This window comes from Rhinichthys klamathensis, unplaced genomic scaffold, assembly GCF_029890125.1.
Source record: "Rhinichthys klamathensis goyatoka isolate OS25496 unplaced genomic scaffold, OSU_Roscu_1.1 h1tg000040l_1, whole genome shotgun sequence".
Classification (NCBI taxonomy): domain Eukaryota; kingdom Metazoa; phylum Chordata; class Actinopteri; order Cypriniformes; family Leuciscidae; genus Rhinichthys; species Rhinichthys klamathensis.
This window is the reverse complement of record NW_026606587.1, coordinates 13,106,681-13,250,859: the sequence shown is the minus strand read 5'-3', so window position 1 is coordinate 13,250,859 and position 144,179 is coordinate 13,106,681. Positions and strand designations below refer to the sequence as shown.

The 144,179-nt window shown below is 40.0% G+C and overlaps 1 protein-coding gene and 1 pseudogene across 1 annotated transcript; one reads left to right on the top strand and one right to left on the bottom strand.

The window, feature by feature from the left end:
- Nucleotides 1-28,889: 28,889 nt before the first annotated feature.
- Nucleotides 28,890-56,262, bottom strand: LOC130081790 (centrosomal protein of 78 kDa-like). Its single transcript, XM_056246491.1, has 12 exons — nucleotides 56,245-56,262; nucleotides 55,999-56,173; nucleotides 54,487-54,600; nucleotides 38,938-39,002; nucleotides 38,705-38,798; nucleotides 38,522-38,621; nucleotides 32,340-32,379; nucleotides 32,038-32,175; nucleotides 30,378-30,455; nucleotides 30,141-30,295; nucleotides 29,854-29,992; nucleotides 28,890-29,270 (listed from the first exon to the last, which is right to left on the bottom strand). The coding sequence occupies exons 1-12, from the start codon at nucleotides 56,260-56,262 to the stop codon at nucleotides 28,938-28,940; spliced, it is 1,449 nt and encodes a 482-aa protein (XP_056102466.1). The 3' UTR covers nucleotides 28,890-28,937.
- A 22,009-nt stretch (nucleotides 56,263-78,271) lies between these two features.
- Nucleotides 78,272-81,329, top strand: LOC130081789 (uncharacterized; annotated as a pseudogene).
- The last annotated feature ends 62,850 nt before the right edge of the window (nucleotides 81,330-144,179 follow it).

The following is a 144,179-nucleotide window of genomic DNA, read 5'->3' as shown; positions in this document are numbered from 1 at the left end:
CGGTTCCAAAGTGTGGCTTTCTACCAAGAACATTCCTCTCCGTTCCGTTTCGAATAAGCTTGCTCCCAAATTCATTGGCCCGTTTACTGTCACCAAGATTATTAGTCCGGTGGCAGTCCGCCTCAATCTTCCTCCAGTGTACAGGAGAATTCATGCCGTTTTTCATGTATCCAAAATCAAGCCAGTTTTTCGTTCTCGTATTAATCCGCCTGTCCCGGTTCCCCCACCGCCGCGACTCGTAGACGGGGAGACCACATATTCGGTTCATCGTATTCTGGACTCAAGGCGGAGGGGACGCGGGTTCCAGTACTTGGTGGACTGGGAAGGTTACGGTCCGGAGGAGAGAAGTTGGGTGCCTGCTAGAGACATTCTGGATCACTCCCTTATTGATGATTACAATCGACAGGTAAGGGAGTCTGGGGACGCCAGGAGGCGTTCCTAGGAGAGGGGGTACTGTCACGATTCATGAATTCGCTGTTTCCTTCATGTCTCGTGTTATTGTTGTTCTGTGAGTACGAGCGCGTGTGAGTGGGCGTTACCGCTCGTTCAGCTGATCAGTTCACCGGCTGATCTCATTATCAGCGCCAGCTGCTGTCAATTCATCTCACTATAAAAACTCATCACAAACTCCTCTCTTTGTCAGATCGTTGGTTTGGTGTCCTCTGTGTCGTGCTTCGTGTTCCAGTTGCTGTCTGTTCCAGTTCGAGTTCCTGTTCGGTGTCTTCGTATCCTGTCTCGTCTGATGTTCACCTGCACTGGATTCTCTGTCACCCGCACTGGTATCACCATCACCTGCACGCTGACCACTGAGTCCCTGCGCCACCATCTGCTGTGTTCCTTGAGATTGTCTTTGTGTCTTCTGACTACTAATAAAGGAGTTAACTTGCAATTGCTTCCGCCCCGTTCTTGTGACAGAGAGATGCTAATACATCAGGGGTAGAAGCCACTACAGGTGCACAAGTCTGTGTACATTTGTTAAGTTCCCTGTAATCTATGCATAATCTCCAAGAATTGTCTGGTTTACGAACAGGCCAAATTGGGGCTAATGATGGAGAAAAACATGGCCTAATAACACCCTGTTCTAATAGAGAATCCACTGTACGCTGTATACATGGATTTGCCTCATCTGGATAATTATACTGTCTGAGAGAGGGTGGGTCACGACCTTGAATCTTCACTTCCATTACACTAGTGTCAACTCGGCCACAGTCATGTTTAGATTGAGCAAAAACATTTCTGTTTTTTCTCAAAATTTTGGACAATTCTGAATCTTCCACTGATAACAATGTATCTAAATCATAGTCCTCGGATTTTTTAATTGCATGTACAGCATGTACATCAGAAATCTCCACAACTTTATCTTCACTCTGAGGATTACGCCAAATACAATTGTTGCCATAGTCGATAATATATCCACGCTTAGTCATAATATCTGAACCTAGGATACTACGACCATCACCAGTTCTGCTGAGCCATACTTTGTCTTTGAATTGATCTCTTCCAATTTGAAATGACATATTATCTGTTTGTGATGCTAGAGATATTGTTCCATCAAAACCCTCCAATGTTATTGTCTTTTTACTGTTCTGTGAGGAATTGTCTGAATGAAGAATTGTTAATGAAGCACCAGAATCTACTAACCAATCATTGCATCGACCTCCAACAGCAATATTTACAATTGGTCTACCATGATTATCTCTTGACAGGGGTGCTACATGTTTTATGGAGGCCTGAGATCCCTATGCTGAGGAAGACTTGGCTTGAGATCTCTGCTTCTCCAAATTAGAACGAAGTTCCTCATTCTCCTTACTCAATCTATCTACTGTGGTCTTTAATTGATTCAAATCAATTTTTGGACCTGTTCTTTTGAGGTGAGATTTGCACACTCTGGATATGTGTCCTTCTTTACCACATGAGTAGCATACTGGGAGATTATCAGGGTTATAAGGAGGTGGTCTCTCTACTCTTTCTGCAGTATCGTGGTGTTCTTTTTTCCAATAGCCCTCACGATCATTGTTCTGATATGGAGTTTTAACATTTATTACAGATACAGGGTGAGATTTTTTTTCATTAGCATTATTGTTGTAGAACTGTGTCATTTTAGCAATTATGTCATCATATGCCGAAAGAGGTGTCACAAACATTGTCATAGCAGAACGGGTGAATGAATCACATTTGCTAATCAACGCAGTCTTGAAACTGATATCATTCTGAGTAATATCAGGATTGCCACTGAAGGTCTTAAATGTCTCCAGTAATCGTTCTGAGAATGCTGCTGGATGTTCCCCTTTTCTCATTTGCATCTCAGATATTCTATCCCAATTAACTGACATCACACCTAAGACTTCAAGCAGTGCCTTTTTCCTCTCTGACTTATTAGCAGTTCTGTTCTTTACTTTTTGATTTAGGGCTCCAGACAAAGTGTCAGGCAAACACATTCTCAACAATACACATGCATCACTATCTGTAAACTGGTACACTTCAGCATATCCCTCCAAGTTTTTCAGAAAATCTAATGGGTCGTGTTTGGCAGGGTCAAATTTCCCAATATTCTTGATCACAGCTTCTAATTCATTTGGATTAAAACCTCTGACTACAGTAGAAGTCATTGGTTCTTCTCCTTCTTCACTATCCCGCCTAGTCGTTGTAGCATGGACTGGTGCCATGGGAAACCTAACTGTACAGTCAGAATATTGGCTGTTTAATGACTGAGAATCCTGTTCCCAACCCTCAGCACTGTTCTCTTTCAAATCTGGCATCTCTGAAACCGGATTACAAAAAGTGACCCCTAATGTTTTACTTGTAATCTTCTGATTTGTGCCATTCTTTATAATGAACTGACAAGCCATATTTGCTTCTTCCAAATCATTAGACAATGTTTCCACAGAAGATCTAAGCATGCTATTGTTAGTTCTCAGAAGTGCAATCTCATTTTGCATCCTGACCTTCTCTTCTTTCCATGTCATTTCACAAGCCTGGTAAAAATTTTTTGAATTTAATCCTACACTGAAAAGCTCATTTTCAGCCTCTAACTCGTCTACTCTCTTCCTGGTTACTTTGTAGGAAGCAAAAACAGCTTGAAGCGCATTCGCGACCTTTCCTTTTTTGTTTCTAGGCATTTTGGGATAATTTTCAAACTTGGAAATTGCCCACTCATATGGTTTATCAACAATATTTTCTATTCCGTCAAACAATCCCTGAGAACCATGTTTAGCGATGTATTTCACAATCATTTCTTCCATTTTCAAAAATGTGTTATCGGACTTTACAGTAGGCTATTTCGTGATCTAATAGTTATTCCCAACGTCTGATATAATCACTACACGTTATCCAGTTCCTTTAGGATATTCGTTAGTCTAATTATTCACAGTTCGGACGCTAATGAATACATCAAACACCCTGACTGAACTTCTAAACTTAATCAAAACCACCGTACTTCGGACCTTAAATTTCACTACATAAAACAGTTTAGGAAAAAAAAATGAACACTGTCACAGTACGTCGGACAAAACCACACTACGTCGGGTTTTATGTTATTTTCTTAAAACAGTTTACTTATCCACAGTATTTCGGGCTTAAACAATATTTATAAAATTTAAAACACTGCCACAGTACGTCGGGCGAAACCACACTGCTTCGGGTTCTTGTTTTAAATTTCACAGAGCCACAGTGTTAGATTTACTAATCTACTACACTATAAAACACAATCGTTGCGAAATAATTCTGTGACCACACTGCGTCGGGTCTATTCAATTACTTTAGAATTTCCTCAGAATTATTACAACTTTCACAATCGGTTTCAAATAGGCTGCATACACTTTTGTTTCGGTTACTTTAGAAACAACTGATCTAATTTAATTCTGCCACCTCACTACTTCGGGTTGATTCAATTACTTTAGGATCTTAACAGAATTTATAAGAGACCAACACAAAGTTTCAGTTACTTTAGAAACTTTACACTTAAGCACTTTGTTTCAACTACTTTAGAAACAACAATTCCAATACAACTCTGCCGCCGCACTGCTTCGGGCTAATTCAGTTCCGTTAGAATCTTAAACAAAATCGTACAGAATAGGCTTAACAACTCCTCCTGCTAATACTGAATAAACCAGATTCTCTTCTGTCCTTAAATTTTCCTTTTCTAGGTTTTTTTAAACGAGGGGTTTCCTGACAAAAAACAGCATAAATGAAAGAAAACAGCTTTTTCTTACCTTTCCCCACTTTTTGTTGGAAACTCCTGGAAGGGTGGCTCGCCAATGTAAGGAAAAAATGATGTGGACGTCGAAGATCTCAAAAATCGAAATTTATTACAGAAAAGTAGTAACAAAATACAAACAGTACTTCGGATTCAGCGGAGTCAAACAGAATCCCGAACTTATCCCAGCGTAAACAATTTATACCGTATTACATCCGTCTTCCCCCTCAGCATGTAAATGAAGCTCTCTTTTAAATGTAAATTGAGAATAACAAATTCGTCTTCTCTCTCAGCGTGGAGCTGAAAATCTGTATTAAATGTAAATTGAAGAGAACAACAAAAGTGGTACCTCTGTGTCCATGTCTTTGATATTCTTTCAAGTAAGAACGGCCAAATGTTTAAAGTGATACGGCCACATGTTTAAGGTGATAACATCTCTTTGAAGCTCCCTAATCAAGATGGTTCTTGAATACCCGCTGTCATTCCCACGCTATAGGTAATAAACGTGACTCTGTGATACTTTTAAGATTGTAAGGAATTAATTCTATGATAAATAAGCTCTTTTAAGTGAAGGAACATTTCAATACATCTATATTGGAGTGGAAGTTGGATCGGAGCAGACTATAATTTCTTACAGGTTGTTTAAATGTTCGTTACTGCTGTCATCGTGACCTGTTATAATCCTATTATGTTTGTTTGAAAAGTTGCTGTGCTTCATGACATTCTAGGTTCAGGATGTGGTTTATTCACTAGTTTTATTAGACTCAAAAAAGTTTAAAGTTTTATTATTATTTATAGTATATTTGCAGTTCAAGTACACTAAGCTTATTATATTAGACTTTTTGATAAAAATTAATTGATGAAAACAGTGAAATAAAATTTGCCATCTGCTAATTGTTGTCATGTTTTTTTCTATGAATAATTTTTCATTTGAAAATAAACCCATTTTTGCACATACCATTTAACCGGCGTAGTGCAATACATTACTGTTTGCAGTTTGACATTTTCTTTAGTCTTTAATGGTGTTGCTGCTTTGACAGGGTGGTTTCTGATTTGAAGAAGAGAGACTCTCACTTTTTACTATTCACACTTTAACATATATATTACTTTTTTTTTTTTTATCTCATGCAATTAGAAATTTGAACATTAAAAATATTGTAGCAAATTAGCTCTAAAGAAATATTTATAATCAATCATAACTTATTATAATTGATTATGAATATTTGGATCAGTTAATCAAATTAACTTAATGTAGTAAAATTAATATTATTAAAGGTGCTCTAAGCGATGTCGGGTGACATCTTTCATTCACTTCTTGTTGACGTTTAAAGTATTGTCAAACAAAACAGAGGCTACCTAGACCCTCCCTTCTAATCAGCGCACTAACCCCCCCAATTTCACCCCCGAATCCTTCTTGTCGGTTATTGGCTGGAACAGTTTGTTCCCTTTCGTTGTCACTCCGAGTTCCGTCGGATGACGACGAATGGGGTTTCGCTTAGAAAGCCAATCGACTTCGAGTACTACAAAACGAGCCAATGGCAAAGAAATGTCATGGGTCTGCGGAATTTGCATAGCGTAACTGGTGAAGTGCTGGTGAAGGGTGCGATCGAGACTGTCCCTCCAGCCGAAATGAGGACCGGCTTCTACAGCCCGTACTTCATTGTCCCGAAGAAAACCGGTGGGTTACGGCCAATCTTGGACCTGCGCGTTCTGAACCGCTCCCTTCACAGGCTGCCGTTCAAGATGCTCACCGCCAAACACGTTTTCGAATGTGTGCGGCACCAGGATTGGTTTGCAGCGATCGACCTGAAGGACGCCTACTTTCATGTCTCCATCCTCCCTCGACACAGACCGTTCCTGTGGTTTGCTTTCGAGGGGCAGGCATATCAGTACACAGTTCTCCCATCACTTCTTGTTGACGTTTAAAGTATTGTTAAACAAAACAGAGGCTAGCTAGACCCTCCCTTCTCATCAGCGCACTAACCCCCCCAAACTCACCCCCGAATCCTTCTTGTCGGTTATTGGCTGGAACAGTTTGTTCCCTTTCGTTGTCACTCCGAGTTCCGTCGGATGACGACGAATGGGGTTTCGCTTAGAAAGCCAATCGACTTCAAGTACTACAAAACGAGCCAATGGCAAAGAAATGCCATGGGTCTGCGGAATTTGCATAGCGTAACTCCGCCTCACCTCGTGGGTATTTAAGGAGATCGCTGGCAGCAAATAGGCATGTTTTCGCTTCGGAGCCAAGCTGATCCTTCGTTCCACAAGCCATTCCTGTACTGTCAGTTCTTCAAGACGAGCGAGATTCTCTGGTGTTGGTGTGACGGCGATCTCCGGCGAGCGCGCACTTCCTGCTTATCTGTCTGTGGTTTGACAGCGAGTGTGTTTCTCCCCGGGCGCTTCAACACAGTCAGAGTTTCTTTTCTCTCACAAAAGAGCTTGCACGTGGGATGTCTTTTTAAAGATGCCTCGCCCGTGCACTTCTGGTTGCGGTAGACTCGTTGCCGACTCTGATGGGCACGAGCGTTGCATAGTGTGTTTGGGCATTGATCACGCTAGAGCAGCGCTCGTGGATGACTCATGTTCTCTCTGCGGGAACATGACCATCGCAACACTACGATCGAGACTCAGTGATCTCGCAAGAGTGAGAGTCCCCTCATCCACACCCCGATCTACTGACTCTAGAAATAGAGCTAGTACTTCGGCTGGTGGCCAGGGTGATCTGAGGGTGACGGTTTGGAACAAAGCGCCGACTATCAGTCCGTGCCCAGCCGCACCCTCTCCAGTGTTGCAGCCCGCGAGTGCTCAGGGGATTTCCGCGGGATCATCTTCGGGTGTCCCGCGGATTTCCTTTGGCGCTCCAGAGGAGGACACGATGTCTATTGCAGCATCACAAGGTGGGTCTGAATCTTCTGGAAGTGAAGACTCATCACAGCTGCCACCTTCCGGTGTGAATACGGTTGTGCCTGAGTCTGATCCAGAGATGACGGCCATGCTTTCCCGGGCCGCCGCGAGCATCGGGTTAGAGTGGACCCCTCCACCCTGTCCCGAGCGCTCGCAGTTGGATGATTGGTACTTGGGTAAGGCCGCGGACCCCCGTCCGCGTCAAACCCCAATAACTTTCTTCCCGGACGTGCATGATGAGATCTCAAAGTCCTGGAAGACCCCCATGTCTTCCCGTGAACGCTCGCTGATTTCATCCGCCTTTCCTCCCCTCGATGAGGCGGCTGCCCGTGGGTACACTGGGCTTCCCCCGGTTGAACGCTCTGTTGCGATGCAACTGTGTCCTCAGAGCGCTTCTTCTCGTGGTGAGCCTATGCACCCATCCAAAGCCTGTAGGTATTCGTCTATGTTAGTGGTGAAGTCTTACAGAGCGGCGGGACAGGCGGCCACATCTTTGCATGCAGGTCTACCAGGCCCAGATGCTCAGGGACATGCACGAGGGCAGGACAGCCCCAGGGCTCTTCAATGAGCTGCGCGCCGCCACCGACCTTGCTCTCCGAGCGACGAAGGTGACCGCACGCTCCCTGGGTTTGGTGATGTCCACAGCCGTGGTCCAGGAGAGACACCTCTGGCTGAACCTTGCTGATATGCGGGATGCCGAGCAGTCTCGTCTGCTCTACACCCCCATATCACAAGACGGCCTTTTCGGCGGGGCAGTCGAGGATTTTGCCCAACAGTTCTCGACTGCTCAGAAACAGACTGAGGCTATCAAGCATATTCTGCCCCCGACGGCCCGCTACTTCCTCCACCCAGCCGACCGGGCAGAAAACTCAGTCTGTTCGTCGCCGAGGGCGCCCTCCTACGGCTCCCGCCCCTCCCGCCCGGCCCAAGCAGCAGCCTCCACCCGGGCCTGGTCGCGGAGGAAGCCGTAAGAAGGCGCCCCAGCCCTCTCCAGCCCCGCCCCCGCTAAACGCCGGGCCAAGCGGCGCTCCTGAGACGGGCTGCTCAGGGATGATGATCACTTCTCAGGAGATGGTAGCAGGACCACTCCTTCCCCCGGTGGAGGGCCGGGGGAGAATCTTTTGTTCTCCACTCCCCGCTGCTCACCCTCGGGTGGGCAGCACCCTTATGTGGTTAAAGAAAGAAGTGATACATTTATCCCTGAGCACACAGAGTTCTCGGACGACACGGTGCGCCGCCCCCGGGCCGTGCACCCCTCGTCCTCCTCTGTCCCAGAGCCGGATGACAGTGCGCGCCGTCTCCGGACCGTGCCGCTCTCATCCTCCTCTGTCGCCAGACCCCTGGCAGAGCAGACCCCCGTGGAACGTTCGTCCTTCCCTGGTCTCCTCTGTCAGGACGCGGTCTATGACTGTACCCCCCACACCGGGCCGCTATGCCGTCCACGTCTGGGTCAGCCATACCGCCTCGCTGCTCCACCGACGGGAAAGTCTGTGGTTCGCATGACCCCGCTGGTACAGTCCTTGGGAGCCTGGCTAGAGCTTCCCAACCTGTCCCGCTGGGTCGCACGAACAATAAGGCTCGGCTACGCGATTCAGTTCGCGCGGTCTCCTCCCCGCTTCAGGGGAGTCCGCTCCACTATGGTCGGTGGCAATGCCCCTATCATGAGAGCGGAGGTTGCCACCCTGCTGGTGAAGGGTGCGATCGAGACTGTCCCTCCAGCCGAAATGAGGACCGGCTTCTACAGCCCGTACTTCATTGTCCCTAAGAAAACCGCTGGGTTACGGCCAATCTTGGACCTGCGCGTTCTGAACCGCTCCCTTCACAGGCTGCCGTTCAAAATGCTCACCGCCAAACACGTTTTCGAATGTGTGCGGCACCAGGATTGGTTTGCAGCGATCGACCTGAAGGACGCCTACTTTCATGTCTCCATCCTCCCTCGACACAGACCGTTCCTGTGGTTTGCTTTCGAGGGGCAGGCATATCAGTACACAGTTCTCCCATTCGGGCTAGCCCTGTCTCCTCGCGTCTTCATGAAGGTCGTCGAGGCAGCCCTTGTTCCCCTCCGGGAACACGGGGTTCGCATTCTGAATTATCTGACGACTGGCTAATCCTAGCTCACTCTCGAGATCAGCTTTGCGAACACAGGGACTTGGTGCTCCGCCATGTAGCCCGTCTGGGCCTTTGGGTCAACTGGGAGAAGAGCAAACTTTGCCCCGTGCAGAGGATCTCTTTTCTCGGTATGGAGATCGACTCGGTCGCCATGTCCGCGCAGCTTACAAAAGAGCGCGCGCAGTCACTGCTGACTTGCCTGAGACAGTTCGAGGGCAAGAGTGCGGTTCCACTGAAACTTTTTCAGAGGCTCCTGGGGCATATGGCATCTGCAGCCATGGCAACACCGCTCGGATTGCTTCATATGAGACCGCTTCAGCTTTGGCTTCGCGACCGAGTCCCGAGGTGGGCATGGCAACACGGCACTCTCCGAGTACCAGTTACTCCGACCTGCCGTCAGACCTTCACTTCGTGGTCGAACCTCAGTTTTCTACGGGCCGGAGTGTCCCTGGAACGAGCTTCCCGGCATATTGTTGTAACAACAGATGCCTCTACCACGGGCTGGGGTGCCATGTGCAATGGACGTGCTGCCGCGGGCTCCTGGACAGGACCCCACCGCCTATGGCACGTCAATTGCCTCGAGTTGCTGGCTGTACAGCTCGCCCTGCGCCGCTTCCGAGCCGTGCTCAGGGGCCAGCATGTACTAGTCCTTTGAGACAATACCGCGACTGTAGCGTACATCAACCGTCAAGGTGGTCTGCGCTCCCGCCGTATGTCGCAACTCGCCCGCCACCTCCTCTTATGGAGTCAGAAGCATCTGAGGTCGCTTCGTGCCATCTATATCCCCGGAGCCCTGAACTGTGCAGCCGACGAGCTCTCACGGCTTCAGCCCCTCCTGGGAGATTGGCGACTCCATCCCCAGTCGGTTCAGCTGATTTGGGACCAGTTCGGGGACGCACAGATAGATCTGTTTGCCTCTCACGACTCGACCCATTGCGCCCTGTATTATTCCCTGACCGAGGGCACGCTCGGCACAGATGCACTGGCGCACAGCTGGCCGCGGGGCCGCAAATATGCGTTTCCCCCAGTGAGCCTTCTTGCGCAGACCCTGCGCAAGGTCAGGGAGGACGAGGAGCAGGTCATTCTGGTCGCGCCGTACTGGCCCACCCGGACCTGGTTCTCCGAACTCATACTCCTCGCGACAGCACCTCCTTGGCCGATTCCCCTGAGGAAGGACCTCCTCTCTCAGGGACGGGGCACCCTATGGCACCCTCGTCCCGATCTTTGGAACCTCCACGTGTGGCTCCTGGACGGGACGAGGCAGGTTTGAGTACCCTACCACCAGCGGTGGTGGCTACCATCACTTCCGCTAGAGCGTCGTCCACGAGACACGTCTACGCGTTGAAGTGGAACCTCTTCGTCAACTGGTGCTCTTCTCACCGAGAAGACCCCCAGAGATGTTCGATCAGTGTCGTGCTTTCCTTTCTTCAAGAAGGGTCGGAGCGAAGGCTGTCTCCCTCCACCCTCAAGGTCTATGTCGCCGCCATTGCCGCACATCATGACCCAATAGAAGGTAAGTCTGTGGGGAAGCACGACCTGATCGTCAGGTTCCTGAGAGGAGCGAGGAGACTGAATCCTCATCGCCCTCCTCTCGTACCCTCTTGGGACCTCGCAGTGGTCTTAACTGCCCTGCGCATTGCTCCCTTTGAGCCTTTGCAATCGGCCTCCATCAAGAGGGTAGGGGACCTGCACGCATTCTCCGTTGACGAAGCGTGCTTGGAATTCGGGCCGGCTTACTCTCACGTGATCCTGAGACCCCGGCCTGGATATGTGCCCAAGGTTCCTACCACTCCCTTCCGGGACCAGGTGGTGAACCTGCAAGCGCTGCCCCCGGAGGAGGCAGACCCAGCCTTGGCACTGCTCTGTCCAGTACGTGCTCTTCGCATCTATGTAGACAGAACGCAATGTGTTTCAGGACCTCAGACCAGCTCTTTATCTGTTATGGTGGGAAGCTGAAGGGAAAGGCTCTCTCCAAGCAAAGGTTGTCTCACTGGATAGTGGACGCCATTGCTTTGGCATACCAGCAGCAAGGTCGACCGTGCCCCCTTGGTGTGACCGCCCACTCCATCCGGAGTGTGGCGTCCTCTTGGGCTCTAGCGCATGGCGCCTCGCTAACAGACATCTGCAGAGCTGCAGGCTGGGTGACACCCAAAACATTCGCCAGATTCTACAATCTCCGAGTGGAGCCAGTGTCCTCTCATGTACTCGCTTCAACCAGCTAGTACGGACCCGCTCAGGTGTCTTCGCTATTCCACTCCACGGACTGGATACGTGCGATATTCTCCTCAGATGAGCTTCCCCGAAAGCCCTGAGTTCCTCCGGCACTCCTGACGTCGGGGCCAGTGTCTATTGCCTGCGCGTTGGCTAGGTGCCTCCCCGTGTGCATGGTCCCTCCCCTGAGTGACCCCCACATGTGTATTTCCACTGTAAGCCTCTTTGAGCATGTGTCTTTCCCTCGGCAAGCCACATTGCCACCCCTGGGGTTGAAATATTCCACCTGCGGCTGGACACCCCAGTGATTCCCCATACGCATCCCTCGGGTCATATGTGTATTCTTCAGTCCCCCCCTCTGGGTTGGCAGTAATTGCATATTCCCCTAAAATCTGGGATATGCTCCCCAGTGTACCTTGGTATTCCTGTGCTAAATAGGAGTCCTTCGTCCGTGCTAGTCTCACGACAGGGATCTCAGATTTACGCAGGGCACTGGAAGACAGCTGAGAAGGTGGCGTGATTGGACTGGTATCACCATTCATCGTCATCCGACGGAACTCGGGAGTGACAACGAAAGGGAACGTCTCGGTTACGGATGTAACCCTCGTTCCCTGAGTAGGGAACGGAGACGTTCCGTCTTCCTGCCACTTTCCGCTGTACCGCGGGGATCGCCTGAGCTCAGTCTTGGCTCCTCAGCGAAGAAACATGCCTATTTGCTGCCAGCGTTCTCCTTAAATACCCACGAGGTGAGGCGGAGTTACGCTATGCAAATTCCGCAGACCCATGGCATTTCTTTGCCATTGGCTCGTTTTGTAGTACTCGAAGTCGATTGGCTTTCTAAGCGAAACCCCATTCGTCGTCATCCGACGGAACGTCTCCGTTCCCTACTCAGGGAACGAGGGTTACATCCGTAACCGAGACGTTATGTTTCGTGGTGCGGGTAAGCCCAGTTTGTTTTTGTTGCCGTTTGTGGAGCCTGGGGTGTCTGCAGAGACTGCGTCTTTTTACAGTGTGTTCAGGGGACAGGCAGCTAGCGGATAGTGAGGAGATGTTTGCTGTATGTGACATACAGCATGTTTTGGACTAAAATGTTTTGGCCTAAAAAACGCGTGACATCGCTTAGAGCACCTTTAATTCTAAGAAATGTTCATTTCCGGGGAGGGAAATGTCTTACTGTTCAGTACTACTAAGAGCCTGTAGTCAAAATCTAAATCGTAAAATAAACTTTGTTGCAAGCAGAGAATCAATTCAATTCAAATTTATTTGTATAGCGCTTTTCACAATACATATTGTTTCAAAGCAGCTTTACAGAAAGTCCATTTCAGAAATGTACATAGAAAAATACAGTTAGTAAATCATGTATTAATTTAGGGCATAACATATCGCCGGCATTGAGTCGTCTCTTCACAGGCGTCGAGTCGTCTCTTCACAGGCGTTGAGTCGTCTCTTCACAGGCGTCGAGTCGTCTCTTCACAGGCGTTGAGTCGTCTCTTCACAGGCGTCGAGTCGTCTCTTCACAGGCGTTTAGTCGTCTCATCGCAGGTGTTGGGGCATCTGAAGTCTCCGTGAGAGGCTGGATACAAACTGGAACTGACGAACGCTATTTACCTCGGGACCAGCGTCCCGAGATAACAGCAGAAAAGCAGATGGGAAATAATTAGCATAGCTGCTGTTCATAATATTAATGCATTCGATCTGATTCAACAGTTGTATAAAAGGTAAGAATTAGGTGAATGCTTGGCTAAAAAGATGCGTCTTTAATCTAGTTTTAAACTGAGACAGCGAGTCTGATTCTCAAACAATATCAGGAAGGCTATTCCAGAGTTTAGGAGCTAAATGTGAGAACGCCCTCCCTCCTTTAGTGGACTTAGATATCCTAGGAATGACCAGAAGCCTCGAATTTAGTGATCTTAAAGAACGCGATGGATTATAGGGCGATAGAAGGTCCATTAAATACACAGGAGCTAAACCATTTAGGGCTTTATAGGTCAGTAGTAATACGGTAGTAAATTGTAGTAAATTGATACGGAACTTAATAGGTAACAAGTGTAGAGATGATAAAATTGGTGTTTTTTGATCATATTTTCTTGACCTAGTAAGAACTCTCATTTTGCACTAACTGTAGCTTGTTTATTGCGGATGCAGGACAACCAGCTAATAAAGCATTACAGTAATCTAGTCTCCAGGCCATGTATCATATCACACCAGTCCTCAGGTCTTTACACTGGCTCCCAGTTACATTTAGGATTGATTTTAAAGTATTATTACTGGTATATAAATCACTCAATGGTCTAGAGCCTCAATACATTCCAGATATGCTAACCGAATATAAACCTAACAGATCACTCAGATCATTAGGATCACATCAGCTAGAAATACCAAGGGTTCACTCGAAGCACGGTGAGTCCGCTTTTAGATACTACGCTGGAACCAGCTTCCAGATGAGATCAGATGTGCTCCTACAGTAGTCACATTAAATCCAGACTCAAAACACATCTGTTTAGCTGTGCATTTACTGAATGAGCACTGTGTCCCACTGATTACACTGTATTTGATTTTTGCATCGTGTAATCAAACTCGAGGTTCTGTGGGGTGCGGACTGGATCGATTCCAATCCTAAATCTTCCGAACAAATCTTTGGGGTGCGGACTGATGGGGCAGTGAACCCGAGGTTACCCCGTGAGTCAGTCCTACAGCTCCTCCTGTCCGATTTTAGGGAAAAATCGGGTCCATCGGAGAGATCCAATAGATTTCTTAGGGGGCTCGAAAGAACACCACAGACAGTGTAATCAATCACCATGGGAAAATTGGGAGTTGTGAAAAATATAATACACCGTTGTTTTGCCAGATGAGAAGTTTATCTATGTATCACTTTTTTACTCTTTTAATTCCTTTTATAACTGTTTTAGTTTTCCTTGCTTTTATTTTGTGATTATTTTAATTCCTTTCTGTGTAAAGCACTTTGAATTGTAATAATGTATGAAATGTGCTATATAAATAAACTTGCCTTGCCTATTAGTAGCTTTAGTAGTTTTAGCTGTGGTATTGAAGTTGGAATAGAGAATTGTTCAATTTTTTGGTATCTAAAATGTTGGGTGTCATAACTTTATTTATTACAATACAAGGATACAATGCATGGGTCAAAACAAAATTTACTTTGTGGAGGGGCCAGTGTAAATGGAATAATTTTCGATCGAATCGAAATCTTGTGAATCGGGACCGGGACATCTGAATCGATACCCAGCCCTAACACGAAGCCTAAAGTATGAATTAAATAATAATGCATTTTCGTGAGAATTTTTATTTCAAGTTTTTACTGCAAATGTCACGTCCATAATGCTGGAATTGCCCAAATAGCAAAAATGCATCATAGACAAATGTCTTAATATTACCGCATTTAGGCTTGCTATGGTGGTCGGTGTTACCGGTGGTCAGCTGCAACAACGAGGGAAAAACTCCGATGCCCCCCACCCCCACCACAGCTGGCGAGATAGAATTTGCAAGATAATGTCTATGATAAATAGTGCGTGTAATTTCTTCAGTACCGACAGTAGAACCGATAACTACGGTCTTCCATAATTTAGCTCCAGGGCCCTTTAATACCGGGTTTCGGTAGCCATCCCTACATATGGGTGAGTTAATTTGGATGAAATTCTGTTGTGTTCTGTCTCTTGATTTTTGATAGTGGCAGCTATTGTAAAACTCACCTTCTTCAAGTACTGAGTATGGATGGCATCAAGGTCTTGTCCTGAAGAATCACAGGGCCAAACGCTAGGGATTATATCTCATCTGGTAACAAGAGCATAGCCATAACTTTAGGAACTCTAATGATATCTTTACCCCTGCTATTGCATTGAGAATATAAATTCAAACATTTTAAAGGCTAATATGAGCAATGAGTAAGCTGGCCAGATATCTATGAAAAATAACTTGCATGCCTAAAGTTGTCGACCCCCTGAACCACATTCAGCATTTATAAGTAAAAAGTATTTATCAGTAAAAAATACAAGCATACAAATAAATAAATACCTTTGAGTGGAACAGTATTGTGTGTATATATCAACGACCATGATATCCTGTTATCATAATAGTTAAATTAAGCTTCTCAAGGACTATCTCATTGAAACAACCTGGGGTTAATGACGAGACTTCTTTCAAAAACATAAATCTTACAGACCCCAATCTTTTGAACAGTAGTGTATGTGTACTACTTGGATAGCCTTGGAGATTTTCTTGGCCCGGAGGTCCAGTAGGTCATCCACATGGAATGATCTACGAACATAACATGCAATTTGTCACAGAGCCAACAATATTACATAGGATTTACAATAGGACATAGGGTCTATTACAAGGAACCAAGCTAGAGCAGAGGTGAAATGCAGAAAAGAGAAAAAATAATATACAGAATATAGGCTATATAAAAATATATATGGTAAGATAACATATTGTGAAATAAATGCATATGAAATTATTATCATTATTGAATGATAATTCACCCTTTGTAGCAGAGGTTTTTTTCTGTCGCTCCGGAAATCACAGATTTGCAAGTGACGTCACCCATTCTTTTAGGTTAAATAAATTAGCTTACTTCCAATCACCCATTGACAAATTAACAGCAAAACAAAACTTTAAAAAACTGTTTAAAAATCTACACAAAGATGTGGTTAAAACCCCAGACTTTAATAAAGAGCTTGTCTATAGTTAACCTGACGTTGACGTAGACTAACCATGTTCCGTAAATGTTTCGCCCTTCACCGCATGCCAGCGACCACTCCTCCGTTGCTGAGAGCCAGACAAGCATGTTTGTGTGATCATTCCCTATGGGAATACCCATTGTACGGTCCACACTTTGATTGAAGTCTTTTGGACCAATAGTATTTGAGAATAGTGGGAAAAAACTTCTGCCTGTGTACGGAAGATGATAAGGGTTAACGGTGTTCCGTACAGATAGCATAACTTGATTTCAATTTTTTTTAAATTTAACGGATCAACTGATCGATTTTAACCAAAGAAAACATAATTTAAATGAATAAGAAAGGCGAGTACCTTTTTATTTGGTTAAAATGTAAGTTAATTGCTGCTTTAATAAGCTAGAGGACCATGCGAGTTAGGCATGATTGTGTCGTGATATTAATTATGGCATGCGAGTTAAGCATGAACCATTATGATTATACAATGTAAAAACTTCAAAACATAAATGATCAGGATGTGTGTGTGTGTTTAAGCTATTTACATTTAACATTAAACGGATTAAAAAATACCAGAACTAAACATTAACCTGTTAACATTTTCTGTTTGCCCTATTTACATTGTGTGTGTGTGTGTGTAACGTGAGTGTTATGTGGACTAGAGACCTGCGCGGGACGGATTTTGCGCTGGAAGCTGGAATGCAAAGTACATGCCGTGTTACTTTGCTTAATCTCGGAAATTCTTGACATCGTCTTTTCCACCACTGGAGGACATCATCGGGTCTGTGTGCTTCTAATCCATCCAACTTGATCTTTAAATCTCTCGCTATTTTGGAATCGAATGACACGTCGCTGTCCATGGTATCATCAGCATCCTCCCATTCCGCAAAGTCTTGAAAAGTCCTTTTTGCTGGCGGCGGTTGTAGGTTTTCCTCTGTGTTATCCTCATCAAACCCCAACTCATCAACTAGCACTTTGACGGCATGGATCACAGCTTGTCTTTCATTATCATCAATCATTTTTAACTGATGCAGTTTGGGAGTGAGGAATGTAGCTATTTTGTAAAGCATATGAATTCCATTTGGTGCCGAACTTTTCTGCGACATTAGTTCGTCCAGACATTGCAGACAAGTAGATGCAATTTCACTGAGAATGCAGTCAGTCCTGGCTGCCTCGCAGTGTTTTCTTAGTTTTACGGACCATGGAAGTACTAGAGACGCACTCAGAGCTGTATTGTCTGACTCCAAGTCATTGGTTGCGTTTTTGAACGGCTTCAAAAAAGTCACCAGGGTTTTAAGAATATTCTTGTCAATGCACCCTACTGTGTCATACTGTTTATTATCCAACAGCATTGTTGCAATGTCATCATACTGTTGAAACAGAATCTGGCATTTCAAAATTAGAATTCCATCGTGTTTCCACTGCCTGCTTTAGAGACTTACTCAGTTTCACTTGCAGGCCGGAATGTTTGAAGTAGGTGACAAGTTTTTCACGTCTTTCAGCAGGTGGCCAACTTCAGGTGTTTTGTCCATCACAGCGGACGAGAATGCATGTGAAAGAATGGTGTTGAGTATGTGAGCGCTACAGTTCAGTCTTGTGAAGCCGCGTAGAGCTGCGACCATGTTCGCTCCTCTGTCAGTGACGAAGACAAGTTTCTTTGCCTTTGATCTATTCCAAATACTCTTAGATTTTGAAATAAGAAAGCTCGAATGTTGTCGCCAGTTTTTGAAGTGCCTGCATCGAATGGGGTTGCAAAGAGCACCCTTGACACCAAGTCGTAATTTGCCTCTATGTAATGTATTGTGGCTGACAGAAAGGAGGTTTTCCGATAGTTTTCGGTCCAGATGTCAGTAGTCACTGCGCAACCATATTTCGCAATTGTGTCGGTTATGTCATCGACCAGACTGATCTCATGAAATGGCGTATGTATGACACGCCAATTCGTATTTCCATTTTTGGCGTGCTATCAACACGCATAATCGCTTTTCAGCGTGTTTATCAACGCCGTTGACTTAACGTTACATTACTGTATATAAATATATGACCTACCCCAACCCCGTCCCTAAACCTACCCGTCACTGGGGTTAATACTATTTATGAGTCTTCCCCTACCATCCTAGGAAAAAAAAATATTGCTCCACAGATGTAGATATGAATTTTGCTTCGTTTCGCTCGGACATTTAACGGCGTACACATACACGCGGAATCACTCGGACGTTTAACGGCGTAGACATAAACACGCAAATGATGACGGTTCATTTCGGCGTGGACATACACGCGGATAGCTCAAAATGCGTATAGATAACACGCCACTTGACTTGAAAGTGGCGTGTATGTTTACGCAAAGTCATGATGTCATGTTGCATCGACAACAGCTCTCCTTTGTGTTTGTGCCCTTTCACTCAGATTTCGCGACAATGTCGTTGGATGAGGAAACATTTCCTTCACATCGAACTTTCCAATCTTGGCTGCTGTGTCAACGAGGTGCTGCGCTAGTTTAATAAAACCCTGGCCAGAGACGGTGTCATAAGGTCTTAGGTCAGCACAAACAAAGTCAACACATTTTTCTGTTGTTACATCTTTTAGTGCACTTGTCACTTTCGATTGACTTGCCGTAAACGTCAGGGAAGTTTGGCCTTTCAAACCGGTGCACACATGACGCTTCAGACCTGAAGTTCCAGACTTGTGCCCGCTGTATGTGAGGATTTTGCTGCATTTGTCACAGCTCGCAAAAGGAAGGTGCTTTCCATCGCTGTCGCATACTACTGAAAAACATTTCCAAATATCAGATTTTCCTTTGTTTGGTTTTGTAGTTTTGCATGTTCCTTTCTTTAATAACGAACTAATATCTGTAGCACTAAACGATCCACCTGAGTCATGCGGTGCAGACATTTTGCCTCTGTGTGGTAGGCTTGGCTGTTCTGCGCCTATGAACCACGCGAGATTTAGCTTCCGACCTTGCGTCTGTAAATCGTTTTTATTTTAGTTATCCTTGTTGCTTGTGCATTAGATATTAGATATTTTATTTTGTTTTATATTTCCCGCAAATAATTTTATTTTCCCGCAACCCGCACACAATAATATCTTGCCGCCCGCACCCGCATTCACCCATCAAATATTGTCCCGCGCCGCACTCGGTTGCGCTGGGTCCCGCGAGACTGCAGGTCTCTAATGTGGACAGACAACATTTATGGCAAAGCCAGTCAGTGTCTTCCTCCCCCCCTGCGCACTTCAAGTGGAACCACAAATGGCACAGATCACATTGGACCCATTCGTCAATGACCTCATCTTCTGACAACTCACCTTCGACTTCCTCTCCAGGGCTGGACTCATTAGAACGTTAGCCAGACTCCCGGGGATTACACCGGCTACCACAAGGTAATTTTTGGGAGCCACTCTATTGCAGGGGGGGCAAGGTGTTTTGAGTGGTGGAGGGAGTGGCTGATGTCGTGTCAGTAGGTTGAGTGATGGATGGTGTGGCTGAAGGAGTGGCGGGAGTGATGGATGGAGTGGTGGGAGTGCTGGATGGTGTGGCTGAAGGAGTGGCGGGAGTGATGGATGAAGTGGCGGTAGTTATGGATGGTGTGATGGATGGAGTGGGGGGTGTGATGGATGAAGTGGCGGTAGTTATGGATGGTGTGATGGATGGAGTGGGGGGAGTGATGGATGGAGTGGGGGGAGTGATGGATGGAATGGTGGTTGTGATGGATGGAGTGATGGATTTAGTGGCGGGAGTGATGGATGGTGTGATGGATGAAGTGGGGGGAGTGATGGATGGAGTGGGGGGAGTGATGGATGGAGTGGTGGTTGTGATGGATGGAGTGATGGATTTAGTGGCGGGAGTGATGGATGGTGTGATGGATGGAGTGGGGGTAGTGATGGATTTAGTGGCGGGAGTAATGGATGGAGTGGCGGGAGTGCTGGATGGTGTGATGGATGAAGTGGCGGTAGTGCTGGATGGTGTGATGGATTGAGTGGTGGGAGTGATGGATGGTGTGATGGATGGAGTGGCGGGAGTGATGGATGGAGTGATGGATGGAGTGATGGATAGAGTGGCGGTAGTGCTGGATGGTGTGATGGATTGAGTGGCGGGAGTGATGGATGGTGTGATGGATGGAGTGGCGGGAGTGATGGATGGAGTGATGGATAGAGTGGCGGTAGTGATGGATGGAGTGGCGGGAGTGATGGATGGAGTGATGGATAGAGTGGCGGTAGTGATGGATGGAGTGGCGGGAGTGATGGATGGAGTGATGGATAGAGTGGCGGTAGTGATGGATGGAGTGGCGGGAGTGCTGGATGGTGTGATGGATTGAGTGGCGGGAGTGATGGATGGTGTGATGGATCGAGTGGCGGGAGTGATGGATGGTGTGATGGATCGAGTGGCGGGAGTGATGGATGCAGTGACGGATGGAGTGGCGGGAGTGATGGATGGAGTGCATTACTCCACAACTTAAACCACACCATCCATCACTCAAACCAGTGACACGACATTAGCCACTCCCTCCACCTCTCAGACACCTTGCCCCCCCCCTGCAATAGAGTGGCTCCCAGAAATTACCTGGTGGTAGCCGGTGTAATCCCCGGGAGTCTGGCTGAAGAAGGCAAGCCTATCCAGGCCTGGTCCTCTCTCGTCCTTTACTGTCGTCGTTCCTCCTTTTATGCTCCCAGAGCTCCTCCGTAAGACACTGCAGCGCACAGGTGGTGCTCATTATCAATCACGGCTCTCGGCCTCGTCCTGCTTGCCACAGACGCCCAGCGCCCCTCGCCGGCCGCGAGGTGCTCCCTCACGAGACTGCGCTCTACTCCCCCGGCCGCGGCGCCTGGGGGGAAGGACAGATGAGGCGAGAGAAAGAAGACGGAAGCATGAGGAGCGACAGAGATGAGAGAGAGGAAAAGATAAAAGATAAATAATTTTGGTCCGTCTCCCAAAATGCACTGCCACCAGCTCCTTTTTGTAAAAAAACAACAAAAAACAACAACAACAAAAACATAGGAACATTGTGTGTACATGTGATTCATTTAAAATAGGCTACTTAAAGCTGCAGTCCGTAGCTTTTTTTGGGTTAAAAATTATCCAAAATACATATTTGATAAAATACATAACCAGCCAGTGTTCAAAACTATCTGCTTGCCTTAGCTCGATGCAAAACGGTAAGCTTGTAATAATGTTTTTTATTTTAGTGGTACTGGTGGATTTCCGCGGGAGATTCGAGCATGTCTTTGCGTCATTACGTCACATCTGTACACATAAAGAAGGAGTCTCGGCTAGTATAAGCTATATTGCGTGTGAGGATGTTGGAGGTAAAGATTTATAGCCTTTTCTCACAGCACTTGATATAATTAAACTTATCAATTTGATGGCGGATCCAGAAAGGTTCAAACGACGATCATCATCAGTGACAACTAGAGACTCACCCGCTGTAACATGCAAAAGACTTCGTTCGGACTTTGGAGTGGCTACAGAAAAAAAGAGACTGCAACCGGACCCATGCGAAAACAAGGATAATATCGGAAGGACATTACATGATGTAGTCACACAATGCTTGCTGACGTTGTTAACATTAACAATTTGAGAACATATTATAGCTACTTTGCACGGTTTTGCGTGATCGATAACTTATAAGCAATTGTTAGATTTAATCAGCGCGATTTACTGCAATGTCAGAACCAGAACAAAAGTGAATGTTTCTTACTAGTTCAGATGACATTTCCCGGTGAAAATTCGTATGTTGGTCATACTTCCAAAAAGAATAATCTGTGATTCTGAATGCCAGTATCGACACCGGCGCGGTGACTGACAGCCGCACACTCTCCTCAAACACTGTGTTCCTCCGCACTGTGCCGTGTCGAGGGTGTTGAACTACAACTCACGTAAAGTTGATAATTCTGCGAATGACTGCAATTGCAGATTTCGAACAGAGATGGCGACAAAGAGGAAAAATGCCGGACTGCAGCTTTAATTTATTATTCCAATATCCAAATATGATACCAAATCCCACAGAAAAAGGTTTTATATTTGTGCTGTCTTTGCATTTGATCATTGCACATTATAAACAGGACACGCATTATCTGAATAAACGTTAGCCAATACAAACATATAGAAAACTGTTGACAATGGATAGACGGGACCAATCATAGCAAACCGAATCAATTATTCTAAAAACAATATCAAGTTGGCCTATATAATGAGGGGTTTTGTTAACGGTATTTTAACGATTTTTAAAAACACGGATGGATACTACAAAATGCTTTCTGGTATTTTTCATACTAAATGAATATTTAAATGAGGTAATTTAGTTATTATTAACACAATAACATTAAACATTCATGCTACATTTCTCAACACTAAGAATGAATAAATAAATCCTTGTTACTCCAGACTCCCAGTCATCCACAAGTCAGAGCACTTTCATAAAGAGCGATTTCAAGTTTATTTAGATTAAAAATACGCTCTGTCGTTCAAGGTCACTCTGAACAATATAAAGTTAATCCATGGACGTAATTAATTCACGCAGAGGATTAAGTTAACTCAATTCAATATTTCAACTTTCCACATCTCCCCTAGCCTGTTTACCGTAAGGAGTCAGACGCACTTAACTACTTTTTAATCATAAGCCTTACGCATTTGTCAATCATCCTCGCTTGATATTTGGGGAATGAACCAGCGCTATGATCGGTCGAACTCTTCTTCTACTACTGTTGCTTGATTTGAGTACAGCGCGTGCATCAGGTATTTGCATAGTTTAGAGTGACAAATCGTACTTTGAGGTCAAAATGCGTACAGGTTGGCAGGTCTGAGTCTGTTCTATCTCAAATAATGTCTTTTTGATTTAAAAAACATCTCTTTTTCTTACATTTGTTGCTTCTTTCTTCATCATTCTGTATCTGAAATTCAGGGATGATCTAACATATTCTCTTAATTTTAGGTGCTCCATATCCCAGAAATCTGTGAAAGTTTTCAGAAGAGAGCAGATTAATCACGTTTGACCTTTCTTGTTACCATGAAATACAAAGCATTTGTTGCTGTTACTATGACATGAACATTTAATCACTGCTAACATTCATTATCAGTCCCCTGTGTTTCACACTTTGCTCATTCGTCATCAAGGTTTGACACTTGTCATTTTACGTCAGAGCTTTATATTTTTCAAGCAATGTTATTTCCACTTAGTTCTTGTTATCGATCTTACCTTGGGACATGAATACTTTTTCCTCAGTACTTATTTCATTGGTGAGACAATCCAGTATGTATCCAAAGAAGCATTCAGCTTTTTTTACTTCATCAAGCAAGCTTTCCCTTCCTGTAAGCAATACATTTCCAGTGTTTAGTAAAACATCACCAGTCATCATCAGTGATCTGTGTTCAAAAAGCCAACTTACTTTCAAAGTGAACTTCGTCAAAGTCTGCTAATTTTATCATCAGGGTTTTTGGGTTGATCAGTATCGATTCCAGGTTTACTGGGTAAAAAACCTCATAATTCATGCAGTGATCCATTGCCAGAACGATTTGCCGCATGATGCGTCTCACTGTCTCTTCAGTCAGTCCCCCTCTTTTCCTTCTGATGAACTCACGCAAGTTCACACAGCCAGGAAGATGTTCCATTATCATCACGTATTGGTCTTCCATGATGAAACGGTCATACAACCGTATGATATAGTCGCGAGTTGGCTTTTGCAATTTCAGCAAAGTAGTCCCCTCTATGACAGGCTAAAGAAAAGAGATTGACAAAACATTCGCTAATTTCAAATCTCCAAATGAAAGATGAAAGCATTAGCTATGTTTCCAACACCCTGTTTTTATGCACATTTTGAAGTATCGCATCAGAAACAAGTGATGGTAACAGCAAATGAGAAAAAAAATCCCTTAAGTCGCAAAAAAGTTTCCACACTCGCTTGAGGTGGTTTTTGACTTGTGCGAAAAAGGATTAATGCGAATAATGGGAGATGGAAACGCATTTGCCAAATTAATTTAATTTATATTGAACTATTCAAAATAAAACCATTCTAAGCACATCACACTTAAAACCGAACACATTTATAAGGTTGTTAAAGGTCGTCCCTGCTCGATATGACAGTTTCACCTTACATATTCTACATTCTGCCTTTATGTTGTCTATTATTAAAATGCATTCAAATGCTACATCAATTACTTGTTGTGTGGCTGAGCAGTGTAGCGAAAGGATAATCATATTATCCTTGTATTAACATACAAAAATACAACAAGGGAAACCGGCTCTCAGATGGGAACCGACTCTCAGCGTTCTCTTAAAGCAGTCGCTTATTGAGTCGAACGACACACATATTGTTTCCGCTGACGGTGTTTCATTTACTGTTGGTTACTAGGTTACCAATACCACGCCGTCCGCTCAAACAACCTGATGGAAACGCACCTAATTCACATTTGTTTGTTTGTTTTGTTTTTGTTTTAAAAAGATTTGCTTCACTTATGGATGGAAACCCAGCTAATGTGAAAAAAAAACTTTATATGAACTTTATAACCGATGCTTCTAGGCTTTGGTTGTGTAATTCAGTTATATCTCATACTATCTACATACCAAATTTTCATGAAGAATAAAGTCACTTACCGTTTCCAATATTCCCCAAAATGTGCGCCTCTCAACAAATTTGATGATAACCTAAAAAATAAAGAAAATGTTTGCAAAGGTAAGTTAAACTTGTACACGATCATCTACAGTCTTTACACTTTTTGATCAAAACTGTAAACTCTGATGTTTATGGCAAGACTCAAAGTTCATAGAAGGAAACAAGAGACAAAATGTTTGGTTATGGAGAAAGAGCAACATACTCTCTGGCCATCCGATCTTCTGATTCCTTTATAGAAGCGATCACCATAACTCAGTTTCTTTCCCACTTTATAAAGAGACTGAAAGTATTCATGTTGCAGTGTCGGTTCATCAGGAAACATTAAGTTCACTGAAAAACACACAGCAACAACGTGTTAACATACAGCATGAGACTGAACGCATCTGTGCAATCCGGTGAGGAGCCGGTATGAGTGGAGATTACAAATAAAACCAGAACAACAGATTGAAATGGACATGACTCCAGTGGTACGTGATACGCAGGGTATATTTACCTCTTTAGTAAAAGTAGCATATATATTTCATTAATGTAACCGTAGCAGCAGGGGGTTGTTGCTATATTGAATTGTCTCTAGAACTAGGGGTGTAGAAATCACGGTTTATTCTAGACTACAGCACTGCATGATAACTGGAGACTCACGGTCTGTTGGCTCAGCTGGATCTGTGGCTGGAGTTTTTGGGGCAGGCACACAAGGAAACACTTTACTCATAAAGGTTCGGAAGTCACGCTTTAAGGCTTTCCTTGCTGTCTGGAAACGAGAACGGCCTTTCCTCCCTTTTGTGTGTTTTTCTGAAAGCAAAGAATATTGATTATGTAGGAGCCATTTATAGGTTATTCCATATTGTCTTATATTTTCCCTTCTTGTCTGTTTTCTGGAGTCTGTGTGTAAAGCCACGGGTGTCTAATGAGATGGCGAGGTTTGCTGGGAGCACACAGACTTCAGACCATCTTTCTCTCCTTCAACATTTTTGATGCTCTTTTAATTTACAGTTTGAATTGCTTTGTACTTTAATTACAACGTTATGTTACATCAGTTTTTTTTTTTTCAAGATTAATAAACGAGCTGTGATTAACTTCATTTTCCTGGACTTTATGGAGATATCAAGGAATCAACAAAGAGGTGTCTGAAACTTCCCCGCAGTGAACCCAAGAAGTGACTTTAAATGGAGTAAAGGTCACTACAGATTAGAAACATCTTTTTTATCAGCACAGATTAGGGATGGGTGATATATTATCGTTTGCGATACACCGATAAAAATCTCCCCACGATAAGAATTAGTCTTCCCGACCCGCGGTAATAACGATAAAGCCTGGTTGATGACGTATGTGTTTGGGACCCGTTCGCAGCTCACGTGCAGAGCGAAAACAACTATGGCGCAGAGGACGTGAAACTGAGGCGAAGTTCATCGCTAAACGAGGAACTAACTACCTCTATAATCTGGAACTGGTACACAGATATTTCACTCGCCGAACACTGACTGAGTGCTGGAGAGTTTCGCTCTCCGTCAAGCCATCCACAAAACGCACTATTTCAGTTCATCCCAATGAATTCACAGTGTATCTGACGCACAGTAAACACTAGTTTGAGACGCCCGACTCGCCGTCGCTCTCCATGCAGAATTGACGTGCTACGTGTAAACGATATTATTTGTATTGTCCTGTGAATATACTGCTAATAATGCAGTTCATTAAAACTATTCAGCCTTTATGAGCAAGAAACTAATGCGCAAACGGCAATCTCATCACTTTGATTACAGCAAATTAGTTTGATCGAATGCCGACGTGATTAATATTCATCAACCTGGCAGCTCATCAATCCTTAGTGCGGTTTATATTGTTATTAGTAGCAGAATTCGTAGTATTATTATCTTATCAGTATTATTGTTAGTTTTTTTAACAGAAACACCGACCGACAATGTCTTAAGCAACACCAGTCCTAATTTCAGCTAAAATGACAAATATGCATTCATACTGTTGTTACCAAGTTTGAGTTGTGTGAGAAGACACCCAGTAATCGGGTCCCACTGTTATTTCTGCATACATGTGAGTTTTGATTTGTATTAATGTCCTCAGTTACCTGCGGGGTTGTTCTGCACAGGCGCATCTGTAGCAGCGCTGGTCGATGGTTGAGCCTTGCTGCTGCTCTCCATCTCCTCAGGTAAGAAGTCACCCACAAACACGTCGCTGCTGCTGCTCTCCATCTCCTCAGGTAAGAAGTCACCCACAAATACGTCGCTGCTGCTGCTCTCCATCTCCTCAGGTAAGAAGTCACCCACAAACACGTCGCTGCTGCTGCTCTCCATCTCCTCAGGTAAACATTCAAATGCATGCACGAACACGTCGTATCTGCTGCTCTCCATCTCCTCAGGTAAACATTCAAATGCATCCACGAACACGTCGGTCCTGCTGCTCTCCATCTCCTCAGGTAAACATTCAAATGCATCCACGAACACGTCGGTCCTGCTGCTCTCCATCTCCACAGGTAAGTTTGCAAGCATGTTACCTATTGTTTGTATCGAGACTGCAATTGTAAACTGTATTTCACTACTGTGTCACTCACTCACTCACTGCGTGTTTACTTTGCACTACAAGAGCTCCCCGCCTGTGACGTCATGAACAGAACTTACTGCATGTGACGTCACATGACCCGTCAAGCGAATCTGCTGTTAAGCGAGATTTAAGCGAAAACACATTTAAACCGTCATCATTTACTCACCCTTGTGTCGTTCCTATCACAAATAAAGATATTTTGACTGAAATCTTCGACTGACAGTCAAGGTATAACACTTTGTCACTTCAAAAAGTTCACAAAGAGATCGTTAAACTAATTTGTATGAATCGAGCGGTTTAATCCACGATTTCTGAGACCCGATCGCTTAAGATTAACGTTAACGATCAGAATGGATTTAAGCCTTACTCCATTTCATGCAAATAATATCTACAACTCTGTAAACTCAGCATAAATTAAATACAATCTTCCTTGTCTTACACTGCATTTTCATAATTCACCTGCCTTTAGGGTGTTTTTAATAATGGGACAAGAAGATAAGTCTCTGTCCAAACGGACCAATGTTTCCATTTCCCCAGACAGTAACTTACATGCTAAACTCTCAATAACACTCAAATAAACGCATTTTTCTTGAGGGAGCATCTTTCCCCTGGAATCAGAAGAGATTTCACTGTTATCTTCAGGGTCTGATTCAAAGGGGCCGGGAATTACACGTTGTCGTCTTTTCTTTTATATATATTTGCAGTAGCATTCCAACGCGTTTTGTTGTTGTTTACGTCCTTGAAATGGTTTTATATACAATAGGTTAGCCAGGGTTAAGATGATTTTTTTTCTCTTCTATTCTTAAACGTAATGCTTATTGTAATTAAGTTATTATTCAATAATTCCATGAATTATGTACATTTCAGACGATTATCGTTAAAACCTATAGGCAATTTGAATTCATATTGTTGCTATAACATCTTTAATTAAAATACAGGCAGTAAAATATTTAAATATTCACATGCTTGTCATAGAATAAACTTACATTCACATTAAAACTAAACATTAAAAACACAACTTTAAATAGAATTGTTGATTTAGTATCTGACATTAATGACACTTCATTCTGTATGGTAAACCTTTATCTAAATATGTTACATTTTAAATTACACAATTATAAAGAAAGTCAAATAACGGTTTGTCAAATGATTAATTGTTTACTTCAAACTACTTAGAATATTTAACTAGTGAAAATCAGTGTTTTCAAAATCAAGAATCATTTAAATAGTTTAAAATAATTAGTATTCATTTTTATCAATAGTTTATATATAATGGATAATATTTTTAATGTTCAAATTTCTAATTGCATGAGATTTAAAAAATAATAATAATTATAATAATATATATATGATAAAGTTTGAATAGTATTTCAGAATCAGAAATCACCCTGGCAGAGCAGCAACACCATTAAAGACTAAAGAAAATTTCACACTGCAAACAGCAATGTGTTGCACTATGCCGGTTAAATGGTATGTGCAAAAATGGGTTTATTTTCAAATGAAACATTATTCATAGAAAAAAATATATCATAAAAAAAACATTAATATCTGTGAATAAACTACATCCTGAACCTAGAATGTCATGAAGCACAGCAACTTTTCAAACAAACATAATAGGATTATGACAGCAGTAACGAACATTTAAACAACCGGAGAAGCTCAAAGTTAACCAAGCTCTAGAACCCAACCAATCCAGCAGAACCCGACAGAGACCGATCCGAGCACACGGACCCGTTCGCCCGAGAGGACCGTGAGCCTTTGGACTGAAGACTGACTGAACTCGCTGAGCGAGAGCCTCCGCTGGCCCTCTGACGGCTCGAGGGGTCCGAGGACATCCGGCTCTGCTCCGGGGCCTCAAACTCAAGAGGCTCCTGTAACGTTTGGGAGGAACGACACAAGCCGACTGGAGTTAGAGGCACTTCGGGTTGGGAATGAGGCTGGGGAATGTCTTCAGCGTTAGCAGGAGGTTCTGAGTGAGTCTTTGATTCAGGTCGAGGGACGTCTGCCATCTGTGTGGAGATTCGAGAAATAATAATAATGATATAAATAAAACAATAAATACACTATCATTCAAAAGTTTGGTGTAAGTGAGATTAATGATTTTTTTTTTATTACTCCGCTTATTTGTTAGGACTTCCCAATCGGAATAAAAATGTTTATGTTTTTGAAAGAAGTCTCTTCTGCTCACCAAGGCTGCATTTATTTGATCAGAAATACAGTAAAAATAAATGATAGTCGAATTAATAGTCGATCTCCGAATGCGAATGAACTGACTCCATATGAGGATATCCTCCATATCCCTTTTTAAAATACAAGGTCAATATTATTTTTCACTAACGACAAAACAACAAATTATCCGTGAATTTATATGGAACTTTTAGAAGCTTTCCATCTTTACTCTCCTCCTTGTTACGTTGCATTCGGAGATCGACTATTTTTGACTGCCGGCGGCCGGAAGCAACAACAGCTACAGTGAGCTGTTCAAAACCTTTCTTTTTACTGCGGACACATAAAAAATCTTACTGACCCCAAACTTTTGAATGGTAGTAAATAAATGTTCATTTTTTATTAAATCATTTTTGAATGTGTCACGGCTGAAGTCTCCCTCCTCTCCTCGTTTCTCTGGTTCTCTCGGCTGATGTGTGTCCGCTCTGTTGAGGAGAGCTGAGGATGCCCAAGAAGCCCGAAGTCTGATTGGTCAATTCCAGCCATAGAGGCAAACCGGCCCAGCCTAACAGGAAGAAATTCTCAATTAATCCCAACTAAATCTTAAAAGATTAGAAAGGCATCACGACTTCTGAAGAAAAAAGGCACAAAATTCATACAGTAGATGTAAAAATTTCAGATGTATTAGATATCTGGTAACGGATCAGACAAACCCGGCATCTTTCAGCAGGTCCAGGAAGGCGTGGAATTTGTGGAAGGAGGATTCGATGCTTTCCAGCACATGTTCATCATCTAGAACAGAGGCGTTGAGATGGGCTTCAGACAGGGATTGATTCAGACTGCGCAAACGCTCATTCTCCAGTTCCAGCTACAGGAAGAGACATGATGAACATTACTTTCTGAAATGGTACTATTCATTTTGCCAACAGAATGACTGGAAATACTTGTACCTCCACCAGGCGAGAGTTGGTCTTCAGTCTGGTGTTCCTCTCCTCTGCCAGCCTCAGCCGACACTCTTCTAGCTCCACCTGTGGGTGAGCGGAGGAAGTGCACCACATTATACTTCATGTGTACAGTGGCACCACAATATCTAACTGTATATTAAAGCCATGCTTAAAAATGTAAGAATGTCTTTACATTAGATATAATATATACACCAAGTGCCACTGTACATATAGTACACTTTTTGGGCATTTTCTTTTTTCTTGTTGTTATATTAAGACCACAATAAAACTGTTTGGAAAACTTTATCATCACTATCATTGCTACTTTCATTAATTGGATTATTTTTACTATTATTATATTGTCCCAGACTGTCTGTCTTCAAACTATGAGTTAATCATAAAAATAAGAACTATTACATGATTATTACATATTTATGATTAAATCTAAACAGAAGGACATGATCATACGCCATTACCCACCACACCGAACAATTTAGCTTTGTTTTTATTTATTTTTCTTAAATTTGTGTATTTGTTTACCAACAGTGTGAGTGCATAGCTTGAGATGAAACACGAGATACGACTTAAAAAAATGTAGGGAAAAGTATACACTGTTGAAAATTTTTACTGGACAAATTAAATAAACAGTCTTCAGAGTTTATTTTCTAAAGGGCCACTAGTGGCTCATACTGTACACTACCGGTCAAAGTTTTGGGAATAATTAAGTTTTTTTATGTTTTTGAAAGAAGTATCTTCCGCTCACCAAAGTTTTATCAAAAATACTGTAAAACAGTAATATTGTGAAATATTATTACAACTGTTTTCTATGTGAATATATGATCAAAGCTGTATTTTCAGCATCATTACTCCAGTCTTTGTCATGTTGGTGTCACATGATCCTTCAGAAATCATTCTAATATGAGGATTTGATGCTCGAGAAACATTATTATTATCAATGTTGAAAACAGTTATGCTGCTTCATATTTTTATGGAAACCGTGATACACACCACCATTCGAAAGTTTGGGGTCGGTAATATATATATATTTTTTAAAGAAATTATTACTTTCCTCAGACATTAAATTGTTTAAAAGTGACAGTAAAGACATTTATATTGTGACTATTTCAAAAAGATTTATATTTCAAATAAGCACTGTTCTTTTTTAACTTTATATTCATCAAAGAATGTGTCCCTCTTTCCAACATTTCGTGTTTTCCATATTGATAAGCATTATTAATATATTAGCACCATTAATAATTGATAACAAATGAGCAAGAAATCGGCATATTAGAATAATTTCAAAAGGATCATGAGACTGGAGTAATGATGCTAAAAATTCAGCTTTGATCACAGGAATACATTTCTTAAAAATATATTCAGATAGAAAACAGTTCTTTTAAATTGCAATAATAAAATATTTTTTAAAATACTGTTTTACTGTGTTTTTCTTCATACAAATGCAGCCTTAGTGAGCACACGAGACTTTCAAAACTTTAACTTTCAGAAACTCATAATTATTTCAAACTTTTGACTGGTAGTGTATATTCACGTCACCTCTCTGAATAGTCTCTCATAATTAAAATGACATTTTGTTTTCCTCGCTGTCTTACCAAGCCTCCTCCTGCAATACACTCATGACACACATCAATCGCACAGACTGTGTTACCTGTAATCGGCTGTTCTCTGTCTGTAGTCTTCTGAACTGGAAGCTTGTGATTTTCTCCTGAGGACTCGGTACATGTGCATCATCCCCCTCCTCGGACTCGGACTCAGTCTCCACCGTTACCCTCACAGAGGTGGCGCTCTGATGAACAAAACCATCATGACAACCACATTAACAATAACAACAACTACAGAGCACCAAATCAGCAATTAGTAAGTCCCTTTGGATAAAAGTGCCTGCTAAATGAATAAAGTCAATGCAAAAACATCATTTACATAAACATAAAGCAATAAAACAGCCCTTACTTGAAAACTCTGGTCTGGCATCCCAGCCTGTGACGCACCTCTTTATAGATCGACAAAGAGAGACACGTTCATGTATCTTATTGACTTGAATGGAAAAGCAGATCTGAATTCTATGAGGCAAGTCTTCAGGGGTCTCATTTATAAAACTGTGCGTAGGATGCTTCCTAAAAGTGTATGTCCGCCTGAAAGTCAAAAAACGCATACGGCAAAAAATATTCAGACTTCTAAAACCGTGCGTAGAACCTGCGCAAAATTCCCTTCATAAATCCCAGTCAGCGGAAGATTGTGCGCACATGAGTCTCAATCTTTTCCAATGGCCAAATAGTATTTTCAATTGCTTAATATTTTTAATGGAAACAGATAGGCCTAATTCTGCATTACTGATTGTCTGCACGAAAATATTTTCTTAGACCATGAGTTCTGCTATTATCATGCGCTAAGCAATCCTCGCTGTAGTTAAAACATTAAAACACAGCATGCCACAGAAAAAGTGTTCCAAAGCATCGCATCCAGCACAAATATTTCTATTAGAATATAAAAAATGTTGTAAAATGTTTATTTCATGTCATTTAAGTGCTTAATAAAAATGGCATATTTAATCTAAGTGTGTATATCAGATGTAAAACATAGTTTAAATCATTATTTTATTTATTTAAACTGTTATTAAAGGACAAATCCGGAGCAAAATGAACCTTTGGTCTAATAACACATTGGTATCTAGTCAACCGTTCTCTGAGATTTGTTTTCATGATAATCGAAGAGTTTTAGCTCTAAAAACTGTTTAGCGTATAACACTAGTATATAGGGCATAGAGTAATGAAAAATAAAAATCGCTAGTTAATACCACTAACAAGGCTCAAAATAGCCCCACACGAACACAGTAACATAATGAGGGTCCATACATGCAAACCGAAGCATTGAGAACTTTGTAAGTGTACAGACCGTTTAATAAGTAGTTAATAGTCAAGTCAAGTCATCTTCATTTATATAGCGCTTTTGTCACGGAACACACACAGGAGGCAGAAAATCCAAGAGCAGTAGTTCTTTTAATATAAGGGAAATCCAAACTCGTAGTCATCCAGGCAGGGGTCAAAATCCAATAAGGCAATCCAAAATACAAGACAAAAACATGAACAAGAACAGGCAGCAAACAGGAACAGAAGTGTGCGGACATTAATCAAGGACTCCGTAACAAACACTAACACAGACAGGGAATATATACACACAGAACTAACAAGGTGATGGGAAACAGCTGAGTGCAATAATCAGATAAGTGACAGAACAGAATGCTGGGAATAGTAGTCTAATGTGAATGACACCGTGAGAACGAGGACCTCTAGTGCTAACCCAGGGAAACACAACCAGACACTGTGACAGAACCTCCCCTCTACGGAGCGGCTACCAGACGCTCCATGACAGTACACAAGACAACCCAAGAGTCCAAGAGGAAGGTGGAATATGGAAAATCCAAGGGAGGGATGGGAGGACCAGGACCATGAAAGGGAACAGAAACAGGGGGTGATGGTTTAGCCGGCAGCCAGGGCGAACCAGAAAGTCCATCGGGCGGCCAGGGCGAAGCAGACGACGCATCGGGCGGCCAGGGCGAAGCAGACGACCCATCTGGCGGCCAGGGCGATGTAGACGACCCATCGGGCGGCCAGGGCGGTGAAGACCCCTCGGGCGGCCAGGGCGGTGAAGATGACCCATAGGGCGGCCAGGGTGGAGACGACAGTCCATCGGGCGGCCAGGGCGGAGAACACCCCTCGGGCGGCCAGGGCGGAGAAGACCCATCGGGCGGCAAGGGCGGTGAAGACCCCTCGGGCGGCCAGGGCGGTGAAGACCCCTCGGGCGGCCAGGGCGGAGAAGACCCCTCGGGCGGCCAGGGCGGAGAAGACCCCTCGGGCGGCCAGGGCGGAGCAGACCCCTCGGGCGGCCAGGGCGGAGAAGACCCCTCGGGCGGCCAGGGCGGAGAAGACCCCTCGGGGGGCCAGGGCAGTGACACCGGCTCAGGATCAGACACCGGCTCAGGATCAGACACCAGCTCAGGATCAGACACCAGCTCAGGATCAGACACAAAAACTATAACAGCCACAAGAACAGACACAAACACAGAAACAAACACAGAAACAAACACCGGCTCTGGCGCTGGAACAGGCACTGGCTCCGGCCCTGGAACAGACACTGGCTCCGGCCCTGGAACAGACACTGGCTCCGGCCCTGGAACAGACACTGGCTCCGGCCCTGGAACAGACACTGGCTCCGGCCCTGGAACAGACACTGGCTCCGGCCCTGGAACAGACACTGGCTCCGGCCCTGGAACAGACACTGGCTCCGGCCCTGGAACAGACACTGGCTCCGGCCCTGGAACAGACACTGGCTCCGGCCCTGGAACAGACACTGGCTCCGGCCCTGGAACAGACACTGGCTCCGGCCCTGGAACAGACACTGGCTCCGGCCCTGGAACAGACACTGGCTCCGGCCCTGGAACAGACACTGGCTCCGGCCCTGGAACAGACACTGGCTCCGGCCCTGGAACAGACACTGGCCCTGGCCCTGAAACAGACACTGGCTCCGGCCCCGGAACGGCAGACACAGGCATGTCCAGGATCCGAGCCAGACGCTCCAGATAGTTCAGGTCCATGAAGGTAGACATCACTGGCTCTGCCTCCGGCTCTGGAACAGGCAATGGCTCTGCCTCTGGCTCCAGCTCATGAGCGGGCACTGGCTCTGCCTCCAGCTCTGGAACAGCAGACACTGGCTCCGGCTCTGGAACAGGAGACACTGGCTCCGGCTCTGGAACAGCAGACACGGGCATGTCCAGGATCCGAGCCAGACGCTCCAGATAATCCAGGTCCATAAAGGCAGACGGAATATGAACAGTCTCTGGCTGGGCAGACGGGACGTGAACAGTCTCTGGCTGGGCAGACGGCACGTGAACAGTCTCTGGCTGGGCAGACGGGACGTGAACAGTCTCTCGACCACCTCCTCCACTGCGACCTCCACGGGTCCCGCGAAACTTGACCAATCGGGTCCCCTTAAAAAACTCCCTTCTCTCCCGCTCGGTGGCTGGGGAAGAGATGTTACAAAACATACCGCTGGATTAGGTGTGACGGAGTCCTTCTGTCACGGAACACACACAGGAGGCAGAAAATCCAAGAGCAGTAGTTCTTTTAATATAAGGGAAATCCAAACTCGTAGTCATCCAGGCAGGGGTCAAAATCCAATAAGGCAATCCAAAATACAAGACAAAAACATGAACAAGAACAGGCAGCAAACAGGAACAGAAGTGTGCGGACATTAATCAAGGACTCCGTAACAAACACTAACACAGACAGGGAATATATACACACAGAACTAACAAGGTGATGGGAAACAGCTGAGTGCAATAATCAGATAAGTGACAGAACAGAATGCTGGGAATAGTAGTCTAATGTGAATGACACCGTGAGAACGAGGACCTCTAGTGCTAACCAGTGGCGGCTCCAGACAATTTTGATTGGGGGGGCAATGGGGGGTCCTGGTCATTTCAAGGGGGGTCTCATGAAAACCAACAAAAAATACAGTGGACACGGCTAATAACTGCATATTGCTGCTACTTAACAACAAAAACAACACAGCATATCAACTACTTTGTTTTTAATTAATTAATCAATTGCAGTTTGCAAACAATATGCTCAAACTTTAATTGCCATAGCCACACCCATGACAGAAAACATATTTACAAAATAGTATCCTCCTCATCCTCCAATTCCTTGGTGTCCTCTGTTTCCAGTCTTTACTAAGAAATCCTATGAAAAAATATTTACAAAATCTTCTGCAGGACAGTTCAATTCTTTACAATAATATAATATATTATGAAAGAAAATTAAGCTGTTACACTGAGATGGTTTAGGAAAACCATAAAGTGTTTTTGTACAGTCAATTAATTGTACAGGCAGCATTAAACCATCAAAGTTAAATGATTGTTTATAGCTTATGAATTTCCTATATTTTCTTTAGCAGGGGGTTTCAAACTTTTTAATGGAAATGAGCCCTAAACAATACCCTTGTGAGATTCTTTATTTAGGCTTATAATATAATAAAATATATGCCTAATATAATATAATATAATATAAAAAAATGAATTGAAGTATTTGAAGTGATATAATATATCAGTTGAAATGCTTCAAACTGAAGCATTTACTGTAAATAGCTAGATCTAATAGCTAAATATTTTCAAGTAAAGTGAATATGTGAACTCTTTTATAGTAGCCTAATCTAACCATGCCTGAAACTATTTAAATCTATGTAAACTAATGATGTATTTTGAGTTTGCACGCGGGTGGGTGTGTAATTGTTACCGTTCTGTGTCCATCATCCGTTATTTCCACCACTTTAATCAAACCACTCTTCTTTAAAACATGATATTGTGATTTTATTTCACATGTCTTTGCGTTTCTCGTCGCCTCTCGTATTGAGATAGGCTATTTGGTCCGCACACACGACTCACTGCCAATCACTCGCGCTCACACCATTCTCTTTCTTTGAAACCTGTTAACTGCACTCACCAGTTTGAGCACTGCAATTATTACTCACATACAATCAAATGGATTTCCCCACACATTTCGCGTCAGTCCTCTGCGTGGCATATTATTCTTTTCTGCGCGGCCGCGGCATCAGAAGTGCACGACCGCGCACGCGCGCAGCTTAGAGGGAACGTGATTCTTATGTTTATATATTTTGTATGTCGAATAAGTTATTAATTATTATTGTAATGTTCTGCGTAGTTTGAAGATAAACATTTATCCCGGATATAGCCTATATATTTTTTAATCCGGAAGGGGGTGGGGGGTCAAATGGGGGGTCAAAGCATTTTTTGGGAGGGTCTTGAGACCCCCCAAGACCCCCCCCTGGCGCCGCCGCTGGTGCTAACCCAGGGAAACACAACCAGACACTGTGACAGCTTTTAACAATGGAGATCAATACCTTGTTAGTGGTATTAACTAGCGATTTTTATTTTTCATTACTCTATGCCCTATATACTAGTGTTATACGCTAAACAGTTTTTAGAGATAAAACTCTTTACATTCGATTATCATGAAAACAAATCTCAGAGAACGGTTGACTAGGTACTGTGATAGAAAATTTAAGCTGAATATTAAGAAAACCATGTTTTAACATTTGACCTTGTTTAACCTGCTAAATCTCTAAAACGTTAGAAAATGTTCTAAGACATTCTGTATTTTACATGAATGTATGTGTGTCGAACCCCTGACTGTGTGTATAAATAACAAATATGGGAAATGAGACTAGACAGATGACTAAGTTAGAACTTATGATCAATGAAGTAATCATTAAAACAAATTCTTCTCTACCCAGTAACAGAAGAGGCTGTAAATGAATAACCAATCAAATTAATGTCATTATGCCGTACCTCCCTATTGTATAAAAACTGTTGTTTCCGTGTTTTCGGTGGGATTCTCAATGGAAATTGTCTGAGATCCTCCGGCCTTGTTTATTCTTGGGAGATTCTCTGAGAAATGCTCGAGAACTCCTGGCCGTAATAAAGAACATTTATAGGACAATTACTCAAGTCTGTCTGTCATTAAAGCTGCGCAGCAAAGTTAGTTAGAAGAACAAGTTATTGAGCGAAACACTAGAGACCTTACTACCAAGTGATAGTGTGGGGCAAGTTAAGAACACTAGAGACCTTATTACCAAGTGATAGTGTTCAATAAGGGACGAGACGTCGTTCGACTCTTAGGCGGGGTTAGATTGTGTCAACCAGCGCGTTCAGAGGTAACTCAACTGAGTATAATATTTTCAGGTGTCAAGGACACCAGGTTCAACCTAAGTCAGGTGCGTAAAGGGAAAATCCGTAACAGTACCAATGTGTTATTAGACCAAAGGTTCATTTTGCTCCGGAGTTGTCCTTTAACTATTATTGTCAGTCCCTCAGCTCACCATCGGTGTCGCCAAACTGCTCCGTCTCCAAATTGTTTGTACGCATGGGTCAGAGTTTGCGTCCTGGTGCGCAAATTTTCCTGTCATGTTTGCTTTTATAAATCACAACTTATGCGTGGGAAGTGGCGTACGGCTCTTTCAGGGCACGTTTTGTGCGACGCAACGGTTATAAACGAGGCCCCAGGTCCTGTCCTGTCTGAAACCGATCCTGAGACTGATATCACTTATCATGTGCTTACCTCTGTAAGCCCGCCCGTGCAGCAGTGCGCCATGGGACGTACCCCACTGACCCAGGCCGAGGAGGCCTCCACACAGAGTTTACTGAGGACCGGCGAGATCCTGCGGAGAATGATGGTGAACAGTCCAGTCAAACAGACTAAACATCTCACTGCTAGAAAAAACTAGCCAAGTAACTCAAATACCGATTCGATAAGTAGCTTTCCCTGCGTTCCTCCTCCTCAACTGCCGTGACTGATCAAGAGTGTCTTTAGGAGAAGAAGGTTTAAGCCACAGATACTGGAACGCACAACACACTGACAATGAGGATGGCACATGTGATCAACTGACTGTTAAAGATATTCATTACATTTTAATCAAGAAACAACAGATTCATGTAATATCTAATCATCTAAAACATTTGCAAAAGTTTTCAGACCTGTGAATCATGGCTTTTGGCGTTCATGAGAACTTTTTTGAGCACAGCTTTCACCACATTATTATCTAAAAGAAAAGGAAAGAGTTGACAAAGTAATGTGAACATGATTTGGAGTTTGAACACGTTGTCTCAGAGTGCAAGTGCTGGCCAAACATCCTCTTCTTGAGGAACTGTGATCATTTTATACATTAGAATATTAAGGCCAACATTAAATCCAGATTTTTATTGACCAGTCAGGAACTCAAATTCAGTGCAGAATTCTCTCTTATAAACCATATCAGATCAAATAGAGCTGATGTGGAAACCAGGAGAAACATTGTGCCATGAACGAACAAGTTATAGAAGGCTTTTCAATCCACAAATCACCAACATTGACTATGGATTTAATGTAACACTAACTGTAACCATGGTATTGTGGCAGAAACAGTTGAATGTTTTTACATTATTCATTTAAGGATTCCTACAACCTTTTGAGAGTGAAATTCTTGTGAGAGTGAAAGGGCTTTTCCATAAAGCCCCGCACAGACCTCAAATCTAGACCCCAGCCGATCGACAGATTATCCGAATCCGGGAGATCACGTGACCCATTGACAGCGATGCCAGCATAGTTTTCAGCTCTGCTCGCATAATCTTCCTTTCTCAATTATCCTATCACATACTTTAAATACTTCGACACCTATCTCATCATGAATCCTTCCCCAATCAAAGAAGCACGGAAAAGGGAAAATGAACAATCGCCTATGAAGAAAAAATTCAAGGACTCTGCCATTTCCAAGGAAGAACTCGATGCAGCTATTGCTAATGGCATAAAGCTAGCCCTCCAAGAACAACAACGTGGTCTAGATGTGGTCGTAGCTTCCGCTGTTAGGGAAGCTGTGGACTCTATTCTGGTCCCAGCACTACGTGATTTACGAACCGAAATCCTAAAGACTAATGAAACCGTAAAGGAGATCAACAGTGAACTTGAGAATGTAGCCAAATCCACAAAACGGATTCAAGACCGAGTGGACTCTGTTCAGACGGCTGCGCGAGAGGACAGGCGATCGGTTATCGAATTAAAGACACAGCTAGACCAGCTCACCACAAAGTTGACAGACCTGGTGGACAGGGGACGAAGGAATAATGTAAGGCTGGTTGGCTTACCAGAAGCAGTGGAGGGTTCGGATGCAATCGGCTACCTGAAGGATAATCTTCCCAGGTGGATCCCCTCATTGGTGGACCGAGACATTGACATTGAACGGGCACATCGTGTGTATGATGGAGGAGAGGCTAAATCCAACAAGCCGCGCAACCTTATCTTCAGATTACTGCGTTGGCAAGACAGAACGGCTATCCTGAACGGTGCACGTCAAATTTATCCAGTGAAATACACAGCCAATGGAGCCACCCGCTCACGCGCCGCTCACCTGCTCGTGCCTCCCGCTCATACTTCGGCGCCAACAGCCGGCACTATTCTGTTCAACAGCCGGCACTATTCTGTTCAACAGCCGGCACTATTCTGTTCTTTCCCGACTATAGTCCAGCGACAACAGCAAAGAGAAAGAGCTTCAGTTCTATCATGAAGAAGGCTAAAGACATGGGCCTGGAGCCATTCCTCATTTATCCTGCACGGATTAAACTGCAGTATAAAGGCGAGAGGAAGATGTTTGACTCCCCCCAGGCCGCCGAAGATTTTATCAACTCTCTTCCACGGAGGTCCACTTCTACACCGGTACGGCGCGACGGTGGTGCTACTGACGCAGCCTCAAACCCGACCAAAGAAAAGAACGATGGGGAGCCTCCTCACGCTAGAGAAGGCAATTTAGTGGACATGGAGGAATTTACTCAGATCAACTAAGTTATCCTGCATGGTCAATCTTAAGTTAGGATCCTCACCACAAGGCATTTTGGAATGTAAGTTTAGTTAGTGTAACGGGTGTTATATTTATTTATTAATTTCACTCAAAATCTCTCCCTTTTGTTATATTTCTTTCATTATTTTGTATTTTGGAATTTCATTTATTCTTCTAATATTGATTTCTATTAATTGAGATGTCATTTCTATGGTTACATGGTTATTTTGCAGTATTGTTAAATACGGTGCGTGGTTCCTTTAAGACTTTTATGTTCCGGTTCCGGTTGCTCTCCTTCAGTTCGCGGTAAATGCGACTGAAGAGAGGTGGGTTGTACTGACGCTCCGTCTAAAAAGTTTGATATGAGTTTTGTTTATTGTAATACAACATGTAATTTTGTTCTAAAATGCACTGTAATCTTATTCAAACATGTATGGAGTTTGTGTTAATAACGTGATGAGTCATAACATGTATTTTCGGAGAGAATTCATTAAGCATGAGTGTGCAAGCTCTGTTGGCTAAAATAATGCCTTTCACTAACAGGCTGAATCGCGAGAGAAGGCCACCCAGATAGCACAAGTCTATTTGATGTTATATTTACATCTGGAAGACGTATTTTTAAGAGTGTTTGCTCATCTGCAAGACGTCTATAGGACGTTTCCTGTCAGATGTCAAATAGACGTTTAGAAGATGTCTTTAAGATGTAATGATTTAGAATGCATGTTAAACTGACATCTTCTAAACGTCTATTTGACATCTGACAGGAAACATCCTATAGACGTCTTGCAGATGAGCAAACACTCTTAAAAATACGTCTTCCAGATGTAAATATAACATCAAATAGACTTGTGCTAACTGGGCACAGACTCGCTTTTGATGTGATATTTCTTTTTATTCATGCAGGTATGTTCTCTTTCATGTTTATGTTAATATTGTTTTGAATTTATGTAAAATGCTTTTATTTTTTTTGTGAAATCTTTTGAACCAACAAGATTTGATTATATGAGAAACTGAAATGCATGTTTATAAAAGTGTAAAATGTCCTGCAGTTCGCGGTAAATGCGACTGAAGAGAGGCTGAATCGCGAGAGAAGGCCACAGACTCGCTTTTGATGTGATATTTCTTTTTATTCATGCAGAATAAAATCTGTCTGGAGTACTTTCTGTTGCCCGGTCTCGTTCATCCACAAACACAACGCAGAGCTAAACGAAGACCGGTCACATTGGTGCCGTGACTTTTATTTGATGCAAGTCATCGTGGATCCCCTTTGATCAACATCAGCTTGGTCGCCGGGGTTTGCTGCATTCTGGAACGTCCAAATCTGCCTGTATCTGTGCCAAAGGAAAGACAGGTTGGACATTAGACTGTATCAAAAAAAGGTTGAAACTTCATATTTACAGAAAAAAAAGAGAGACAAAGAAAAGATTGAATTTGACATTTTTGTTTGATTATTTGATTGTGTATTACTCTTAGGTGTGTAGTGTACACATGTGAACAGTTTTTTTTCTGTGGTCATTATCTGTTTTAATTTATTTTTGTTGATTTGTAAAACTCATGATGTCACAAAATAGTGAGAAGACAAGTTACTCCCCTAATGATGGGTTTGAATTGGGTTTTGCTAGGGGCCGTATATTTGGTGAACTTGAACAGACACCACTCAGAAGGACAGTTAATATTGGCTCTCCTGATTTCTGTTCTACCCGTAATCCCGGTAGAGTGCATACTACTGAATCAGAGAAGTGTGAAGGTGCTGCTTCAGACAGCCGAGACCACAGTAATGCTGACTTGAGTAGTTTGATCACACAGCTTGCTCAACAAATAGGGCAGTCAATATCTGATCAGCTGAAAAAAAGCAGTGAAAAAAATGAGTGCCCTGATATTCAAACGCAGAGCATGGGGACGAGCCAGGTTCACATGGAGTCACCTTCTCTTAATTTCACTGGCATGAAGTTAGTAATGAAGCCTGATGTTAAGGCACCTCCCTGTTTCAGAGGGGATGGATCTGACAAATTGTCAATACACGAATGGGAAGAACTCATGGATGTTTATTTGAGGAAGAAAGGTGTTCCTTTAGCTGAACAGGCGGATGAGATCATGTCGAATTTAATGGGAAGAGATGTGATCAAGATAGCACTACGCAGCAATCCATCGCTGAAGCCTGAAACAAACCCAAGAATTGTCACAGACATACTCAAGCAACACTTCAGCGAACTGACATATTCATCTATGCCACTTGCTGACTTTTATTGCACTTTACCTGTAGCAGGAGAGAATGCAATGGAATATTGGATTCGGCTTAATAAAGCTGTTGATGTTGCTGACGAATGTTTGAGAAGGCAGGGCAGAAGTATTGAAGATCCTACCCGTGAGGTGACACAAATGTTTGTTAAACATTGTCCTGATCAATCTCTATCTGCTATCCTGAGGTTCAAGTCTGCTGATAGGTGGACGGCAGCTGAAATACAAGAACGTCTTGATGAATATCAAGCTGAGAAAAGAGCACAAATGAAGGCACAGTCTAATCGTTCTGCCTTTGAGAAAACTGTGGCTGCCAATACCCAAATGTCAAATTTAGATGATGGAATGTCTGGAAATGAGCCGAAAGTGTCAGCAGGTCAAGGTGGGTTGCCAGTTACACCATCAGCTCAGACAGGTGATAGCTGCACTCAGTCCCTTATCAGTTTGCTTGATCGTGTGCTGAAACAAAGCATGCAAACCCCCTCTGTACCCGTAGATTCATTTAGGCATGGGAATGTGAGCAGGAAGTTTTGCAAAGTGTGCAGAGGCATGGACCACTCTACAGTTGCACATTGTAGAAGAGACGGTTTATGCTTGTTTTGTTTCGAACATGGACACAGGAAAAGAGAGTGCCCGAAGTGGAGTAGACATGACAGTCTGGAGGTAAACTACTCGCCACGAGGAGCTGGTCCTTTAAACCATTAGACCCACATTTGGAGAGGGGATGTGTGGGTGATGATCAAACCCTCATAAGTGATCTGGAGCTGCAGTATGAGAATGCATGCCATACTGCATCTGATGGTACTTGCGTGATATACGCACAAAATATGCAGACAATAAAGGCTTTTGATGAGCTTTTCTATACTTCTGTGATTTTAAATGGTCAGTTCCATATGAGAGGAATGCTCGACACTGGCTCCATGTCTTGTACCCTCAGTGAGACAGCTGAACAAAAGTTGTTGGCTGAAAATGTTGTTTTGGACAGGAAATCACTACCAGAGAATATCGTTCTTGTCGGTGTTGGGGGTAGGACCGCACAGCCAAAATGTTTGTACGAAGTTAGTATGAAAGTGTATGGCATTAGCTGTCGAGTTCCAGTTCTCGTTGTTCCAGGACAACACGATGATCTAATTCTGGGCACTAACCTGATTAAACATATTGTGAACCGAATGAAGAACACAGATGAGTATTGGGACTTCATATCGCAACGTGCTACACAGTTATCACCGGACGGTGAACACTTTTTGGATGTTATGTCAAATCTCACACGCTGGCGACATGATGAGATCCCTACCAAAATCGGAACAGTAAGGCTCCATCATGCTGTCACTCTTGCTGCTAGACAAGAGCATTTAGTGTGGGGAAGACTGCCCAGCAACACTCCATTGTCCCTTGGGAGCACCATTCTCGTTGAACCAACTACCTCCAAAACTATGCCAAGAAACATCATGGTAGCTCGTGTGATAACATCTATGTGGGGTGATCGGTGGGTACCTATGAAAATAACCAATTTGTCTGACCAACCTGTCACGCTAAGGAAGAATCGGAAATTGGCAGATGTTTCACCTTGTCTAGCTGTAGAAGATTTCCCAGTTTTCCAGGGCACTGGAAAGATGAAGGAAGTTAGTTCAGAGATGCAAGCTACTCCAAATGGTGCTTCAGATTTGAGATTGCAAGATGTTGGGTTAAGCGAAATTGACATTGATCTCTGCAAAGTCACTGAGGAATCCAAAGAGAAACTTGCACAGTTATTGGTGAATTACAATGATGTGTTCTCTAAGCATCCCTTAGACTGTGGTGAGGCTAAGGAATTTGAACACCGCATCCGACTTACTGATGAGAGGCCTTTCCGGTTGCCATATCGGAGGATCCCTCCTGCTCACTACCAGAAGTTGCGTCAGGTGTTAACTGACATGGAGGAGCAGGGTATCATTCGAAAATCTGTAAGCGAGTATGCATCGCCATTAGTACTTGTGTGGAAAAAGGATGGAAGCCTCCGCATCTGTACGGACTTCAGGTGGCTTAATGCGAGAACACTCAAAGATGCTCACCCACTCCCTCACCAGTCCGACTGCCTTGCTGCTTTAGGAGGAAACAATTACTTCAGCACTTTGGACTTGACCTCCGGGTTCTACAATTTGCCCATGCATGAACAAGACAAAAAATACACCGCTTTCATTACTCCTATGGGACTGCATGAGTATAACCGCATGCCACAAGGCTTGTGCAACAGTCCAGCTTCGTTCATGCGGATGATGCTTAGCATTTTTGGAGATATGAACTTTACCAGCTTACTCTGTTATTTGGACGATTTACTTGTGTTCGCGTCCACAGAGCAAGAGGCTTTGAGCAGGCTTGAAATGGTTTTTCAGCGACTTAGGTTACATCACCTTAAACTGAGTCCCAAAAAGTGTAATTTCTTGCGTGATTCAGTGAAATTCTTGGGCCATATTGTTTCTGGCCATGGTGTCTCTGTGGACTTTACGAAGGTGGATGTGATATCCAAAATGTCCAAGATGCAACTTATGGAGGAAGATGGTTGCACTCCATCAGCGCGAAGAATCAAGTCATTTTTAGGAATGATTTTCTACTATCAACACTTTATTCCTAATTGTTCTTCGATCGCTAAGTCTCTATTTGCTCTAACTGCGGGTCAGAAGAGAAGAAGCAAAGAGAAAGTAAGGAAGCCTGTTGGCACATTCAGGAAGCTGAATTCAAGTGATTGGACGGAGGAATGCGATATTGCTTTCAATACACTCAAGGAGAAGCTGGTGAACTGTGCTGTGCTTGCACATCCTGATTTCTCTAGGCCTTTGATTCTTTCAATTGACGCATCTCTGGATGGGTTGGGTGCTGTGCTATCCCAAGTTCCAGCAGGGGAAGAAATTGCTCGGCCAATTGCCTTCGCCAGCAAGACCCTAACCGTGTCACAGAAGAAGTACCCTGCGCACAGGCTCGAGTTTTTGGCCTTGAAGTGGAGTGTGTGCGAAAAGTTCAGTCACTGGCTCAAGGGGCACAGCTTCACAGTTTGGACTGACAACAATCCACTTACGCACATTATGACCAAGCCGAAACTCGATGCCTGCGAACAAAGGTGGGTTTCAAAACTAGCCCCTTATTCTTTCGACATAAAACATATCGCAGGAGTCAAGAACATTGTGGCTGATGCCTTAAGCAGAGATCCATTTGCAAGATCAATTGGTCATAGGCTCATGAATGAGAGTTACAACCGCTTACTTACCGAAGCTGATGCTGTAGGAGAAGAAGGAATACAGGATGTGTTTCGTCTGAAGGTTGATTGCCACAAGATAAGTGATCTGGTTGGATGTCAATCGAGCTGTAGTATGCAGTCATGTGATCCAGTGGCCGTCAAGACACTTTGCCATGTCCAAGATGACTGGGAAATGGCGACGGTGACACGAGCAGTTCAGCTGGTGCAGTTAGTTCAGCAGATTGCAGACACTAGCCATGGTGAACAGCCTCTGCCTATGTTCTCTCATGAAGAGTTGGAAAGAAGTCAAGAGCTCGACCTTACCATTTCCAAGGTTCTCCCTTTCGTGCTTCGTAAAAGACGCCCTTCAAGAAGAGAGAGGGAAAAGCTCGACTATAGATCTTTAGCCCTTGTCAAGCAATGGGATCACTTAAAAGTGTGTGATGGGATTCTGTACAGGGTGACTAAGGAACCTATAAGCAGACAGAGAAGACATCAGTATGTTCTGCCTCAGAGCATGGTAGAAAAAGCTCTACACGGTCTTCACGATCTTGCCGGTCACCAAGGACAGGCTAGAACAGTTCACTTGGCAAGACAGCGCTTCTTCTGGCCCAAGATGGAGCGCGAGATCAGAGAATATGTGAAGTGTTGCAGGCGGTGCATTCTGGCAAAAACACCTGAGCCAGCTGCTCGAGCTCCACTGGAAAGTATTCAAACTTCTGCACCTATGGAGTTAGTCTGTCTTGATTTTTGGAGTGCAGAAGATAACAAACAGCGTTCAGTGGATGTGTTGGTCCTGACGGATCATTTCACTAAGCTTGCACACGCCTTTCCTTGCATCAATCAGACGGCTAAGCAAGTTGCTCGGAAGATATGGGACCATGTGTTCTGTGTGTATGGGTTTCCTGAGCGGATCCATACGGATCAAGGAACAAATTTTGAGAGTGAGCTCATTGCTGAACTGCTAGCACTTTCTGGGGTCTCCAAATCTCGTACAACTGCCTATCATCCTATGGGAAATGGCATCACAGAGCGGTTCAACCGAACATTGGGAAGTATGCTTCGCTCCTTGCCTCTGAGATCTAAGGATAAGTGGCCACAACAAATCCAGACTCTGACCTTCGCTTACAACGCAACAATACACGAGACAACGGGTTACGCACCTTTCCAACTCATGTTTGGACGTGTCCCACGATTACCTGTTGACATAATGTTCAAGCAAGTTTCGAAGGATCCAGTGATTGTTGATTATAGCAGCTATGTCGCCACTTTAATGTCCCATCTTCACGAAGCAGCTGAAATTGCTCAAAAACATGCTGTACAAGAACAGAGGAAACAGACCAAGATGTATAACCGCAAGATCAAGGGAGTACATTTGAACAATGGAGATAGAGTGCTCATTGCCAATAAAGGAGAAAGAGGAAAAAGGAAGTTGGCAGATAGATGGGAACCTACTGTGTACACCATTGTGGATAATGATCCCCAGACACACATATACAAAGTGAAGGATGACAAAGGACATATTAAAGTCGTACATCGGAACATGCTCTTAGACATCAGTTTCTTACCTGTGACATGTCCTGAGGATGAAACATGTGGATCAACGGTTGCCGATTGCTCGGACAGTTCCGAGTGGGAGAGCCAATCAACAGATTCCGCTGATTCCTTGGAAGATGAAGATCCTGAAAAGAAAACACATTCATTAGTAATGAATGAGGATGTTTCAAAGAGTTCAGAAACTCTTGATGTACAAATGGAACAGGATGCAGAGGAAAGTGATGACACTTACTGTGTTAATCCTGGTCAAGACAGCCAAAACCAGGTGCTCCCTGAAAAAACGTTGAGCACGGAAACTTCTGATCGTGACAATCTATTGGCAACATCTGACTTTACTAATTCAGATATCGTTGACTCCGATTCACCGGTACGTGATGTGTCAATGCCAGGTCCTGAACAAGCGCAAGGCACAATTACAACACGGGCTGGTAGAGTAGTAAGAAAAGTCAACCGTCTGATTGAGACCATGGCTCAAAAGCCATTTAAAATGCCAAGCTTGTCAGATAGGTTCCAGAAAAAGTCACAGTCCCTTTTAAGCCTATTCTAATATTCATGATTGGGTAGGAAGTTTATTTTCGATTTTATTTTCTGATATATATTTTTCATTGCTATATAAGAATAATGTGAATGAGGATTCGTTGCAAAGTTTACGTGTGGTATGGTGTCTTTGGCAACATACTTTACTAAGAGGTTTTGAGGCCTGATCACCCTCAAATTTCTCTGTATCTGTCAAGACAGATAGCTTTCATTGCTGTAACTGTGGAATTTTTGCACTGTGATTCTTTAGGAAATCCTCTTTATGCGCATATAGAATTTTGGTGAAATTAGGGGAGGTGAATGTAACGGGTGTTATATTTATTTATTAATTTCACTCAAAATCTCTCCCTTTTGTTATATTTCTTTCATTATTTTGTATTTTGGAATTTCATTTATTCTTCTAATATTGATTTCTATTAATTGAGATGTCATTTCTATGGTTACATGGTTATTTTGCAGTATTGTTAAATACGGTGCGTGGTTCCTTTAAGACTTTTATGTTCCGGTTCCGGTTGCTCTCCTTCAGTTCGCGGTAAATGCGACTGAAGAGAGGTGGGTTGTACTGACGCTCCGTCTAAAAAGTTTGATATGAGTTTTGTTTATTGTAATACAACATGTAATTTTGTTCTAAAATGCACTGTAATCTTATTCAAACATGTATGGAGTTTGTGTTAATAACGTGATGAGTCATAACATGTATTTTCGGAGAGAATTCATTAAGCATGAGTGTGCAAGCTCTGTTGGCTAAAATAATGCCTTTCACTAACAGGCTGAATCGCGAGAGAAGGCCACAGACTCGCTTTTGATGTGATATTTCTTTTTATTCATGCAGGTATGTTCTCTTTCATGTTTATGTTAATATTGTTTTGAATTTATGTAAAATGCTTTTATTTTTTTTGTGAAATCTTTTGAACCAACAAGATTTGATTATATGAGAAACTGAAATGCATGTTTATAAAAGTGTAAAATGTCCTGCAGTTCGCGGTAAATGCGACTGAAGAGAGGCTGAATCGCGAGAGAAGGCCACAGACTCGCTTTTGATGTGATATTTCTTTTTATTCATGCAGAATAAAATCTGTCTGGAGTACTTTCTGTTGCCCGGTCTCGTTCATCCACAAACACAACGCAGAGCTAAACGAAGACCGGTCACATTAGGCTACGTCTTCTGACAATATATATATATATATATATATATATTTTTTTTTCTTTCTCTTAGAAATTATCTAAAACTAGTATGCTAATTTTACCTTGCTTTACCAGTTCGAGAGGTGACGAATGTATTCATTTAATGTGTTACGATTGTGTGGGCTTATCTGATACTATAGCCATACGTTGGGCTGAATTGGTCACGTATCAGACAATGTTTATGTTCTTACAGACCTACGGCTTTTTGCCCGTGCGGTCTGTGTTTGTTTTTGTATATAGTTACTCCCCCTCCTCCCCCCTCCTTGCAGACATATTCCTACTCTTTGATAGAACATCAGCAGTGGGACATCTGTACGATAGTTGGCAGGATGTTTACACGCTTCTGTTATCTTATACTAACACGCTCATATTTTAAGACAGATCTTAGCGGTATAATATGTCGATGCAGTCATTGAATATATTATCACTCAATGTGAATGGCCTAACTCCGCTATCAAACGCACTCGTGTTCTTGAGTATCTATATCGTAAAAAGGTAGACATCGCCCTTATTCAAGAAACACACCTAAAACAATGCGACGTGGCACGATTTCAAAATAAGCATTATAGACTAATTGCATCATCGTGCGCCCTAAATAAGACCAAGGGAGTGTGTATCCTGCTTAAACGGAAATTATCATGCAATGTAAATGTTACTGGAAATGATGAGAATGGAAGACTTGCTTTTGCCCGGGTTTGTATACTCAATCATAAATTAGCTTTCACGTCCATATACTGCCCAAATGAGCCTGACAGAGTTTTTTTTTCTTACATTGGAAACACATTGTTAGAACAAAATGACTGTTCTTTAGTGGTGGGAGGTGACTTCAATGCAGTCCTTAATCCGTCTCTTGATAAATCTAATTCAGATGTAATGGCCAATCCTTCATCTACCTTATTGAATTCACTTCTCAAAGATTTAAATCTTGTGGATGTTTGGCGCATACAGAACGCTACTGCTAGAGATTACACATTTTTCTCCAATAGACATAAATCATTTTCCCGGATAGATTATATTTTTCTTAGCCCAACCCTAATTGCAGGACATACGTCCATTACTATTTTACCAATTCTACTATCTGATCACTCCGCACTTATATGCAACATCGATCTGCCCAACATCAAGTCAAAGGCCCCCAGGTGGCGTTTAAACACATCTTTACTAACTAACGCTGGATTTCTTAGTTCACTCAAAGCACAATTAAAAGATTTTTTAGATATTAACACAAAGGATTGTTCTAATCCACAAGTTCTATGGGAGGCTACAAAGTGTTTTTTACGGGGTTTCTGTATTTCATTCTCCTCAACTTTAGCTAAAACAAAAGTTTCCCAGATCACAAATCTTGAAAACAAAATAGAATCATTAGAGAATTTGCAAAAACATAGCTTCTCATATGATCAGTCTAAATTGCTGGCATCTTTGAAAGATGAATACAAGACACTGGCCGTATCAAAGGCGGAATTTATCTTGCATAGAACCAGACAAAAGTACTATTTTGAAGCAGAGAGGCCTAGTCACCTACTCGCTCTTATGCTTAAGGAATGTGAAACAAAAGCTTACATCCCAGCAATAAATACACCTGAGGGCAAAATTACTACCAATCCGCAGGCCATTAATAATACATTCTTAACATTTTATGAAAACTTATACAAATCAGAGATTTCTTATGACGATGCTACCAGTAAACATTTTCTTGACAAACTAGAGCTTCCCTGCCTCAAGCAAACTGATCAAGATGATCTGGAAGCTGTATTAGAGCTGGAAGAACTATATAAAGCTGCGAAAAGTCTCAACAAAGGCAAATCGCCTGGTTTGGATGGCCTACCTCCAGAGCTTTATTTAGAACTATGGGACATGGTGGGCACACTCATGCTGGATTCGTTTAATTTTGCAATCCAAAGTGGGACCTTCCATAGAGACCAAAAAACAGCACTCATCACCTTACTCTTGAAAAAGGGAAAAGATCCTTTTGAGTGTTCTAGCTTTAGACCAATATCTTTACTTACAAGTGATCTGAAGATATATGCCAAAGTACTCGCTCTGCGCCTGGAAAAAGTTATTCAATCTCTAGTCAATGAAGACCAAACAGGCTTTATCAAGGGACGCTATGCATCTGATAACATGAGAAGGCTGCTACACATTATAGAGGTGGCAGAGACACACCCAAATCCTTGTGCTGTGTTTTCACTGGACGCAGAGAAAGCCTTCGATAGGATAGAGTGGAAATATATGTGGGCAGTTCTACAACGTTTCGGTTTCAGACATAATTTCATAGCAATGATCAAGGCGCTATACCACTCACCTTTAGCAAGTGTTCTAACAGGTGACATAATCTCTTCTCCTTTTACCCTGCAGCGTGGTACAAGACAGGGGTGTCCACTCTCGCCACCTTTATTTTGTCTTTCTCTGGAACCTCTAGCACAAGCCATCAGGCAATCTACAGCTTCCCCTATGGAAATTGGCCATCATAATCATATTATATCTCTGTACGCAGATGATATAATTTTGTTCTTAGATAACTTTGATACCTCTATTCACCCAGTTATTAAAGAATTTGATCATTTTAGCAGCCTGTCAGGCTACAAAATTAATTGGACAAAATCTGCACTTATGCCTCTAAATAATATACACACACAAGTGTTCCTATTTCCATCTATATTCAGACCAAAAGCTCTTTTACATATCTGGGAATTACGATCTATAAAAACATACATAAAATTACCAGAGACAGCTACAACACTATGTTAAGCAAATTAAAATCAGACATTCATAGATGGAGGAATCTAAAAACGTCTCTTCAAGGTAGAATTAATACAGTCAAAATGAACAAATTGCCCCGTCTCAATTTCCTTTTCTTTATGTTACCACTCTGCCCCCCTCCAAATTACTTTATAGACATTCACTCTATGATTTCCAGTTTTATTTGGGATGGTAGACGGCCCAGGGTTCGTTTGAATACACTGCAACGACCCAAACTGCTGGGTGGTCTGGCAGTACCAAACGTTGAACTTTATTATTGGTCATTTCAGATCAGAGCACTCAGCACATGGGTAGACCCACAGTCTACCACTGCATGGAGATTGATTGAATCTGCTAAAATATTACCACACAAACTGCAAGACATCCTATTCTCTAGTGTAACAAACAAAACAATAAAAGAGAGTTTTGGGCCCATCATTGCTAACTCTATACAAGTGTGGAAGAAAGCAGAACGGTGGATGGGCGGCCCACCTAAATTCTGTCGGAACACGCCACTATGGCATAACCAGAGATTATTATGTGGCAACAAACCATTTAATCAGCCATCTTGGTCATCCCTTGGGGTGAATACATTAGGTGATATATATGATACTCAAGGTCTCTGCTCCATTCAAGATTTAAGAACACGCTTTTATCTTCCTGGGTCCTCTTATTTTGTTTACTTTCAGCTAAGATCAGCATTAAAAACGTATGGAGTTCCCTGGAATTCTCCTCTCCCCTCACACCCCCTGTTACAATGGATTGCACCATTACTGGGCAGACCTTCTGTCTCTTTAATATATAGTGCACTGATTCAGCATAGTGCCAAGGCCTTACCAATTGAATCCATATGGAACAGGGAGTTGGGGAGTTTAAATATAAATCTAGATTGGAAGAGAATTTGGTACAATCTAAGTAGGACTTCTAAGAACCTAGCTCACCAACTAATTCACTTCAAAACAATACATAGAGCCTACATCACACCTTATAAGAGATTCCAGATGAAATTACAACCTACTCACAACTGTCATATATGTATCACTGCTTCACCTGGAAAGTTTTTACACATGTTTTGGGAGTGTCCAGTTATCTCTAAGTTTTGGTTGCATGTAAACTCATCTTTAGCGGATATACTTAACATTTTTTATGTTCCTAATCCTGGTTTCTGTCTCCTTAATGATAATTCTGATATAAATCTAAAGCAAATTCAGTTCAAAATGTTATTCGCAGGGTTTACTTCTGCAAAGAAAACAATTTTGAAAAACTGGTTCTTTCCGGATATGTGTATGAAATCATTCTGGATCCATAGCCTTGTCAACATTGTCAACCTTGAACATACAACTGCGCGACTCAATAAGGCGCGACCAGCGACTGTACAAGCTTGGAACTCTTTCTCATCTAGGATAATCTCTTGGACCAGGGACAACAGCTAGGCAATCTTTGTTGTGAACTATACCTGCCGAACATATTTCCGTTGTTTTATGTATTGTCTTATCATATGTATTGTCTCATTCATCCATTCATTATACCATTGCGATGTTTTTCCTTTTCTTTTTCTTATCCTTATTTCTTTTTCTTTTTTTTCTTTTTTTTTTCTCCTTATATAGTCACATATGATTTTGGAGATGTCTGTAACCCACCCCACCCCACCCCACCCCACAGAAAACAATACAAATGTTGATCACAAAAAAAAGATTATCCGAATCCGAGTCGTGTCGTTTTTTATTTATCCTCCCTATTACACAGCCTATACTACTGTTGCAGCCATTTCTTTTCGTTTCTTTATTAGGTTAATTTAGACAAATGTTCAGAGCATTGAATTATACAGACTTCAGCATTATATGTATCTCCAAGGATCACTGTTTCAGCATAAATCTTCTTTACTGTTCTACTGAAGAAAAAAAAGGCACCATCTTGGATGGCCTGAGGGTGAGTAAATTAACAGCAAATTTTAATTTATGGGTGAACTTTTAAGCAGTGCGACTGTTTTCAACATTGATAATAATCTGAACGATCTTGTGACACCGAAGACTGGAGTAATGATGCTGAAAATTCAGCTTTTCCAGCATAGTCAAATTACATTTTTAAATATATTCAAATAGAAAGCAGTTATTTCAAATTGTAATAATATTTCACAATATTACTGTATTTTTTATTCAAATAAATGCAGCCTTGGTGAGCAGAAGAGACTTCTTTCAAAAACATAAAAAAATCTTCCTGACCCCAACCGCAAAGTTTTGGATGAGTTACCGATGAGTGGGTTTCTCCTGATGTCAAGCACACACAGAGTGGAATTGGACTGAAGCATCTTCTCTAGATCTTGCGCTCCTTCGTTCGAGATCCCACAGCGCTGCAGGTCCACCGCTAGAGGAACAGAAGGTGGAAATGTGGGTCTATGTGTGCTAGTCAAATATACCGTACATGCCCGTGTTAGAGTCGGTACTGAAATTTAAAAATGTGACGATAGCCAGCATTTCCCTCAAGCATTTTGAGCGCTGTTGAATGGATTCTTAAACACCTCTGATTGGCCATTGTGTTCACGCGCTCAACATATATGTCTCTGATTGGCCATTGTGTTCACGCGCTCAACATATATGTCTCTGATTGGCCATTGTGTTCACGCGCTCAACATATATGTCTCTGATTGGCCATTGTGTTCACGCGCTCAACATATATGTCTCTGATTGGCCATTGTGTTCACGCGCTCAACATATATGTCTCTGATTGGCCATTGTGTTCACGCGCTCAACATATGTATACAGCATGTGATTGGCTGCAATGATCAACAATGGCATCTTCGACGCTCTTCACCAAGCACTTACAAAGATACACACGGGAGCGTTTAAAAGCAGGCGTCTATCTAATATACAGATCATACGGATCCCTGATATATCGGCGCTTTCAAACGCTCCCGTGTGTATTTGTGTAAGCGCTCGATGAAGAGCGTCAAAAACAACATGTTTTTAAAGCGTTCTGAGCCAATCAGAGTCATATATGTTGAGCACGTGAACCCAATGGCCAATCAGAGACATACATGTCAGCGCATCGAAACAATGGCCAATCAGAGACATACATGTGAGCGCATCGAAACAATGGCCAATCAGAGACATACATGTGAGCGCATCGACCCAATGGCCAATCAGAGACATATATGAGCGCGTGAACGCAAAGGCCAATCAGAGACATATATGTGAGCGCATCGACACAATGGCCAATCAGAGACATATATTTTGAGCGCTTGAACCCAATGGCCAATCAGAGACATATATGATGAGCGCGTGAACGCAAAGGCCAATCAGAGACATACATGTGAGCGCATCGACACAATGGCCAATCACAGGCATATATGTTGAGCGCTTGAACCCAATGGCCAATCAGAGACATATATGATGAGCGCGTGAACGCAAAGGCCAATCAGACATACATGTGAGCGCATCGACACAATGGCCAATCAGAGACATACATGTGAGCGCATCGACACAATGGCCAATCAGAGACATACATGTGAGCGCATCGACACAATGGCCAATCAGAGACATATATGTTGAGCGCGTGAACCCAATGGCCAATCAGAGACATACTACATGTGAGCGCATCGACACAATGGCCAATCAGAGGTGTTTGAGAATCTGTTCAACAGCGCTCATAATGCTAGAGGGAAATGCTGGTATCGTCACATTTTTAAAGTTTCAGTACGACTTGGTACCGAAGTTGGTACTTCTGACAACTCTAGCCTGTGTGTTGAAGAGTGACCTCTCGAACCTTTGACCCACAGGTCCTCTGTAAGCTCACGGGTGAGTGCCATTACTCCTCTGTCTCCGATCAGAATGTTGTCGTTGAGAGTAACTCTGCGTAGTCCTTTCATGGCCTCAAACTCAGCCCTCCTGTAGCGCAGCGTCTCCACCCACACCACACTGTGCCGCCTCACTGCCTGGTGCTAAACGACAGGCGAAACTCACGAATCCGCTTCCAGAGAAATTGATTATACTAATAAATGTGGACTTGTACCTTTATGATGTTCGCCATATGCTCCGCTCCCTGCCAGGTAATGTTACAGGAAGTGAAATCCACGGTCTTAATCGATGATGAATATTTCACACTCTGACAAATGACTGATTAAAGGACAATATAACAACAAAAATATTTTCTGCATTAATAACAATTCAATACATATAAACACAATGTTTGCATGTGTACAAAAACTTCTCGCATATGAGTGACCAGTGCTGAGTAGCAGTAACTGATTACATGTAATATGGATTATGTAATCAGATTACACAGATTAAGCACTTGCAATTAGATTATAAAATAATCTTGTTGTTAAAATTGTTAAAATACTTGTAATCAGACAATGGTTAATTTTATTGATTGCATGATTATATATTATTCACACAATGGCACAATCACACAATTCATAATTTATTGATTCTCCCCAATTCTTTTTTTTTTCATGTTTTAAAATGTAAAAAAAAAAGCATATTGTTTATGTACATTCAGAAAGTCTTTTAGTTTTGTGAAATTGCACACACAGACCAGCTTCTAGTCAGAGGCCTTTAACCCTCTGGGGACCGGAGTGTTTTTGGGGCCCTTGGGATGTTTTGACATGCACTGACATTTGTGCTTTTTTCAGTTATTTATAAACATGTTAATGGCAAAGGTTTAAATTCACTCTATATAGCACAAACGGGGCTACCATGATATGTGAGCAACATGTATGTACATGTTTGTATTTTTGAGAGAATATTATTTATGCATGGTTATTGAAAAACTTAAAAATAAAAGTTTCTGAAATAAGGCCACAAAACACATATTGATTATTTCTTCACAAGACTTTTGAAAATTGTATCACATAGTCTAGAATATTTGCTCCAAAACTATGTGAGAATCATCCTGACTACTCATTCAGATAAGTCAATAAAGTCTTTTACATTTTTAATGACGTGTTTTGTTTGAGAAAGCTTTATGCGAGGAGGCGTGATCTCTCATTAATATGTGTGGCATTCCACACCTGAGAAAGACAAATACCCTCCCATAATGGCCCTATTAGGTGCTATCAGGCCATATCATTATCAGGAGCCTTGCACAAAGAATGAGGAGATTTAAAAAAGAATGGCTTTTAGATTGTTTGGATTTATTTACAACACACACACACACACACACACACACACACACACACACACTGCTTAGAATAAGTGAACACACCCATGCTAAAGTTGACTAAAAAGAGGAATAAAAAATCTTAATGCCTTAAAGCTGCAGTAGGGAGTTTTGAGAAAACGTTGACTTAGCCTGAAAATTTGAACAAGCACAACTTACAGGTCCCACCCCCTTGCTCTCTGCTGCGCTACAGCCCTCCCTCCACAGCTCGTCCTCCACAGCGGAGCCCGTCGTGAACGCGCAGGCTAGTAAACAGGGTCACCGATGACGGCGGATAAAAAGTTATATGGCACATTTGTGAATGAATAATGTATCGCAAATAATTAAATGTTCTTCTTTAAAATACAGGGTGCATACGTCTGGACACTTCTATCACACACCCTTCACCATATAGACATGGTTATATTTCAGTTGGAAACATCTTGAAAAGAAAATTGTCTTTTTCCATAAATGTCTTAGTTTGATCATACATATTTCAAAGTTGAGGATTCATTATTTTGATATAGCTTGCATTGGAACAAACACTTTAACATCTTAGTTGATTAGTTTATTGACAAAACATACTATATATTTAACATATGAGCAGAAACTCCTAACAAAAGCTTATTTGATGTCTATTTTAAAGGTGACCTATAATTCAAAATTGAATTTACCTTGGTATAGTCAAATAACAAGAGTTCAGTGCATGGACATGACATAGAGTGAATCTCAAACTGGACTGTTTTCGCGTTCTCATTTAATTCACGTTTATGAAAAACACCCCTGATAAACGGTCGGTTCTCCACACAATACCGACTGTGACGCAATAGTCGGGATCATTAATATGTACGCCTCCAAATATTTGCATAATGCCAGCCCTCAATGCCAGGCGGAGGGCGGATCTGCGCAGCCGAAGCATGGCAGTTGCTCAGTGTGGATGTACACATGAACACAAAAGTATTTTTTAGTTCCTTCATCTGAGCCTCTGAAGAAACAATGGGTTAATTTTATTTTCTCTGGAAATTTCCAAACATTTCACCGACTGTTTCCTCAACTTGGGCCAATACAGAGCTGGCCTCGGATCGAGCTACCAAGCAACACTTTCTGATGTGTAATTGTTCAAGTTCAGACAGGTAATCTTTCTCTCAAAATCGTTCAATACTGTTTATGCATCAGTAAGTCAAGCCAGTGACTAAAATATCAGCTTCACATCGTTTCTTTTAGTAGGATGAAAATAATCGTATTTAAATTGTGAACAAATTATATACAGAAAGCGATCAAAGAACAATCTTTCCACACAGCGCGAGTTTATCTGGACACTTGCCAAACTCGTTATGAAATCAATGACGCACGTTACTGCACAACGAAGCTCTTACTGTATTTACATCATCGTGTTTGCATTGGGGAAAGCAGAGAGAGTGCAGAAACTGCTTTGCAATGATAAGATCTTCATTCTCGCGATCAACACAGCTGTCATCTGCTCAATGCTCATCACGGCAACATTTTATGTGATGGGAATAGATCTAAATACTTTAAAAACATCTCACGATTCGTTAATCTGTTATAGTAAAAACGTATAATAGCAGTAGTAAAAGTATTCGGGAGAGAGTTTCACATGTAATGCGTAGCTATTTCATATGCAAGCATGTCAGCCAATCACAGCAGTGGCCGCGGTTACACTGAATCCCACAGCAGACACGCCCCTTCAAACAGAGTGTTCAAATCAGAGGCTAAAAGCAGGCTAGGAAAAATGCCATTTATTTCTAAATTATGATTATTTTTTTATCTAAAAAGCATACTAACATTATAAGGGTAACCCAGGAAACATTATAAAATAATTAAAAAAAACATTCTAGGGCACCTTTAAAGTAAAAACTTTATCCAAAACTAGTCGAAATGTTGTCTTTTATTTAGTCTGTAACAGTGCGTATCTGTGCGTTCATTCATTCATTCATTAATTAATTCACACACACACACACACACACACACACACACACACACACACACACACACACACACACACACACACACACACAAACACACACACACACACACACACACACACACACACACACACACACACACACACACAAACATGATTCACATTTAAACAGTATGCTATTTTTCCGTTTACAGACACTAACGTTATTCTATATCGCGATTAGAACAAAGCACTTGCATAAAACACTTCTCAGCTGATCTGTTGCTCATCCTCGAAGTGAAAATAAACCAGCACTTGTTCTGTGGTGAAGGGTTGGTCAAAATCCCTTGCCTCTTCAAATACATATATAATCATATATCATTTTGAATGGTTATATACTTCCTTTATAAAAATCAATAATCAAATATATTCATTATCACATAATAATTTTTATATTCTTGTGCTTGTGAAATTATATTTTCTTAAATGCATGGATGCAAGTAACCAGTTTCTTTTAGGTGCATTCCAATCTTACTTTGAGATTGCACGTAGTACACGCAGGACACGAAGGCCACGTAACCCACAAGGCCGTTTGTCTCTTTCTCTGGGATCAGTAGAAAGGTTAGAGGGTCCTAAAGGCAGCGTGGGCACATATGATTCTTCGCTGGACATATGGTCAAGCTATATTGAGCGTTACTATCAAACTTTAATTGTTGTATTAAAATGTATTCTTTCCAGTATATTTCCTTCCTTGGGAGTAAATGCCAGTGATCTGTTTTTCTCCCAAATGAGTGAATGTTTTAGCATTATGTTTTGGTATACTTAACTGATAATAAGGAGCTCAGACTCTCTTCAGCCTTGATGGGAGCTGTTATTTGCTAGTGTCTGTTATTTGTGTGTGTGTGCGTATGACATTCTATGTAGGTTCTGGACGTTCGGACCAGACACCCCGGCGCCCTTCTCTAACCTGCGAGGCCACCACAGACCTAAATCTAATGAGTGGACGACAACAATCTTTACTAATGGCGATAGGCACCCCTATCTCCTCACATGTGTTAAATTGTTTAGGCTCTTAATGTTTCTTAGCCAATGAGAATCATTCAACCTGTAAGCAATGACGTAGCTTAGACCTTGGAAATGGTATAACTGCTGTGATCTTTGTAACTGTAAGCGAGGCGGCCTACGAACTCCTGTGTGAGTCTTGAAGCTGACTTCTGCTGATGAAAATGCAAACTATCTTCAGTAAAACTTTTCTTTAATTTTTTATAATTCTGCCTCCGGGTCTTCATTCTTCATATCTGGTTCTGGGTCTTTGACTGTATACCCCTTACAGTTATGGTGGAGAATGCGGGCAATTATTCTCGGTGACACCCCTGGCAAATCAACAAATAAGGTAGTAAGCTTTTATTAATTGTTAGGGCTGTCTGACTGGAAGAGATTTTGAAGGAGAGCGGGAGAGCTTCACTCCGATGAGGCGAGTGAAGCTTCACTCCGATGAGGCGAGTGAAGGAGTAAGTTATACTGCTGTATAAGAAGTCGCTGAGAGCGTCGTTAAGGGTAACGGCAGCAGACAGCGCAAGCGAAGCGTGCTCTGTGGGGGCCCCGCTGGGCATTACTGGTGTAGCACCACCCCAGCAGAGTACGTCCCTGGGCTAGAGGTCCAGTGGCACCGTAAACCTGCTCAATCTCTTCCATCTCAGATAGGGGATCCCCGAACTTAGTGAAGTGAATCAGGCAGTTAGGGATACTAACAATAATAGGGTTGTTTGCCAGGGATGCATCAGGAACGATTCCGAGAGAAAAATTAAAAAAGTTGTGACCCAAATTGGCGTGGACCAGTATATGTAACTGTGATTTTGGAGTATACTTTGCAGTTTCATCACGCAGAAGCCAAGCTGTGTTGTTCAAAGATCGCCGCCTCCATTTCTGCAATAACTTCAGGTGAGTATGAACCATGATTAAGATATGACAGTAACCTGAACAGTCCTGAAACAAATAGTGAGACAGGAAAAGCAAACGCTGTAAGCAGCTGTGCTCTAAAGCCCTCACTTTAAATAAATTTGCAGAAATGATTAAGTAAATGGTAGTCAGGATTTTGATTCTGATTGGAAATTTAAAAAACTTGACTGGCTACAAACAAACGGAAAAATTAAAATGTTTAGCCTCGTATTGCTTACGATGATTACAAGAAGCAAGGGAAAGAAATTCAGGGATAATTTCCCTCGACAAGCGACTAAAGTTAAACAGACACTTTGTGAAAACAACTTAGAATATTTTGCAGCTTATGAAAATTAATGTTCTGCCAATAATAATGATAAAGATTATGATTGGGTTATTATGATTAAATCAGCCACTGGTGGACTGTAAAAGAATACAGAGAACTGCTTAATCAGTAGCTCTGTTTGCATTCCTGAATGGGACACACACTGCTTCAAGGGTGTGATGCTGTAGTTGAGGCTGAAACAAATTCACCAGATGACAGAGAGTGTCTTGATGGTGGTCAGCAGGACCATTTAATACGTAACTCTAAATGCCCACCGAGAAGGTGTTTAAAAATGTGATAAAATGACAACACATTTCTGGTAATAATATTGGTTTGAAAGTAGATCAGTGTTTAAATGACGATAGTGACACTTTTCGTCTGAGAAATAAGAGATAAAAACAAGGTCAAAAGATTGAAGTCTTAAAGTGAACCCTTTTGAAGAAAAGATCTATAATACTAATTTTTATAAGTGAATTGATGAATACAGGTTGATGTAAAATGAATGACTCCAACAAATGTGAGTTGCAGAATATATCAAAGTAACTAAAAGGATGATTGTGTTGCAATTAAAATTTTTAAAAAGATTTTAGATGATATAGAGAGACTTATCTCACAGATGATTTACCATAACTGCAAAAGTATCACAAGCAGAGAGTGCTTGCCTCGTCAAACTTAGTGTGAATCCTAATTGGAGATTGATAAACTCCAAGAGAAATCTTAAGTCAAATATTAAACTATGGTTGAGAACTTGACAATTAAAATTGAGATTGAGAAATGTGAAACGTTATAGAGAACTAGAATAATTATTTTTATGTAAGAACAAATAAGCAGAAGCAGTACTGGATTAACAGTTGCTAAATGCTGATTAAACAAACAGCTTGAAAAGTTGACCATGAAAGAACTAGAAGCTGATGTTTTGCTTTCAAAAGATAAGTTTGTTATTGGCTGTAATGAAACAGTTTGCTTATCTAAAATCTGATGTGTGCTGTGGCTGAAACTGCCAGTGCGACAGAGACTCAATCTGAGTGGAAATTTGTAATGCCTAAATTTCCTGATGTGTGGGCAAAAGACAAATATAAATAATATGTTTATTTGAAACCGTATGTAATTTCTGGCAAAGATGTCTTAAGCTGGGATAGAGTTAAAAGATGATAGATAAAAGTTTGATGTTAGAAGTATATGAGAGAGCAGTGTACCATCCAATAGAGTCTCAGAGTCTCTCTCATTCAATGAGTCAGCTAAAAGCTGGTATCTGTGATAATAAGTAAAGCACAGTGTTTCAGTTGAAGATCATAGACACAGAGATATTTTAAAAATAAAACTGAATGACTTTAAAGAAGTATTTAAAATAATAATACAGATAGAGATGACATTTTGATTAGCTTATTTTAGGACCAGTAACTTCTTTGTCTCATTTAGTCTCCACCATTCAGGACCGATGGCTCCGGCTACAGATGAAGTACACTGAATGTACGGTTGTGATCTAAATTCACTGAGTATAATCTAAGCAGCTAGGTTGCTGCTTTTAAGATAGTTAATGGATTTAAGTGATTAAATACTGTTGTTATTGACCTGTCTCCCTGTGTGAACACTATTAGGCAATCCGAATGGCCCTGGTGACTCTTGAACATGCCTTTCCTAAGCTCCAGAAAACAGCTGAGTTCTGTTGAAGAGAACTGATTGTGTGATTGGAAAGAGCGGTCACCAGTGGGCACGAGTGACCATCTCGATGACTGGTAAGACCTTCTTTGGCCAGACAGGGGGCAACCCAAGCCAGAGTGGATCACGTAAAGTCATTGGGCATCTCAAGATGGAGGTGTTTATGTGAGAAAGGTATGAGAGTGGAGCGGATGACTGTGAGGCCAGCAGCATCCTTTATCGTTAGGGCGGATGAGCTGTGAGGAGTTACAGGCAGTCTGACCCAGAAACGTGAGTGTTCCTCTATACCAATCACCAGAAACCGCATTCATTGTATGGCTTGTTTTTTTATTGTGACAAGCGTCTGCAAATATGCCAGGGGAAAACACCCTGATGGAGATTATAGATAAAGGGCTAACAGGAGTGGGCTTTCAAGAGCCAGCTGAGGCCCATTCCCATTAGTTGTTGTGGAGACAGTAGCAAAACTTTTTATGTACTGGTGGTTTGCCTTATGGGCAAGGAAAATCATAGTGTTGATTTTGAACTAATAGGTCTATGACATAGTTTTAACTCCTGAAGGTCGTTAGACATGGTGGTGGCTAAAGATGAAGACAGCTTTTGTAGATTTGAGAAAAGTCTGGATAACAAGGTGAATGGTCAAAGGTTATTGTAATTAATTTAATATTACATTTTGTCTAAGTTACAGCCTTAGAAGGCTGTTGAAAAAGATTATTTATTTATAGTGAGAGAGACTGCTTGAGCGGAGGAAGGGATGGTAACTGTGTCTGTCTTTCCATTATTGGCCTGCTAGAGCAAGCTGAAGCAAAATAATGATAATGAAACAAAACAACCCAGCTGACCTTGTTAAATTCTAATGAATAATGAACAAGACATGCTTTGAAACTGGTTGGGAGACCATGTAAAATTAGGTAGAAGCTACCGGAAAATGGGAAGTTTACAATCTTATTTAAAATTTAAATCTTTTAGCAATAATATAAAGAAAAATGAACATTGAAAATGAACAGTTAACATATGTGTGTCTAGTATGAGTGCGTGTGATGGTGACAGCACTTTATGTCTTGTATGTATTAGTTTGGGGTACTATTATTTCCTGATTTTGAGGATATTGTGTCATTAACCTCTGGAATTAGTGTTTTATCATTACAGATGGGTTAAGTGAAATGGCCAACTTTAAAAAAGTTGATAATTCTAAGTCAATCTGATGAAAAGACAATGCAGAACATGGGACGAGCTTTAATTGGAGTGTTTTTTCCAGCTCTGTCTGCTATTGGTAATTATGAATGCTTTTGTCATTTATGATATTGAACTGAATTACTCTCTGGATTAGTATTTTATATAAATTGGAATTGTAAAGAAGATTGCCGTCCATTATGGGGTAAAACTCTTGTCTAAATTCAACTGAGGGTCTAAATTTAAATAGACAACTAGGTGGGATCATAAGGATAAACGTAGGGAAAAAAAAAGATATATATATAGACTTGACGGCAGAGAGACAAAGTGACACATTGGCTAAGTCACTATCCAAATTATCCAGAGTGAGCTCCCTCATTTTTATTGAAAGGCCGGAGGGCGAATAAAGGAGGAGTGAATATAACTTCTAAAAAGAAAAGGTTTTATTTCTCAATCCCTTAAATGTATGTATGACATTAGATGTCTAAGAAAACTACAATTTAATAAAGGTAAAAAGAGAAAGCAGCTATATGGCTGTGGGCTGGGATCTGAGTAACATAATATTTTGGTTTCTGTAAAACTGTAAAGATAAGTGGAACTGAGACAAATACTGTGAGAAGTAGTTATAATGAAAAATAAAGTTGAAGTTAATGATAAGAAAACAAGAGTATTGAAGAATTAATAAAATACCATGATTTCCCTAACGAGGGAACTTTAAGTGTCACTAGGCTGACAGTGGTGAGAGACTCGGATGCAGAAGGAACTGGCATGTAGGGCAAGATGGAAGAAATATAGTAGAAAAAAAAATGTATGTTATGAAAATACAATTTCTGATAGGATTTATGGAAGTCAAATTAAGTTTAAATGGTATGAAAAAGTGAGTTTCAAAATAAAAACAATAAGACATTGTATGATTGACAGGGATTCAAGTGATATAAGGATAAGGAATGAACAAAAGCTTTATTAAGCAAAATGGGGAACGATCCTATATTTTAGTGGTAAAATAATGACTGAAATGATGATGTGAATTTGTTTTATTTTATTTCTATTTTTGAAACAAACAAAAAAGGGTATAAGATGTTATACAATTAAAATGGTACATGCTATGTGACTGTAAACTGAAGGATGATTTCAGTAAAGACTTAAAGTGCTTACATCGATTATTATGGGTCTTAATTATTAATATTTTATTGTTTGTTGTTTATTTTTAGTTAGACAACCATTGTGTTTTAAACCTAAAGGGTCTATAAAAGGGGTAGTGAAAATAATGGATTAACCATCCAACTTTGTTTATAATAAAAGGATTTGGAAATCATAATCTAGCCCATGCTAGGAATACAGCAATAGTGCTTGCTTATTTAGCCTGGCTTCCAGAGAATAAATATGTACTTGTTTCGTAATCAGTTATGTGTTTTATAAAAATTTTAACCTGACTGATAAACTGAGGAAGAATGACATTGATGTCCTGTTGTGAGTGGAAGGTGGGAGAGCCTCTTAATGGGGACTGGAATTTTTAGTATCCAGCATGTCCATGACGAGGTGAAGAGACAAGTGTGACCCGTCAGGGGAGCATGCGTCACCACTCCTCCCTTCCGTAGTGACCTCACTGGTTAGACCAGACGTGGCGGTATTGGACCCCACATTGGTCTAAAACGGGGGACTGAAGGGTTGGTCAAAATCCCTTGCCTCTTCAAATACATCTATAATCATATATCATTTTGAATGGTTATATACTTCCTTTATAAAAATCAATAATCAAATATATTCATTATCACATAATAATTTTTATATTCTTGTGCTTGTGAAATTATATTTTCTTAAATGCATGGATGCAAGTAACCAGTTTCTTTTAGGTGCATTCCAATCTTACTTTGAGATTGCACGTAGTACACGCAGGACACGAAGGCCACGTAACCCACAAGGCCGTTTGTCTCTTTCTCTGGGATCAGTAGAAAGGTTAGAGGGTCCTAAAGGCAGCGTGGGCACATATGATTCTTCGCTGGACATATGGTCAAGCTATATTGAGCGTTACTATCAAACTTTAATTGTTGTATTAAAATGTATTCTTTCCAGTATATTTCCTTCCTTGGGAGTAAATGCCAGTGATCTGTTTTTCTCCTAAATGAGTGAATGTTTTATCATTATGTTTTGGTATTAACTGATAATAAGGAGCTCAGACTCTCTTCAGCCTTGATGGGAGCTGTTATTTGCTAGTGTCTGTTATTTGTGTGTGTGCGTATGACATTCTATGTAGGTTCTGGACGTTCGGATCAGACACCCCGGCGCCCTTCTCTAACCTGCGAGGCCACCACAGACCTAAATCTAATGAGTGGACGACAACTATCTTGACTAATGGCGATAGGCACCCCTATCTCCTCACATGTGTTAAATTGTTTAGGCTCTTAATGTTTCTTAGCCAATGAGAATCATTCAACCTGTAAGCAATGACGTAGCTTAGACCTTGGAAATGCTGCTGTGATCTTTGTAACTGTAAGCGAGGCGGCCTACGAACTCCTGTGTGAGTCTTGAAGCTGACTTCTGCTGATGAAACTGCAAACTATCTTCAGTAAAACTTTTCTTTAATTTTTTATAATTCTGACTCCGGGTCTTCATTCTTCATATCTGGTTCTGGGTCTTTGACTGTATACCCCTTACACTTCTCACGCAACTCAAAATTGGTAACAGTTGAAATGAGAACGTATGAATGCATATTTGTCATTTTAACTGAAATTAGGACTGGTGTTGCCTAAGACATTGTTGGTCAGTGTTTCTGTTAAAAAAAAACTAACAATAATACTGATAAGATTACTCACTCAAAAAAATGATATGTTGGCATTAATTAATTTTTTTATGTAAACAGGTTCCACATAACTGGGTTACGTTAAACAAACATAATGTGTTCATGTAACTTAAACATAATTCTAAGCGACCCAATTAAACTCTGAGCTGAGTGTTAAATGAACACTGAAGCGGTGTTAAAGTTAATGAGATAATTAAGTGAATAATTGAGTGATGATTGAGCATTATTGAAGAAACCTGATGATAACAAGCAGAATCACTGAATGAGAAAACCAGAATTTAAAGTCACCATTATGGAGATCGGTGTGTGTTATAGTTGGGCTCTTGACCCTCACATCGTTATCTTTAGATTTTGATTGGTTGCTGTACATGAGTTATAACAGCCAGGTGATCAATTAAAAAAGGTGATCTGATGGTGTTGGTTGTGTTTTAACATAATCATAGTTTCACAATCATTTTACCTGAACTCATATAGAACCCAATTTCTGAGTTAAGTTTACCTTATTGATTATAGCAGCACTGCCATTGTAGAGCATGCCATTTTTAACCTTTTCAATGAAATTTAAATGATCAAATCTATAAAAAAAACAAAAACATTTGTATGCAAGCACACACAGACATCAATATTTAGCGTATGAATCTCAGCAATGGTGACAAACAGATCACCTCTGAACATAAGCTCATTATTTATTCATGCAGAAATGCATGATGGGAGCCATGAATGAGTTTTGATTGGAGTCTTGATGTCTGTGTGTGCCTACATATATATATATATATATATATATATATTTAAAGTTTCTTTTTGTTTCTTTGTTATTTATTTGATCATTTGGATTTCATTGAAAAGGCTCAAAATGGTATGCTCTACAATGGCAGTGCTGCTATAATCCATAAGGTAAACTTAACTCAGAAATTGGGTTCTATATGAGTTCAGTGATTCAGGTCAAATGATAGTGATATAATGATAATGTTAAAACACAACCAACACCATCAGATCATCTTTTCTAATTGATCACCTGGCTGTTATAACTCATGTACAGCAGCCAGACAAAATATAAAGTTAATGAAGTGAGGGTCAAGAGCCCAACTAAAACACACACTCATCTCCATAATGGCGACCTGTTTTCTCATTTCAAATTCCGGTTTTCTCATTCAGTGATTCTGCTTGTTAACATCAGGTGTTCATTAATAATGCTCAATCATCACTCAATTATTCACTTAATCTTCTGCTTCACTGCTTCAGTGTTCAGTGTTTGTTTAACGTAACCCAGTTATGTGCATCCTGTTGACATAAAAAAGTTAATTAAAGCCAACATATCAGAACCTGTTGTCATAAAAAAGTTAATTAAAGCCAACATATCAGAACCTGATGACATAAAGTTAATTAAAGCCAACTTATCATTTATTTGAGTGTGTTGAAGTTACATGACCAAATTATGTTCGTTTAACGTAACCCAGTTATGTGCATCCTGTTGATATAAAAATGTTAATTTCTGGAACCTGTTGACATAAAAAAGTTAATTAAAGCCAACATATCATTTTTTAAAATTCTGCTACTAATAACAATATAAACCACACTAAGGATTGATGAGCTGCCGGGTTCATGAATATTAATCACGTATGCATTGCTCGAACTGATTTGCTGAAATCAAAACGATGAGATTGCCGTTTGCGCATTAGTTTCTTGCTCATTATTAGCAGTATATTTACAAGACAATACAAATAATATCGTTTACACGTAGCACGTCAATTCTGCATGGAGAGGGAAATACAATACTAAATCATAAATCAGATGTACCAGCAATGATTATAGCAAAAATTAAATAGTAGCCTACATTGTGTTTAATTTGTCGTTTAATGAGATCTAATATGTGTTGGTGCCGAGAATTTTCACGTGAAGAAACACATAGATCCGACAGTTACATGTAGCCTATGCACTTTAATGGACCAGTGGCAGAACTTTTGCCAAAAGTGTCAGAGGTTCTGGGTTCTTCTAATCTGCACTTGTATAGTTTTTTTTTTTAATTCAAAGAAAAACTGATTATGTTTATCAGTGGTTGTATATCAAGCAGGGAAAAGCTTGTGTGCATTTTACTTTGTGATTTCACCAGAACGAATAAAGAGTCTCCGCAACGGATTAAAGCGCGCGTCTGTGTGAAGACTGCGCGGCAGCGCGAGCCACAGAGGACACTTGTATCCGTGCCACTGATCGCAGTCAACGAGCACTTTGATCACTTGATTTCAAAAACAACACATTTCAGCATGCTAGATCGCCTCTTATTTAACAAACGAACGAAATGAATGCTCTGCTACTTAAAGCTGCAGTCTGTATCTTTTCCTCTTTGTCGCCATCTCTCTGTTCGAAATCTGTAACTGCAGTGATTCGCAGAATTATCATCTTTACCTGGGTTGTAAATCGGCATGAAACAGCGCGGATGAACACAGTGCTTTGAGGCGAGTGCTGCTGTCAGTCACCGCGCTGTGTGGATACTGTCATACAGAATCACAGATTCACTTTTTGAAAGTTTGACCAACATAAGAATTTTCATAAGAAAATGTCTTCTGAACAAGTAAGTAAAATCCATTTTTGTTCTGACCAACTAAGGGGGAAAAAGCATTCGACATGATAAGCTTCGTTAGATTTAATCAACGCGATTTACAGCAACCGTGCAAATTATAGCCTACTTTGTTCTCAAATTGTTCATGTTACAACATCAGCATTGCGTGACTAATGTTAAATTTAATGTGTTTTATGGTTAGCAGCTACCTGCGTAGTTCAGAATTCATATTCTCCATAATAGCAAAACGAGAAAGGCACAACAAAGGAAACTCCATAACTGTGTGAATTAAGAAAACGTACTGTTACACGATTGAACTATTGAAATGTCTTACTTGTTCAGCAGAAAAAAGCCGTCTCTTCTTCCGTTTTGAACCCCTACAAAACACGGAGTTCACGCACTTTTCAAAAGCCCCGCCGATGTTTAAATCCTTGTGTTCGCATGAGACGGTTTCTTTCTCTTTCTCTAGCCACCTTAAATCCGAAGTACGAAGTCTTTTGGGTTTTATAACTGCTGAATCTCCAGTTGACACTGATGATTGTTGTTTGGATCTTTCTGGATGCCATAAGTTTAATTGTGTAAAGTGCTGCGAGAAAAGCCTATACATCTAAACATCTCGTCACGCGCAGTATAGCCGGCTAGCCGAAACTCCTTCTTTATGTGTACGGGTGTGACGTCATGACACAAAGACATGCTCGAATTTCCCGCGGAAACCCACCAGTACCACTGGAATTAAAATCATTATTACAAGCTAACTGTTTTGAATCTAGCTATGGCAAGCAGATAGTTTTGACCACTGGCAGAATAAGTTTTTTTTAATATAATTATTTTGGATTATTTTTAACTTAAAAAAGTTACGGACTGGAGCTTTAACTAGAGATGTTTTATTTATTTGTATTAGTTACATCTGTGCCGCGAGATGTTTCAAAAGTGGTGGGGACAATATCGATCCTGGCAAAAAGTGGTGGGGACATGTCCCACCCGTCCCACCCGCAAATTACACCTATGCCCATCCCTAATCTGTGCTGATAAAAAAAGATGTTTCTAATCTGTAGTGTCCTTTACTCCATTTAAAGTCACTTCTTGGGTTCACTGGGGAAGTTTCAGACACCTCTTTGTTGATTCCTTGATATCTCCATAAAGTCCAGGAAAATGTACCGTATTTTCCGCACTATAAGGCGCACTTAAAAGCCTTTAATTTTCTCAAAAAACGACAGTGCGCCTTATAATCCGGAGCGCCTTATATATGGATCAATTGGTTAATAACGCTCCGTGTTATTAAATTCGCCCGCGAACTCGCGCCCATCTTATGCCCGCTCTGTCAGACTGTCACACGGCCAGTTCAACCTCGTATAAATGTAAGTCACGTGCCCGCTCACGAGCGCTCACTCTTACTAACAGACACACTGTCCCACATGTTGAAGGAGAGAAAGATGGTCTGAAGACTGTGTGCTCCCAGCAAACCTCGCCATCTCATTAGACACCCGTGGCTTTACACACAGACTCCAGAAAACAGACAAGAAGGGAAAATATAAGACAATATGGAAAAACCTGTAAAAGGCTCCTACATAATCAATATTCTTTGCTTTCAGAAAAACACACAAAAGGGAGGAAAGGCTGTTCTCGTTTCCAGACAGCAGGGAAAGCCTTAAAGCGTCCACAAACACCCGGACCAGAGCCGACTCCAGCAGATCCAGATCCAGCCGAGCCAACAGAGCGTGAGTCTCCAGTTATTTCAATCTGTTGTTCTGGTTTTATTTGTAATCTCCACTCATACCGGCTCCTCACCGGATTGCACAGGTGCGTTCAGTCTCATGCTGTATGTTAACCGATGATGAACCGACACTGCAACATATGAATACTTTCAGTCCCTTTATAAAGTGGGAAAGAAACTGAGTTATGGTGATCGCTTCTTTAAAGGAATTAGAAGATCGGACGGCCAGAAAGTATGTTGCTATTTCTCCTTAACCAAACGTTTTGTCTCTTGTTTCCTTCTATGAACTTTGAGTCTTGCCATAAACATCAGAGTTTACAGTTTTGATCAAAAAGTGTAAAGACTGTAGATGATCGTGTACAAGTTTAACTTACCTTTGCAAACATTTTCTTTATTTTTTAGGTTGTCATCAAATTTGTTGAGAGGCGCAGATTTTGGGGAACATTGGAAACGGTAAGTGACTTTATTCTTCATGAAAATTTGGTATGTAGATAGTATGAGATATAACTGAATTACACAACCAAAGCCTAGAAGCATCGGTTATAAAGTTCATGTAAAGTTTTTTTTTTTTTTCACATTAGCTGAGTTTCCATCCATAAGTGAAGCAATTTTTTTTTAAAAAAAAAACAAACAAATGTGAATTAGGTGCGTTCCCATCAGGTGGTTTGAGCGGACGGCGTGGTATTGGTAACCTAGTAACCAACAGTAAATGAAACACCGTCAGCGGAAACAATAGTGATGTGTGTCGTTCGAATCAATAAGCGACTGCTTTAAGAGAACGGTCAGAGTCGGTTCCCGTCTGAGAGCCGGTTTCCCTTGTTGTATTTTTGTATGTTAACCCTCCTGTTACCCTCAAATCTGATAACATTTTTTACCCACTGGGGTCAATTTGTTATAAAGTTCATGTAAATTTTTTTTTTTACTGGGGTCAATTTGACCCCAGTAATTTAAACCTCCGGAATATGTTTTTTTTTTTTTTTTACAAAGGTTTGTCTCAGGTAATTTATGTCTTTGTTGACTACTTAAATAACACTTTAAGTTGACATCCACCCTCCTCCCCACCCCTTATACATCCAGAATACCGATTGCACATCTATGGACAAATGTACAAATCACCATAAAATCTGATTGAAAATTACTCATTGACCTAAAATTGTTAAAGTATATATATATTTGGTGTTTTATAATATTTCTAAGTATTGATTTTTGTAATCTATAACATTTGGAAAGAAAAATTATTTATTTTATCAAGGATAGTAACACGAGTTATGTTTGGGGTCAATCTTGCAAAAATGATGTTTCCCCCTCCCCCATGGCACGGGAAAGAATTATTAGTTCTCATGAGAATTATGTCCCATGTCATGTTAACTACTAATGGTTCTCGCAATACTACAGATATGGTTATGTTAGAGCCCTAAAACAGAGGGACGTTTTTTGAATATAATATTGAATACGGTATGTAAAATTATAATGAACATTATAAATTATAACATGTTATATTGACCTCAATAAAACAACCAAAACAAATGTGTGTGAAATTTGAATATTTCTTCTGTTTTATTATACAGCTAAAAGGGCCTGGGGTCAAATTGACCCCAAGGAACACCAATGCTACAAAATGTGTACAGGACATTGAGAAAATATCAGCCGGTTAATTTATGTTTACAGAGCTGTCCCCATTAAATTAGGAAAAGTCATTAAATTTGAAGCAAAAAAACAAAACAAAAAAAATCATGTATTTACAGACGTTATACATTGAATGGGGTCAAATTGACCCCAAAGATAATAGGAGGGTTAATAAGGATAATATGATTATCCTTTCGCTACACTGCTCAGCCACACAAGTAGTCTCTAGCTTAATGTTATTTTGATGTGTTTTCATCCTTAATTTTAGGTCACAAAACAATATCAGTAATACAAGCAAACGAAGAAGCATTTGAATGCATTTTAATAACAGACAACATAAAGGCAGAATGTAGAGTTTGTAAGGTGAAACTGTCATATCGAGCAGGGACGACCTTTAACAACCTTATAAATGTGTTCTGTTTTAAGTGTGATGTGCTTAGAATGGTTTTATTTTGAATAGTTCAATATAAATTAAATTAATTTGGCAAATGCGTTTCCATCTCCCATTATTCGCATTAAAGCTGCAGTAGGGAGTTTTGACAAAACGTTGACTTAGCCTGAAAATGTGAACAAGCACAACTTCCAGGTCCCACCCCCTTGCTCTCTGCTGCGCTACAGCCCTCCCTCCACAGCTCGTCCTCCACAGCGGAGCCTGTCGTGAACGCGCAGGCTAGTAAACAGGGCCAACGATGACGGCAGATAAAAAGTGATATGGCACATTCACTAATAGGGACTAAACGTCAACAATATGCTTTACATTGACTATGGCCTGCCCATACTTTGACTACAAACTTGGTCCTCAAATCATTATGTATTTTGCAATAGCCTACATGTAACTTTATAACGTTGCACTCTTTCTATAAGTTATAAATAGCTAGTTAATATAACGGTAACTAACGTTACAGTATGTAAGTAATTATTCTAGCGATATATAATGCTAGATAAGGTGTGCTAGTACCGTACATTATTTCAGCAACATGACAAGCCAGTGAATTAGCAGGTTTCAATTGTTGCTTAGCAGAGTGCGTGACATTTTATCTAGCACTACATGTTATGCGGCTAGAGTTTTGACACCGAGTCAATGGGCTCTGTGTAATTCTTTCTTTTTCGCTTGTTTATCGTCATCGGTCTTTTTCCTTTTACCTCTTTGTTTGATGAGCAGGTGTCACTCGAGAATTGGCAGTTTAGGTTGTTTCTCCATCATAAGCACAGCTGCAGCACGCCGGCAATCTTGAGTTTGAACGACGGCTCGCGCTGTGCAAGAGAGGGGTGTGATCAGCGCGTACACGAGCGTGATTGACACTGCTGAGACATTCCTCCTGGCTCTGATTGGTTGTTTCGGACCGGGAGCGTGTATTTCTTGCAAATGGCAATAGGACCACTGGGAGGAGCTTGATTTTTACACAGATTATCTGTCTCATATTCTACTGTCAGGACATAATGACAGTTTTAGCAAATACATGTTTTCATATGTTACCTACAGGAGCTTTAATCCTTTTTCGCACAAGTCAAAAACCACCTCAAGCGAGTGTGGAAACTTTATTGCGAGACACTACAGGTGAATAGGGCAACATTTTTAAATAATAGATATCACCATTAAACTTTCTCAGTTGATTACTTACACAAGTATATAAAAAAATGTATTACAAGTTTTTGAAATTTGTGCAAATTATGCATTATCTCATTAAATATGCATAATTTTGCATATATTTTCGGTAGATAGATCTGAACATATGACAAAGCCAGGTGCAAAATTATTTTTTCATTTTGTTTACACACGAGATGAAAAAATAATTTCAGAGGGATTTCAGGATATATGCTTTCATTACCTAGGAAATCAAAATATACCATACTGTCCATAGCCTTAAATCAATTCTCGCCATATTTTTTTTATTAAAATGTCACATAAATCAGGCCAGGAATGATTTATAAACAAATCCCTCTGAAAATATCTTCAGAATACTGCTAAGTGTATAACTGGAAGGTTTGGTGTACATAGGTGCTACACAGGCTGAGATGTTTCTACTGGAGAATGACAAACAACTCATTTTGAGAAAACAGCATTTAAAGATTTGTAATGTAAAAATTCATACTTTTTTTTAGTGGAAACAACTATTTACATACACAATATCTTATCAAATCATTAGCAACAACAATACAAACCACCTAAATCACATTACAACTTATAATACACAGCATTTATGGCCTTCAACTGAACAGAAAAAGTGTCAAAAACACACATCTAAATGTCAGAGCACGTCACGTGATGCATCTAAACGAATCACGTTGTCAGAAATTGACAACAGCCAATGAGATTTCGGTTTTAGAGTTAAACGCCCATTGTACTTTCACGATTGGTGGCTGATAAAAAGGAAATGACCATATTTGTACAGATCGCCATCGCAGAGCATGTTGATTTAGAACAACTTTTTGTTGAATTTAGGAGAAATCTACAGACGCAAACAGACAAAGTGTAGTAAAATAAAGACCTAAATGTGTATTTTGTAAATGTTTTCACCACAAGTCTGAAAGACGACATGTTATTGAAGACAAATAGCCCAAAATCTCAAAATTGACCAGTGAAAGAAAAAAACATGTTTTTGCCTGTGCTGTTACCAATACCCAGTGGTGGAGGAAGTACTGAATCTCAGTACTTAAGTAAAAGTACAAATAACCAGAGACATATTTACTTTAGTAAAAGTAGAAGTACCACAATGACAACCCTACTTAAGTAAAAAGTAAAAAGTACCTGATTTTAAATGTACTTTAAGTATTAAAAGTAAAAGTACTTGCATAACAATTTATTCTCTTAATGTCTATATTCTAATGATTAATAAAACAGTTAATTCTAACTCATTCAACCTAATACTCATATAATGATGTTCAATATGATGGAAAAGCAGTTATATTTTAAGTTTTTGTCACCATTTCTGAACAAGCTTGCAATTAGGCAATATACACATCAAGCTTGCTATATACCCTTACTATATACGGTGTGTATATATATATATATATACACACATATTATGTTAAAACGACGTATATGACGGCGTTTGGCTGTAAACGCGATTAATTTATGGCGTAATTCTGAACCTCTTGGCTTGCCATACTAATTCTAACCAAACGTATAATACACACGCACCCCACATCACTACTAAACCTACCAATGCGTTTCCTATGCATGTAAAAACTAATTTCCGCGTATAAATTGCACGATAAACACACTGCGTGCTATACCGGGTTGATATATCTATGGCAACCAAACTTCACTGGTGAGACAGAAATGTGCGATGAACGGACGGTCAGGATGACGTTTTGACAGGGGAAAACTGATCAGAAAATTTAACGAAAATGTAACAGAACGTTGTAGAAATGTAGTGGAGTAGAAAGTATAATAATTGCTGCAAAATGTAACGAAGTAAAAGTAAAAAGTATGCACTATTGATTCTACTTAAGTAAAGTACTGATACGTGAAAAATGTACTTAAGTAAAGTAACGAAGTATTTGTACTTCGTTACATTCCACCACTGCCAATACCATCACTTGTTTCTGACGCTATACTTCAAAATGTGCATAAAAACAGGGTGTTGGAAACATAGCTAATTCTTTCATCTTTCATTTCTTTAATTTGGAGATTTGAAATTAGCAAATGTTTTGTCAATCTCTTTTCTTTAGCCTGTCAAAGAGGGGACTACATTGCAAAAGCCAACTCGCGACTATATCATACGGTTATATGACTGTTTCATCATGAAAGACCAATACGTGATGATAATGGAACATCTTCCTGGCTATGTGAACTTGCGTGAGTTTAATAGAAGGAAAGGAAGGTGCCTGACTGGAGACACGGTGGAACAAATCATGTGGCAAATCGCTCTGGCAATGCGTTACTGCATGAATCATGGGGTTTTTTACCCAGTAAACCTGGAATCGATACTGATCAACCCAAAAACCCTGATGAGAAAATTAGCAGACTTTGACGAAGTTCACTTTGAAAGTAAGTTGGCTTTTTGAACACAGATCACTGATGACTGGTGATGTTTTACTGAACACTGGAAATGTATTGCTTACAGGAAGTAAAAGCGAGCCTGATGAAGTGAAAAAAGCTGAATTATTCTTTGGATACATACTGGATTGTCACCAATCATGTAAAATATCAGGTTGGGGATCAACTATTCCTGTCCCAAGGTAAGATCGATAACAAGAACTAAGTGGAAACAACATTGCTTGAAAAATATAAAGCGAGTCTGACATAAAATGACAGTAAAATGATAAGTGTCAAACCTTGATGACGAATGAGCAAAGTGTGAAACACAGGGGACTGATAATGAATGTTAGCAGTGATTAAATGTTCATGTCATAGTAACAGCAACAAATGCTTTGTATTTCATGGTAACAAGAAAGGTCAAACGTGATTAATCTGCTCTCTTCTGAAAACTTTCACAGATTTCCAGGAGCTTCGTCAGCAGCTTAAGGAAAAGAGGCTATTCCACAACTTAGACTACGGCTGTATGATTGAAAATAATCCTTTCCCAGAGTGGTCACGTCCGTAACGGAGTTTCATGTGTCCTTGTCCATGTTCCTATGGGACATCGTACGAAGTTTAAAACATTTAAATAGACACATCATGTAGTAATTAATGTATATGAATCTTAGTTGATTAGGCTATTAGAACTGGTTGCTGAGACAGAGACGGCAATTAACGCCATGTTTGATTTGTGGTCGTGGTGTGCTTATTCAATTCATTCGAGTAGCCTGTATAGTGAACAAAGCTTAAATCATTTAAAAATACATACAATAATATACAATATCCTATTTGAGTTGATATTACTCTTGCCAAGCTGTGGTTTCTGAGAGATGCACGCATAGACGGATTTGCGCTCGTTTAATTTTTACTCTCACTCATTCACTTCACTCATTATTGTATTGATATTTTAGATAAGGTTCGGGAACACCCCTAATCTACTCCAGTAAAAAAAAAAAATAATCTGGAGGATGACCCACCCACATTTATTTTGCTTCCGACGCCCATGCATCAGTCCCTGAGAGTACCTTGCATCTGTTCAGTCGGGAATGCTACAGTAAAAGCTTTACCCAGAAGAACAACAGCTTCATCACACATCTGAAAGCTGTCTAATGACAACCAAAGGACTTGATGTGATGATCTAGTCTGTGGCACTCCTGTAAAGAAAATGGACGTTTCTGAAAATAACAACCCAGATCAGCAGGTGGAGGCGCCTCATAATGGAATGGAAGAGGAGGAGCTTCACCGTTCTGATCGACAACGGAACCCCACGGAGAAGATGCGTGCATATAAAAAGGAGGAGGCCCTGAAAAAGGAAAAAAGATTGATTCAGCTCTACGAACAATGGAAGGACCGGGCTCGCAACACAAGGGCAGAGCTAAAAACAGACGTTAGTGAGAGCCAACTGGTAGCACTTATTAATGCACTGGAGAAGGGAAGAGATGATGTCATGCACGTCTACCTAGAAATTAGAGATTACATTGCTCCATCCAGTGACGCCAGACGCAGAATTGATACTTGTGAAGCTGTGACGAAAGATATTTCCAAGATCATTTTTGACAGAATGGCATGCCTTGAGGACTTTGACCGAGAAAATGTAAAGCACAGCCTTCGTGAGTTACTCCATCACGATTATGCTTGCTCTGTCTACGGATCCACAGTCTCAGGGTCTGAAGAGGGGGAAAAAAACTATTCGAGTGTGGATTAGAACCCAGAACCTCTGACACGCTTGGCAATAATTCTGCCACTAGACCATTTCAGCACATGCGTATAAACCATGCTGGTGTTCGGGGTCGTTCTGCATTCAGGCATTGGGCTTTCTGCATGTAATGCGATGCATTCGCATCCTTCGCGTCTTTAAGCTGATGCAGCATGTGTTCAGTGTGAGAGTTCTCAAACACACACTCCGCGCCAGTGCGACGGCTCTCTGCACGGTTCCTTCTAATACTCTTCAGCTGCACACTCATCTTCGGTACCATGGCTTATTACGCAGAATTCTACCTAATTAATATGGACTCTTCATTTCTTGCCATTCCCTCCAGTTGTTGGTGGGCAGTGGTCACACTGACCACAGTGGGTTATGGAGACATGTATCCCGCAGAGATGTATAAAGTACTAGAGACACAGACTTGAGTAAAAGTACAAGTGCTCTATCAAAAAAGTGACTTGAGTAGAAGTTGAAGTGCTCTTTAAGCACCATACTTAAGTGGAAGTACTAAAGTATTCAAAAAAAATTGTACTTAAGTATTGCAAGTAGTTTTTTTTTTTAAATTTACTACTCAAGTACTGAAAGTAAAAGTACAAGTATTGTATTATGTAGTAAAGCATCTCACCCTTCTCTTCCCTGCTTGTGCCTTTTTTCTCCACAGCTTATTGGGTATTTATCTGCATGTTACAGCGATATCTGAAAGCTTTGTTTATGTCAGGGACTTCCTGGAATGTCACATATGGCTCTTCTTCATATGGACTAAATGTGCACAGGGCGCCCTCAGGCTGCCGGTATGGATTGAAAATACAGTATATCAGAGTATCCAAAGCAGGGCTGAGCCTGGTCAGTACCTGGATGGGAGACCTTCTGAGAAAACCAGGTTGCTGCTGGAAGAGGTGTTAGTGAGGCCAGCAGGGGGTGCTCACCCTGTGGTCTGTGTGGGTCCTAACGCCCCAGTATAGTGACGGGGACACTATACTGTCAAAAGAGCACCGTCCTTCGGATGAGACGTTAAAACCGAGGTCCTGACTCTCTGTGGTCATTAAAAATCCCAGGATGTTCTTCGAAAAAAAGAGTAGGGGTGTAACCCCGGCATCCTGGCCAAATTTGCCCATTGGCCTCTGTCCATCATGGCCTCCTAATCATCCCCATATACTGATTGGCTTCATAACTCTGTCTCCTCTCCACCAATAAGCTGGTGTGTGGTGGGCGTTCTGGCGCAATATGGCTGCCGTCGCATCATCCAGGTGGATGCTGCACATTGGTGGTGGTTGAGGAGATTCCCCCTTCAATGTAAAGCGCTTTGAGTACACAGAAAATTATTATTATTATTATAAAGCTCATAATAATTTCATCGGCCCATTTTGGGTATAAATCCAATAAATATTATTCCTCTCTATAGAGATCTGACGTAATCTATGGAAATCTATCAATATTTGTCAAAAACTGCACAAGCTAAAAGCCCGAGGGACATTGTTTTGTCAAGCGCTTTCATGACGACTACATAGGAGGTTTTTTTTTTTTTAATGGGAGCGGCTGACGCTCATAATTCATATTAAAGGTATCGACTCATTTTTTCATTACATAACTCCTGACACAAATTAAGACATAACTGTCACTAAGTTTCTCAGAATACAATAGTGGTCAAATACTGAAACTTGAGTCTTATATCTTTTTAATGATGTATAGTTTGTCAAGGTACTAACATTAAATCTAATAGTAACTTTGAACTATTAAAAACAAAGAACGATTCAGTGCGCCGGCGTCCTCGCAAATTCTATATGAATTGTCTTTCACCTCGACAAATGAAAACATGGACTCTAAGTAGGGCCAGGGGTCTCCTTCCTCACCGCCACGATCACTCGAAGTTGAATGGTGTTTCTGGTTCTTTCATCTCGAAACAAACTAACAAATCTCAAGTGTTTTCAATGGAGGCAGGCAGCAGAGCGAAAGGCAGAACAGGAGCACACGCGGTCTTCTTGATCGCTTGATTCCCTCAATGATGAGCAAGCTTCATCAAACCTGGTGACAGAGTCATCTACCGCTCTGGCAATGATTATGTGGGTTTGGAATGATTCGTAACATTTTTATAATTGTAATGAGTAAAAAATTTATTGGAGTAAAAAGTATTAAACTCATCAAAAATATGTACTGAAGTAAAAGTGGAAGTAGGACAAAAAATAATACTCTACCAGAGTACAGATACAGCCTTTTAGTACTTAAGTACAGTAGTGAAGTAGTTCTACTTCGTTACTATACATCTCTGCGTAACAGTTCAAAGCAAGTGTGTAGCCATTCTCTGTGCAGTGGTCGGGGTTCTGCTCATCATCCTGCCTGTGCCCATGATCATCAACAACTTCATCAAGTTCAACTCCCTGCTCAAGACAAAGTATTCAATGCCTAGAAGGAAGGAGAAGAGAGTCCAGTCTACCGCTTAGAGCGGCTAAATAGAAACCGAGGTATCAAGGAAACATGTCAAGTTATCTTTTATTACGTGTGTGTGTGTCTTTTGCAGAATCTGTGTGAGAGCCACCAGAGTCTTAAACTGGAGGATAAATATCATTACACATCATTCCTAATGCCTAAAGATTCCGACCCCTAATATTTAAACGTGTCACAGAAGTAATTCCTGTACTCAGCTCCTTAGCTGTTTTTGGATTGTTTTTATGTGGCGCTACAAATGTATAAAATGGATATGCAACCAATACTAAACCTACACATATGGTCAATACATTCACTGCATTACAGTGCATTACATATATATCACACTGTGCATGTTTAAAGAGCTTTGAGCCTTGAGTTTCAAAAAACCCTTTGGGGTCCCACACAAAAAACATTTCAGCCATATCAGACAAGAAATTTGTGGGCTGAGTTTTCCCTTATGATTATTGACTGAAATTTGTTAAAGATATTTCCAGTTGCAGATGTTTGAATGGAAGGATTCCCTGAGGACTTTTGAAATTGTTGTTTTTTGTACTTTGGACTTTTTATCGTTCATACATGATTGATTTGTAATGCGTTTTATACCTTGTTGGTGTTTTTGAAGTGTGTGTGCATTTTATTAAAAGGATATCAACTTTTTCCTACGTAGGCCTATGTCTTGTTTTATATTTTAGTGATGTCACCACCACGTATTACTGGTACTTCATCACAAATGTCTTGCATAGGCTATATAAAAGAGAAAATTATTTCCTCCAGATGGATGCTACGTTATATGTAAATGCTGGCTTGTTTTAAATATCATACTACACTTTCTGTTTTTGCAGTTTTTATGTACTGAGCACAGTATGCAAGTTTTAAGTGTGCATGAAACATTGTTTTTCATGTAGTTATATTGCATGCTGTAACTTTCAAATGGATGTTGTGTGTTGCAGATAACGGAGAAAGAATCAGATGATAAAGTGCTCTGATAAACAGTGTCAGGTGTTTTTTTAATAATTATTATTATTTACATACACTGTAAAAAATAATCCTGTAAAAAAACGGTAAACTACTGGCAGCTGTGGTTGCCAGCATCATACCGTAACAATACGGTGTGTTACTGTTTTTGTGTTACAGCATATAGCTGTTAAATTAAAGTTTTATACTGTAGCTGACAATAGGTATTTAGCTGTTAATTTCAAAAACAGTAACACACCCTATTTTTGCGGTATGATGCTGGCAACCACAGCTGCCAGTAGTTTACCGTTTTTTTACAGGATTATTTTTTACAGTGTAGTCTTACACTTAATGTGGGAAATAGGGTTCCATCTGTGAAATATGTTGTGTAATCAAAATGTATTTCAATACAAATATGTTAAAAGTCACACATCATTGGTTGTATTTCGCATTTTATATTTGTGTGTGTGTGTGTGTGTGTGTGTGTGTGTGTGTTGCTTCCAAGACATAAAATAATCGGATAACCCCATTTAACTTGATGGTTAAGTGTGACTGGTTGAAGATTGTTACAGAATGTTTGTTCACTATGTGTTTCGTGTGTGTGTTAACAAATAGAAATCAGGTTCTTTCTGTGGGTGTAAAAAAGGCACAATATGCAATGCTCTATTTGCCCGTGGTTATAATTTATTTCAAAGTAAAAATCCCAAATAAAGAAGACCATCACCCAGGGTTACATGTAGCTGATCCTTTTTTTAGATTATTTTCAACTACAGTTAGAGTAGTTTAAATGGAACTTAGTTGGGCCAAAGGCAGCCGGGGAAACCCTGTTTTATGGCCTGCCATGATCGTTGGAAGAAGGCCATGATGAAGGCCATGATGATTCTTCCCTTGTTCGTGTTTTGCATGTTGTCCTCTGAAAGTTCTCTCGGGGTTAAACGAGGCGTAACCACAACTCCAAAGTTTTCCACCTGGAAATTGAGAAACTCATGCTCAATGATTACTGAATTACAGAAATGATTACAGAAATATTATTATGGTTTGAGGGCAAAAAAGAAAAATGCTGAAACAACATCGAAACACTTCAATTGTCAGTAAAAAATGTCAATTAAATATTTTGTAGCCAATAGAACTCGTTTGTTTACCTCTGGTTCTCTCGGGGTTAAGCGAGGCGTAACCACAATTGCGTTTTCCAACTGGGAATTGAGACACTGATGCTCAATGATGGCGACGTTCTCTGTTCCAGTCCCTGGTTCCAGTCTGGGTGTTTTCATAGCTTCCCACTCCTCCTCCTGTATCGCACACTCAGACATCATGTTCTGTAGATTTATATGGAAATATTATTTAAAAGTTTGAGGGCAAAACAAATGCTGAAACAACATTGAAACACTCCAATTGTCAGTGAAAAATGTCAGTTACATATTTTGTAGCCAAAAGAACTTGTTAGTTTACCGCTGGTTTTTAGGCCTATAGTCCATTCAATGAAAACATTTCATCTATTTTCCATTTTTGACATAGGCCTACCTATACTGTAATGTGACAGCAATGACATTAATAATGTTACATAGAAGCTGATGCTCTGAAGCTGGCTTGATTTGCCTAATTTTATTCATTTGATTTTTTTAGTAGGCCTATTATTTATTTCAAAGATGTTGTAGTGTTTACGCATTTGGACATTTACTTCTTTAAAACAAACAAACAAATACATAAATTGTCATGAAGAATGTTTTTGAGCCAGCTGTGAAAGCACCTGCTGTAGCCAGTTCTGACAGGTTTTTGGTTTTCTAAAGTCTAAAATCGGAGTCGCACATTACTTTTACAGTTTACTATATCTGCCATATCTTTATTTTCAGACTTCATAGCGATGTGAAATGGGTCGGAATGAACTGAACTGAACATAGCAGCTAGATGACGTCATGCCGTTTCCTTATTGGCTGACGGACATCGCAATCAAAAATTCACCTGCAGGGGGGCGGGTCTCTAGCGCATGACGTCATGACACAGGTGGAAGTGTACATTTTCAACATAAGAAAATCAATAAATAAACAAGTGGGAAATATTTTGGACTCAGTATTTTTCTTCAATTTGTCACATTACAACATTTTTATTGGTAAATCACAGAGGGCATAAAAAGATTGGTATGTTTACATAAAAAATTTAAGATATGGCAAACAAAGAAGAAATTCATCCGTATGAAATTCATCAGTTTTAGGTGTATAGCTCCATTTTAACTACAAAACTTTTCCACATTTTTTATTTACCAGACCAGATCATGTGACACGTAAAACACGGCAAGAGTGACTAAATCGTTTTACATAATTTTGTTCAGCAATTGTTACTTAGGTTTATATATATATATATATATATATATATATATATTATTATATATGGGGGGTCCCCGGCGTCACATTCGATTCCAAATAGAACATTGCTCTATATAGGCTAGCTCTCTGCCATATCTTTATTACTTTTCCGAATTTAGCCAAAGAATAGCGATGTGAAAAAGGAACGAAATTATATGAAAAATAGATGACGTAACGTTCTGCGCAATCAGAAATTCACCTGCAGGTGGGCGGGTCTCTAGCGCATGACGTCATGACGCTTAGAGCGCGCAAGATACCGCTTACATTACTTCATTTGGATGGTTGTTCAGTTTAGCTCAAGTAGTAGAGAGAGCGACGCTGGCATCGCAAGTCAGCGAAAAGTCTAATTTGTACTAGGCCTACGACTACTTAAACGGATGAAAGTGATGATGACTACTGGTAGAAGTAGAGTATATAAAGTGTCTGCGAGTATAGAAAAAAGTGGACTATACAGTGCCTGCGAGTAGACTCTGTGACTGCGAATAAATGTGCACTACATTCAGCTACTGTATAAACTGTTTACGAGTATGGGGAAAAAAGTGGTACTACATACAGTGCCTGCGAGTAGACAGGATTGCAGGCACTGTATACAGTAGCCTATGTTATAAAATGTTATGTTTTACAGTGAAAAATAAATGTGATTGACTTACCTTGTGTGGCTTTGGGAAAGTAGATGAGAGAAACAGCTGTCAGGTATTCCAGGGGATCCTGAGACCTAAAGTTTGCAACATCTTGGTTATACATAACTCGCGCAATATTAATATTCTCGCGCATTAGTAGCCTAGGCCTAATATATTCTTTTGTAAAAGTTTTACCCTTCAGCGTCCACTAGATGTCGCATAAGTGACTTCGGATTGTGAGTAATGTGTCAGAACTAAACTAAAGGGTAAAACAGGGTAAAAAAAAACTTTTAAAAATTGAATATTTTGAGAGAAATGGATTAAAGTCACTGTCACTGATATCTTTTAAGCCCTAATAAACGTTATTGAGCAAAAATCCTTGAAAGTGTTTCTTCAGTAGCCTACAGTACAAACTACTTATATTATTATATTATATTACACTATCATTAAAATTAGTTTATCACAACTGTGTTCGCATCCATTCTTTTACTTCTTAATTCAGATGGTGGCGCCAATATTCTGATAAAAAAATCTGTGTTTTGCATATTTCCAAAAAGAAATGAACTTAACAAGAATTAAGTTATCAAAGAAATTTATTTCCATATTATCAGAATCAGAAAGAGCTTTATTGCCAAGTGTGCTTGCACACACAAGGCATTTTCCTTGGTACTGAAGCTTCCAGTGCACATATATACAAATACAAATACAACAAGAAACAAAGTAATACAAATTCTAAGAATAAAATTATAAAAAATATGAAAATATTATAAAAAATATAAGGTCACAGTTGGTTTAGTCAGAATAAACATTTACAGATTATGAATATGTACAGTATTTTGAATAGTATGAATACATATAAATAGCACCTGAATTTGGAAGATATTGCACTAAACAGTGGGAGTATTGCACTTAGGCATATATGCCCCGGGAGGTATGTTAACTGTTCAGAAGGGAAATGGCCTGTGGGAAGAAACTGTGAGTAGTCTGTGATGATTCTTCCTCACTCTGGAAGAGTACAGGTCCTGGAGGGTTGGCAGGGGGGCACCATAATCCTCTCCGCAGTCCAGACTGTCCTAGTCTCCTGATGTCTGATTTGGTAACTCAACCAAACCAGACAGTGATGGATGTGCTGTGCATAAAACAGACTCAATGACGGCTGAGTAGAACTGAATCAGCAGGTCCTGTATGGAAGCAGAATAGTCTCAAATATAATTCACGCAAGAAACATGATTCACAAGTGCGTAGACAATTTCACATGCGTGAAACCTAATTCACATACGCAAAAAAAAATCACGTGCGTGAAAAAAAATTATATTCACAAAAAGCAATTCACATGGCAAAATAAAATTACATATTCATAAAAACATTTCACAAATGCAAAACACAATTCGTAGATATACAACTGTTCACAAAAACCTTTGAATGTTTAAAATGTACGAGAGTGTCCTTGAATTTGAATGTGCAAATCGTCATTCACGTACGAATCGCCTTGGATGTGTGTGTGTGTATTTTTCAATATAGACTCGGATATTGTATAGCTACAGTCCCCCACCCAGTCTCCCGCAATCTCAGACCCCTCGTTTTTCGAGACAGCGCACCCTTATCCAAATGCCATTGAAAACAATTTTTTTAAAAAAGTTATCCAAATAAATATTTGCGTTCCCTGCTTAATGCATGTGCCAAAAAAACTCATTGTGTTACTGATGGAAGGGATACAATTACAGATTGAACTATCTTCTGAAAAATATTATGTGATATTATATTGCTACAATGTTTTTTTTAATTCAAATTCCAAGTTTTCTTTCAGTTCAACCTATAATGCTCTAATTAACATTATACCATGCTAACATTACAAAACCTGTTTTTTGATATTTTGAATGCGAAGCAAAACTCAAATAAGAATAGACAAAACACCAATAATAAACAATTCTGTACTTTATTTACCGATCACCTAAACATCATCTTGCTTGCTGTAAAGAAAAAAGGAAGAAAGAATTGTGTTAGTGACTTTACTTTTCGTCTTCAATTGCATAAAAAAATCCTCATTTATAAGTCGCTGTGGATAATCATAAAATGATAATGTTGCTGAGTTCGGCAGGGGCGACCGCATCGATGTATGGTGTACCCTGGAATACAACAGTAGCCTATACGATCGCATTATGATCTTTCAAAAAAAAAAGAAGATGTTTGCTTCATGTAGCACTGCTCTGTTGAAGTGTCCCTTGAGATGTTTTTGAACTTTGGACAACTTTGTGGGTTGGAAATATATGGGGGCACAGAATGGGCAGTGAAAATAACTGCAGCATTTATGACATTTCTGGATTTCTGAAAGTGAATTTTCCCTTTGAATTGTTATATCCATCTTTTAAAAAAAAAAAAGAGTCAAATTCAAATTTTAAGACCAGCCCACAGAGCCCATACAGTCAAATTTCAGTCAATACTAATTAAAACAAGGAACCCAAACAAAAGGGCAAATGACACATTCTAGCTCACATGTTAATACCATAGACTGGTTAATACATAGTGAAGGCATAGTAAATTTGATTATTAGGCAATTGTATGAGTTGTAAATGGCTGGCAACAACTTCATAACACAGTTAAATTAATATTGATTCATTACGTTTTATAAGAACTAATTTAAGTAAATTATATTAAGTAAAATAATTACTCCGGCATTAATTAATTCAATTTATAGTTTTAGGAGAAAAGGTCCGGTAATTAAAGCTGCTGTCCGTAGCTTTTTTAAGTTAAAAATAATCCAAAATAATTATATATATATAAAAAAAAAAATTCTGCCAGTGGTCAAAACTATCTGCTTGCCATAGCTAGATTCAAAACGGTTAGCTTGTAATAATGATTTTAATTCCAGTGGTACTGGTGGGTTTCCGCGGGAAATTCGAGCACGTCTTTGCGTCATTACGTCACACCCGTACACATAAAGAAGGAGTTTCGGCTAGCCGGCTATACTGCGCGTGACCAGATGTTTAGATGTATAGGCTTTTCTCGCAGCACTTTACATAATTAAACTTATGGCATCCAGAAAGATCCAAACAACAATCATCAGTGTCAACTGGAGATTCAGCAGTTATAAACCCCAAAAGACTTCGTACTTCGGATTTAAGGTGACTAGAGAAAGAGAAAGAAACCGTCTCATGCGAACACAAGGATTTAATCATCGGCGGGGCTTTTGAAAAGTGCGTGAACTCCGTGTTTTGAAGGGGTTCAAAACGGAAGAAGAGACGGCTTTTTTCTGCTGAACAAGTAAGACATTTCAATAGTTCAATCGTGTAACAGTACGTTTTCTTAATTCACACAGTTATGGAGTTTCCTTTGTTGTGCCTTTCTCGTTTTGCTATCATGGAGAATATGAATTCTGAACTACACAGGTAACCATAAAACACATTAAATTTAACATTAGTCACGCAATGCTGATGTGATGTTGTTAACATGAACAATTTGAGAACAAAGTAGGCTATAATTTGCACGGTTGCTGTAAATCGCGTTGATTAAATCTAACGAAGCTCATCATGTCGAATGCTTTTTCCCCCTTAGTTGGTCAGAACAAAAATGGATGTTACTTACTTGTTCAGAAGACATTTTCTTATGAAAATTCTTATGTTGGTCAAACTTTCAAAAAGTGAATCTGTGATTCTGTAATGACAGTCTCCACACAGCGCGGTGACTGACAGCAGCACTCGCCTCAAAGCACTGTGTTCATCCGCGCTGTTTCATGCCGGTTTACAACCCACGTAAAGATGATAATTCCGCGAATCACTGCAGTTACAGATTCAAACAGAGAGATGGCGACAAAGAGGAAAAGCTACGGACTGCAGCTTTAAAAAAAGGTCAAACGGTAAATCTGATTAAATAATGAATGGTGACATTCTTTGATATTAACACACTTAATATATTTATCTGGTCTACTTTAATGTCTACAAAAACTAAGTCCAAGGTTAAAGGCTAACGTTAGCTATCAAAATATTTTCGGGGGAAAAAAGGCGAAAAAACATACATTATCGGGTCAAATTTTGTTACAAACTATCTTTAAAAAAATATTCTTTGTTGATTCCTTGATATCTCCATTAAAGGATTAGTTCACTTTAAAAAAAAACTTTTGCTGATAATTTACTCACCCCCATGTCATCCAAGATGTCCATGTCTTTCTTTCTTCAGTCAAAAATAAATTAAGGTTTTTGATGAAAACATTCCAGGATTTTTCTCCATATAATGCACTTTACTGGGCAGCAAACGGTCCAAGGTCCAAAAGACTTTTTTTTTTAAAAGTGAACTACTCCTTTAAGTCAAGTAAAAATGTACCGGTTAATCACAGCTCGTTTATTAATCTTGAAGAAAAAAAAACTGATGTAACATAACGTTGTAATTAAAGTACAAAGCAATTCAAACTGTAAATTAAAAGAGCATCAAAAATGTTGAAGGAGAGAAAGATGGTCTGAAGTCTGTGTGCTCCCAGCAAACCTCGCCATCTCATTAGACACCCGTGGCTTTACACACAGACTCCAGAAAACAGACAAGAAGGGAAAATATAAGACAATATGGAAAAACCTATAAATGGCTCCTACATAATCAATATTCTTTGCTTTCAGAAAAACACACAAAAGGGAGGAAAGGCCGTTCTCGTTTCCAGACAGCAGGGAAAGCCTTAAAGCGTCCACAAACACCCGGACCAGAGCCGACTCCAGCAGATCCAGATCCAGCCGAGCCAACAGAGCGTGAGTCTCCAGTTATTTCAATCTGTTGTTCTGGTTTTATTTGTAATCTCCACTCATACCGGCTCCTCACCGGATTGCACAGGTGCGTTCAGTCTCATGCTGTATGTTAACCGATGATGAACCGACACTGCAACATATGAATACTTTCAGTCTCTTTATAAAGTGAGAAAGAAACTGAGTTATGGTGATCGCTTCTTTAAAGGAATTAGAAGATCGGACGGCCAGAAAGTATGTTGCTCTTTCTCCATAACCAAACGTTTTGTCTCTTGTTTCCTTCTATGAACTTTGAGTCTTGCCATAAACATCAGAGTTTACAGTTTTGATCAAAAAGTGTAAAGACTGTAGATGATCGTGTACAAGTTTAACTTACCTTTGCAAACATTTTCTTTATTTTTAGGTTGTCATCAAATTTGTTGAGAGGCGCAGATTTTGGGGAACATTGGAAACGGTAAGTGACTTTATTCTTCATGAAAATTTGGTATGTAGATAGAATGAGATATAACTGAATTACACAACCAAAGCCTAGAAGCATCGGTTATAAAGTTCATGTAAAGTTTTTCTTTTTACGGGGGTCAATTTGACCCCAGTAATTTAAACCTCTGGAATATGATTTTTTTTTTTTACAAAGGTTTGTCTCAGGTAATTTATGTCTTTGTTGACTACTTAAATAACACTTTAAGTTGACATTCACTCACCAGCACCCTCCTCCCCACCCCTTATACATCCAGAATACCGATTGCACGTCAAATTTACAAATCACCATAAAATCTGATTGAAAATTACTGATTGACCTAAAATTGTTAAAGTATATATATATTTGGTGTTTTATTTCTAAGTATCGATTTTTGTAATCTATAACATTTGGGAAAAAAAAATGATTTATTTTATCAAGGATAGTAACACGAGTTATGTTTGGGGTCAATCTTGCAAAAATGATGTTTCCCCCTCCCCCATGGCACGGGAAAGAATTATTAGTTCTCATGAGAATTATGTCCCATGTCATGTGAACTACTAATGGTTCTCGCAATACTACAGATATGGTTATGTTAGTTAGAGCCCTAAAACAGAGGGACGTTAATTGAATATAATATTGAATACGGTATGTAAAATTATAATGAACATTATAAATTACAACATGTTATATTGACCTCAATAAAACAACCAAAACAAATGTGTGTGAAATTTTTTATATTTCTTGCTTTATTATACAGCTAAAAGAGCCTGGGGTCAAATTGACCCCAAGGAACACCGATGCTACAAAATGTGTACAGGACATTGAGAAAATACCAGCAGGTTAATTTATGTTTACAGAGTTGTCCCCATTAAATTGGGAAAATTTTAGGTCACAAAACAATGTCAGTAATACAAGCAAACGAAGAAGCATTTGAATGCATTTTAATAACAGACAACATAAAGGCAGAATGTAGAGTTTGTAAGGTGAAACTGTCATATCGAGCAGGGACGACCTTTAACAACCTTATAAATGTGTTCTGTTTTAAGTGTGATGTGCTTAGAATGGTTTTATTTTGAATAGTTCAATATAAATTAAATTAATTTGGCAAATGCATTTCCATCTCCCATTATTCGCTTTAATCCTTTTTTGCACAAGTCAAACCACCTCAAGCGAGTGTGGAAACTTTTTTGATTGTTTTCCTCATTTGCTGTTACCATCACTTGTTTCTGATGCGATACTTCAAAATGTGCATAAAAACAGGGTGTTGGAAACATAGCTAATGCTTTCATCTTTCATTTCTTTAATTCGGAGATTTGAAATTAGCGAATGTTTTGTCAATCTCTTTTCTTTAGCCTGTCGAAGAGGACTACATTGCTGAAATTGCAAAAGCCAACTCGTGACTATATCATACGGTTATATGACTGTTTCATCATGGAAGACCAATACGTCCTGATAATGGAACATCTTCCTGGCTATGTGAACTTGCGTGAGTTTAATAGAAGGAAAGGAAGGTGCCTGACTGGAGAGACAGTGGAACACATCATGTGGCAAAAATCGCTCTGGCAATGCGTTACTGCATGAATCATGGGGTTTTTTACCCAGTAAACCTGGAATCGATACTGATTAGGGATGGGACGGTATGAAAATTTCATATCACGATTATAGTGACCAAAGTTATCACGATTATCAATATTATCACGGTTTTGTTAAAATGAGATGGAAATGTTCAAAAAGAACTGATGCTCACCCTGAAAACATTTGAAAATCAACAAACAAAAAAATACAATTAGCAAGCTAGCAGCTATGCACTTTTTTAAGCATAAACATTATATTAACATTAACATGGAGCCCTGAGAGTGAGAGGTATAAGTTTTCCTAGTGCAGATTTTAATGAACCCGTCATTAAACCCTATCATCAATAATGATAATAACACTTATGGATGTGTGTAAGTTATTATGACTGAATATTATTATTATTAATAAATCACTTTCTCTCTCTCTCTCTCACACTCACACACGCGCGCACGCACGCACACACACTTTAAATGAACAAAATATGTTGGTTGGGTCAGGGTGACTAAACTACTGGAATACTTATAATGACTGTTGTAAATAGCAACGCACTACACAGCGCACATCCATGTCTCGGATCACCGTGGACGCAATCTCTGGTTTCATTCAAATGTGTATGTCTTGCGTCTCAGTTTTGAAAATTAAATCAGAGTAATTTAGTATTAATACTACTACAATATTGTTGTAGTGATCACATTTACTTTACGATTGATTTGGACACTGTAACTTGTATAATGGATTTATAAACCGGCAAGATTTAAAAACATTAAGTTAATCACAATTCAATATTTCATGTCCCTTAAATTATTTCTGTGGTAAAAAATAAAAAAATAAAACTGTAATAAGTTTAATATGAATGAATACAATACATTATCCCTTAAATGTCACCCTTAATAGTTTGAATATGTTCGTTCGTCTTGGCTCAAATCCACTTGCTGTAAAACTTTTCTCTTCGCGGAAGCTTTGCAATAATTACAAGTGAGATAATGAAATAATTCATCTCCAATAAATTTTTTGTCTAATTATTTGCCCAAGTTAGTTGTGGTATTAAGGTAAAAATTAACTCAGTGGGTGGTTGTCACGTAACGTTAGATGACTTAGCAGATTTGACGTGTTTCCCCCTTTTGCAGCGACTTTCCTCTTGCAAGATTTGCAGACAGGGTGCCCATCCTCGATTAAATTGCCCTCGGGACTCTTGTAATAGCCAAAATACGACCGTACCTCCGATTTTGTCCTCTTGGATGGCTGAAAAATCTCCCGTGCGCTGTCACTGACTTCCGCCATGTCTTCTCGCGCAAAAAAACAACAGTGCATCTGCGCGCCTGCTGAGTGCTCGCGCCTGCGTCAGACTGATTCTGGCTGGACAGGATTTACCGCGAGTTTTCAAAATCACGATAATCAAACACGGTTTTTATGATAATTAAATTTTAAACGATAATACTAACCGCCAGGACATTTTATCGTGGTTTATCGTGAAACCGGTAATCGTCCCATCCCTAATACTGATCAACCCAAAAACCCTGATAAAATTAGCAGACTTTGACAAAGTTCACTTTAAAAGCAAGTTGGCTTTTTAAACAGATCACTGATGACTGGTGATGTTTTACTGAACACTGGAAATGTATTGCTTACAGGAAGTGAAAGCAAACCTGATCAAGTGAAAAAAGCTGAATTCTTTGGATACATACTGTATTATCTCACCGATCATGTAAAATATCAGGTTGGGGAACAACTATTCCTGTCCCAAGGTAAGATCGATAACAAGAACTAAGTGGAAATAACATTGCTTGAAAAATATAAAGCTCTGACATAAAATGACAGTAAAATGATAAGTGTCAAACCTTGATGACGAATGAGCAAAGTGTGAAACACAGGGGACTGATAATGAATGTTAGCAGTGATTAAATGTTCATGTCATAGTAACAGCAACAAATGCTTTGTATTTCATGGTAACAAGAAAGGTCAAACGTGATTAATCTGCTCTCTTCTGAAAACTTTCACTGATTTCCAGGAGCTTCGTTGGCAGCTTAAGGAAAAGAGGCTATTTCCACAACTTAGACTACGGCTGTATAATTGAAAATAATCCTTAATATCTTAAACAAACATTTGCTTTGCAAGACATTTGCTTTACTGTTTTCCACCCCTTCTTTCTGCCACAATGACCATTTAGAGTTCCCAAAGGCACAGAGGGGCTGATAGTGATCAAGGCTTGTAGGCCAAGATGTGTGTACTTCGGGGGTCTATGAGTTGTCAGACCTTTAGTACCATGGGGGATTATCAGTTGTAATGATCTGATTGGTCAGTTTGAATGTCTCACATTTGGGTTTTAGTCACATGGTCAGGGAAAGGATAAAAGAAGATTGTAACTGTTGCTCAGGCTCTCGTCTTCTCTGGGTCCCTTTCTTGGGGCTCTCTTCATATTCTTGGGACCCTTTGCCTCCTCTTTTCTCTCTCTCTGGTAATATTTTACATATATGCTGGGTACAATTTTTGTAACTACTGTAATGTACCCGGCCCACCGGTGGGCCCATATTCATTACATTTTTTAAACAGTAATATCATATACTAAACCTAAACAAATCTTGAAAAACTATATAGCCTATCATTTGAAAGCTTACAATCTCTAGTTTCTAATTTGGTGATTTTGATTTTCAAAATAAATAACAGATGAGCCATAATTTATCAATTTGCAACAAGAATATTTTCATACTCCTAAGGCGTGTGTAACCCGTGTCGTGGCAAGTGTGTTACCCTCACTCTCCTCAGTCAAAGACACAGAAGGGCGTGGAAGACACTGCTTCAATCTATTCTTTCTTTTTATCTACTATAATTTATACTTTCTATTTAGTTTTTAAATCTAATTTCACCTAATTAACTTTTATTTTGGTATAAGTAAGATATAAGGTTTCTTTAGTTATTTGAGTTATTCCTAATTTGACTTATATTAAGAATACTTTTTTCCTCTGGTCTGATTTAAACGTAACTCTTTTCAATTTCAACCTTTCAAATTACCTTTCAGTTCACTCTTATTACCCAAAAATAGAAATTATGAACACTTAATAAATCAAAAGAAATAATCACAATAGAATTGAAACAAAATAACAATAAAGAAAATAAATCACCATCCAATTATCTGTGTTCACAGAAATCTCAATGTGATATGAGATTGTACCAGTTCTCAGCTCCAGTTCAATGTTCCTTCACGAGATCCTTCTTCCGCAACTCAAGTTAACCCACGGTTCAGTGGGAAAGGAAGAGAAAACCTGTGCTCGATCCTACACATAGACAGTAAAAGAAATGGACACAGCGACCCCGTTGATTTCAACGGAGAGAGTTGAAGCCCAACATGGGCACTCACTTCCTGATAGCCAAGCGCACTAAACTGAGCTTGACGACGTAGTTGTCACGTGAGCAACCGTTCTGACCTTCTAGTAGATGTGCCGAGACAAATCTGAATTGAAATCTGAAACAAATCTGTTGTTGAAATATTTTGTCCCGTTGCTTTTATGAACTCTCTATCTATGGGCTTCTCCCTTGACTTTATGCCTCCATGTCCACCCGATTGCCTCATAGACAGTACAATTGCCTACGAGCTTCTCCTTCTGTCTATACGGTAATTTCTCTACTGTGCGACAGAGCGTCCCGTGGTTATGACGCAATCGTTAGCCTATTTTTACAAGAATGGCTTCTACGGGGCCATGACATAAGATACAAAGTAATGGAGCATTTTATACATTGTCGTGTTTCTTTAGAAATAAATAATGGACAAATGGAGTCTTTGGACGCCTCAGATGTAAAGTTATTCGCTGTCAAAGTGACTCCAAAATGAATGGGAGTCAATGGGATGCTAACAGCAGGTGATAGCCAGCTACAATGGCGGCCCCCGGAGGCAGCTTCAACTTCCGGCTGATGGATTATCCCCTTGATCCTACCACACTATTCACAGGTCGATTTGCAGTTCGATCCTTATTTGGGCATGGCTCGCCAGTTCCTGCTAGCACCAACTCTCGAACTTTCGCAGTGAAGCAGCAGGGACATCTCACCTGCAGCTTCCCCGATCCTCGTTCAGCATCCACACTCAGCAAATAGAAAATATCAGACGAAACCAAAGGAAAATCCAGAAAGGATCTAAAAAGGAAATAGAAGGGGGGAGGGGGGGCCTCAAAAAACAAGGCCAAAAGTACAATTAGGCACTTTTTCTCAAAAATACACATATTACCACACTTAATATCAATTTATTCAACTATTAACATTTCAAACTTCACTTTTCATATAATATTAACAACATTAACTTCTCATTTATATTCAAAAAACAGGATTTCAAATGACGCGCCAGGCCACATTTGCTCATTTTAACGTTAAGTTACACGTGCGTCACACGTCACACTCATCCGTTTGCTCAAACTCAGTTATTCGACGAAAACTACAAATTTACATTTCACAAATCATCAAAAATAACGTCTCCCTTTATAATATCACTTATTTAACACATTTATTAAGAAATCTTCTATTATTTCCCCCCTTTTTTTCTCAGAAGGTTGACTCTTACATGAAATTTAGCTAAATATAACACACATATTTGGTATTTGAACACATTTTATCAGATATGTATACACAAGAACCTTAATAATAACAATAAAACGAAAACTTCACTTACCAAGAGTAAGTTACTCTAATATCAATTAGAAAAAGTTCGCGGCAGCTCTCTCAGCTTGAAGCCCGTAACGTTAACGTTACTTCAATGCACGTACAAAAAGCTAGTTTCACTTTTACTCAAAATCAATTATCACAGTATCAAGTTCTGATTCTATTTCTCAAAATCTTTATGTTCTATATCTCTCTAAACAAACTACTAGCTCGCTCAGTCTAATTCTTTCTCTTCCCAGATCGCGCTCACTGCTTCTTTCTCGATGCTTCTGATGATCATTGCATCATCTCTCGACTCCGATGACTCCACCCACTAAGGCGGCCAACTCTGATTCGTCTATATCAGGACCAATCATTGTCTCATTTAATCAAATCACTCTTCTCTAATTTATGTATTCTTATTTTCTCTTTTCTTTACAGATATTTAATAAAATAACTGTTTATTCACATAAGTGTCAGTCTCTTTCTTTTCTATTTAAAAAAATAAAAACATCTTTAGTAACCTGGGTTACACGTGTTCAGACCTTTATTTTGAAATAGCAATGAACATGAAAAATCATGAAAGAATGGTAGAAAGTAACCTCTAGAAAAGTAGAAAGTTTGTTTTCATGCCAAGAGTTCAAAAGATAGCATCCATTCAATTATTTTAGAAAAAAGGTCTGAAAATGTTTTAAATATATTCCATCACTGGTAGCCGGTGTAATCCCCGGGAGTCTGGCTAACGTTTAATGAGTCCAGCCCTGGAGAGCAGGGCTCAACATAAAAAAGTCCCCACTGGCCCCTGGGGCCAGTATTTTTTATTTTATTTTATTTATTAGACAGTAAAAAAAAAAAAAATGCATACAAGATGCCATCACAGTGACATTATATATTTATCAGAACTGTCGAGGATAACACAAGAAAGTTACAAACTTATTTCCATTGTGGTCCTCATTGTTGTCTGATAAAGATGGCCAGGCAAGCTACAGATGACTAAAAAGGTACCCTGTACACTAAAACACATCCAAATACATATGAAATAAACACAAATACATACACTAAAATAATAAATATTCCAAAAACGACATAAAAATAAATCTAAAATAAAAATAAAAATAAATTAATTAGCATTTAGCAACCATTCACCACATGCTCGATTAAAACAGCGATCTGACTGACTTGACTTAATCTCAACTGGGAGTTTATTCCATTCCATTGCTGCCATGTTAAACAGGTGTTTTGCCCAGAACAGCTCTTAAATCTACATGAAACTACAGTAGGTACTCAACCAGAATGCCTATTACCACCGCGGCAAAAATAAACCAGTCGCATTTCAAAGTCGTTAGCGAAATGACCGCCAGGTGGCATTTAGCAAAACAGCCGCATTTTGAAACGTATATTGAACGTAATATCAATTAACAGTAAGGATGAAATACTACAACTATGGTAATTTCCAAATAAGCCTACAACAAACATGAAAAATCAAAACAAGAGCTATTTGCATTTGCCGTACAATAATGAAAAAAAAACAAAGATTTAGTGGAGTTGAAACTGCACGTTAAAAAGTAATAATTTTATTATTAATTAAAGAAAGGCATTTTTTTTTTATGTTATTTGAACAAACGATCATACAATTTATAGTATACATGCAGTATACATATAGACTTTTATTTGTACGAACTATTATACATCTCTGTTTGTATCTGTTTATTAAAAACACAGCACAAGGTCTTGTAAAAAAAAAACAAGAATGAGACTGCTTGAATATGTAAAAAAATAAATAAAAACGAAATAAAAAAAACGAAACAGATTAGAACAAACTTTTAGAACAAAAAAAAAACACAACTTTTTTTTTAAATAGCCTATAGGCTACACCAGATTCGGTTAAATTTAACGAAAGCAAAATGTAATTAAGTAAACGTAGCCTACATTTTAAATAGAATATAACAAACTTTTAGAGCAAAACATTTTATGAATCAAAATGTGACCCTTTAGTGATCTAACTTAACGGTTCCCGACTACGCCAGCTAGTGCCTCTCGCACCAGGATATCATTTTGCACTTTAACTGCTAGGGCGAACAGGTTCATGATAATACACTCAAGATGAACTACTAAACAGAGACGTGCTTTCAATAAAAAGTAACAATACTTTATTGTTAAATCGTATAAAAATAAATAAATCACACCATCATAATAAGGGCACAGGAAGTAAAAGCAGAGAGGCTTGGCCTCCAAAGGGAAAGACCCGGACTGGTATTGGCCGTCACCAGAGATAATATAATTAACAGTATAACAATATAATACTGGTTTGCTGTCAGTGTAGGTTACCTGTCCAGGGGCCGTATTCACAAAGAATTTTAAGGCAAAAAGTAGCTCCTAACTGGCGAATTTAGGAGCAACTCCTAAAAATAATGGGCGTGTCACTCCTAACTTTAGGACTCCTAATTTTTTTCACTAAGAGTAATTCACGAAGCATTTTAGCCCTAAAAGTAGCACGTCTGGGACAGAAGTCGAGAGGAACTCACTAAGACCTACACTGTTAAAAATTACCAGCATTTCACAATAATTAACAGTATTATTTTACAGTAACTTGTTGTAATTAAGTTTCCCTGTAATATCCCAATGAATACCTGTAAAAACTACAGAATCCTTGGATTTTACAGCATTTAACTCTTATTTTACAGTAAAATCTTGTAATCTAAAACCTGCTGTTATATCACAACAAGGTCTGTGATATCACAGCAACACAGTGAAAACAAATAAGGATTTCACAGAATTAAACAGTATTATTACAGTCAAATATTGCATTGAAATATGCCCTGGGAAGTCACATGACATAACCGAACTGTTTTGAACTGAAGGCTCCGTCGTGTCCCTCTTCTATTCCGGGCTGAATGGAGAAGGTGAGCAGCATTGCATGTTTGCAGCACATGTTACTTATTTTAATATGATAATAATATTTACTTTCAAATAAATGTTTATCGCATGACACAGTTCACATTTTGTTAGCAAGTGCCCAGAATTGTTGAAAGTTCTCTCACAGCATTTGCTAATAGTAGTAATGTTAGTAATGACTAGAGTTTCGCTACAATTTTTCATGTCACTATGACCGTTTAGACAAATCTGATGTTTGTAAAGTTTATAAAACCAATGATGGGACAAACATGACTATTTATGTGTGCACATTTCTGTAATTAGTCAAGGTTATCATAGATTAGCAGGGCTAACCGTTAGCTGTTTAACTTTAATAACTTAGTGATTCAAACGGAATGAAAAAAAATATTTTTCCAGCGTTTTTCCATATGTTGTTTATTGTATTCAAATGGCAAACACGAGGATAGTATCCGCATATAAGACCCACGACTGCCAGATAAACGTGCTCTCCGAAACGGTAGGAAATCTTAAATCTAAAACTTAGATTGAATGGAGGGTTTTAACTGTGACGAGATGATTGACAGGGCAGTTTACGGTGACAGGATGCACGCGACAGAGCTGTCCGTTAAACATGGCGTGATAGTATGTCCCAAAGCTTGCAGACCTGCCAACATGTACGCATTTTGACCTCAAAGTACGCTGGTAGTACGATTTGTCACTCTAAACTACGCAAAAACCTAGTGACGCCTCTTTGCACGCGCAGTCCTCAAATCAAGCAACAGTAAAAGAAGAGTTCGACCAATCATAGCGCTGGGTTCATTCCCCAAGTTGCAAGCGGAGATGATTGACAGATGTGTAAGTCCTATAATTAAAAAGAGACCGATTGACACCAGAATCCCGCTCGATCCACCCTCCACTCGCACGCGCCCGCCGTCTTGTCTGATTGAATTCAGCGAGGACAGTAGGCCTAACGTACAGTAGTCATGTACTTCTGACTCCTGAAGGTAAACGGGCTGGGGTGGATGTGGAAAGTTGAAATATTGTATTTGAGTTAATTTAAAATGGATTGGTTATCACACGGGACGGGAGTGATCGCATGGATTATTTAAAAAAAATACTCCGTAATTCATTTATGGTAACTCAGATAAGAGGAAGACATTCAAATTATAAAATGCTCAAGTAATGTTGAACAATACATCTAAATAAAATTGAAATAGCTATGTCTTAGTGATTATGAATGTGTGATTTGTGGATGACATAACGTTAGGCGCGAATCTGGAGAAACAGGCGTTTATTTTTCTCAGTGTTGAGAAACGTTGCCTGCATGTGTTACGTTATTATGTTAATAACTAAAGTACATAATTATGTTACATATTTATTTTGTATGAAAAAATAGCGAGTAAGTTGGCGTACTTATGGATTAAAAATTACCGTTGTATGATATGTATACACAAATCCGCCGCGAATTCTATGGGCGCCATGCCGCCATCTTGCCTGCCGCCATTACTGCGTGCCTGCTAAGGGTGACAATAAAAGCGGATCCTGCTCATGAAAGAAAATGTCTGGTGAAAGGGAACACTGGGTAGGTAGACCGTAGAGGCGTAGACGATGTCAGGTAGTGGGTTTGGGGCAGGGTTGTACTCATAAAATTTCTTCTAGGTTGGCAGGTCTGAGGTTGCATACTCTTTAGCTACACACTCAAAAGCATGTACTTTTTCTTCACAAAAAGAGTACATACCTTTTAGGGAGTAGTATAAGTAAGCGAATTGGGACGCAACAGGGTTTCCACTTGAACTGATATGAATGAATAATAATTGTAAAAGTTGTAAATGCACTTTACATTGAGTGAGCAATCTTAAAGTGCTACAGAAAAAAAAACACTATATATATATATATATATAATATTAGGGGTGTAACGTTCACAAAATTCACGGTTCGGTTCGACACGATACAGTGGTGTCACGGTTCGGTACATTTTCGATACAGCAAAAAGAAATAAATGCCAGAGAAATTTCCTATTTATTAAAAGAAAAAAATATTTTTAAATAAGTTTGAGTTTTCCTACATCTTGAAACTTTCAGGTTTATAAATGGTGATAATCTTTGAAGGATGAACAACTAATGTTTTGGTCCTCACATTAAAAATAACATTTAAATATAGGCCTATATTTATATATATAATATTTAGATAATATTTGACTTTTGAAGTGCTGGAAAAAGAGGTGTGAAGTACTTGAAAGCATTTCACTATTCCAGCCAAACTTCCATGCTTACAGTTAGTGTTACTATATTAAATCCATGGGGAATATTGCTGATCTGTGGACTTAAAGCCTATAACTAGATCATTCATGGCACAATGTTTCTCCAGGGGCACGTTCACGTTCAAGTTCAAAACGGTGCGCAACGTTTTGCTACGGTTTCCGGGTTGAACTTCATGTTTCCTGGAAACGGTGTGCAACGGGGTTTGAGATGCGTTTTCTCTTGTTTGGTGGGTGTGTCAGAACTGCAGTCCAATCAGCAGAACATGTATATAAAACACACGGTATTAAAGTGAACTCGCACAATGGGTTCAAGGAAAGTAATTTACAAATGTGTTCGATGCAGCTCGGTATACACAACAACTGAGGATATTAGAAGACATGTTTGTCGTAAGTTTTATTGTAAAAATATAGGATATCAACATAATGATGTAGTTGTTTATATTTTTAGCTTCATTGCAACTGTATGACATTTGGTATAGAAATAAACAATGGTAATTAAGTACTTTTCCTAAAAATGAGAAAGAAAATACAGGGTATTAAAACACTGAACTACAAATAAAGTCAGTATGTGAGGCTAAATAGATGCGTTTTAGTCTGAATTAGGTAAGATGTGTGCTTCCATTTCAGTTTCCACAAATCCCTTCACTCGATTGGGATGTTCTCTTGTGTTCTGGCCGGCAAGTGCAGTAACTGTAACATCGGGCATATTTTGTAGTAGGTGTGCAAAAAAATCGATTCACATTTGAATCGCGATTCAATCTTTACCGATTCAGAATCGATTCATAGAATTCCAAAAATCGATTCATATATATATATTTTTTTTTTTGGCGTGCACGGGCGGAGTGGCAATCGGGTGAGTCGGGACTTTTACCGGTGGTTCGGTAGTGTTTCGAGGCTGCGAGGGCCGGTCTGATAAATAGTTATACATTGCAAGTTCTTGCCGCCCGCTGGTCAAACTGTGCAGCCTCTCTGCTCAACCCGTGAATAAATGCATCGATCCGCTGATTATGTTTGAGTTCTTAATGGTCTGTAGATCTTTTGCCAAGCGTGTCCGAGGTTACGGGTTCTAAACCGCACTCGTATAGTTTTTTCTCTCTCTCATCAAAACCGAATATGTTCATCACGTTTGTGTGCATATTATTTTGAGATTTCACCGGAACCACAACGGCGATATGAAGCGCGCGTCCGAGTGAAGACTGCGCGAGCCACAGAGAACACTGTATCCATGACACTGATAGCAGCGGCAACGAGCGCGGACAGCGCTCAGCTTGATTTCAAAAACAACAGATCTAGTTTGATCTGACTACAGCACTTTAAAGCTAAATGTAAAAGCTTTTTATTTAAGTTTTATTTTAAACTTGAATTAAATGTATTTGAAAGCTGGCCAAAGCTTGGCACTTTGCACTTTTTAGTTGCAAAAGTTTTTATTTTTGTATGAAGACATAAAGTAATATCAAACAACATTTAATTTGTTGTGTTTTTTTTTTCTTTTAAATTGTGTCTACTGCAATCAATCACATAGGAAAAAGTAAACTACATTTATATACTGTGAATCGTTTTTTGAATCGAGAATCGTTTTTGAATCGAAAATCGATTTTGAATCGAATCTTGAGACAAAAAATCGGTATCGAATCGTGACATTTTCTGAATCGTGCACCCCTATTAAACACATATTTATACCGACTTCATCAGGCTCCGAAAATTATTCACAAAGAATGGCCTTCTCAGCTGCCATAGTTGCAACTCTTGCGTCATCAGAACAGTGTGTTCAACGCATCACCGTTTGTGTTTAAAAAAACGTTGTGCAACGTTTTGTCGGGGCTGAACGCAGCCCTGGTTTCCACGTCCGCGCTGTTTGATCTAATAGAGATCTACGGTTAATAACGGAGAAATGTGAATGCTTCTCACTAGATCTCGCAGCGATGTTATTACTTCAGTGGCGAATTCAAATGTTCTCTTCACTGGATCTCTTAGCGCGGTGTAGTAACAGTGTCGCTTGATCAAGATCGGCTCGCGCTGCACAGATGTTGCTGGTCCGAACTGATAAACGGTCCGTGAAGCACAATATAATGAGTAGCGCAGTTTCGTTCCGCTTTCATTACGTTTGCCATTTGATGTTGCGCAATGTTGTGGTGGCGGCGCCGTCGCCCCAGCGCGGCAGGAAAATGGTTCAAGGAATCGTTCGGTTTGTATGCGTACCGAACCGGAAGCCTTGTACCGAAATGGTTCAATACGAATACATGTACCGTTACACCCCTAATATATATATATATCACTATCATTTTTGACATACGGCTAAAATTAAATTTAAATTACAATGATCATAATCTGCATTCAAAGTGAAATTCTTATTGTTGTTGCCATAATTTCTCCCTTTTCTTTTCTTTTCTTTCCAGGTCATCAAAGGGTGAGGCTAACCATCCTGTTCAGTGTCAGGCTAAGAATGAGGAGAAATAGATTAGGTAGGTGACTAGTTAACATGCACCACAATGTTCAACTGTAAATTCGTTGGCTGTGAGCATGTGTCTGAGAATGTGTGTAACTATGTTCAGCACACAAAACTGCATAGCAATGCCCCCAATGTTGGGTCCTGGCAACAGAGCCGTTGCCAGGACCCAGTCAATCACCGCCTCGCAATCGTCCGGGGTCCGCGACACAAGCGGGAATGCTGCATTGATCTGCAAAAAAATCCTCTCCCATGTCTCACGCTTAGTTTTGCTTGATATCCCAGTGCCGAATTTCCCTTTTATTAGTTTTTTTGTTTTTGTTTTCAGCACCAACTGGGCCAGCAGCAGTAACTGATCCTGCGTCCAGTTGGGCTTTCTTTTCCGTTTTGGCGAGTTCCTCATCCACCGTCATTCAACTATTACATTAGGCTACTTCAATAGGAGCAACATTTCCTTGCTTTAAGTAGTCTATTTAGGCTAATAGGATGTCAATTAACCAAGCAAGTTTTAATGCAAGTGTCGTTTTTCATTATTAGGCAAGTGGCGGTTTTCATTGGGGTATTAGGCTACCTTGATTTAATTTAATTTAATTCACAACTTTTCTCTCTCTCGGTATGTGTGTGTGGTAATGTCAGATGGATAAATGTATATTAGATGCAGGTTAGAGTAGGATCAAATTTCTCTCTGTGGAAAAGAATGTGTGTAATATTTTAAAAAGTTTGTGTGTTTTAACGTGTGTGTGTGTCTGGGTAGCGTGTGTATAAATGTATCGATACATGCACAGGTCCAAGGGCTCGATGTTTGCAAGCACACATGCTCATATGTGTACATGAAAATAATGAACATGCTCCTGAAAACTAAATTGTTCTGTTATTTTCAGTCTCTCCCATTCACTTTCAATGGTCGGCCATTGTGACCATTTTTGACCATGCCTACTCTCAGATAAATGAGGCCCACGATTAATCAGATGCAAACAGAAATATAAAACCAGTCCTAATTGAAAGAGAACAAGTTGACAAAAAGATTGAATCCAAGATTGGGTGAAAATATGGTATAATGAGTGACTTATAAGCTATTTTTTATAGGCCGGTCATTTTTGACCGGGAACACCACAAGTGTGACTATGTGCCATATTTTTTACAAAACAAAAGTTTCAAAACAAAATTCCTGGTGAAACATTAGAGTAGACTAGTGTGATCAACAGTAGCCTTTTTTTTTTTTTATATATTTCCAAATTTACTCATAAATTATTTGTTTTTTACTCAAAAAATGAGATGCCTACTCTCAGACAAATGAGGCCCCCGATTAATCAGATGCAAACAAAAATATAAAACCAGTCCTAATTGAAAGAGAACAAGTTGACAAAAAGATTGAATCCAAGATTGGGTGAAAATATGGTATAATGAGTGACTTATAAGCTATTTTTTATAGGCCGGTCATTTTTGACCGGGAACACCACAAGTGTGACTATGTGCCATATTTTTTACAAAACAAAAGTATCAAAACAAAATTCCTGGTGAAAATGTTAAGTTGACTAGTGTGATCAACAATACCAATTTTCTTCAGATTTTATTTAATATTTCCAAAATTATTCAATTTGTTTTTAAAAATTACTCAAAAAATGAAATGCCTACTCTCAAATAAATGAGGCCTATGATTATTCAGATGCAAATCAAAATATAAAACCAGTCCTAATTGAAAGAGAACATGTTGAAAAAAAGATTGAATCCAAGATTGGGTGAAAATATGGTATAATGAGTGATTTATAAGGTTTTTTTTATGGCCCGGTCATTTTTGACCGGGAACACCACAGGTGTTATAGGGTTTTGAACACCACATGAGGGTTAAAAGTATTTAAAATCGTACCGACCCCAAACTTTTGAACGGTAGTGTATATATCTCCTCTCAACACTGAGTGTGTGTTATTTCCCAGATACAATGTATTGAAATTTCTTGGTATTTTATAACCTAAAATCTTTTGGATCTCCATCAAAACCATGTTCCAGAAAGGTAATATTTTTGGGCAACTCCAGAATACATGAAGATGAACGCGCATAGCCTTTCTTATGTATATCTATGAATAGGGTTGGGTATCGGTTGGGTTTTATCCGATACCAGTACCTACTCGATATTTTTTAAACGGTTCCGGTGCCTAAACGGTTCTTGAAACGGTACTTAAGAAAACGAAACCGCACACACTTTATCAAAAAATAATACCCTTTTATTTACAGGGCCAAACTGGACACAATATTAACTTAAATCTTTAAACAATATAAATAAAAATAATAATAAAACCAATATAAAATAAAAATTCACATTTACATCATATCAAATAAAACAATATTGTATCAAACAATGTAATAATACTGTAGATTAATAGAGATTACTAGCAGGCAGCAGAGCTGCCAACTCTCACGCATTGACCGTGAGACTCACGCAATTGACCCTTTTCACACGCTCTCACGCACGCCACACATCCATTTTCTCACGCAGAGAAAAATCGCGGACAAAGAGGACACTGACACCGACAGACAAGGTTACTTTTGATATGGAACAAATCCACTGCTGTCAGATTCTGTCAATATTTTTACGAGATTCACACAATAAATAACGTTTTGGCTCTTTGAAATGTGACAGATCGCTGTAGCGCGTCAGTTCAAACGGCACATGATACAGCAGCCTACAAATACAAATCCACTGCTTCTTAGCTACGCAGCGTTGAGTGAACCTATGAAAGAGAACATCTCTGGTTACTGGTGTAACCTATGTTCTCTCAATAGGGAACGAGACGCTGCCAAGCTCCTTGCGCTGCCGACCAGCTTCCTTTTTCGGCAGAGAAATCTGAGGAGCAGATGGCGCGCGCGCGCCAACATAATATGACGACGTAAGTGCGTCGAGGCGGCGCCCGCGCCATCAGCCAATGAATTGACTTGATTCTATTTGGATTCAGACTATCGGCACACCCAGAGGGCGTTCTGACGCGTAATTTTACACGTGAAATGCAGCCAAACCTTGCGAGCAAGACCGCGCATGCGAGACAGAAGAGACTGTGCGTGTGCCTAATTAAGTCAGGCACCGAAATCAGGCACCGAAATTGTCGTTCTTATTCGGTCTGGTTACTACCGTTTACGTCGGAACCGGTTCCCTATTGGCACCGAGTTTCGGTACCCAACCCTATCTATGAAGCAGCGCCCCGAACCATTGACAGTAAAATAAAGACCCGAACTTGCCAGTCGCGGGTCGATCTCGATCACGCACACTGTTAGGAGATCCAGTGAAGAAATCCATTGAATTCGCCTCAGAATTAATAACATCATCGCTACGAGATCCAGTGAGAAACATTCCGATTCGGCGCAGATCAAACAGTGCTGACGTGGAAACCAGGAGAAAAACTTATAGAAGGCTTTCAGTCCACAAATCAGCAACATTCACCATGGATTTAGGCTAATGTAGTAAGTAACTCTAACCATAAATATGATAATGTGACAGAAATAGTCAAATGCAGCCTACACATCTTTTCTAGCACTTCACAACTATAATATCATATATAAATGCTTTTTTAAATTTATTTTTTTATGTGATGACCAACACATTTTTTGTTCATCCTTCAAAAATTGTCCTAAAACTAAAAAAATTAAGATGTTGGATAACTCTTAACACTTTTTTTTTTTTAAATACCATTGTAAACAGTAGGATGTTTATTGGCTATGTTCACTCCTTAATATAAATTTTTTCACTCCTTTTGTTTTTTTATTAATATTAAGACATTATGAATGATAATAATAACAAAAGTTAATTTCATCTACACCCTAAATTAAGCTTAGTGATTTATTGTCAGCCCAGTGCTACCAGAATTTTTTTTTCTTCTTTTTGTAGAACTCAGTGTGAGTTCTCATTAGAGGTGATGCTGCCCTCAAATTTGAGTCTGGAGCCCTGTGAACTTAAAATAAAACTGCATATTGTAATATCTGTACGTTAAGTCTCTTTATTATTAAAGAATTTGTCAGTATTACAGTTATTTTGGGGGGAATTTGAATAATTGCATTGCAAGCTGATTTAAGGTGTGCCCCTAAATTTTCTGCTTGTGCTCCTAAAATTTTCAGTCACGGGCAACAGCGCTCCTAGTAAAAAAAGTTAGTCTGGAGCCCTGGGAGTACATGTATATTTCCAATTATTTCTGGTTTGGACTTGCCAAATATTTTTGCAGTCATTTATGATTTGATTCACTGACATTCCAACAATAAATGTGGTCAAGAATGCTTTTAGGTTCTTGTAATGTAACAGTGGTTTTCTTTTTGCAGCGGATGTGGCACGCTGCCTGAACAGTGCACTCCAGGTGGGCTGCGGTGCCTTCGCCTGTCTTGAAAACTCAACGTGTGACACAGATGGCATGCATGACATCTGTCCTTTCTCTACAGTGCTGCTAAATTCGACACTCAGGTATGTGTTTGTATACAATTCTAGGGCAAAGTGCAATAGCGATATATCAGTTCATCGATGGAAACACAATGAGCCCTATTTTAACGATCTGAAACGCAAGTGGCAAAGCACAAGTAACTTTGTGGGCGGATCCCGGCGCTGTTGCTATTTTCCCGGCGGGATAAATGCCTCTTGCGCCTGGCGCAAATCTAAAAGTAGGGATGGGACGATTACCGGTTTCACGATAAACCACGATAAAATGTCCTGGCGGTTAGTATTATCGTTTAAAATTTAATTATCATAAAAACCGTGTTTGATTATCGTGATTTTGAAAACTCGCGGTAAATCCTGTCCAGCCAGAATCAGTCTGACGCAGGCGCGACGCGAGCAGGCGCGCAGATGCAATGTTGTTTTTTTGCGCGAGAAGACATGGCGGAAGGCAGTGACAGCGCACGGGAGATTTTTCAGCCATCCAAGAGGACAAAATCGGAGGTATGGTCGTATTTTGGCTATTACAAGAGTCCCGAGGGCAATTTAATCGAGGATGGGCACCCTGTCTGCAAATCTTGCAAGAGGAAAGTCGCTGCAAAAGGGGGAAACACGTCAAATCTGCTAAGTCATCTAACGTTACGTGACAACCACCCACTGAGTTAATTTGTACCTTAATAGCACAACTAACTTGGGCAAATAATTAGACAAAAAAATTATTGGAGATGAATTATTTAATGATCTCACTTGTAATTATTGCAAAGCTTCCGCGAAGAGAAAAGTTTTACAGCAAGTGGATTTGAGCCAAGACGATCGAACATATTCAAACTATTAAGGGTGACATTTAAGGGATAATGTATTGTATTCATTCATAGTAAACTTATTACAGTTTTATTTTTAACCACAGAAATAATTTCAGGGACATGAAATATTGAATTGTGATTAACTTAATGTTTTTAAATCTTGCCGGTTTATAAATCCATTATACAAGTTACAGTGTCCAAATCAATCGTAAAGTAAATGTGATCACTACAACAATATTGTAGTAGTATTAATACTAAATTACTCTGATTTAATTTTCAATACAATCAAAACTGAGACGCAAGACATACACATTTGAATGAAACCAGAGATTGCGTCCACGGTGATCCGAGACATGGATGTGCGCTGTGTAGTGCGTTGCTATTTACAACAGTCATTATAAGTATTCCAGTAGTTTAGTCACCCTGACCCAACCAATATATTTTGTTCATTTAAAGTGTGTGCGTGCGTGCGTGTGAGTGTGTGTGAGAGAGAGAAAGCGATTTATTATTTATTAATAATAATAATAATATTCAGTCATACACACATCCATAAGTGTTATTATCATTATTAATGATAGGGTTTAATGACGGGTTCATTAAAACCTGCACTAGGAAAACTTATACCTCTCACTCTCAGGGCTCCATGTTAATGTTAATATAATGTTGATGCTTAAAAAAGTGCATATAGCTGCTAGCCTGCTAATTGTATTTTTTTGTTTGTTGATTTTCAAATGTTTTCAGGGTGAGCATCAGTTCTTTTTGAACATTTCCATCTCATTTTAACAAAACCGTGATAATATTGATAATCGTGATAACTTTGGTCACTATAATCGTGATATTAAATTTTCATACCGTCCCATCCCTATCTAAAAGGGGTTGGTCTGAAGTAGCTTCATTATTCATAGGTGTGGTTTGGGCGTAACGTGAAATAAACCAATCAGAGCGTCATCTCACATTCCCTTTAAGAGCAGGTGCGCATGTTGCATGGCAGATTGCTATTATAACGGCGGATTTACCAGGCGCGCGCCAGGAGCGGTTCACAGCCGAGGAGACCGACGTTCTTGTCAGGACCGTGAAAGACAGAGAAGTGACGTTTTATGGGGATGGGAGAAACCCACCCAAATCAGCGTCGGTTAAACAGGCGTGGGAGGAAAAAAACTACATTTTTTACATCTTCATGGACACCACAATGATTTCCCTCATGTGTTAATATTTTTCCTTGTTATAATGTATGATTTGCAAAAATAAAAACTGCTGCATCTGTGTTGATGAGAGAATCAAAGTGTATGCGCGTTGTGTACCCGCTTACATTATGGCCAAGCATGCGCGCTTAAAATAGCATTATGAACAACGCGCAACGCGCCACTGACTTTAGACTAGGTTTTTTCTGGTCAGTGGCGCAATTGTTTTATAGAACAGCAAAATAGCATGAGGGAAAGTTTGCACCGGAACACGCCTCCTCTTTGCGCTGAACTGCCCCGGGGAGCGCAAGTGTATTTCTTAGTTAACCGACGTGTGTCTGTGGAGGGAAAAGTCCGCTTTGCGCTGGTGCAAAATAGGAATGATACATGCGTCAGTGTACAAAGTCATTTGCGCCGGGTGCAAGATAGAGCCCAATATCCTATTGATGTCAAAGACGCCTATTCAGCAGACAGGAAGAACTTAAGAAGCACTTGGATAGATTTGATCATTTGGATTTCATTGATAAGGCTCAAAATGGTATGCTCTACAATGGCAGTGCTGCTATAATCCATAAGGTAAACTTAACTCAGAAATTGGGTTCTATATGAGTTCAGTGATTCAGGTCAAATGATAGTGACATAATGATTATGTTAAAGGAGTCATAATGTAGTATTAACTTTGATACCCACGCTCTATTATAGTCATTTCATGCCCTTCTAAAAAAGAAAAATTGGAAAAAAATAAACACAGAGCTCGTTTGACCCTTATTTCTGAATGCATTATTGTCTCGCGAGATCTGATGCGAGGTTTTGGCTGTCGTGGACGGTCATTTTAATAATGCAAATGAGGGGCGCGTTGATTGGTGGCAGGAAGGAGGGGGCTTGACACCGCAGGTAACTTCAGCATATCATTCCAAAAAGAGATCATGGCGCAAGTTGTTAATGAACCCGACCCGGCCGCGACCTACGGGATTCAACCATATATGTTTGAGCCAGACTCTGAACCAGAGCTGGAAACGGAAGAGGAACAACAGTCAATGGAAGGACGTCTACATCAACATGTCTCTGAATGGTAAAGACAATTTTTTTGACTGAGACATACATTAACATCAGTAACGAGCTAAAACGTTTTTTGCTATTTTCTCCCACATAAGTTTAGCTTTAATTTAATGTAGATTACATTAACGGAGATGTAGTCTACTTTATTTTCAGCTTACAGTGGTCATAGAGATTAACGTTTGCTATAATGTGTTGTTTTTGCCTTTTTTGACGTTGTGGTTTTTTAGATATTTAATAATTTTCATCTGCAGACATGTAACGTTATGTTTTTCTTTATGTTTATTAATTCTTGACTGTTTTTTAAATGTATCTATCCTTATCTATTATATAAAAAAATCAATACAATGATATGTTGTCATTGTTATATTGTATACGATTATATTAAATAATAGCTGTATCATTTTCTAGTCTGTTTAAAGTGGAAAGATGTGGCTAGCATTCGTAGAGTCCATTCCCCGTGTTTACATCACATACACTAACGCATTAGCTGCTATTTACACAAAATATAGTAATAAAAACACAGTCTTACCGTTTCAAATTCAGGCAAGTCCCTGATTGTTGGAATGGCACCTTTTTCCAAACGTAGCTTCGATGCCAACTTCGCCTGATATTGCCCCAAATTTGTAAAAGATTCTTTTGTGAAATGTTTAGCGCAGACACATAACGTTGAGCAAGTTGAGATGGTTGTTGGAACAGCGTCATTAAAAATAAATTTCATCCACTTGTCCCTTGTAGTTTGGTCAGTTTTGGGTAAAGAAAAAAGATTAGAATGTGGATTATGACAGTCAACCACAGAGCAACTCACGTGTGCACTACGTTTCTGCATCTTTCTTGACTGAATATGATGGGGAGAGGGGCAGGGCGGGCCTCCTCTGCGGTGTCCATATATGGTATATCCTCCGGCCCCGTCTTGACGTCATGTCGGGGGAGAAATTGAAATCTCGTATTTGAGTGCGCGTGCACGTTGGCTAGTTTAAGAACCCTGGGGTAAACAAACGCTTCACTTTTGAATATCGGCATCCCGGCCAATGTATAATCGTTAGTCAATCATAACATACATTGATTCTCATGGAAAAGTGAAAATTGCACATTATGACTCCTTTAAAACACAACCAACACCATCAGATCACCTTTTCTAATTGATCACCTGGCTGTTATAACTCATGTACAGCAGCCAGACAAAATATAAAGTTAATGAAGTGAGTGTCAAGAGCCCAACTAAAACACACACTCATCTCCATAATGGTGACCTGTTTTCTCATTTCAAATTCCTGTTTTCTCATTCAGTGATTCTGCTTGTTAACATCAGGTGTTCATTAATAATGCTCAATCATCACTCAATTATTCACTTAATCATCTGCTTCACTTCTTCAGTGTTGTAACCCAGTTATGTGCATCCTGTTGACATAAAAAAGTTAATTAAAGCAAACATATTAGAACCTGTTGTCATAAAAAAGTTAATTAAAGCCAACATATCATTTATTTGAGTGGAAGTTACATGACCAAATTATGTTTGTTTAACGTAACCCAGTTATGTGCATCCTGTTGACATAAAATAATTAATTTCTGGAACCTGTTGACATTAAAAAGTTAATTAAAGCCAACATATCATTTTTTTAAATTCTGCTACTAATAACAATATAAACCGCACTAAGGCTTGATGAGCTGCCGGGTTCATGAATAGTAATTAATTGAATTGAATTGAATTGTTTATTGATCCAACAATCAGCTATCTCATATACATATGAGTGCTGTTCTTCCTGTGGTCAAAATCACTATTACATATCAATTTCTACAAAAAAAATAAAAAAATAAAAATAAGCATGCGTTCATATAACATACAATCATAAACAAAGACATTTAGTAGAAGATGAACTAAAAAATATTCCTTAATTTAAGTTGGTTACAATTTAAATCAAACTCATGAACTAAGAACCCATGTATACTTATGTATACTTACAGGGTCAAAATCTGTCACTTGCCGTATTTTCCGCTCTATAAGGCGCACCGGATTATAAGGCCCACCTTCAATGAATGACCTATTTTAGAACATTTTTCATATATAGGGCGCACCGGATTATAAGGCGCATAAGATACTGCAGTCAAACGTTTGACTGGGTTTGCGTTATGCATCCACTAGATGTGCTAAAGGGAATGTCAACAAAAGTCAGATAAAGTCAAACTTTATTAAGCGTTCTGACAACTCCGTTCACTCCCCTGTTAACGTTGTTCAAACGTTAAAGGAGAACTCCGGTCAATTTTAACATTGAGCTCATTTTTTGTAAATTTGGAGGGCTGTCAGGAGGGCTCGAATTTCGGCGCGGGATTGCGGGTATTGCGCATAATTCTAATCATTCCCGCAGGTCTCCCATTTATAATGCGGGAAATTCCCGCAATCGTAATCCACACAGATAATCAAATCAAATCATTCTTTAACAACTATCTTCCAGAAGCTATTTCACAAACAGCGTGAGTGTTCAGCGGTGCCGCGCGTCTTCTATCTCTTCTCTCATAATGTTTTGTGCAAGGCATCAAGCGCTGCGGCGATAATACACACTCGCGTTTTGGAGTCGGGACCATAGACTGTAAGGTCGGGACATGACGGAATATTCACTTGCACAATCGGGCCAGCAGTGCATCGTGACTGAAGTCTTTTTAAGTCTTACCAGTTTAAACATTCAAGCGATTTTAAACTAATCAGTGCTCGCGCGCTCTCTAAGAGATTATTTTCTATGCGCACATTCATAGAAAATCCGCCTCAAAAACAGCTGGCCAGTAACTATTTTTCGCGGATTATATTGCTTTAACATGCCAAATTGTCAATTTGTGAGTAGGCTATACTCTAAACATAGTCGGTTTTGTCTTTAATAGGCCTAAGCATAAAACGCATGCCAGTATAATGAACACAGGATTCGTGCACTAGCTCTTAAAGTGACGGCAGCCGTATATGTCTGTCATTTAATTTTGTTGTCAAAACAACAAAAGATAGCTTTAAGTTAAAGGAATCAGGATTAATAGCCTATGTATTAGGGCTGGGCAAAAAAATCGATTTTTCATATATAGGTGCATAAGATACTGCAGTCAAACGTTTGACTGGGTTTGCGTTATGCATCCACTAGAGTTTCTAAAGGGAATGTCAACAAAAGTCAGATAAAGTCAAACTTTATTAAGCGTTCTGACAACTCCGTTCACTCCCATGGTAACGTTGTTCAAACGTTAAAGGAGAACTCCGGTCAATTTTAACATTGAGCTCATTTTTTGTAAATTTGGAGTGCTGTCAGTACAGATAACAACGACAAAAACCGGTGTTGCCTACACCGTGTTATCCTCTTTTTAAAATTTGCACCCTGTTGACTTAAACGGGGCAATTTTTAAACCTGCTTTTAGCCTCTTAACAACCTTAATGTGTCATTACAAGTGCAGAGCCATGTGAGTGAACACGGTGAATCTGACTGCAGTAAATGTGAAAGGTATGAATAAAAATGATGTTTATTCAGCCAGCTCACATACCCGTATTTTCTTCCTGTTTTCGGTCGAAGTCCACAGTAGGCGATTGTCGAGTGCGCGCGCACGATCATTGGTAACTAAGCAACAGTGGAGACTCAGACTGTCAGCCGATGACGGTGCTGTGTGGTGTTCTGAGAATATCAACTCAAATGGATAGTTCATCCGAATCAGATGTTGAACACACGGAGGAGGTTTGATCGCTCGCGCGAACTCGACAATCGACTACTGTGGACTTAAACCAAAAACAGGAAGTAAATACGGGTATGTGAGCTGGCTGAATAAAGAGATTATTCCTGCCTTCGTGAAAGCTCGGATCACAGTTGAGACTGATATATCAGCCCAGGCATCCACGATCCATTGGCAGATAGTGGCGTAAGTCGCCGGCGCTGTCTCCCCGTCTTGGTGAACGTGTGTTCACCATCCATATATAAGGCACTCCGCATTATAAGGCGCACTGTCGTTTTTTGAGAAAATAAAAGGCTTTTAAGTGTGCCTTATAGTGTGGAAAATACGGTTCTATTCTTCCCTGAAAAAATCTCTTTGTGATTTTTAGGCAGTGGGATAATTTTTGCAATTTTCCACTGAGCTGGGCAGACTGATTTCTCCAAACTTAAATTAATAATATGAGAGATAGGTAGGGCCAAGACATCTGCTACAGGTTTAAGCAATCTTATCTCCAAATTATCAATACCTGCTGGTTTATCCTTGCTTGATCTTATTCAATTTTCTACTGTAGACATTGTGACTTTTTCAAAATGAAAACTTCTAGATTTATTCATCATCAGCTTTTTAGTAATAAGTTTAGATGAGTGCTCTACATAGTTATCATTTGTCTTCATGCCATTATTTAATTTCTGAATTTTATCACTAAAATAACCACTCAGATAATTAGCAATTTCACTTGGTTTAGTAATAAATTTGCCCTCTGCCTCTAAAAAAGAAGGTATCGACCTACCACTTTTACCCATAAGCTGATTAAGAACCTTCCAAATTGTCTTACTGTCAATATTATTGCTACTAATTCTATTATAATAATACTTTTTCTTTTTGACTTTATTCAACATTGTAACAAAGTTTCTTAATTTACGATATTTACCCCATTCCCTTTCACTACCTGATTTTACAGCATCTGCCTTAGCTCTATCCCTCTCAATCATATATGTTTTTAATTCCTGATCTAACCAAGGAGACACAAAATCCGCACATTGAACTTCCTAATTGGTGCAAATTTATTTACAATGGGAAGTAATACATTATCAAACTCACCCAGAGCAAGATCCGGATCTTCCTTTCGTAGAACTTCAGACCAGTCCAATGAATCATGAGTTTTTTTACCCAGTAAACCTGGAATCGATACTGATCAACACAAAAACCCTGATAAAATTAGCAGACTTTGATGAAGTTCACTTTGAAAGTAAGTTGGCTTTTTAAACACAGATCACTGATGACTGGTGATGTTTTACTAAACACTGGAAATGTATTGCTTACAGGAAGTGAAAGCAAACCTGATGAAGTGAAAAAAGCTGAATTCTTCTGGATACATACTGGATTGTCACCGATCATGTAAAATATTAGGTTGGGGATCAACTATTCCTGTCCCAAGGTAAGATCGATAACAAGAACTAAGTGGAAATAACATTGCTTGAAAAATATAAAGCTCTGACATAAAATGTCAGTAAAATGATAAGGTGATTAGGGCTGCAACTAACGATTATTTTGATAATCGATTAATCGGACGACTATTTTTCCGATTAATCGGATAAAAAAATTCAATTAGATTTTTTGTTTATTATGACTAAATAAAACCCGGTTACACTTTATTTTAAGGTGTCCTTGTTACAGTGTAATTATATATTTAAGTACAGAGTAATATTAAGTAACTACATGTACTTACTATAGGAATAGGGTAGGATTAGGTTGAGGGTTAGTTGCATGTAATTATGCATAATTTACTGTTATTACTACAGTAAGTACATGTAACATATGTAACAAGGACACCGTAAAATAAAGTGTTACCTAAAACCCTAAATTAGGATATTTATGTGTAAAAGTGTACTTTAAAAAGTGCAAAAGCCACACATTGAGTTTTACAAATATCAATATTTGCATTGTTTTTAATGATAATTGCTGATGGCAAGTTGACAACCATGATTAATGTAAAAAAAAAAAAACATTTATATCCAACATATTGTTTTAACACAATTTTTGTTCAAACAAATTTACAGACATGTTGTTCAGATGTGAAGATATAAACTAAAAACATCTAAAATATATAATTCATTTAATTTTTATTTAAAATTAATTGAATTATAAGGATAATTTGTAAAAATAAATATAGAAAGACTGAAAACAAGCGTGTGAACATTGAGCCGCAGTAGATCGCGTTTGAAAAACAATTAAAACTTAATAGTAGACAAATGCTATATAAAGAGAACGGAGTGGAGGTACGCAGCAAGCTAACAGGCTTGATTAAAAAGACAGGAAAAATGATGCATTAGTGCACAAACATTCGCTGAAAACCACTGAGTACAGTGACTAAAAAACAATAATTTACTGCTGCTGTTATTAACTGCCTTTATATTTAGTGCTTCGCTTTGTAAAGACCGTTTTAATTTAATATTTCTGCGGTAGCACTATTTTAATCCATCACTTATGTTGCGAGCGAACTGATTGCGCAACCTGATGCTCGAGACGTAAAATACAGACATCCCAAGTCTCCCGGAAGTTCTGGGAGTCACCCGCATATTGATAGCAGCTCCCTGATGCCCGCAAATTAGTTCAAACTCCCGGGATTTGAGCGCGCAAGCAAGAGCGCGCATGCGAGACAGAAGAGACTGTGCTCCAAACCGTGTAGCGCGAGCGCGCGGCAGAGCAACGAGGGAGAGAGACCTTGCGTGTGTGTGCGTGTGTGCCTCATGAAGCGCGTGTAAGACAGAGAGCATCCTGATTGGCCTGTTTCAACCAATCACCAGTAAACGCTCCCCGTGACGTAAGCACACCAACTAATCGATAATGACATTCGTTGACAACGATTTTCATAATCGATTATTATCGATTTTATCGATTAGTTGTTGCAGCCCTAAAGGTGATATGGCTATAACCTTTGGTCTAATAAAACATTGGTACCTAGTCAACCGTTCTCTGAGATTTGTTTTCATGATAATCGAATGTAAAGAGTTTTATCTCTAAAAACTGTTTAGCGTATAACACTAGACCAAAGGTTCATTTTGCGCCGGAGTTCTCCTTTAAGAGGATGCATTTTTGGGAGATGAGCCTTCCTCAACTGTGGGAGGAAGTGCAGAGGTTTTTGTACTTTCTTGGCCAGGTTCTGTTGGTGGTGTTGATAGATCAAGATGGGTCATCACCGTCATCTGTGATGTGGATACTAGCAACTCCGTGACCTTGACCTGCTCCATCGTGGTGATGTTGATGTGATGATTGTCAACGAACACTTCTGTAGTCATTTGGGTGTGGAGAGATATGATGTTGTCCTGTCCGTGTCTGTGTGTTAGATAAACAACTGAATTATATTCAGATAAATAAACAAAACATTTTAAATCACATTTATCATCCTGACATTTGTATTAAGATGCTAACCATCTTAAACGAGCTTGACAAGACTACTGCAGTTCTGACCACAAATAATTGTGTTAAATAGCTCAAAAACAGCCATCTTTAACTAAAATATTTTTTATTTTTGCTTTGCACTCTTTTTAGCTGATAATTAGTCTAGCTTACTAGTAGCCCAGGTAGCTTGCTGTAACCAAACCAACCTGGACATACCTGTCAAATTATTTCCTGCTGTCTTCCCGTTTAAATATTTTCCAGTAATTATCCCGTATTTGAATACTCTTTGCTTAGTTCATTGTGTATGTACCGAATGATTATTTTGGATTAGCCTAAGCTAGGGTGACCAACAGTCCTGTTTTCCCAGGACATGTCCTGTTTTCACGTCCTGTCCTGGCTGTTTTTTATAAAATGATGAAAATGACCTGGTTTTCAAAAAACTGCTGGGAAAGATCAGCTCTACAGCAAAATATAGATGGGCAAACAAGGAGGATGAGGAAGAAAAACAGGATAAAGAGGAAGAAAACCAAAGATATAAATATATTTTGTTAGTTTGTTTTTGTAAGTTTGTGAGAGCTATTTTTGTTCAATTTGGAGGTATTTCTTTTAGTTATTCATTATTTATACATTTATTTTTCTAATACAGAAGAGAAATTATTTCTAACAATATTTCATTCATTATTTTTGAAACCTGTCATAATAAAACATGTTGAGTAACCTCTGAGAAGCCTATCTGAATTTGTGTCTTGTAACAATTTCTATCCATACAGAGGAGGCATAGCCTACTTTAAATGTATTGAAATTAATAAGGCATCTTTGAGTAAACTTCGAGTATCATTTGAGTATCTGTTTGCCGGGCCGAGTGTCCTGTTTTTTGGTAATCAAAATATGGTCACCCTAGCCTAAGCAACATACCGTTAGACCTAGCTTTACTGCTCCACTACCAACATTCTTTCGTGGCTACTGTTCTCATCAACGGCAACGCATATATTCACGACGAAGTATAGCTTGCAGTCTTAAATACAGCTTATATGAAAAGCATTAAGATATAGGGGTGTATAATCATTGTAAAACAAATCTTACCTTGACGTTATCTTGCCGAGACACACCGGTCTCTCCAGGTTGGGTTGTTGTAGACTCATGGATTTGGCTTCAGACTGACGCGAGTCACGCGTAGGGTTGGGAATCGTAAGAAATTTTTCGGTTCCGATTCCGGTTCCGCCAAACGATTCCGGTTCCGGTTCCCATTCAATAAAAATTATTAAAACAACTAATACAAATAGTAGTACGGGGAAAATACACAATCCTTTTTGTGTTTTATTTCTGATACTTGTCAAATGAGTTTAACAGACTGACAATGTCAACAAATGCAACATATTATTTAGCAATAATTTTTTCTGAAGGAAAATAAAAAATGTTGCATTCTCAAGGATAATTTGGGACCTCTCCTATATCTTATTGTATCTCCAGCAGTGGAATACCCTCTCAGAAGGGGTAGAATATGCTTGAACACACATGTAAGATCCAGACAGGTGAAACATAATATTTTTTAAATTGGTTTGAATGATTGATTCATAAAAACTTCACTTGTTTCCTTACTGGATTAAAGTGCTCTAGCAGTTAATGAACAGAAATGCATGCGTCTTGCGGAAGAACATTGTAGCCGGAGCTACTTCTCTATGTTTATGTCTATGACGCGGGTGAGTCACGCAGGCACTGGGCTACTCCGCAGCAGTGCCGAACCGACCAGTGTAAAGTAGTCCGAGTCTAAACGCTTATTACAGCCTTACCGTAGCGATTCAGGATAAGACAAAAACACGTTTTGAAAAAAGGCATTCATAATGTAATCGCTCATTATATACATTTTGTAAATTCTGAAGCGAATTTTCGTTATTTGAAGCGACTTTCAAAAGGTGATTAACTGTTTTGGTTGCTACAGTAGACATCAGTGTTTATTCTCGAACTATAAACTTTTACCTCAGTACTTCTGTGATCATTTGAATATTTTTAACACAGAAATATCGATACGGTGTTGTTGAAAAGACTGAAAAGTAAAGCTAGCTGTTTCATGTAGAACTGCTCTCTCTGGGTCAGCGACAGCGCAAACAGATTTGAATGTCCCGGTGTGAAGTTTTTGTCAGTTAGGAATAAGATCGCGTGGGTGTTTGAATCGAGATCGTTTAAAGATTAATGGTGCAGCTCCACTGTCTTTATTCTCTCTCTGTGTTGATATCTGACGCAAAAAAAATGTAACTTGTTATACGAATAGCGCGAGGGACAGTGCATTCATTACAATTTTAATATTCATGTGGTGAGACGTCGCTATTAAAGAATAAGCTCCCAGCACTTCGTCCACACATCGCATCAGAACCGTTTTCGGAACCGAAACTCAGGAATTTCGCACGGTTCCGGTATTTTTGAAAAAACACTAGGTTCTCGGTTCCCAACCCTAGTCACGCGACGCCGGTTCAACGAATAACGTGATTGGCCAAATCAATTCAACAAGGTAACAACACAAGCGTTGATTGGATCTCACTCCGGCCAACGTTTGTAATCCGCTACAGAAATTAAATCTATTTTTATACTTTAATGAGCAACAATTGGCGTTGGAAACAATCGGTAATCTTTTTGCGAATTATTCATACAGACAAATAAAAAAAATTAGCCACACAGCTGCTGGGTAACTATCAAATCAAAAACTAAACGAGATAGACGGACTTGGCCCACTGCCTATAATTTTAAAGCAGCCGCTTTCTAAGCGTTTCGAGTCTGGACGAGTGTTTGCCTGAGAACGGGCCTTTTTCCATTGACTTCAATGGCAGACAGAGAGATGGATGAAAAATTATACTTTTTCAGGCCCTTGGCTCGGGCCCTTTCGGTATGTTGATCGGGGGGCCCCGACGCAACTGAGTGAGCGATTTTGGGGCCCTGGGGCCCCAGCCCCAAATTAAGCATTTCAGTGCTTAATTTGCATAAGGAAATTCAGTGTCTGGTGTTGGGTTAAACATGACGATTGGGGAGGTGGAGGCAGCGCAGAAGACCGCCATGGACGGTTGCTACGTCATCAATGTGAGTGGTTTTGTCTCTCTCTCTGCAAAGTTCTCTAATTTTTCGCTGTTTCCGCAGATTTCTTTCCACAAGACCAACCAGGCCTTCGGGGCCGCTCAGCTGGCCTTGAGCGAGGAGGAGTATGGGTGGATGAGCGAGTTCCTGGCCATGAGGGTAGGCTTGATGGGCGATGGTGACGCCCACTATTTTTTTTTTCACTTCAAAGCCCAGCTCATGCAAGAACCTGAATCAGTTCTTTCAGGAGGCATGGGCTGGGATGGGCCTGCCAGGAACTCCCACCTTCACCGACCTCCGGACCTCCATCGCCACCCTCGTGGTGTTTCTGTGAGTTTCTGACTTGTGAATTTCTGACGTGCGTGTGTTTGTTTCCAACTATGCTTTCCTCTCTCTGTACAGGCCAAGAACACTCACAGCCCTGGGCACCGGCACATGGTGGCACAGTTTATGTGCCACGACACCTCCGCGGCTGACCGCTTCTACGCCCTCAATTTGGACGCCAAACAGGCGGCAGAACAACGCTGCCTGTTTGAGGCAGCCGTGGTGGGTGATGAAGCCCCCCCCCGGGGACCCCGAAGCGCCCCGCCACCTCCTCCCGGCCAAAGGGGGCCCGGAGGACCCGTTATTTTTATTTTTTATTTTTAATAAATGTTTGAAACGTTGCATTTGTCTTGTCCTTTTTTATGCTAATTGGTGGACCTACGACCTCGTTTAGGGGTCGAAAAAGGGTGAAAAACACGCTTTGTATTTTACACTGAATAAGGTCCCGGAAGGTCACAGCAAAAATGTTGGCATTTTATATTTAAAACGATTATATCTTAGTCAAAACCTAAAGTAAAATTGACAATCTATATATCATTTGAAAGATTACAGTATCTAGTTTTGATATTTGGTGTCTGATTTTCAATGGAAATTACAAAGGAACAGAAACGTATTCATTTAATCGTTTTTAGCTTCCAGGGCTTTTTTCTTTCTTCTTTTTAAGCACTGAAATTACTCGAAAATTAGTGGATCGTGTCCAGTTGAGTGTGCTAATACACTAGAGGTGGTTAAATGCACGTTTTCTTTATTTAAAACGAATGAGGCCCCATTCAAAAATGTCATAAACTGACAGGGGTCAAAAAGGTTAAAATAAACGGATCGCGCGTCCGTAAGGAGACTGAAGGTCGTAGGAGCCCGAAGCTCGGAGAGTTCCGTCGTCTAGTGCCCTTGAGTCGGGCCCCTGAGTTTGAGGGCCTAACCCTCGTTCATGATGAGACCAGAGATTGTGGATAGTGACTGAAGAATGTGGATGGTGACTGAAGTTTTTTTTTTCTTCTTGTTGATTAAACCACCTCTACTGTACTAAGCACACTCAACTGAACACATCACACTGAACTTTCCATGATGGTGTCCTGGAAACCACTATTTTGCTGCCACTAGATTGTATCTGGGATATCTATTTTTGTGTTTTTGCTCTCCCGTCAAATGTGATGTCGATTCTTGGTGATTAAACCACCTCTACTGTACTAAGTACACTCAACTGAACACAGCACACTAATTTTCAAGTCATTTCAGTGTTTATTTTGTTAACGCTGTTAACTTGACGATCAAAGCGTATTTCAGAATCGGAAAAAAACTTCTTCACATAATTATGCATATTTTTGGACACTAGTCCATAATTTCCAGCCAGACCATTTCCAAGCTCCTTGTTCCCAAACATAATAAACTCAGTCTTATCCTCATTTAATTGTAAAAAATGATTTGCTAGCCATCCCTTTACCTCAGTCAAGCACTTATAAAAATTAGTAAAAGATGTACAACCATCACACTCTAAAGGAAAGTACAGTTGTAAATCATCAGCATACAAATGATAATTAATGTTATGTTATTTACAATCAATTATGGACAACTTTCTCTAAGATCTTATTCATAAAAGGCAATTTCGAGATAGGTCTGAAATGTTTAAAATCCTGTGAATCCAAATTATTTTTTTTAAGACTGGCTCAATAACAGCATGCTTTAACCCTGATGGTACAGTTCCATAAAATAAACTACTATTGATAATCAATAATATACACTCACCTAAAGGATTATTAGGAACACCTGTTCAATTTCTCATTAATGCAATTATCTAATCAACCAATCACATGGCAGTTGCTTCAATGCATTTAGGGGTGTGGTCCTGGTCAAGACAATCTCCTGAACTCCAAACTGAATGTCAGAATGGGAAAGAAAGGTGATTTAAGCAATTTTGAGCGTGGCATGGTTGTTGGTGCCAGACGGGCCGGTCTGAGTATTTCACAATCTGCTCAGTTACTGGGATTTTCACGCACAACCATTTCTAGGGTTTACAAAGAATGGTGTGAAAAGGGAAAAACATCCAGTATGCGGCAGTCCTGTGGGCGAAATGCCTTGTTGATGCTAGAGGTCAGAGGAGAATGGGCCGACTGATTCAAGCTGATAGAAGAGCAACTTTGACTGAAATAACTACTCGTTACAACCGAGGTATGCAGCAAAGCATTTGTGAAGCCACAACACGCACAACCTTGAGGCGGATGGGCTACAACAGCAGAAGACCCCACCGGGTACCACTCATCTCCACTACAAATGGGAAAAAGAGGCTACACCTCTTAAGACTAGGGATGTCCCGATCAGGTTTTTTTGCCCTCGAGTCCGAGTCATTTGATTTTCAGTATCTACCGATACCGAGTCCCGATCCGATGCTTATATAATACATAAAAAAAATAATAAAGAAGAGAGAAAAAACAGATCCAGGATGTTCCTTATTTTTTATTTAATTCACCTTATTTTAACATTCAACAACTCTGTTAACAAACAGAGCACTTCTGTGAGGTAGCTTGAACAATCAAGTAATAAATAACATAAAATCTTCACTTTGGGATTTTAGTGCAACAGTAAATATAGAAAAAGTCTAATATAAAAACAAATAGCACCTCAACTTAAAATACCCGGCAGGCATGTAAACAAAAAATAAAAATGTTTTAAAAGTGTATAAAAAATACGATACAGTTCGATGCTGGTTCGATACGATACAGCAAAAAGAAAGAAATGCCAGAGAAATTTCCTATTTATTAAAAGAAACTATTTTTAAATAAGTTTGAGTTTTCCTACATCTTGAAACTTTCAGGTTTATAAATGGGGGTAATCTTTGAAGGATGAACAAATAATGTTTTGGTAATCACATTAAAAATAACATTTAAATATATATTTATATAATATTTGAGTTTTGAAGTGCAACATTAAATCCATGTTCATTCACGGCACAATGTTTCTCCTGGTTCCCACGTCAGCGCTGTTTGATCTAATAGAGATCTACGGTTAATAACGGAGAAATGTGAATGCTTCTTACTAGATCTCGCAGCAATGTTATTACTTCAGTGGCGAATTCAAATGTGTTCTTCACTGGATCTCTTAGCACAGTGTCGCTTTATCTCGCGCTGCACAGATGTTGCTGGTCCGAACTGATAATGGTCCGTTAAGCACAATATAATGAGAAGCGCAGTTTCGTTCCGCTTTCATTACGTTTGTCATTTGATGTTGCGCAACGTTGTGGTGATCGCGTCAGCGCGGATTTTGTCTGCAGGAAAAATGGTCCTAGGAATCGTTCGGTTTGTATGCGTACCGAACCGGAAGCCTCGTACCGAAACGGTTCAATAATTACGAATACATGAACCGTTACACCCCTAATTTACATAAATCCAAGTCCTGATCGGGAGGGAACGTCCGATTCCGATCGAGTCTGAAACCACGTGATCGGGCCCGATTTCCGATCGCGTGATCGGATCGGGACATCCCTACTTAAGACCTCACCAAAATTGGACAGTTAAAGACTGGAAAAATGTTGCCTGGTCTGATGAGTCTCGATTTCTGTTGAGACATTCAGATGGTAGAGTCAGAATTTGGCGTAAACAGAATGAGAACATGGATCCATCATGCCTTGTTACCACTGTGCAGGCTGGTGGTGGTGGTGTAATGGTGTGAGGGATGTTTTCTTGGCACACTTTAGGCCCCTTAGTGCCAACTGGGCATCGTTTAAATGCCACGGCCTACCTGAGCATTGTTTCTGACCATGTCCATCCCTTTATGGCCACCATGTACCCATCCTCTGATGGCTACTTCCAGCAGGATAATGCACCATGTCACAAAGCTCAAATCATTTCAAATTGGTTTCTTGAACATGACAATGAGTTCACTGTACTAAAATGGCCCCCACAGTCACCAGATCTCAACCCAATAGAGCATCTTTGGGATGTGGTGGAACGGGAGCTTCGTGCCCTGGATGTGCATCCCACAAATCTCCATCAACTGCAAGATGCTATCCTATCAATATGGGCCAACATTTCTAAAGAATGCTTTCAGCACCTTGTTGAATCAATGCCAAGTAGAATTAAGGCAGTTCTGAAGGCAAAAGGGGGTCAAACAGTATTAGTATGGTGTTCCTAATAATCCTTTAGGTGAGTGTACTAGGACCAATAGTGTCTACAACCTCTTTAAACAATCGCGATGGGAGAACGTCATAGTCTTAACATTACCAAGATGTTTACTGAAAGTGTCCAAATCGGCTAGATTAAATTTAGATTTATACAAATTAGAGTAAAACTTATAGCAAAATTAAGAAATTTCATTAAGACTTTCTGAGACAACCCCTCCAATATTTAATTGACAAATAGAATTGTGTTTAGCCCTATTTTTCTCAAGCTTAAAAAAATAGGAAGACATTTGTTCTCCGTGTTCAAGCCACTTTTGTCTTGGTCTAATAAAAGCACCTTCTGCTCTTAATTTATACAAATCATCCAACTTAATTTGTAAATCAACTAAATAATTTCTTTATCGGATGGATTTTCAGGCAAGATCTTGGAAATAGAAGAGATTTCACTAACAATATTAACTTCTTCGAGACATTTTAATTTAGCCAGATTACCACTAAACTTTCTGAGGTATTTCATATTTTAACAATTCCCAGTTTAAACCAAAATTATTTTCTCGTTTAGCTTTGCTCCAATAAAAGCCAATAAGTCTTCAGCTCTGACTTAACCTCATTATGATTAAGTAACGAGCTATTCATTTTCCAATAAGAGCCCTTGATAAATCTAGCTTCAGGAGGAAACATACATTTAATAGAGACAGCCTTATGATCTGTTAATGGCGTTGTAGAAATATCAAGAGATCTGGGCCCGGTTCCCCAAAACGTTCTTATCGCTAAGTAGTTCTTAACCTATTCCTTAACCTCTCTCTTACTGTAACGACTACAGCCCCATTGACTCCCTGTGCCAATGCATTGATGAAGTCAACAGTTGGATGTGCCAAAACTTTCTTCAGTTAAACAAAGACAAAACTGAAGTTATTGCGTTTGGAAACAAAGATGAAGTTCTCAAGGTGAATGCATACCTTGACGCTAGGGGTCTAACAACTAAAAATCAAGTCAGGAATCTTGGTGTGTCTCTAGAGTCAGACCTTAGTTTCAGTAGTCATGTCAAAGCAATAACTAAATCAGCATACTATCATCTGAAAAATATTGCAAGAATTAGATGCTTTGTTTCCAATCAAGACTTAGAGAAACTTGTGCATGCTTTTATCACCAGCAGGGTGGATTATTGTAATGGACTCCTCACTGGCCTTCCTAAAAAGACCATAAGACAGTTGCAGCTCATACAGAACGCTGCTGCCAGGATTCTGAGCAGAACCAGAAAATATGACCATATCACACCAGTCCTCAGGTCTCTACACTGGCTCCCAGTTACATTTAGGATCGATTTTAAAGTATTATTACTGGTATATAAATCATTCAATGGGCTAGGACCTCAATATATTGCAGATATGCTCACTGAATATAAACCTAACAGATCACTCAGATCATTAGGATCACATCAGCTAGAAATACCAAGGGTTCGCTCTAAGCATGGAGAGTCTGCTTTTAGCTATTATGCCAGCCGCAGCTGGAACCAGCTTCCAGAGGAGATCAGATGTGCTCCTACAGTAGTCACTTTCAAATCCAGACTCAAAACACATCTGTTTAGCTATGCATTTACTGAATGAGCACTGTGCCACTGTCCGTCTGACTGTTTTTACTGTACTGGTTTTGTCTTTGTTTGTTTTCTAATTTCTAATTTATTTATTTACTTATTTTTATAATCTCTGGAAGAGATTTTGAAGGAGAGCGGGAGAGTCTTCACTCCGATGAGGCGAGTGAAGGAGTAAGTTATACTGCTGTATAAGAAGTCGCTGAGAGCATCGTTAAGGGTAACGGCAGCAGACAGCGCACACGAAGCGTGCTCTGTGGGGGCCCCACTGGGCATTACTGGTGTAGCACCACCCCAGCAGAGTACGTCCCTGGGCTAGAGGTCCAGTGGCACCGTAAACCGGCTCAATCTCTTCCATCTCAGATAGGGGTGGACCAGTACTACTTTATTTGATTTTTTATTCTAAACTGTTTTAATTATTCTTATTTGTTTTGATTATTTTAATTTCTTCTATGTAAAGCACTTTGAATTGCCATTGTGTATGAAATGTGCTATATAAATAAACTTGCCTTGCCTTGCCTTGCCTAACCTTATGGCTCGATTCCCGACACGTTCGTACGCTAAGTATATCTTCTGTAAGTCACACTTTCTAAGGTTGGTCTGGACCATTCGTAGGCTCTCTCTTATCGTTGTTTGAGCTCAAGACGCTAGTCGCCGCCACTGTGCAGCAGTCTTTAGAAATCAGCGCAGCGCAGTACAAGTCAAACTATGTTGTGTCTCAACAATGATTTTATATTTTATGGACATTTTAAGACTAATAATAAAATTGGTTCGCAATGGATACAGGCCTATTTATGAAGTTGACTTTATTTGGTATCAGAACTAATATGGTGGTAATTAGCCGAGGCTATTTCGTGATGTCATTAAAGAGTTTAAATTGGCAATCACTTTTGATAGGCTAATTAAAATCTGGCAAACAATTTGGCTCTAAATGGCTAAGATCTATAAATGGGTAAGCATGGTGGTGTCTAGTAACTGACCAACTATGTCACATTTTTTCAAAACTCTACACACAATTCCCAAAACTTCACACACAAAATGCAAAATGCCTCACATCTCCTTCAAAAATGTCATAAACACATGTAAGAATGTAGAAACAGAAAATATTTATTAGGCCAAACATTACTGTTGTATACAGTAGCATACAACAAAACCTTAAACATATGTAAACCAAAAGTATATTCTTTAGAATACAGTAAAGAACACAATTGAGTGTGGGGGGTCTCTGTGTTGGCATCCATTGTTCAAACAGGTAATCTGACCTTTGACCTATTATAGGCTTATACTACAGTAAAGCAGTGATTGGTTAGTGATCAGTAAAGCAATTAGTGTTTGCACATATGAGGAGTGTGTGTGTGACCTGGTGAATAAGTGTAGCATTTCGATTGGTTGTGTTTGAAAAAGGAAAGCAAGTAAATTCCTGCTAGATTTTTGTGTTTTAGGTAGAGAATTGTATGTAGTGTTTTGAAAAAGTGTTTTATGCAATTGAAAACTGAGTCAAAGGCTGAGAAATAGCTTATGGTTTTGTAGATTTGGTGTGTAGGTTTGCACTTTGAGTGAAAGGTTTCAGGGCCGGAGTGGGACTCATTTTCAGCCCTGGAGTTTAATGCCTTAGACCGGCCCACTTTAGTTCCCGACTGTCTATATTAAAATAATGTAATTAAAACCTCAGTATATAAGTCTGCAATTGTGCACTCTTCTGTACAGCCTTGTAATTTTCTATTCAGTGCAAAAGCCGTACAGGGTTTTATAAATACAGAGGTCCCAAAAGTGATCTTGCCCGGGGGCATATTATTTTTCCACTGTCATTGTCAAAGAACTTAGGCTATGTATATCTGTGTTAAATGGGAATCCATTGCAATAAAGTTATTCTCATTCTGGGCACAGTATTGCTTTACCTGCTCTCCTCTCTCATCTCCATCTCCTTCTCTCGTTCTTCTTCTCTCAGTCTCTTTATCTTTACCTGTAAATATCCCCTTCCCGAAGCTGAGCTTTGATTGATACAGTCTTTGCAAACTGATTATTTATGTCGGTCGTTTAAAACTTCTATCGTAAAACAGCTGTTTACAGTAGCGCGGGAAGGGGGGTGCTGCGGGGGCTGCAGCCCCCCTCGTCATAGCCACATAGCCATAGCCTTGGTGGGGGCTGTGGACTAACATAATATTGTACTAAAAAACGTGGGGGGGGGGGGGGGGGGGGGGGGGGGGGGAATGAAAATAGACATGCTGTGTTTGAGTGTTCAAGCTACGGAGAAAATGAAATAAAGTTTAAATTTGTCATGCTTAGTTTGTTCCGATCAGAGCATGTGAGCGGAGAGCGCATTTCTGAATCCCTCCGCTCGCTCATTCCGCTCAGGGTTGCGCGCTCAACCCTGAATGGCCTGCTGGTTCGAAAATATGTGGAATAAGGGCTGCCTCCGACTAAAGTTTTCTTCTAGTCGATTAGTAGTTGTTCATTTTAGCCACTGTGGACACATCGCCCCTCTTTATATTGATTTAATTACTTAAATAGGCTACAGGATGAGCGTTTACGTACCCTAATATAGCCGCACTCAAGCGCACGCCCGCACTCATAAACCTTGCCACAAAGAACTGGCGAAAGTAATGATTATTAATGTGTCAAAAATAGCAAGGAGACATTTAATTGTTTATTAATAAACAGGGGTTTTCTGTGTCGCTGCAAAGATGAAGTTATGCGGACTCGAACGCCAGAGAGAAATGCACATTTGATTACATAATCAGAGAGTCGTCTATTTCTTTTCGTTTTGAATAGTTTCGTTTAAAAGAAGACATTTCAAGCTAATAGATATCCTATATTTATAAAATCTGTGAGGCACAAGCTGAGTTTCGGCGCCCTCCAGTTTACGTGCAATGTGATCGCCGGCGCCTTACATTGTCTGCTATATTTGCTTCTTATTTAGCTATTAAATACAGGCAATTGTTTGATAAAACATATCAAAATTAAGATACAATTTATACTAAACGAAAATATTTTTAAAAGAGTCTTTCTACAACAACAACAACAACAAAGACATTTTGGGTATCTCATGATCTCATGTTTCATGTCTTTCTCACGCTGCACGCTCACTTTCATAATCAACATTGATTAAATAAAAAATAACATTAGCCTATAATATTTAAACATAAATATGAAACTAAATATGTTTTCTTTATTGGCTACAACATATACAGAGAAATGTCATGTCTTGTCGTCAGCCATTACACAATGACGTCACATATTTTCCAACCCAGCCCTCAGCCCCCCTTGCATGAAACAGCTTCCAGCGCGCCTGGCTGTTTAGTTTTGCCACTTGCATCTTATCTCGTGAAGCGTCGCGTTGGGATTCGCGCGCGGCTCGCGCTTCTGTGAACATAAATCCTGCTTTGATCGGTCATCTCAAACATTTTGATATCACAATTTGATAATTTAATTAATATATTTTACTGATAACTTAAACTATGTTAAAATAAATATTACTGGAATAATTTGAGGAATGTTTCATTTGAACACTCATTGTTTACATTAAACTACACAAAAGTATATAGTTTAAATGTATCAACCTTGCAAACACTCAGAGACCATTACAAAAATAAACAATGTCCAGAGCCATGAATTTTATTTTATTTACACATTTAAAGTTGCATAAAATAATAAAAATATATGAATAATAAAGAAATAATGTAGCCTACAGAATTTTTTTTTTTTCGTTTTCGCGTTTCCACATGACAAATGAAGCCACGCAATGGTGACGAATGAGTAAGATGAATAAGAAGAAAAAACAGCTTTTAGTCGGGGAGCCAAAGTCTCAAAAGCTCAATAAAATGGGTTGAACCTCACATGGTCTGTCATACTTTTTATTTGTGTTTTTTTCTGTTAACTTTGACCCTAAGAACCAATAATTGGAGGGTCTGCTCTGCCGGAAATATCGCGAAAAAAAATTGGTGCCATTTTAGTGTATGCACCCTTTATTTTTTATCAGAAAAATGTGAAAAAATATTTTTTTCCTCAAATCCTCAGTGGATTGGGTAGGCTGTCAATAAATGCAGTCCAGATACACAGAACTCATGTGCTGACAACATCCACTGAAAAAATAACTCTTAAAACACATTTCTACATGATTTTGCATCAATTTCATGCAAAAAAATCTGGTGTTTTCTCACTTTTTTTCAATATTTTCATATTTACTTCATTGGCAATCAACTATTCCCCTAAGTTATGACATCAGTCAATATGCCATTCTTTTCACCAAACAGTATACTCATTCCACAGAAAAAATTATAAAAATCCAAACAAAATCAATGGATCTGTGATGATTTCACTGCTAGTTGGCAATCAACAGGCTCAGAACTTCAATCTAATTTTTGACTACTCTCAAAATTCCGAAAGACATACTGGATATTTAACAGGGTTGTTAATGTCCACATTATTAAACATCATGTCCTAGGCATCTTTTTAATTTAAACATAACCCTGTTCTCCCAATAGAAATGTGTCACACAAGAAATATAATAAAAATGACTTTCATTATTTTATTGCCTCAGATGACAACTATTACAACTTTAACGGAACAAAATAGGATAACATAACTTAATTAACTAGGTGCAGGTCCCTGTGAGGTGGGATAATCAGGAGCGTGGCACACTGCAGATACTGCTCTGGAGACAGACCTTGACCCTCACCACCTGAGTAGACAGCAAACAAGACCGGCAGGGTGGGTTATACAGCAGCGCGATAAAAGATGCACACCCCTTTCTCGTGGCCTACTTACGTGTCCCTGTCTTCAAGCGCAAGTTCAATCCTTGAACATCTGTTGGGGTCCCCGGTGCAGAGACATGCAATGCCACACTTTACATTGGCTCTTGCACAGGAGCATCCTCGGGCACACATGCTTTTCTTGCAGCGGCAGTATTTGATGTGTTTGAGTTCAGCAGGTTTTGCCTCTTTCAGCATCATGGTTGCCACCAATTTTCCATTGACAAGATGTCTCCCAAAATCAGTGGCAGCTGGGTAGGTTGGCTTAACCATGTGTGCCCGCTTACACACAGCCAACTGATGCAGGGCTCGGCGAATGTGTAATAGGAAGGCATCTTCAGTTGGTGGAAGGCAACGCATGTCTCCTTTGATGCTCACAAAGAGATGGGCTCGCAGTGCATCTAGAGTACCACCAAAGTTACTCCTGTCATAGAGTGACACAATGTATCGCCGTGCTGCTGTTATAACTTCTTCCTGAACATCCAGGCTTTCCTCAGGGTCACCAAACCTAGACAGCGGCAGAAGGTCTGTCAGGTGTTTAATAGCAGTTGCGTAGGCACGCCTTTTACCTCTTCTGTACAGATAGCTCACTGTGTCACATCCGGTAAGTATGTAGGTGCTGAGGAGAAGGGATGTAAGATCTGAAGCTGCAACATCATACTTCCCCGCCAGAGCTTCTGTGATGGCATGAACAGGTAGGAAGATATCCATCGTCTTCACCCACAGCTCCTGCAGCCCATCCATGTGTGTTATGTAGTGCATGCACATCATGATCACATCTGTGTCAGTCGCAACCACTACAGCCTGTTTGTGGTGCAGAATTTGAACTGAGTATGCAATGTGAGCAAACATCCTGGTATCTGCCTCTTCATGTTTCTCACAGCAAAGTTCTGGAAGCTCAACCTGACAATCCGCTGACAAGAGGACAGTGCGACCAGGATCACAAAAGATTCCACCAAGAATAAGTGTGCATCCTGCAGGAAGTGACTTGTTCTGAGCTGCCCATGCTTCCCCCATGTAGTTCAACAGATTAGCTTTATTCAGTGGATTGTGAATGAAGCCTTTCCATTCAGGTATAGGGAGAGTATCATATGGCTTGTACTCCTTCATTTTGCTGGGGCAGGTCTTCATCCTCTTCTCTCGTTCCTCACCTTTCAGACTTTCAGCAGGGGAGACATCATATCGATCACCAACAAAGTGGATGCAGTCACACTTGTCTGGGAGGATTCCAAGGAGCTGCCTTAGGTACTTTCCTTGCAGTTCATGGAAGGTGCTGCTCCCAAGATGTTGGTAACGGTGAATGAACGCCATGGCATCTACTACCATTACAACAGGCTTGTCAGACGGCGGTAGTTTGTCCACTTCCCTCCATGAGCTGCCAAGAGCTGTCTTGATTGCAGCCAGGTAGTCTGCCTTGTTTCCTTTACGCATTGCGTAACTTTGGTCAAGGGACGGATCTGGCTCAAACAGAGAGGCTGGGCAACTTGTCCATTCATGGCCAAACACTTCCACCTTCCTTTCTTCCTCTAAGTCCTGAACAAAGTACAGGTTCCGCACAACTGCACTCTCCTCCTCATAGACCTTTTTGGCTTTGAATGCCATAGACATTGACTTCTTTGGCTTTGCTGTGAAGGTTGAAAGTTTAATTTGGGCTACTTTCTCACTGTCTGTTCTTCTTGCTGCAGCCAGTGCCTCCCGTCCTTTTTCACAAGCGCAGATCAAGTCAGCAGATGTGGCTTTGTGGCCTGTTGAAATGTTGATCAGCTCCTGTTCTTCACATGTAAAAGGATTGATCATCTGGCTGTTGATGACATCTGTTATTTTCCTTACACCTTCTGCCTCCTTTGCACCTTGGCTGTCCTTGTGGTGTTTGGTGTCATCCGCATCCAGGTGTGCCATAGCCTTTGTCTGCTCTGACACAGCTGTCAGAACTGGAAGAGCTTTCAAGTATTTCTCCATGGCTGCTGGCTGCTGACTGGTGCCAGTGAAGAGTTTTGTCTTGGCGTCACGATTGTAGGTTTTTTCAAGTGCCATGTCTGTCCAGACACCATTGAACCGTCCTTCTGTTTGACGTACAGTGAACTTCCCATCCTTAAATTCCCTATATATGTTTGGAGCTAGTGTAGGCAAGCTTCTCATAGCTTCTAGGTAGTGGGGCAGGCAGGATACGTACTTGTAGTGGCCAGCAGCTACAAGGTATGGTAACATCTTTTCCACTTCAGCCAGGTGTTCCTCCCACAGACCTGCACGCTCAGCATGGATGAACCGTCTAATAATCATCACCATATCCATGTACATTAGCCACAGCTTTGTGGTAGGTGAGGTACGTGCTTCATCAAACTCAGCCATCAAACATGACAGCTTTTTCAGTTGGTCAGTTGCATCAGCACACGCAGAAGTTGCCTTCTCTACATCCTCTTCTGACAGGGCATCTAGGAGTAGCTGGACATTGTTGCTAAGCACACACATGTACTCCAAGTCCTTCTCTTCATCGACCAACCATCTGGCAAATGCTTCCCAGTGTAGGGCAAACATGGCTGCATACACCATAGTGTGTGCGTGCAGCATTGCATAGTAGTCTTTCCCACTGATGATTTTGTTTGCTGTTCCACGGAGACAGACATCAGCTTCGACCATGATGTCTTCGATTCCAGTGGACTGCATCAAATGCCCAATGGCTCCAAGGAAATTCTGAGCAATATGAAAGCCACCCATGCGCAAGATAAGTTTGGCATACTTCTCTTTGTTCTTCTTTTGCAGACTCAGAACCACTTCATAGATTGCTTGGTCACATGTGATGATGGCATACTCTTGACCATGTTTTCTCGACACATCCATGCAGTACTGAACAGACTGTTCAACCACATCTGGGTTTGTTGGTGACTTGGAGAAGAAGGGACCATAGCTGATCACAGTTGCAGGTATGGTATCTGGGATTAGAAATGCTTGGAATGAACTCCATGTTGGAGCAGCGCAACTTGGTTTCAGGTCCTCAAATAGTACAGTAGGGCAGCTATGCACCAAATGCCAGAGGATGTTCAGGTGGTCAAGAGGTTCTTCTAGACACAAAGGAAGCGTAGGCTCTGTTTCAACTCCAACCAGTGAGCGACTCTTTTGACGATCTTTTAAACTGAGGTGGCTTTCCTTGGTTTGAAAAGGCTGAGAAGATTCCAGGGCTGGTTGGCGGGTTTTCAGTATAGGTAAACTAACCGTTGGTATGGGGTCTTCATCTGGATTCTTGTACTGGAATATGACGTGTGTTGTTCCATGCAGTGTTCGTCCATCTTTTGTGTACTCTTGGAAGTCAAGGTTATCAAATGCAAACTGTGTGAATCGTCCACCCTTCAGGTTTGTTGGTATGAAGGCACCATCCCTAGTTGTCTGCTCTTCAACTGCCATTGCCATTGTTGTAATATATCTCTGTGCTTCTTTGTAGCTGATGCTGTTCCCAAATCTATTTAGGAGTGACACAGTCGACTGTCCCAACGTGTTTCGGTGTTGGGATCTTGGCAACTGCTTGGCAGACATCCTGGGCAAGGTTGAGAACTTGTTCTTGCTGCTTAGGACTGACTTTCACCCGGCCGTCCTCACCTAACTCTGGAGATGCATCTGTTATCATCCATGCCAGGTGGTTGTACAGGGTAGAGCTCACTCTTCGGGATGCCTCCAGGTATGATATCTCTAGCTGCAGTGACGGGTCTTCAGTCATACTTCCAGGCATTTGGTGACTTCCACTGGCTTGAGCTGTTCTGGCTTCTCTTGCTTCCTTCAGGGCCTGCTTACGTTGGTCCTGGAGCTCCTTCCTTATTCTCTTTGCAGTGTTGTAGGAAGAGACTATGGTGTCATCTGGTGTCAACTCATCATCACTTTCTTCTTCATAATCTGCCTCTTCAGTTTTCTCCTTAAGTTCCTTCAACTTTGAGAGCATGCAGCCAACATTCATTTCTGCTGAGCAAATCAGGGTAGAACATCCTTTCTGTGGCACAACCATTATTTTACAATTGCCACCTACTTCATAGTGCCTTCTAAGGCGGGCAATCAAGGACTGACACCTGTATGAAGTAACATTGTGAACTCCAAGGCTTTCCAAGTATTTACGGAATTCATCCCTCAAAGCTGTAACAAAGAATATGGCATTCTCTTTGAAAAGGGGCTCATCTATCCGAGATATGAGTTGGTTCAGTGCAGCATCATATGGAGTGGTGGCAGTACTAGTCTTTTCCTGTGAACGAAGACGCTTTGTCAGGTAGGTGGTCATGCATTCCTTGTGGTACCGGAAGTCCTCAGCAATCATATCAGTACAATTGTTTTCATCAGGACCACGAATCGTGTGTAGCATCTCTTCATCTTCAAGTTTGTTTGCTTTTTCCCATACTGCATTCTGTCTGTCATAAGTGGCGATCAAAATGAGGGATCTATTCCCCGCGGTCGTGCGTGCTCTTCCACAAATGAAGCACTCTTCCCTGTGTTTGATGGGCTGTGGCATTGACATCCGTGTTTTTTTAGTAGGCCTGCTGCTGTCTGACTCAGGATTAAGTTCTGCTTCAAATGAAGTGCCTTCTGGCCTTTCAATTTTTTTTCTCTTCTGGTCAACAGTTTTACGATTTGTGTACTTTGCACGACATTGTGTGTGCCACAAAGGATTCCTCCGCAGAAAGTCACATTGAGGTTTCATCTCATTGTCAAGTCTGTATGAGACATCATCCTTTCTGTTGGTTACAGAATATAGGAGGGAAGGGTAGCCTTGATTTGTCAGTTTTTGAAGACGACCAGCGTCACTGTCTGTTTTCTGACATATTATGCAAGCAGTATAGTTGGTACTAGGGATGGGAATCGAAAACCGGTTCCACTCGAGAACCGGTTCTAAATTTTACGATCCATCGATATTGTATGCCCTCGACGTTAACGAGTCCTCTTATCGATGCTCCTGCTCTGAGTCAGCCATTATACAGACCGTGAACTCACAACTGTCCCTTTTGTCCTTTATCAAGCACCATAGCACCGCGTCCAAAGCTAATCTTTGTCCTGCAAAGTCTTATTTGATCAGTGAGTAAAATTGTCTCTCTCTGGTAATGTAGATGAACCGCTGCGCTTGTGACAGGGCGCATGTTAAACTGATCGAGCAGAGAGAGAGAGAGAGAGCCCCGGTCGCGCGCACGCACTCTCTCTCTTCGGAGCAAGGCGAAAGTAGGCTTCACCGTCTCAAAACTAAGCGCTGTCTTCCTCTCTCCCTCGCACATATTAATCAAAATAAACGACACGATGGTAAGGTAGGGAGACTAAAGTTTTCTGTGGAGCATTCGGAGATTTGTTTTTACTGAATTGCCGCTGGGTGTGAATTGTGCTAAAATACGTTGCCTGATCTTCTCTGAAAAGTGTTCCGCATATTCAGCTGACATAATCACACTTCAAATAAACAAAAAAAACGATCCAGTGATGAAATGTTTTCTGTGATGACACACATCTTGTGGGATGTCCCACATCTTGTGGGATGTCCCAACTGCCGGGATAATCACACAACGCGCACACGTCCGATAATGACACGTCCAATTCGCGAACTAATAACTCATTTGAACCGATTCGTTTTAATGAATGGTTAAAACAACTGATCTTTCCAACACTGAACTCACGGGACGTTTAATCGGTGTATAACTAATCGGCAACACTTTACAATAAGGTTCCATTTATTACATAAATTACATAAAAAGTACAGTTTGCTTAGTCAAGTGTAAGCTTTAAAACAAATAAAACAACTTGTTTTTTCCCCCGAAAAAGACTACTTTTTCCCAAACAGTGCTATCAGGAATCGATAAGAGAATCGTTAAAGAATCGGATCGATAAGCAGAATCGTTAGTGGCATTGATATTGATAAAATCTTATCAATTCCCATCCCTAGTTGGTACTGAGCAGCTTTCTCTCCAGCTTCTTGGTTGAGAACTCAGGCTCCATCCTTCATTCTTCTCCAATTCACATCACTCCTCTCCTGTTCTCTCCTCAGGTGAAATAAATCTAGATGTTTGACACTACTAGCTAACTAGGTTTTGACAAATCACTCTATATACTGTACAGGTCTTTATACAAAAACAAACTATGCATAATATATAGTATGTTTACATCTTAAAGAACATGTGTATTGTTAGGTATTGTGTACAGTCTGCAATGTCTAAAGCTGAACGTAACAACTGGCCATGTAGATAATTGTTAACGGCAGCAAACATTTAGTGCAGCCTTTAGTTAGCCTTACTAGCCTTCTATCTGTCTGACATGAAAAACACTTCAAGGTCCACACCAGCCTTCATACAATTGAATTTCTAATGATTCCTCGCTCCAAACGTATCCCTGTAGCAGTATTTATTCTCATATCTATTTCTTTACCTAGAGTAAAGAAAGTCCAGTTGAAATTTTCGCAATTTCTCAAAATAAACATATAGGACACATGAGCATAAGATTCTGAACATTTAAAAAAAAAAAGTAAGTCTCTACCCCATTCCTGTGAGGAGTTATGGCCGTTTAAAGAAACCACTGAAACGAGCTAAAACAGCTAAAGCTATCTATGTAAACTAGTACAGAATGAATGCAGTGTTGCCAGATCTCGCGAGACAAATAAGCAACCAGGCCCGTGAAAACAAGCCCAAAACAAGCGACTTTTTAAAAGAGCCCCCCTAGGTTCCGGGAAGAGAAAAATAAATAAACTGTGTGCACGGTTTTACAATCCGTGGGGGCGGATAGTTTTAAACTGTGGGGACAGATTGTCCATTTACATCCATGTGGACAGATTGGTAAACTGTGCACAGTTTTGTAAAACTGTAGCCTACATACGGTACAGTTTATTTTTTCTTCAGTAATGAAGCTTGGCTGTCCATCTAGTGAAAAATGTTGGTACTGCGCCCAAATAAAATCTCACTGAAAGCCCATTTTTTGAGATATCAACCTAAAATTTGGAACACAACTTCTTCAGATTTTTGTCTTACATTTTCTTGCAGTTTTAGAGTAAAATATATTTTGTAATATATATATTTTATATAAAATATAAATAATTATATTTTTACATTGTTCGTTTTCATAAACTCAAACTTGTATAACTTTTTTTCTGTTTCACTTTCATAATTTCATAATACTTAACTTCAACAATAATCTGGCAAATGTCTTCTTTAAAACAAGACTAACCATAGGTCTATATTCCAAAGCATTCTTGAATTACAACCATTTAAGTTTGGATAGTGATTTTCATGTCTATGCAAAAAAAAGGGGGAGTGACAGTTAAAGGGTTAAACGATATTAAACTATAATATTTATATCTATAATATCTCAAATATAATTAATATATAAAAACTCTCCTACAGTCCAGTCACCATCAGTCGCGACGGTCGCGACTCACACGTATTTTCATTTAAACGTCACTCACTGACGTTTTCCTAACCAGAAAAAAAAAAACGATTGCCCTGCTCTGCCTCTGATTGGCTAGTACTCGTTGCCATCTGGGTCAGAGCCAATTAGAAGCAGGATGTGGGTGGGGATAACTCTGCTGTCTCCTGTGTGTATGGGGAAAGGGGAGGGACAGAGGGAACAGGCAAGACAAACTCCTACGTTTAAATAACATATAGAAAATATCTGATTGACAACGAGCTGGGAACAAGCCCAAATAAGCAACTACACTTTAGAAACAAGCCCAAAAAAAACGCGACCCGCGACTACCGACAGGGATGGGCAGTATTTCAGATACATGTATTTAAAATACGTATTTGAAATACAAAATACTATTTTGTATTTTGTATTTTGAAGCCTTTGGGGAAAATCAAATGTAATTTGTATTTAAATACATTTAAGATGAGTATTTTTGTATTTTCAAAATACATAAAATACTTTTTGCCAGTCAACCTCTTTATCCAGGTGCTGGTTTCGTGCATCAACTAGTTCCGACTCATTTATAATTTTAATGAACTTATAGAAACAAATAAACTTTACATAAAATAAATATAAAATTACTATACTTAAAAAATAGGGGTGTAACAATATCGTGTCAGAATATATCGCAATACAAAAATGCAACAATATGTATCGTGGATAATTCACCCCCCAAAAAAAAAAAAAACTAATGTGTGAGAAAAAATTCTAGTTTACAGAGTTTTAGTGTCAGTACTACATTTAACTACTATATAGTGTTGAATATAATAATAATGCAATTATTAGGGAATATTTGTGGGTCCTGATAATGCCAAATGTCTGATGTTAAAGGGATAGTTCACCCCAAAACTCTGTCAGCTCACCCTCATGTTGTTCAACCCCGTAAGACTTTCGTTCATCTTCAGAACACAAATTAAGATATTTTTGATTGAATCTGAGAGCTGGATCACTCCTCCATAGGCTTCATTTCCTTCTCTGTGGGCCTCGAGATAGTTGTAGTGTAACAGCGCAGCGCTTCTGTGTTGTACGTCACACGCGGGCTCACTATTGGCCGACGCTGGTCATGTGTGTGTGTGACGTACAACACAGAAGCGCTGCGCTGTTACACTACGTGAAATCTCGAGGCCCACAGAGAAGGAAATGAATAGTTGAATAAAGTCGTTATTTTTGTTTGTTTTTTGCGCACAGAAAGTATTCTCGTCGCTTGATAAACTTAAGATTGAGCCACTGTAGTCACTCAGACTATTTTAAAGATGTCTTTAATAACTTTTGGGCCGGCCAGTTTCGATCCCTTAGAAGCCTATGGAGGAGTGATCCAGCTCTCAGATTTAATCAAAAATATCTTAATTTGTGTTCCGAAGATGAACGAAAGTCTTACGGGGTTGAAACAACATGAGGGAGAGTAATTACTGACAGAGTTTTCATTTTGGGGTGAACTATCCCTTAACTGTAAAGTAAAGAATGTGGCCTACATTATTTGGCCACATACATATCTAGTCATTGAAAGAGTGCAAGCATATTCGTCTTAAATAATTCTGTTTTCAGCTTCAGAATCATGAATATTGTTATTCTGGTGTCTCTATTGTCCTGTGCTTTGGGTTTCCAGCACAGAGTCCAAACCTATTCATTTACACACACAATGTAATTTCAAATTTAGCATTTTAATCAACAGTAAATTTTTTGTTAACCTTTTTATCATATGTCTTGGAGTATCTCAATAATATCGTATCGTGAGTTCAGTATCGTGATATGTATCGAATCGTGAGATGAGGGTATCGTTACACCCCTACTTAAAAAGCATTGGACTACCTGCAAAAAAAAAAAAAAAAAAAAAAGCTTCAACAGAGTTTGAAATTCAGTTTTTGCTGTTGTATTAAAACTGATATTAAGAATTGTGAAACCATGATATATATTGTTACTATGAAGTCAGAATTTGGGTCATATTCTTTGCTAGAAAGCAGAAAAGGTTCCCACAGTTTTACATGCAGTATGAATTTTTTAATAGTGTTCACCACAAGTAATCGACTACATTGTAACCTGGTCAGAAATAAGTATATAAATGGCTGCTGTTTTGCACAAGTTTATTTGTAATGGCCAGCAATTAGGCCTATGTAGTTTCTTCATTCACTGTGACCTATGCCTGCACTGGATGGCCAATTTCACATGTATTTTGTGTATTTTCAAAATACAAAATACTGTATTTGTATTTAAATACATTTTTTCACACAGTATTTTGTATTTGTATTTAAATACATTTTTTCACACAGTATTTTGTATTTGTATTTTAAATACATTTCCATGTATTTTGCCCATCTCTGACTACCGATATGTGTAAGCGACTTTACAGAAAAACAAGCCCAAAGTCGCTTATAATAAGCGGACTTGGCAACACTGAATGAATGCTGCTGCTACAGGGCATACATGCCAACCCTCCCGATTTTTCCGGGAGACTCCCGAATTTCAAAGCCCCTCCCGAAAATCTCCCGGACCGACCTTTCTCCCGAATTTCTCCCGATTTCCACCCGGACAACAACGGCGACGGGGTGTCATTGGTTGTTGCGTTAAATCTTACCCAGAAACAATAGTGCTATTTTCTGATTGGCTAACAACACCAGACGAACAACACCATAGGAGACGCGCTTGATTCCTGCCGGTTCCACAGTGAGAGCGGTGCGGGTCGCGCGCAGGCACGGCGTTGTGGGTGGGCCTGACGGGCCTAGGCCCACCCACTTTTCAACAGGCCCACCCAAAACTTTTCTTCAATTTTTTTTGTCAAAAATTATAAAAAATCGCCAATTAAGCTCATAATTTGTGCTAAAATAGTCTAAATGTTTAGTTTTAAAAACAATTTTAAGCTGGTTATTTCTTGATGTTTCTGCGCAAGTTCAGCAGACGGTGTTCGGGTTTTCTTCCGATCAGAGGATGTGAGCGGAGAGCGCATTTCTGAATATTCCGCTCTGTTCGCTCATTCTGCTGGCTCGCGCGCTCAACCCAGAATGGCCTGCTGGTTCGAACTTCGAAGATATGTGGAATAAGGCCTTAGGCTACTTAAATAGGGCAGGCTATAGCCTAGTATGGAAGCTTGTTTCCGCCATAGAATAAAACATTTTAAAAGATAGGCTAATTGCGACTTTATTTCACACAATTGCGACTTTAGTTCACGAAATTCTGATTTTATATCTCGCAATTCTGAGAAAAAAAGTCAGAATTGCGAGATATAAAATCAGAATTTCGTGAACTAAAGTCGCAATTGCGTGAAATAAAGCCGCAATTGCATGTTATAAAGTCAGAATTGCGTGAAATAAAGTCAGAATTGCGTGAAATAAAGTCGCAATTGCTTCTCTTTTTTACCCATAGTTTACTTTATATCTCACAATTCTGACTTTGTAACACGCACTTTATATCTTGCAATTCTGCCTTTATATCTCCCAATTACGTAGGCCTATTATAAAGTCAGAATTGCGAGATAAACATGCAATTATGTGAAAAAAGCCAGAATTTCAAGCTATATTTCTCGCACTTTTAGCCTATATCACGCAATTTTGACTTAATAACCTAGGCTACAATTGCGACTTTATATCACGCAATTCTGACTTTATAGCTAACCTGCAATTGCCACTTTATTTCATGTAATTCTGAGATAAAAAGTCAGAATTGTGAGATTAAAAAAATCGCAATTACATTTTGCCGGCGCCTTATTACATTGTCTGCTATATATTTGCTTCTTATTTATTCAATAAAGGCAATTGGTTGATAAAACATTGATCAAAATTAAGATACAATTTAATACAAAACGAAAAAACTCAATTAAGTGGTCAAAATAATGTTTTAATACCCACTCCATGTATCCAGAAATATTGTGCATCTCATGATAGCCTATCATCTCTCTCATGCTGCATGCTCACTTTAATAATCAACAATGATTAAATTAAAAAACATAATGACGTCACATATTTTCCAACCCCAGCGCAGCAGCCCCCGCCGCATGAAACAGCTTCAGCGCTTATCATTAGCTTGTATAAAAATAATTTCCAGTAAAGGACAATGTTACAACAGTCGTTGTTTAGGTACCTTAAACGCGCACGTACAGTCTCTGAGTCATCGCTGCAACCAGGAGATGAAGGAGAGCTGAGATCCACATCACCTAGCACATCTCCGTCTCTGCCACCCCAGAATGCTAGTGCGACTAGCGCAGCTAGCGCGACCAGCACCGTTGCTAGGAGGGCGCCAGCGCCTCTGCCTCTCAGCGCCTTTGACTCGCGAGTGGATGATAGTCGTG

Coding starts and splice junctions, on each gene's coding strand:
- LOC130081790 (XM_056246491.1), bottom strand. Junction 30,296..30,377: donor CCAACTCTCGCCTGGTGGAG/GTACAAGTATTT, acceptor CTCTTCCTGTAG/CTGGAACTGGAGAATGAGCG. Junction 29,993..30,140: donor GACCTGCTGAAAGATGCCGG/GTTTGTCTGATC, acceptor TCTTCCTGTTAG/GCTGGGCCGGTTTGCCTCTA.